The 144179-nt window shown below is 45.0% G+C and overlaps 9 protein-coding genes across 9 annotated transcripts in view; 5 read left to right on the forward strand and 4 right to left on the reverse strand.

The window, feature by feature from the left end:
* The first annotated feature begins 55177 nt into the window (after positions 1-55177).
* On the forward strand, positions 55178-57149 carry LOC306786458 (uncharacterized protein). Its single transcript, XM_079281237.1, has 2 exons — positions 55178-55193; positions 55588-57149. Exon 2 carries the CDS (start codon positions 55659-55661, stop codon positions 56064-56066), a length of 408 nt encoding a protein of 135 aa, XP_079137363.1. The 5' UTR covers positions 55178-55193; positions 55588-55658; the 3' UTR covers positions 56067-57149.
* A 568-nt stretch (positions 57150-57717) lies between these two features.
* ccdc43 (coiled-coil domain containing 43) lies at positions 57718-60543 on the forward strand. Its single transcript, XM_079281478.1, has 5 exons — positions 57718-57895; positions 58606-58696; positions 59317-59452; positions 59616-59662; positions 59852-60543. The coding sequence occupies exons 1-5, from the start codon at positions 57722-57724 to the stop codon at positions 60037-60039; spliced, it is 636 nt and encodes a 211-aa protein (XP_079137604.1). The 5' UTR covers positions 57718-57721; the 3' UTR covers positions 60040-60543.
* A 6144-nt stretch (positions 60544-66687) lies between these two features.
* On the forward strand, positions 66688-69458 carry LOC306787111 (frizzled-2-like). The gene has a single exon (XM_079282147.1). The coding sequence runs from the start codon at positions 66839-66841 to the stop codon at positions 68465-68467; it is 1629 nt and encodes a 542-aa protein (XP_079138273.1). The 5' UTR covers positions 66688-66838; the 3' UTR covers positions 68468-69458.
* Positions 69459-82847: 13389 nt separating this feature from the next.
* Positions 82848-93490, forward strand: mylk5 (myosin, light chain kinase 5). Its single transcript, XM_079281883.1, has 17 exons — positions 82848-83074; positions 85255-85404; positions 85705-85857; positions 86011-86178; positions 86603-86638; positions 87847-87974; positions 88072-88225; positions 88318-88629; positions 88712-88814; positions 89200-89403; positions 89504-89721; positions 89808-89931; positions 90512-90664; positions 90742-90868; positions 90954-91047; positions 91171-91311; positions 91490-93490. The coding sequence occupies exons 1-17, from the start codon at positions 82957-82959 to the stop codon at positions 91693-91695; spliced, it is 2589 nt and encodes an 862-aa protein (XP_079138009.1). The 5' UTR covers positions 82848-82956; the 3' UTR covers positions 91696-93490.
* On the reverse strand, positions 93210-97520 carry LOC306787382 (complement C1q tumor necrosis factor-related protein 4-like; the record flags this gene model as incomplete). The annotated part of the gene is made up of 5 exons (XM_079282501.1): positions 93210-93496; positions 93643-93777; positions 96817-97074; positions 97189-97323; positions 97439-97520. The coding sequence occupies 5 exons, from the start codon at positions 97518-97520 to the stop codon at positions 93210-93212; spliced, it is 897 nt and encodes a 298-aa protein (XP_079138627.1).
* Positions 97521-100361: 2841 nt separating this feature from the next.
* Positions 100362-103500, reverse strand: LOC306787384 (complement C1q tumor necrosis factor-related protein 4-like; the record flags this gene model as incomplete). Its single annotated transcript, XM_079282503.1, has 5 exons — positions 100362-100648; positions 100817-100951; positions 102799-103056; positions 103169-103303; positions 103419-103500. 5 exons carry the CDS (start codon positions 103498-103500, stop codon positions 100362-100364), a joined length of 897 nt encoding a protein of 298 aa, XP_079138629.1.
* A 1173-nt stretch (positions 103501-104673) lies between these two features.
* LOC306786581 (coenzyme Q-binding protein COQ10 homolog, mitochondrial) lies at positions 104674-108187 on the reverse strand. Its single transcript, XM_079281394.1, has 5 exons — positions 108046-108187; positions 107420-107572; positions 107114-107306; positions 105426-105527; positions 104674-104914 (listed from the first exon to the last, which is right to left on the reverse strand). Exons 1-5 carry the CDS (start codon positions 108147-108149, stop codon positions 104762-104764), a joined length of 705 nt encoding a protein of 234 aa, XP_079137520.1. The 5' UTR covers positions 108150-108187; the 3' UTR covers positions 104674-104761.
* A 2064-nt stretch (positions 108188-110251) lies between these two features.
* On the reverse strand, positions 110252-111867 carry hsd17b1 (hydroxysteroid (17-beta) dehydrogenase 1; the record flags this gene model as incomplete). Its single annotated transcript, XM_079282084.1, has 6 exons — positions 110252-110407; positions 110671-110854; positions 110944-111037; positions 111195-111374; positions 111469-111630; positions 111771-111867. The coding sequence occupies 6 exons, from the start codon at positions 111865-111867 to the stop codon at positions 110252-110254; spliced, it is 873 nt and encodes a 290-aa protein (XP_079138210.1).
* A 25944-nt stretch (positions 111868-137811) lies between these two features.
* stk17al (serine/threonine kinase 17a like) overlaps positions 137812-144179 on the forward strand; it is an 11815-nt gene continuing 5447 nt past the window's right edge. The window contains exons 1-2 of the mRNA XM_079281536.1: positions 137812-138141; positions 142300-142512. Of these exons, the coding sequence (XP_079137662.1) occupies positions 138029-138141; positions 142300-142512 (326 nt within the window). The 5' untranslated portion in view covers positions 137812-138028. The remainder of the gene's footprint in view (positions 138142-142299; positions 142513-144179) is intronic.

Below are 144179 nucleotides of genomic sequence, written 5' to 3' on the forward strand. Positions count from 1 at the left end.
ACAGAGGTCATGGTGCATCACTGCCTAACACAGCTCACAGCTGAACGTCATGCTGTTCAAGCCGTTTCAAAACTTCTATTATCAATGTTCAAGGTTCTCATTTATTTTCAAAGGCTTGATCACTCTGGGCTGAAGACAAATGACTGCTTTCAGAAGACCAGGGACACGCTCCACAAAAAAGAAGAGATGTTGGTGATACTTGCTAAGTACATCTATTGCTGTTTTCAGACGAGGCCAGATGGAAAGATTGAAGGGACCTTGTGTCTCCTGGTTAAGCAGAACTTGTTTAAACGACGGGGCCTTTTCATGCTCCTGGTATTTTGTCAGATTCAGTAAGTGTATTGTTATGACATTAATTTGAACAAATAATCGATTTAACAAATAGAACATCTCGGGACCAAGTTTGAGAATGATCCTTTTGGCTAACACCGGCACATTCACAGTGATGTCGATCAATGTGCAAATCCCCATGTTATCATAGAGAAAACGCCAAATCGATGTATTATCAAACCAAATATGAAAAATGTTGCGCGATCCATCTTCTCTTCATCCATCAAGTTGTTCATCCTTTGTTTTCTTTGTTGTCAGTTAAACTCAGTTCTTATTTTTAGAGGGAAAGAAAGACTAGCATTCAATAAAGTTCCTTAGGCTACAGCTGCACTCGCTCCGTAAACTCTCAACTGTCGAAAGCAACTTTTTACTGACTTGACACTTTGAAGGGAGGCAAGTAGATAGAGGAAAGGAAAGGCTGGAGGCTGAGGCACAGACAGACAGTTGACGGACACTTCTTGACCCCCGGGGACCCGCTGCATTCGTCTACTTCAGCTCCTTGTACACGTCGTTGCTTTTAAATCTCAAAGTCAGACCGAATGTGGCTGCCCTTCAATCATATCAGGAACATCAACCTAATGTTTTCACACAACAGCACATCGGTCGTGATGAGCTTGCTCCCAAAAAACATCTGAAACATCATCGAAAAGACAATTTTAGGGCAACGAGGGGGATCCAGAGGCAAACAAGGTCATGCATGCAGTTAGATGTAATGCGCATCCTCTGTCTTTATCTGTTACATCGTGACAACATCGCATCTCTCATCACGGCTCTGTGCTGTAATGTGCACACACTCCCAACATGCCTCTCACAGCCTCACGGTTATAAAGTCAAAACTAAACCTCCTCCTATACAAATACTGGACACCATGAATAAGAAATGAACCTACAGGAATAGAAAGAGGTGGACAGATGTACACAGTTGCACCACCGTCATCATTTCTCTGCACTAGAAAAGCACAGCCCCTGCTGTGTGTGGTTTGTGGGTCCAGAACGTCTTGACAATCCTTCCCTGATGATTAGAAATCGGTAGAATACATTGTCTTTGGTAAAGATAACTTATCTAAAGATGTATTGTGTGATGTGCTAATTCAGAACATCATCTGTCACTGCAACGTTTGACGAACAGTTGAAACAGATACATTTCAATCATCATCGCAGTATTGTGCTGAACTTCTCTGTGAAAATAACTACTCTTTGTGTGATAGAAATAATCCAATTATATATGTTCTCTCTTCATCATTGTTCCTGGTAACATCTATTGATTCAACGTTGTGGATGATTTATTGCATCCTGACATCACTTGACTTCAGATGTGAAAACCTCTATTTATATATTTTCCCCACATGTGAAAAGGTTTTTCATGATAAAACTGATAGTTCAGGTTTTTGATTTTGATTGGCCAAGCAGCTGTGACTTCATTGCAACATCACTTTGCCAATTAGTCACCCATTGTTTACAGAAATTCAGAGTTTGTTGTGGATTTTGAGTTATTAGGCGGGCTACGCATGGATGCGTAGCCCGGAGGACAGCTTTGAGAAGGAAGATACAAAAAAAATAAAAGACGCACTGAAATTAATGAGAGAATTTGAAAGGCTGTTAAAGTCAAGAAATTCAGCTTGGACAGTTAAAGAGACTATGTGGTGTGTTCGCTGTTTTCAGACCAGATCATCCGCCTGGACAACTATAGTCAGGGGTACGGTACGCTGTCATCAAATGAATGCACGGGACACAGTGAGTAACCCTCACTGTGTCCCGTTGCTTTGTTGGAGAAATACCTGTTGTTCCTGCCACCCAGTCCACCGGCCTTCAATGTCCATCAAAGGGGACAAACGACATCGATAGTATAGTATAGTAAGGTAACTCTGGCTAGCTGCCATGTTTTTGTTTGTAGCATGTTATAGTGACTATTCCTTATGTTGTCAATGGCTAGCGATATATTTTTGTCACAGTCTCGCGTGGTAATTCACTGCAACATGAGGCTCATTCCTCTCTTCTTTCCCCTCATGTGACGTACACTAGAGAGGTGATTTAAAACACACCGGTCCAGAGTCAGACACCACTGTACCAACAAAGAGGAGGACACGATTAAACACTGCTTCAACGATTGCACAATGGCAATATCCTGATAAATGTCAATAACCACCCCAATCTTTAGCATGCCTACCATCTAAGTGTTGCTTGGCAACCGTTCTGCTAAATGTCGCTGCAGAACTACATCGCTCGGCTGAAGAACGATTATTTGTTGTCGATGTTGTTATTTTTGCATTTCTATGTTGCTGCGTGTTTATTTTATGAAACCTTGCCAAGTTTGGGATCGCCTTCCTCAAAAGCTTGATTCGTTACAGTCGCATGTCTGAGAGAACTACTCTACATCTTTGTAATTGTCTTTCATGCTTTTAGGATGTAGAAAAATAAATTTCAGTCAACCAGACTGACGACTGAAAGGGCAGAAAGAGACAAAGATCCTCTGAGCAACGGGGGAAAGAAATCCAAAGGATCTGGATCACAGAATCTCAGCTGAACATAGAAGCTCAGTGTTTAAACCTCTTCACTCCAACCTCGGAGTAACCAAAGAAAAAAGCCCACCTGAAATGTTCAGAGCCCACTGTGGTTTCATAATGATCCAATGTCACTTTTCTGGACAGGAAAACCAAATCAAATTCAAAAAGGTATTTGGGGGAATAAATGGTTCCAAAAGTATTCTCCCCTGGCATGTAACACTGGGGACTTTGACTAGACGTACATTTTAAGAATTAATTTCTTCTTATTTCGGGACCAAAACTATTTAAAATATAAATAATACATTTGGTGTCTGATTTATACTGTATTTTTGTCCCCTTCCAGAGAAGGAAATATAAAATGTGACTCCTAATTGTTTTTAAAAGCTGTGATTTACAATATAAAAAGCCATCAAAGCCATCAAAGCCTACTATTTAATGCCTTATAAGTGATCAGGCAACCCTTTTATATTCAGTTGTAATGTTGCTGCAGCACAGCTAAAAAAAAACAAAGACTGAGGAGCTGAATTCTTCATTGAGCTCAACCATGGAATCAGCGGGAAGCTAAGCTGTCCCAAGGTGTTTGAGCAATTCCAAGCCAAGAACAGCGTGACCTTTGAACTGCCAATTAGCAAATATTTCATAACTCGGTCTGAAAAAAACCACAGTGTTAGACCACTGACTGTCTGCCACTGTTGGCTCAATGCACACATCCTCATAAAATTAGCCTCACAATTTCCACAGCATTTACTCATCAAGTCTTTAAAAGAACCGTTTAATATGCTTGCATTATCTACAAATGACTTTTTATATGTGTGGCGAATAGCTACATTTCTTAAATACTGACATTCGTGGCCTCTTAACTTCCCCGAGCATTGAGAGTGCTTATAGCAGATGGAAGACCAGCCCTGAGTCAATGTCAATCTCTGAACATTTTCTTGGCATTACCCACTGACCCAAAGAGAAGTCCCCCTCCCCCTCTCACAAACATTTCCCTGTAATGTAGCGTTCAGCCTTTGGAGAGTGCGACTGCTAACATGCCGGAATGAACATCAAATTCCTTTTAGGGAACTATAAACCGCCAACGGTGCCATGAAGTCCTGTCCCTTCACGACTGATCTGAATCCATTTCTTAGTATTACTTCCACAAGGACTAAAAAGGTGAGTAAACGGAACCCGGCGCAGGAAGTAGTTCAACAAGTTTCTTCTTTGGCTAGGGACTTTGGCTAATGAGTTTAGTGAGGGTGTAAAACGTGTATCCTCCTCCAACAGAAAAGGGCAAGACCGGGCCCATCATCTGTCGAGTCTGCCTGGAGAGCCAAGCAGCACCTCATGGTATCATTTGTACGTTCACCAATTAAGAACTTCCCTCTGAAGACACAGAGAGAGAGAGAGCCTGCAACATTTCTCCTACGCATTTATCTTCTTGTTATTAGAGTGGCAGATTGGCACGGTTACCCGAAGCAGCAGGTTTGTAAGTCGGCTTCATTAATATGTGGAAATGGCTGCGGCGGGATTTAAACAAGCACACGTTCCCTCCTCAGCCAATAACCCCTCTTTGCTTTGACAGCCAGCCAAGAACAAACACATTATGGTTCATAGTCGATGTGAAATTTCTTTTTTTTCCCTTGAGAATCAGAGGAACTGGTACGTGCTCTGAGATGTCCGTGTAAATGAGCTGGCTTTTCTCAGGCATTTATCCACCACCAGACATCCCAGGTAGTGATTTTATATGACATTACGTTTTATCATGTGAAAGACTTCTTAAGATATTCCCACTGTTTTTCTATCACAAGTTAATTTTAGCTCAATCTCCAAGGCAACAAAAGGCAGCAGCATCAGCAGTGTTTTAACTGGCTACTGTCACGGACAAACAGAGCACAACGGTAGCAACGGATAACAACCATGTGTGCAATGGTCACTATAATCGATGATCAGGCAGCTGGGACTGAAATCTATTACTGTAGGTTGCTCTTGAAACGGCAAGGATGGATTTCGTCAGCGCGACCGAGCAGGACAAAGCGGGTGCTCGACAGCGAGCAGAGCAACCGATAATCACAGTGAAGTCAACGCTGCAGACTGCCATCGCTGTAAATATAGCCAACGTGTAGGTGGTCAAAACCGCTAGCGAATGAATAACAAGCAGACATGAACCCAGGAGAATCACAGAAACAGCACGAGGCTGCCAGAGCTCACGGTGTCTTGTGTCACGAGCGTACTGCAAGGGGGGGGCGTGAACCAACAACACTCCGGCCTATGAAGTGTCTCTGGAAATAAGGGAAAAGAAAAACAGGACACAAAACTGATAAAACAGAGAACTTTGGTGGCGGGTTCGCCTCATGGGCCAATGGCATCACTCAACCGTTTAATTGGATGGGACTGACATTTGCAGAGCAGAGGGTGTCGTTGCATTTCTGTCAGCGCTGAGACTTCCTGTCGTACACATGTATCGCGCTCCACTGACGCAGGAGGGGTTGTTTGGGAAGGGGTTTTTTTGGGGGGGGGGGGGTTCCAGGTTTTTTCTCCTCGAAAAATAATAACTCAGTCACACTCGGTGGAGTCAAACGATATGCTCACACATCTCAGTTAATGGGCGACTTGTGGAGATGTCGAGGAGCGGCTCGGGATAGAAATCAATCGGCGCGATCAATTGGCCGACACGTTTTCATCCGCCAACGTTTGAAGACATTCTTGACTATAAACTTCACACAAATGTCACAAGGCCCATTAATCAACTTAAATAGATATCTAAGTGCCCTTGACTTGATCTGCTGCATCATTCTGTAATTAGCGTCCTTGTATCGAAGATGAAAGGGAGAAAATGGCAAACGCTTTCAATCTGCGCCTCAGATATTCTAATCAAAAAGACTACCATAAAAAGCTGCAAGATGACATTTTGTTCCATTATTTCAAAAAGGTTCAAACTCTCCGTACAGCTTTCGGGTTTAACCGAGAGAAACAAAATGCAGGGACAAGCATCCTTTCATGACACGCAGAAAACACCTCGACAGAGACAAGACAACTGCAGCTGATGGTGACGATGAGGAAGTGCTAGCAATGGAAAGGTATGTTTTCAAATATGAAAAAACTAAGTGGCATTCATTTTGACGAACACCTAATTATTCCTTGATTCGGTATTACGTCCTGAAGTAGTGCTGTCTGTCTTTGTCTCCGTGAGACAAAATGTATTTCTTGATGTACGACTTCCTGTCAAAAAGTGTAAACAGATTTAAATGATGACATGAATGCAAAATCCAACACTGTCAAAAAAAGCATGTATATGCAGTGTTGGCCAGACATAAGACAAACATATTTTGCAGCGCTTGTTTTTTATTTATTTGCATATATATATATATATATATATATATATATATATATATATATATATATATATATATATATATATATATATACATACATATATATATATATATATATATATATATATATATATATATATATATATATATATATATATATATACATATATATATACTTTTTACTACAGGAGATCATATTAAATGACGTTGTCTTGGTGTTTCTAATTTCATGCTACCTCATGAGAATCAGCATCAACCAGTGGATTCGCCTTTTAAGTAACTAATCACCATGAACTCATGTTAATGGAAGCAGCTGGTCGAGTTAAATCCAGGTAACGACTCCCCCGTGACTTCGGCTATTCTAACCTCTGGAGGAAACATGGAAAAAATTAATAAAAAAGGGGGAGAAACAGAGAGAAACAGAGAGAAACAGAGAGAAACAGAGAGAAACAGAGAGCGAGAGGCACAACAACAGAGACAGGGACACAGATAGCAACAGTCAAAGAGAGACACTGTGAAACAGTGTTAAATATGGAACGACATTATGTGTAGTCAGCGAATATAAGATGACCGTGCTTTTTCATGTGTAATTTACTGAGAGAAAACACCGTTATTTTGGGGCCTGTGGGATATAGCACATAGATATATGATGAGACACTTAAATGCCTTGTATTTCCCCTTGTTGTTGTTGTCTTCACCTTATTACTACAACATCCCCCATGAGAGTTGCCTAGTTTTGGAGATATGGGCCATAGAGACGTCCGCCTTCTCTACAATATAATATATCGACTGTATAGCGCACGGCTTGCGGTGCTAAAACACACATTTGGAAATATTCAACAGCATCGTCTCGTTCCAGAAATCATGACCAGGGAACTCGAGATAGTCCGAGAGGCTCGTGCTTGCGTACCGCTAGCTCACCTGATGGAGCTAACGTTGCAGTTTAGCCGAGGAGGACGCCGTCAATGTTTAAATCTCACGAGCCTCTCGCCCGCGAGTTGATGCACGATTCCTTCTGTGGTGTGATAAGGTTGGTGGGTGTTGTTCGGCAAGAAGGAAGATAGTTCCGACATGAAACTGCTCATAACAAGGTCTGTGGATTGTCTTGATTAACCGGGTCATGATTTCTGGAAAAGAGACATTGCTGTTGAGTGTTTTTTGGGGGTTTTTTTTGGCGCTTTTATCACCAATAGCTGAATGCCATGTAGTTCCATACATGTTGGAGAGAAGGCAAACATCTTTACGGCTGATATCTCCAAAACAAGGCAACTCACACCAAAATGGTCTTCATAGATAAAGAGCACTACAGGTAAGAAGGAAAATATGTATTTTTGATTTTAGGGTGAACTGTCTCTCTAACAGCTGCTGCTTGTGACCAACATGTGCCTTCTGTACATTTTAGCAAATAGATGACCCGTTTCACAAAATAACAGTGTTGTTATTTTTTCCACAATAGTCTGACAAACATCAACTGCTGATTCTTCAAAATATAAATATTATTATACAGCTGGTGAAAGATGTGTTTTAATACATGTTGATGAATCATAATTCCAGACTAGCAAAGTAACATTTTCTAAACAATGATCTTTTAAAAAAGTAATCGTATCCACATTATAAAGTGTTATTATGATGTGCAAATTACCATCAGTGTGTGATTGTGACGCGGCGATGTCACCTTTTCATTTTAACTTGACGATGACACATGTTGTGACATCAACAAAAGGGGATTTGAAAGGAAATATTCTTTTTTTTATAAAATTGTATAAATCAGGTTGAAGGAGTGTGTGTGTGTGTTTGTAGCTGCTTGACTGTCTCAGGCTGTGTGATTACATAAAGTCTGCATGCCAGCTGTAACCGACGTCGCTTTATGCCTGGATCTAATAAAGCCAAGCTCACAGGCTCAGTGTGTTTCCTCTAGCATGCAGTGTACCAGGGTGTGTATCATACCGCAGTACAAGCACCAAATGCTTCTCCTTCCTCCCTGAACCCGCATCACCTCCACACAACTTCCCAAGTCTGAAAAGTTAGCCTCGTGACAGGGGGGGGGGCAACACAAGTATGCTCACTTTCACTGTACCGCCCGGGACTGGAACCAGGATTTAAAAAATACAGATCATGAGTCCACACCCACTCTTATATATTCTGTACATTTTACATGAAATGTTGTTACAAAACCTCCTCAAGACAGAGACAATTTTTCCAGGAAAATAATTACTATTTACATTATTTAATATAGTTATTATTATTTCAAATTAAATTGAAGACTTTTTACTGAAACAAAGCATGCAATTTAAGACCTGTTACAGAATCACAGTGGTCGAAGAATGATGGAAATCCATTTGAGAATATGAGCTAAATATTTATGTATTGTGCCTCGCTGTATAGAATAACAGTTCCTAGTAATATAATTCATGAATTAATTTGACCTGTGCCCAGATAAATGACGGTTGATGGATTGATTAAATAGATTAATTGAAGTTTCAGCGAAAATGAACACTTGCCCATTATAAGTTAATGAGCTTCCTATTGTGAGTGTCTGATCAAACTGCTTCATGCATGCACACATCAAACAAGTCTCCCGACAACCCACGACCACATACAATAAAAATGGGACGTATAATTTAAGCTCTCAAATGCTAAAATTGCAGAATAATATGGAGCACATGACCTCATTGCTTTTATATATGAAGATTCAAATTAGATGCTCTCCCTCGACATACTGTATGGCTATCTCAAAAAAAAAAAAATCCTTTCATCCTTTACTCCGTCGCTCCTCCTGCCGCGTACTCCTCCTCCAGGCCGAACACACACTCAGGTGGAGATGATCCTATTGCGGGATGACAGACAGCCTGTCCCCTGTCAAACTGCTGCTCTGTTCACTGTGTAACGAAGCTGAACCTGCAGTGCGACTGACTGAACAGGGTGCAATGTTAAGAAAGGCAGAGACTGGTAGAAGTTTCAGGAAGTGACGGTATACAGTGTTCATTATAAACAACACAATCATCATACAGACAAAAAAACAAAACATATTCCTCCTTCAGTAGTAGAGAGAAACCCAGAGCGGGGAAAAAAGAGAAAAAGCAAATGAATAGCGCGGTTATTGTAACCAAACCGGCCAAGTGGAAGATATGGGAGTTCCATGATTTATAAATAAAGATGTGTACTCACTTCCTAAATGGAGGGCCGGAGGACGGCCAGGGTAAGGAGAGAAAGCGAGAGAGAGAGGGGGGAGGGAGGGAGAGTGCTATGAAACGTTTATCCCTTCGTAAACATGGAGTTTCACTCAGCTCACACATGTGGAGTCGCCTCACTGGACGCACTGCTGGAGATAAAACCAAAGTGACATCACGGCTCCATTTGTGACAGCTTCAACACTCCCCTCCATCTCTCCTCGCTTCACTCTCGCCGTCTTTCTCGGCCTCCATCCTCTGAAGGGCACCTTGCCGCTGCCAATAGAGACGTGGCCATTATTCTCCCCCCCTTCCTGCCTCCCTCGCTCTCCCTCTCACCTCCTCGCTCGCACCGTATCCTCTCGTCTCGTCGGTCATTATCAATGCAACACCTCTAATAAGATCCTTCAGCCCCGCACTTTCCCGCCCTCTCACACCCGCTTCATTTACACGGGGAGTGCGAATCAAAGGCGGCAAGTAATTTGGGAAAGGAAAAAAGGAAGAAGCTGGATGTGCCGCGGTGTGAATAACGGGCTCAAGAGTCCCTCAGCAGACTGTAGACGGAGAGGACAGGACCTTTGGGTTAAGGGCTTGCTAGAGCCTTTGGCCGACTCCATCTTCATTTAGCAAACATTACCTTAAAAGGGATGGCGGTGTTAACTCTCGCGGCAGTGTTACATTTTGCGACAAAGGCTTTCCTTTCCTGCAGAAAAGGCAATTACCGTCACCATCGATTATCGAAAGCACAAAAGAGACGCAACAATTTGAAACGACATTAGCGTGTCACCATCTGAAAATCATTAGCTGGAGACAACGCCGCCGTTGTGCTAAAACGCCACAGGGAGAAGTGAGAAGTGTTGGAAGAAATATGCTTGAGTTCTAATTGTGTAAAATGTCACCGCTCAACAATATGACATGAAGTAGAAGCTACTCACTATTTCCTTTAGAACGTGTGCATGAAGCGCCTCATCGTGCGACCCTCTCGCCCAGATCTTACATACAGCATTAAATTAGGATATTTGTGTTAACACTTTGAAATGACCCCATATTTTAATGTCATTCCCACATGATGAAGGCCTACTGTACATCTGTATTCTTTCATCCAGAGTCGCAGCAAAATTGACCTCATGACAAGCACAAACAGCATGTCTTTCCTCTACTGATGCGAGGACGGGAGGGTTCCAGCACACGTTTCTCAGCACAGAGCCCACAGACCCCAAAAAAGTGACATGCCAGGACGGCTCAGTGTCACCATTTCTGTGACTATTTTTAACACAGGGTGGCAAGTTGCAGTGTTGAAACATCGAGGAGATCTCCTCCTATACTGCCATCGGCGTGCAAAGAATAAGAGAAAATAAATCTTGCCACTGTGGCAACTAATCTGTGTTATTGTCAGCGTGAACACATTAGTACACACTGATGAACATGCCGTGACAGCTGTCAAGACATATCGGCACTATTTCTCCTTAAAAAAAAAAATCCCATTGTTCCACAGCCTGCAATGTCCTTATACACACTGTAGTTAAAGGTCTTCTACAATGTGAACTCATCTGGTCAAACCTTGAGAAGAGGCTGGGGGGGATAGATACACACCTGTCTTTTTCTGCTTCACAAGGCTCCACGTCAATGTACGTATGTCTGAAAAAAGGCTGGGCCGTGTACACGCTCAACTGCAAATGAATAATACACTCCTGGAATGAAGGTTATCATAAATAGATCGACGGCAGTTGTGGGAGCTGGTCTGCCATGATGGGTCTTGCAGGGGAAAAGTGCGTCCCCCCCACAAGGGCCCCCCGTGACACGGACAACTGCTAAAGGGCTGTCCCCAACAATCACGTCTTCCTGCGAAAGGGCCGGGTTAGGGAACTGAATAACACAAAGGGCAACAGCCTAAAAATAATGACCACGCCTGTGGAGAATCCCCCACTCGACACAGAAGCCGTGAATGGTCGCCATCAAGGCTTCAGATGCGACGGAAACGCGACGTGAAAGGGATAGAAACAGAAGATCTGGTTTGTTTTTATTGTGTTGTCTCACACTTTGTCTGTTCTCCAACCAGGCAACGGCCTCTTCCTCATTAGAAACATTGTTTTCAAGCCTCTCAAGTGCTTTGGAAAACGAGTCAAAAAAAACCAAAAAAACATTGTATATGTAGCCTCCTGTGGGCGCCTATCAACATTTCTCTCAGACACACTCTGTATACCCCCCCCCCCCTATAACCTCCCCTCCTGAGTTTGCCCGTGGACACTTATCATCAATGCACACAACATCTTTTCCTGCATCCCCATCGATCCCCCGTTATTGAAACAAGCCTCATTTGCACTCTCCTTCTTGACATTTCTTCCTCTCCCGTCTCTCTTTTTTCCAAATCTGACAGGCTGTGCAGATTTTGGCAGTTTGCTGTTCTCCCCTAATCCTTCGCCAGACTTTCCTCCTTCACAAATATACAAGGATTTCAGAGCAAAGGCAGTCAGACGTCAGATGGCCATTCATGGATATACATTTTATTTTTAAATTGGAAGGAAAAAACAGAAGACAGTTACTGAGCTGATGTGTAACAAAGAACAAGATGTCCTGATATTGAAAATAATTGAAACAAAGCCAAGCCCGTTATATTCTATATTGCGACACATCGGCTGCGCCGACTTTGGTCGGAAACTGTGCTCATGTACTTGTAAATCTACTTCGATACAACTGCACCCGATACCACTGCTAGCATGAATCGGTCAGAATTCGTATTGTTGGTTAAACAGTTATTATTGACATCCCAACTGCAAACTATGCTCTGTTTGTATCAGGGAAACACACAGTTGAATGTTAAAATGTCAGCAATAGTGTAATGTTGTATATTTAATTTGTTACAGTCAGAGAGTGAGGAACACCTGATTAAAATGTTTAATGTTTTCAAAGTGGTAGCACTGTGATGGTATTTTTAGATACTCGGTATCAACATGTACAACAAATACCGAGTATATTATCACTTGAGAAAAAAAGAAAGAACCGAGAATCCTTTTACAAATGTCCCGTTTTCCAATATTAATAGGGAGTCGTGGCCACGGTGAAGTAGTGCAGTGGTAATGCAATGGTTCCCAACATGGGTGTCATGGCCCCCACGAGGGGCCACAAGACGAATTTAAAAGGGTCACGAGATGATTAACACAAAGGAAGGCAAGAGTTCAGAGTTTTGTTTACCAGCAGCTATATATATATATATATATGTATATATATATATATGTATATATATATACATATATATATATATATATACATATATATATATATATATGTATATATATATATATATATATACATATATATATATATATATGTATATATATATATATATGTATATATATATATATAAAACAGCCGTCTGTCAGACAAGAATTAAAACAATGTCACTCCATACCCTATAACAGGGGTATTCAATTACAAATTATATTGGAACAAGGAAGTGAAGATGGGCCAGACATTTACACACGTTTTCAGTAGACCACTTCCTTATAGCCAGATGTTTCGAAAAGCTACCAAGCGTGGTCGCTAGTCGGAACTGTGTCACATGACAAAACATTGATCCGTGAAAGATATGATTGGCGGTATCGCTCGACGATCTTTACATCCTGTTCCCTCATCCTTTTCTTTTATTCAGTTTCATGACAAAATGCATCTTTTTATCAACGAGACAAAGATCGTATGTGTACTTCATGGCACAATTCAAACAGGACAATAAAACGATTTGTCTCTCGCAGTTATATCTTTTCACATATTGTCAACCGGAAGGGTCTACAGCCTGTCCTAAAACATCCCACTGATGGAATGAAATTACAGAAGCCATAGAAGTGTCATTCAGATCATTTAACTAATATAATTTATGCGATAGTCGCAACAGATATACGGAAATAATATTGTTTCCTCAGCTCTTAACTACTGCGTGTGAAATAAATGTTACTAAGTCATAATCAATGATGAATTAAATAGAGCTCCACTGGGGGGGACAGAGTCCTGTGCTGTTAATTACTTTGTCACCAATGTGACAATCCTTCCAGATATTGATTCTAATTAGGCGATATTGCTAGGATTACACATATTTACATAACCAGCCGATACAGAGCAATATCAGCATGCATTTGGATTAATGTCATGTTTCTGTCCACCCGCCAAATGAAAGTTCAATATTCACCGTGCTTTGAACCGATTTTCGGTCTCCACCGACTCATGAGGGAAATATCCGGCTCTCCAGCAGCTAAATGTTTCCCCATGTTAAGAACGACACTGCTCTGTAGAGTTGTGGGGAGCTGCAGAGTCAGGTAACATCTGTACGTGGGTTCAACTCTACAAACAAAGCCTTTTACACAAAAGTAGCAACGCGATCCATAATACTGATTATAGCGTCTTTAAAGACGTGGTTGCAGGATGATGTCACATATTTGAATATTGTGAATAAGAAGAACAAAAAGGTGGATGGTGTGTTTCACTAAAAGGTGAGTAGCAGAGACACCAAAGAATAAATTCAAAAAGGTACAAGTTCCTGTTTTTTAAAATGTTAAACTACAGCGCCATGGATTCCCTAAAATAAGAGGCATTGGAGAAAGCACTGATCTGCAAGCTGACACACTTTGTCTAACATCCATAAGTCCTACTGCCAAGTCAAGCAAGATACTTCCCCAGAGGATAAAAGAGAGGGGGGGGGGGGCTGTATTGCACAAACTCCACAGTTGAGATCCCTATACCCGGAGACTCAGAGCAGCAATTTCCTCCCTTTTCCTCTCCCTCCTTTCCTTCACTCTAATCCAAAAAAATGCATATTCAGCCAGAGGAAAGAAAAGGCCAGAAGAAGAGAGACGAAGAGAGAAGAAGAGAGCGAGCGTACGAGTTTGTGGGAGAAAGAGACTGAGTGGGTCCTGCATTTCGAGCCCTCCAGAGATCAATTGTACAAACTTCTCCATGAGTGCTCTCCCTTGCTCCTGTACACTCTGAACTAGCCAAATCAATGCCCAGGCGTATGTGTGTGTGTGTGTGTGTGTGTGTGTGTGTGTGTGTGTGTGTGTGTGTGTGTGTGTGTGTGTGTGTGTGTGTGTGTGTGTGTGTGTGTGTGTGTGTGTGTGTGCTATTTAGACAGTAAAGAGAGCAGGGGAGGAGAAGGAGAGAGATAATGGAAGGAAAAAGTGAAGCAGCAGTAAATGATAAGAAATTCCTCAGATCAGATATTCTTAAATGTCAGCGAGCTGAAGTGTGTCTCGATGGTGTCGTATAGGAATATAAAGGCACCTCGGCAAAGGGGAGGGCTCTCGTTGAATCCAAGCCTACCCCCCCCCCCCCCCACACACACACACACACACACACAAACACTTCCCAGCATGTGTCCTCTGGTTTCAATGATTACGTCCTAGTTTAGTAAAAACGCTTTTATTTGCAAAACCAAACCAACACACTGGAAACATGAATCTCTGCATGGAGCCTCAAGCAGCATTGACATTTAAACATATCTAACGCAAATCACTCACAACTGTACAGTTACTGCTTTGTCTGTACCCCCCTACCCCCCTCCCCCGCTCACTTATTATCATATTAAGTGATTTATGTCTTATGAGTAAGTACTGATGATTGGACTATTTATTTCTGCTGTGCCTTTAAAGCACGTTTCAATATTCTCAGGAGATAAGGCTGCAAACAAGTTTCATGTCTGGTTTGTGGATCTCTCTTTTTTTTGTCTTTATTTCCAGTAAACTCTGATCTGCATGTTTGTTTTTTTACTCTGATCAAATACGGAGAAGAACAGGAGATATATATATATGTATATATATATATATATTACACTCTTCTTTGTGATTTTTTACAACTTTCTCACTGAAGAAAGCAGACGGTAGAGCAGAGTGTCTCCTTTATTAAGGCCCCTCACACTGGGTCTTAGTGGGAGATTTTGGCTTCACGCCTTCCTGCCACGGTTTCAGTAAATCGGCTTTCTGTGGCCATGCCAGTCATTAGCCTTGCCCCTGGCAGTAATCCTCCGGTTTCTGCCTCTAATGGAAGCAAGAAGGGTTCGTAGCATTCACTCCGTTACTGCCTCTGCTGCTGGGCCCCATAGGGAACCTGCAGGCTGCACAAAGCCAAAGCCTGATGCACCTCCAGCCACACTGTACAAACACTTGAAAACTCCACAGGCCGCACTCACACTTGACATAAGTTGTTGTTAACACAAGCTCTGGACAAAGGTACTGATGGACAGTGGTGGAAAGAGCTGTACTTTGGTTATACATTTTACATGTATTTGACAGATGTAGCTACTACTTTGTACTTTACAGATTTAAAAGGGATCGTTTGGGTGTTTTGAGGCGAGTTTGTATAAAGTACTTCGTCCATAGTCAGCGTATTACCTACAGTAGATGGCGGTTGGCACGCACCAGTGAGTAGAAACATGACATGGTAGCAAAGTAATATTCTGCTGTGGATGTGAACAGCAGCAAAAATGTTTTTTAGCCACAGAATCAATACAAGTTTAAGGGTGCGCTATGTTTAGAATATTTACACGCTTTATCTTGCTGTCAGACGGCCCCTTTTTGACCAGGAAGTGAACTGAAAGTTAAACTCTTGTTATCTCTCTTGCTGTGTTTAAGGAGAGCAGACAGACAAAAACAGTAGAGATAAGTTTCACTTTCAGTTCCTGGCCAAAAGATACTCTGAATATAGTGTACACTTAAACTGATATGGATTTTCCTTTATTGGCTAAAATAAACTCATGTACTCATGTCAGGTACTCATGTCTGTTTCTCCAAACTGGGGGCCTGCTGACCGCCAACTACAGTAAGTAATACACTGACTATAGATAAGTACTTCATACAACCCCACTTTAAAACATCCAAACCATACCTTTAAAATTCAGCAGAAACACAATACGCTTATAAACTGCAATGCAACCTTGTTGGCTTGTGACCCCTCGTCACCTTTTAGATGTCTATGAGTTGTTAGCAGTTCCACCAAAGAGAGATTTCCCCTCAAACAGTTTCGGAGGGTTTCATTAATACAACAGTTTCAGGACAAAAGAGTGAAATAAAATACGATAAAAAAAAGTTTGTGTTGTAGAAGTTAGACATCTTAGAAAACCCCACACACAAATAGTGACAAATGTAGAGCACCACGAGGTGAACAATGGAAACCAGACCCAAAACTTAATCTTTCTTTTTCACTCCGTAAGCAGTAAACATCTGAGAAAAATGACTGATGAAAAAAACTGCTGATGCTGCCTATGGTGTAACCTCAAAGGCACAACTTTTAAAACCAAGAAATAGTTCGACCTCGAGTTGAGACGTAGAGAACTTCGACGAGAACTCAAAACCGTTGTTTGCGAGCTACATCATCAGAGTCGGACACTGATTGAATTCAAGCAGCGTATCCGTCAGAGCTCAGACCTAAGGCCGTACACTGATGGTGATGATTTGAATTGCAGCACATCACAGGACCTTTCTTGTCTGCAGTGTCCGAGCAAGTACACCAGCTGCCCGTGAAACTCTGTGACAGAGTGAGAACTGCACGCAAGAGAGGGGTGCAAGAGTGGGTCAGGGCCGTCAACAGCCATGTGATCGGGCCATCCTTTCCATCGCCTGGATATATGTAGACCTGCCAGCTGTGACAGCCCGGCTACTAAGGCCCTGAAATGGATTTTCTCTTTGAGCTTCAGTAATGGGATCCTACATGAACAGTTTTGGTAATTTGACATTAGACTGTGGCTCTGCATGCTAAATGCTCCACTATATTGAAAAGCTAGACGTGGGCCAAACAAACAAATCTGAGTATACCCTTTATGGTCTTTGACTCTATTTGATTTGTGTCTGTAGCAGGATATGGGGATTTGATATATAGCGGTGCCACATTCGTAATACCATCCAGCACGTTTGGGATCGTGTGGTTGACGGATGGCTGTGATATGCAGCAGACCTCCCAAACATCTCTCTCTGGACACAGGGGAGAGCACACAGCACCATTTTGCAGAGATCCTGGGAAATTTCAGAAAGGGTAAAGCACATCATGGCACAACGGCGTACTGTATGCAAGGAAAGTAAATGCAAACACATCAATCAAGAGATACAATTGAGTTATTTTTGATTTTTTAATGTTCAATTTTAAAAAATGGGAAAGAAAGTGCAACAGTGCCAAGTGCAAATGTTTTCACTCTATATTGACTTTTCAAAGAAAGGAAGACAACAAATGCCTTACTATTTATGGGCTTCTTAGGCAATAGCAAATCATGGAACAGGCCAAAGGCCTTTTCTCATTGGCCCTCGGCAATCAGCTCACAAACCACACCTGATAGAATTAATTGATGAATAATCCCAGGGCGAGAAACGTCTTCCTTTAACTGGTGTTGAAGCCACGTAGACTGAACTGATGACTGCAAAAATGAAAAGGTTTCCATTAAACAACGCATGTCTTGTTGATTCGCTCATTGAGACGATAACTGAAGGGCTTCTGCAGCATGTTTGGTGGTGGTAGGATTACGATGAGGCATATAATGAGGCAGGAGACGTTCACCTTTTGTTTGAGACGGTTATGCATGAACATGCATTCTGTGTTTGTGTTTGAGTTTATCCTTTAATCTTGGAACGTACCTGCGGTGGCTTTAGGATATTTATTAACAAAACACAGCGTTTGTGGCTTGCCAAACTGCTCCTGACATTTCCCTGTGAGACATGTTCCTGTTTTATCCCCAGTTCGATGAGCGATTAGACAAAGCCTTGAACTGTCAAGATGCTCGTCGTGCCCTTCAAGAACCAGAGGGGGGGGAGCGACTCTTTTGTTTTGAATGGAGATTCTGTTCGTGGAGGCTATACCGACAAACAGATCGCGTCCAATGCAAAGAGTCTGTTGTCCGTTCATTAATTCATTTATTTGTTCATCGAAATTCTTTGTTTACCGATTTGTGTTTCTTGGCTCTTTTGTTCTCCGGTTAATTCATTTGTTTTTACTGTTAATTCGTTCATCTGGTTATCTGTCACGCGTCCTGAAACAAACGCCGATCAGACGTGAATGAAACTTGAAGAAATGACTGCGACCGTCCAACCGTCCCAAAGCTGAGCCTGCCTCGAATGGAAATAAGCAGAGAAATGTGATATTTATCGGCCCAGTGGGAGAGTGTGTCTTTTGTTGACAATATAGTTTTCAACAGTTGTTGAAACATCGTTTGTCATTGTGTTAAATGTCTGCCCTTCCTGGTCTACGTTACCCTCGTTTCCTTCTTTCTTATTCACCGTCAAATCTGGGTTTCTGGAGTGGGGTCACTCTTTTCTTTGACACTCCTCACTGTCACATGCCTTCTCTATTATTCGCCTCCCTTTGTTGCTCTTCTCCTCATGTTTCCATTTCCTGGCGTGGGCTCTATGAGCGATAGGTCTTTGTCTTGTATCTGCTGAATGCCACAGACCTGACATTATTGAACAATCCCTTGGCAAGAACAGGACATACAGAGCTCCAGGCAAAAGCACATGTGAACGCAGACACACACACACACTGACAGCACTGAGAAAAAGGAGCTCCAGAGAGGTGGCAAGTGGAAAGGACAAAGTGTAGCTGTACCAAGCAGAGGAGATGAAAGTGGGATTCTGGGATAAAAAGGACCAGCATATTACAGAAGCCACATGAGCTCACCTCTCACCCTGTTGGCTTCAACAGCCCGAGTCCGCCCCACTGCTGACTACTCATAATCAATCACATCCCAGCCCAGGCCCACAATTAATCAATCAATTAAAAACCCACACGAATCCACAGTGGTGTAATCAATCAATCCCAGCCTCTTCGGAAGGCTGTTATAGAGAGCGAGGCATCAGATCCATAGGGCGTCGGTTCCCAGGATGCTACTGGCCTCAGTCGCATGCCTGAGTGTGCATGGAGGGAAATCGAGAGGTGAGACTAAATGCTGGTGTGTGTGCTCCACTACGGGGTGGAGAAGAGGCTCTCAACGCTCCCACGATGCACCACCAGAGCCTGAATATTCATGCCGAGGAATCGGGTACCATAGAGGCGCTCACTTATTCATTATGCTTCTGCAAAAAGAAACACCATTGTCCCATTGCGATGGAATATTAATAGTTCCCATTAATAAAATATCCCCCTCCCCATCTTAAGTCTTGTCTTCAACTTTCTTGGCCATTGCACATATCAAGGCCTGGGACATTTGGGAATGAGACCATGAAAGTAAGCCAGACAATAGTCATTTGGCATATTTTTAAAACAATATTTTTTATTTTTTTTTAATACTCTACATCCTTACCATCTGGTCCAAAGTGAAAGAAAGTGTCCTGTGCCTCATTTGGCCGAAGCCGTCTTTGAGAAAATAGAAAAATGGTGTGGGAGGGGATGGCAGGAACAGCTCTATAGCTGTACACTCAGAGGGCATGAATGTTTAATTTAGAGCAGCCTGAAAGTATGCTGACATTTCGCCATTGTTAGGAGAGATGAATACATGGGACACTGTCTGCCTGAGAAATGGAAATGTGCATCAAGGCTGTTAAAAATGCAACTGCCTTTCCCCACACAGACATGCAGATGTGTAGGCTCAGAATACAGTAGGCAACCTACCGTGCTTGCCACTTTAAGTCCCCCTTGATTTAGCCGGTGGATGTTGTTGTGACGTCATAATCTTCATGTAACTCCACATCAGTAACAAGATGTTTATGCAGTCCCGAGCCCTCCTGCCTTTGACTCATTCCACCTCTCGTCTCCCTCTAACTCCACTGACCTTTGACATCAAGTCACCCACAAATTCTCCTCAGACCTGGAAGCTTCACCTCGCCGACACAGCATGCGAGACCCGCACACCAGCGAGATCGACGCCGCCACAAGATTTATTGAAAATAGAGGGAATAAAGAAATGACAAAGGCGGGCGTGCTACAGCGCGCTGGGACTGTTATCTCCCTGACAACACCCAAGAGGCTGGGGGGGGGGGGGGTGGGGTCAGCTTGTGGCGAAGCAGCGGCACGGAGCGAGAGAGTGTGAGAAAAGAGAGAGAAGAAGCCAGAGGAGAAGGTCAAGTACCTGCCACTCCTGTCAAACACTTCCTATAACAGCTGTGTCCAGCAGGGTGGCTGGCCGCTTTCGGGCGCCTTTCATCTCACGGAGGTGACGGGTGACGAGGGCTCTTCTTCCTCACATTTAAAGTCTGTCACAATACGTCCCGCGGGCCTGCTAACTTCAGGACATCGCCGGGCCGCTCGGACCTCTGGGACACGGGAAAGGGCACAGCGGACACTCAATAAGGGACAGCCAGTCCCGCACGTCAGTCTCGGTGTTGTAGCCGTTGGTAGTGAAACTCTAAACAACAGCCTTTCCTCGCACTGGAGAGTTACAACATACAATCAAATGATACATATCAAATCAAACAGGACATTGTAGCTGTCGTTTAAAGCCGATACTCTGCTGTCAAGTGGTTTCAAACTCTGATGTGCGTCGGAGCTTAAATGTGCCCGTGTTTGGCTTTGAAAGCAGAACTATCACCGGGCTTACAGGCCTCACCTCGAGGCAGGAGGAGCAGCTGGACCGACGGTGTGACCGGTTCAGTGCCGAATCACAGCCCTGGATCTGAAAAAGAGTTTGGAGGAAGTGTCTGGCAGTCGGAGAAACATTCAGCCTAAGACACCGGAAAAGAATGAACCCCTGCCTGACCGCTGGAGCCGCAGACCAGCAGACCAGCACACCAGCACACCAGCAGACTGTGACTGACTGACAGAGTCTGAGCCGAAGATGGCGATGCGGTCACTGCGCCGCACCGAGCTAACTGGCTCGCTGAAACGGGATCCGGTTTTCTTTTTGTTCTACCCCGTGGGGACCCGCTGAAGAACTCACTGCCATCCCTGTATCTGAATCCCCGCTCAGGGCAAGCGCAAAGAGAGAATCAGGGACAGGGTTTGGTTTTGGTGCGTCTTTGCCACATGTCAGCCAACTGAGTTTCAGGGAGAGTTCTCAGAGGTAGCTCCAAATAGCCTCATCTTTAACCCCCCCCCCCTGCTCCCCAATCCCCAAGACAGAGAGTCAGAGGACATATAGTTGAGCCAGAAGCACCTGGCAGCCCCTTCAAACGGGCAGGCAGATTGAAATTGAAGCAACAGGGGCTGGGAGCAGGAAGAAAGCCCACAGATATCTCCAAAGAATGGTCTGGAATTCATGGGCTTACTGCCACTGAGAGCACAGGGATGAGAGGGTGATGATGGGATACTGGGAGAGGCAGGCCGGAACGGGGCTAAATGGGGTGGGAGGCACAGCGGCTTAGAGGACAAGCAGTTGTAGAGCACTTTGTAAATGATTTATTTATAATTTTTGAAGACATATTGATTCATAGTCTGCTCTCAACTTAAACTGCACCTGAAACTCGCATCTAACATTTTGGAAATGTCATGGGCAACATCCAGGACTGTTCTTTAACAATCCAAGCAAAAAGAACACGAGGGAGAAGCCAAGGAAAGGCTGTGAAGAAGACAAGCGCAGCGTGTTTAATTGCAACATTGATCCCTGAATGAAGCCAAACAACAACCGACGCATGAGGTTGATTCTGTGGCCACACGACTAGTTCTGTAGCCCTGCTTACGGTCACAAATACAGATTTTGCAATATATATGTTTGTTTTATTGATGTTACAGAGCGCAATTCTGCTTTTCCTGCAGCTCTGTCTGCCTCTGACTGATCAATATACAACAGGACTTTGGGCGCGTTTGCTTCATTGCTTATTTCAGTCCATGTGCACTTCATTCTGCTCTGACTCATAAGATGGATGCCGACTAAATGGACTTCGTTGGAAGAGTTTCCGCCAGCATGTTTTAATTTAGCCACTTTTTCAATATTCTAAACAGAGAGAAGTGTCAATACGAAGAAAAAAAAAACTGCAACACTCCTGGAAAGATTCATTATTCCTGCAGTGGTTCAAATCAGGAAAATTGATTATCAACACGCACGGCCATAAGTGCGCATACTAGTACACCCTCTTCTGCCATGCATCATCAGGATCGTACCCCGCTGTTTAAAATAGATTATCGTGTGTACTTGTCACAAATGATGGATTGTCACGAAGCGGATCCATACTCTCAGCAACTATTTCGCCGATGAGCGACAGAAAGAATACAGACACAGCGAAGCGGACCGAGGAGGCAGTTTGACAGAGCGCTGGATTACACAGAGGACTCCGCGGACAGAGCACAGCGTGTATCCTCCGTCTTCGTTTGGCTTTATTTTTGCAAGGTGATGAATGCTGCCATCCACACAGGACTGTATCATTGTTCACTCCCAGTGTTGTAAAAACACAGAATAGATTCAGTGGTATAGATTGGCGGATGGAGGAAAAATGGCTATTTTTCCATTCTCGTGGATTGAAAGAATTGGCGAAGGCAAAGTGTCCAAATATGCACGAATTGTAATTACTCTTCAGTGGAGTGACTTCAATGCTGATTCCGCACACAATTAAATCAATTCCCAAAGTTTGGGGAAGCAGACAGGAGCACCGGCACGGAAGCCAAGCAATGTAGGCCTACTACTGCGGATGGCTCGTTAGTTGGGATTTCCAAACTTAGCACAGCTAACGCTGACTCAGATAATAGTTGTTGATAAACTGACTCATCAATCACCGCTTCTTGCCAACGGCTGAGTGACTGTTTCCATTTATATTAAAAAAAAAAAAAGACAAATGGTCCCGCCCTTTATTGATGTCATCATGCAAGAATTAGTTTTCGAAAATAAAAGACACTCGGTTGGCCGGACATGGATCTGCTAAAAGACCGTACACTTTAAATTCAAAATAACATATATTTTAAATAAAATACATCGGAAAATATCTTGTAATCCCGGTCATAAATTAACCGTACCAATTTTTTGCTGGAGAAAGAAAATGGTAAACATCCACAATAAAGCACAAACCACTTTCCTCCGAACAGACAGAGCCTCTTTTAGGAATTCCCTCGCGCCTTCTGTTTCTCGCGCCTTCTGTTTACTCATCCATGACCCGTCATCCCTTCTGGTTATGCTGGATATTCAAAGGGAAAAAACCAGGCCCTCACATCAACCCCTTTATAAGCACTAAAGATGAAGAGGTCCCTTACTTCCAACCCAATCAGTAATCTCAATGGGGAAGCATTCCTATAGACATGGCTGTCGCCGCTCTCAGATTGCCTCTGACTGCTTGTTCCTCCCCCGTCCTCAGGGCCACTGCGTCCCTGGGCTGTGTTTGTGACAGTATTTCTAAACACGGCGACAAAGGGCTGTGGAAGTCTTGAGACTGAAACTTAAATTTTTTTTTTAAAAAACCCTAGTTGCTAAATTCTGTTCTTCCCTATCCCTCATTCCGTTTCTACAAAACGCTCTACTTGTCACCGCAGACTCCCAAGCCCCTTTAATAAACGCTCCCAACGAAAAAAACATGTCTAGGTTTGAGTGGCAGAGTGTGACTGTTTAAAGCCATTGGGATTCTGGTGTAATCCTACGTAAGACGCAGGCATAACCCCCGACTTTAAAGTCGTCTCGTCGCTCCACATCCAAAGCGAAGAACCTGGAGAGGAGAGGCTAAGGATTGTGAGGAGAGGCTCTCGTGTAACAAAGTGTACATGCAGGCTTTCCAGGGAACCAGGCTCCATTTCATACATGTTGAGTGGAGAGACCCATATGTTTTGGTAATGCCTTACATCTGACATTACACTTAGAATAGAGTGAAATGTGGGTTACTTCCTCTGGGGGGGGCGGGGGGGGTGGTCCCATGGAACTTTGAGGACTGTCAGTCAGTAGTTGCAGCTTCAGCGTCAAGTGAACAGGTTGCTTAAGAACCGATCAAGGGGAGAGAGCCATTGTTATGCGTTTGTCGGCACAGCAATGTCATTAGCAGTGAAATTCTGCAATATGAGTGTTTTTTAAAAAGGCAAGGCAGAGTCTCAACTACTGAGAGGGGTTTAACTGAAGGCGGCTGCAGATCATTGTGCAGCGAATTGCATCCATTTAAGTTGTTTTTCATGCTAAAGGAGGGGGAGGCAACTTCCCCAAACTTTTTTTTTTTCTTTCCCCCTCTTTCTTTTGTTTTTTCAACAGACAGCTGTCTGAGACAAGATGCTGCTTCCACTGGAGACCTCGCTCTTTTTCGCGAACACGCTCACTGGCTCCATAGTTGCCGTGGAAAAAGCCCAGAAATGGGGCAGAAAACAGTTCAGTGAGGGAGCAGAGACTTGGGAGGTAGAAAGTTTCCAGGGCCGTCCTGTCAAACCATCAAGCTCTTTGATGCGTGAAAACGGAAAGGAGAGGAGAGGAGTGAGAAAAAGGTTTTTTTTTAGAAAAACTGAAAATGAGAGGAGGAAACTAATATGTTGAGTGAAGTCCAATTTGTGTGTGGAGAGTAAAAAACTGATGAAGATCAATCTGTGCTGGAAATATCGTAAGCACCGGATGTCATTTTAAGTGGGGGAAAAAAAATTCAACTCCTGATGAAATATGATCTTGGTAGTCAATATCTCGCAGCCAGCGAAATAACTCACGGAAATACAGGAGAAATCGGCATGATATCCTGTCTCCGAAGCAAGAATTATTAACTGTCTTTTATTAAGGTGTTAATAACTTCATCAGGACAGTGTTGATGATAAATTACGACACACAGTCAGTCAGAGCGAGTGAAAATCAGCCTGGCTGGCACCAAAAGGCCTGTCTATCAAACCAGCAAATCAAAATGTAATCATAAAAACCAGAGAAAGCAACATTTGAAAAAAAAAACACAGAGTGTGCTTGCTGTAGATGAAAGATGATGCTTCAATAAATTCCAGACGCCAGAGTATCTTAAATATCCAACAGCAATGGCGGCGGTAGCTGGGATTGAACTTCTTAGGTTTTGAGAAAAAAAGGGCGAAATTATGTGAATTCCCAATGAAGTCATCGGCGGGGAGGTAACAAATAAAAAATGAAACAACCGTCTTTAAAGACATGACTTAATACAAGACTAACTCACTGATGATGATGATGGTTGCTCACAGCCACAAAAGTTCTAACGAGGACTATGAAATATGCAAACAAACAGATATGGATGAATAACTACTTTAAAGTTTGAAGCTCTCTGACACATCCGTTGGGACTTGCTGGCGACAGCCCCACCTCACTTTTTGCAGAGGGTCTTGAAGTAGAAGTGGCAGGAGAGGCTCCTCAGAGGTTCTTCAGTCAAACACCTGTCTGAAATCAAATTCCCTTTTATTTGCCTGCCTCCCAGAGACTGAGATGCGAAGACAAGGGACTCCATTGTGTGTTGCAAACATGCAGCACCATGGCACGTCCAACAAACCAATTTCTTGTGCTACTTGCATGTTGTTGTTACTGTAATTGCACTTTTGGTGCCAAGTGTTTATTACTGTTATTGATCATATCAATGTCTAGTCTAGTTCTCTGATGTATTTTTTCCTTTTTGGATAAATGCAGCTTTACTTTTGTACTTTCCAACTCTGGCTGCATGCTGGCATTATAAAACGCATCACTTCCTGACTTCCACCAGAACCAGACTGCTGTACTTCCTCTTGACTGTGTTTTCAGGCTTTAGAAAATCCAGCCTGTGGTGAGGTGAAGGCCTGATTTGCCAGCGGAGTTATCTCCGCAGCTAGCACTGGCTACGGCAGCAGCTTGGGTCAAGCAGTATTTTCCCTCCATCTCTCTAATAGTCAAGCCTTTTGGGTGAGCCCACCGCCGTGGCGCAGACATGACGGCTACGGTTAGCGGAAGGCGAAGCTCGTCGAGGTAGCCACACCCTGAAGCACACTCTGCTTTACAAGTATTTTACTCTAAATGGGACAGGAGTCTCAGAGTTTAAACACCATGTTGTGTTAAATAAGACTTGAAACTAGCGTTTGAGACCATAAACTCATAATCAAATGAGAAGTATACGGTCACTGACTTCGACATAATTGTTTATGCAAACAAGGGAGTTGGCCCCTGATGGCCATCAGAAATAAACATCAGCATGTTAGCATTGTGATGGTAATCCTTTTAGCGGTTTAGCCATTTGCTCAGTTCAAAAATAACTCCAAACTTCAATCAGAGTGTGAAAGAGTTTGTGACTAGCACACTGTCTGACTCACCACACTGCCACTTTGTAGTCCAACTTCTGGCAATGATTAAGATGAGAAGGGGTCAAAGAGGATGGGTGGGAGGATAAAGTTGGATGCTGGATGACATGAGAAGACTGAGTGCACTTACAGCCAGCTGAGATTGATTATTCTAAGAGACCGAGTAGAAACAGGGTGGCTCCTGCTCCGACACCAAAGATCCTTCAATTCTGGCCGTATTCATCCCTGCTTCCTCTACCGGGCCCACCAGACGTCTTGATTGACATCATCCTTCCATCTCTGGGATTACAGCACGTCTCCTTTCCCACCTCTGTACCATCCGTCTTCTAGCTAAGCCCCGAACACGGCCGTCGGCCGGGTCTTCTCTGCTTTGGCTCTGTCCGAGGACGAAAGCAGGCACGAAGAGATTGTTAGAAAGAAAAGGCCGTCAGACCGGCTGTGACACAAAGCCTCTGAATTTGTCAGTTTGTCACAAACACTTACACCTAAGACCTCTACGCCGTCTCCAACACCCAAAACATCTCGTGCAACCTCAAATATCATGTCAGCTGTAGTGGAACACGAAGGGGAAGAAAGTAGGATGTAAATAAAAACTCAGCATGCCATGAACTTCCCGTGCTATTCTCTCTTTTCTCACAGTTTAAAACGAGTGCAAGTATAGCGCTTTCTTTCCTATCTTTATTCAGGAGAGTGGTTTTCAATGTGAGAGCGTGACTCCTCAAAACCACGTCCTCGCACTCAAATAGCCTCGTATTGCGCTTTGATTTGCTCTGCTTCCACTCAAACGGTAGTCTGGCCCGCTGATATATTGTTGCTTGCACAGATTTCCTGCGCTCCAGCTTCCCACACACTGCTTCCGTGTGCTGAAACCTCTGCTCTGGGATTTCTCCTCTGCTCTTGGATCATTTTGAGCAACAACCTCGTCAAAATTCCCCCCACAAATAAAATGCCAGGCGTGTGTTGACCAATGAAATGACCCCTGCCTCGTTGCGAGTATGTCTGCTTTTTAAATCGAAAAACAAAACAAAAACGTCCAAGAGGAGATAATGCTTCGTTTAAAGGAACAGTATAAAAAAATAAGAATTTGGGTTTCAATCCTCCCCAGTCTGGCTCGGCCCTTTTCTTTACGCCGTTCTCCCGTCCAGGATAGTTCTTGGCTCCCCTTCCAGCCATGTGCTCTCTTCCCTCTCCTCTTCATCCTGCAGCTCTCCAGTCCTGTCTTCATCGGGTGACTTAAATACCCACTGGGAGCTGAAGTTTGTGCCTCGGTGGCCATTTTGTGATGTGGCTGCTGATCATTAAAGGGAATGTAGTAGCACCCGTCTACCACCTGGCCACCTTGTGATGCCACGACATGGAAGGGGACTACAAGACTAATTTATAGCTACAGCGAGGTAGATAGCTTAACATGGGCAGAACGTGGATGTATTAAAGAAGGGGCACTGGTTACCACCTCGGGTTTAGCGTTAGCATGCAGCTGTCAACGAGTAAGAAAAAGTATGGTTTTTGTTCCAAAAAGTCGTAAAGAAAGCAAGGGAAGTACATAGCAAAGCCTTGGAGGGCCAGGTTAAAGAGTAACCGGACATCAGGGACGCTCAAAGAAGTATAGCCAACGCATTTGAGAGCAGATGATTCACGAGGAAACCCAAGTGTGAGCAGAAGGGCTGAAGCTGCAGCGCAAGACATGCGGATGCGGAGGGTATTTGAGAGTGAGGACGGGGTTTTTAAGGGAAAGCGTGACAAAATCTGAAGTGAGATCAATGAGTCGTGTTCTCAAACTGAAAGACTTCACTCTTGAATGAAGATAGGAAGAAAAAGGCTTCATGTGCGAGGCTGAAAGTGATGAGCTCTGGGGGGGAAAGAGAGCGAGAGAAAGAGAAAGTGTGATGAAAGGCCGTGGATGAGAAGAAACGACACAGCACAGGTGAATTGTCATGGGGCCGTGTAACAGGCATGCGTGTCCCCCAGGCTTTGGGGCTCCATGAGAGGAGAGGATGGAGTACCCAGCGATGGCCTCTGAGGAGGAGCCATGCTCTGAGGGCAACAACACCAGCAAGGAAGCCAAATCCCAGCAGTGGTGAGGCCTGTGGACTTCTGCATGTTCAGGCCATTTGAGTGTCCAAATAAAACTTGTGACTGTCTTTCATTTGTAACTTGTATACGGTCATGGGCAGTCGTGCCTAAAGATGCTTTTCTGCTAATGTCTGCGCAATATTGCCTCCAAACAATCTCTGTCTGTACTGAAATCAATGTGAACTTCTAGATTACTTCATCAAAACATTTCACTCCTTCTGATTTTGTCTTGGTGATTTTCAAAGTCATCATTCCATGAAAATGACACAGGATCATCAATGAGTAAGAGGTATGTTTGACCACGGTGGTGTCAGATGATTGTTCTTCCTCTTCTCGGCCCATTTGGGGATTTTCTTTAAGGCTTCAAAATGTATATTTAGAGAACTATGGGTGACATAAAAAAAAGTCGAGAGCCACGTGCAGGTAATCCTGGCTTGTGGTTTTATATATATATATATATATATATATATATATATATATATATATATATATATATATATATATATATATACTGTATAAGGAGGATTTATATTGGAGGATCACCCAACCTTTTTTAAACGGTATTGTAAAGGATATTGTAAATAAATGGTTCCGGTACAGTTAAGGTCAAGGAGCTAAAACAAATGACTGGTTTGGAATTTTATTGTTTAACAGCGGTGCGGCCAATGTTGGCCCACGAGCGACCGAATACTGGAGGAAATGTATGTTGTGTGTCTTATCAATACATTTAAAGATATGCTGTATATTATGTTATATTGCCTGTTTCCTGTAACTTATTCTGTATTATTCTCAGTATTCCCAAAACATCATAGCATTGAATCCCCATGATCCTACATTATTAATGTTGCAGACTAAATGTATTTTAAAGTGCTGCAGGCAAAAGTCCCCTTAGTGAAGATTTCCAAAGTTTACTTTCTTGCTATCTTCTGTGAAAAAGGAAAGAAAGAAGCGTGACTGCTGCAGATATCCTACCTCTGCACCTCATTCTGTAAACTCAACCGGCACCGACCAATGGGAAATCAATGCGCTGACTGCTGCTGTGAGTGTCAATGAAATGTACCAAATGCACCCACGTGGCTTCCGACTCAGCCAAACGGAAGCAAATGACGACACACACAGGCACGCACACCTATACTCACACAAAAAAGGACAATTAAATAAGAAACAAATCAACGGGGGTGTCTTTTAGGTAGGTTACTTCATTGCCAGGGATTTTTTTTTTCCGACCCACGAGACAGCCTGCTCTAAGTGTTTCCGTATTAAAGACACAAGAAACCAACTTTAATCCAGGGACATAAACGAGACGGAGAAAAATGTTCAAGTTACCTGCTTTACTTGACTTTGTAATAAGGCTTTCCTCACTGTCGCACCAGGGAGAATGAAGGATGCATCAACTGAAATATGACTCATATAGTTCTGAGTATACACCATCTGGGTGTTCTTTAACAAAACCCCAACCATCTGTGTCAGCACACAAGTCCCTAACAAGAAAGCCGACTACAAATAATATGTTCGAGGTCAATTTTAGCCTCAAAACACTGCAAAGACGGAACGGAGGTAAACAGAAAAGGAAACGAGAGGACATCAGGAACTGTGTGCGATAATACACTGAGTAACATGACCTCATAGGATTGCAATGTTCCACTTACAGAGTCGGAGACAGGGTCCTTTCAATAGGTTTATTCACCACAACCGTCACTCTTATTTCCGAGTCTCCAGCGAACATTATTCGTCGGACTACTGCAGTGTGTTTTACACAACAACAACAACAACTCCCCTTCCGGTGCCGGTCTAACCCCACAATCACTAGCTCCCGACACAGAACAGGCAACCCACTGTACAGGGTCGCTGCAGTATTTTTAGTATGTTTTCACATATTGCTATTTCGCTTCAAAAGAAATAGTTCAAATGTATTAAAATACACTTATTCCCTTTCTGGTCGAGAGTGAGATGAAAATAATCGATACCACTTTCTCTCCGCTAAATATGAGGCTGTAGTTACAGCAGCCAATAAGCTTATCATAAAGCCGACACAATCTGGCTACCAGCACCTCTACAGTTCACGAAAGAACTCCACATACATCGTTTGTTCAAGCCGCAAAGTGCAAAAACTATAATTTGTCATTTGAACGTGGGGTTTGCATGCTGGACTATTTGTGAGATTGTTGTTGATCCTCTCTTCCATCTCTCCACCAGAGAGCAAATAAGCATATTTCCCCAAAATGTCAACTTATACTCATTTGACAGCGGCACAAGATATTACTCTGTCTCAGGAGGTGTGATTATGCCCCAACTCCTTTACTTATTTCCCTCAATATATGACCATCAACCTTGCAGATGGTGCCAAGCTAGACATCACACTAACTCGCAATATTTAAAAAAAAAGAACAAATAATGAGTAATGCCCTCTCCAGACCAATTAGGAAAGCAAAGATTATGGCGGAGCTATGTGGCTGGGTCACTATCTGCGTGTCTGATTGTGTACCGAGCGGCTGCCTTCTGCTGCCTCGTTCCTGCTCGTGCCGTTTAGTTCCTCATTTAGCCTTCGCTGAGCCCAGGAAGATTACAATGGCCTGCAACGGGGCCAAGGTGCACTCCGGTGTTTCGCTCCACAAGCAGGAAGCGGGGGGGTAAATCAAGATACATCCCTGAGTTGATAGATGCTGAATGGAACCGATGGAGAACATGGCGCGAGGTCGGCATCCATTAGCCGTGCCTTGAAGTCACAGATGGATAACTCCGCAACAGAAGGGTCAAGCCTGTGCTGTTGCTGTTAACACCTCTGTGTCACACTGGATATTTCATGGTGTCTGCCAGCATGCATGAACACACACACTCTCTCACACACACACACACACACACACACATGCACATAAGCATGGAGGCATGTTGCAAACACGTTTGTTCATCAGACGTAAGCTTGGCCTGGCTCCCCGTGTCAATGCCATATGTTGCTTTTGTGTGAAAAGCAAAACTTCACAGAACATGCACAGTGGTAAACATGTTTTCATTCGCCAACGATGCAGTCGCCGCCATTGACAATGAGTAATACCCAGCGTGCCAGTCAAAATACTGCAGCATATTCTGGAGAAGCGCCACTTCTCCACGTTCTGTCAAAACACAATCTGCGAACAAAGAATCCAAATGAAACTGCTCCTATTTTCATCACATAAAGTAATTATACCAGTATATAAATACCAGTTATATACCAGTTATTATACCAGTAATACAAAGGGTGTTAAACTGGACTATTTCTTACTTTAAATCACTTTAAACTTATTTCTTCACCATCCATACAGTTGAAACGTAGAGTCACGAAAAACAGTAACCACAATTAAATCATTTCCAATAAGGTCCACCTCAATGCCCATTCTAAACTAATACATGGCATATATATATATATATATATATATATATATATATATATATATATATATATATATATATATATATATATACTGTACATATGCACATACATTTAAATTCGAAAGAAAAATGTAAGTCACATCACACAGACAAAGCTCCTCCCATCTGCCTGACAGGCCTGGAAATGCAGCACTAACAGCTTCTTCGCTGTTAAAAGCCAGATCTGTCCACTTTCGCTGCCCGTGGTCCTCCAGGATCCCAAACCCGCACGGCAATGACGGCGCCAATGTCACGCGGTCAGCCATTATTACACAGGCATTCTTAATAGCCCTATAGATTAAAGTCCGGAGCAACAAGACACCAGCAGATTAAAAAGAGAGAGATAGGAAAGAGGATGATGAATAGCCCAGATTGTCAGGGAATCATGCATAAATTACGAGGATGTGTGTAGGTATAATAACCAGCGCTGTTGTAAGCGACTGCTCACTGATGTGTGTGTGTGTGCGGGGGGGGGGGGGGGGGGGGAGGGGAGGGGGTCGCTGCTGTCTACTCAATCACATCACCGTCAAGGGTATCGCCCTGACACCGTCTCCACTCTGTGCCCTGAGTCTCCACACAAATCTCCTAATAGACAGACGCAGCAGTCAAACAGCAACCGTCATCGCTCCCCCCCCCCCCCCCCCCCCCCACACACACACACACACACACACACACAGCCGGGGCCCCCGAAGGTTCCCTGGGCATGTCTCTGTGGCCCCGCAGCCTGCCTGCCGGGAGCCCCGACAACAACTGATTATTCAGGATCTATGGCTAACAAGAAACTGTCATGTGGATCTCAAAACAACATGTGCTGGTTGTGAATACATCATGAAGCGGGGGGGGGAACAGGCTGTCTTCTTCTTCTGCTGCTTCTTCCTGATGGCTGTGCTGCACACTTTCAGTTGCCGAGCAGATTCATCAGGTACAGGAGGATTGAAACCACACCGTTGACTGCTTTCACAGCAAGGAAAAAGTGAGGTACAGCTGCTTCCCACTGTTAATAAAAGGCCCCGAAGACCTGCCGGCACAATGTTAAAGAAGTATAGCAAGTTTTTGGGGGATGAGCATAATGTATGCTGAGAAAAACAGTGACCAAAATCTCTGATCTCTGGTTATTTGTTCATTTTCATGCGAGAAGTCATTTTAGACAAAGTGTTTTATCATGTGTAGTGCGTTTCAAGTTAATTTTTGTTGGCAGTTCTATACTTTTGGGATGTTTAGCTCTGTGTCGTCTCATATAACAATCACCGTGAAACAGTCAAATGGACCCTATTATTTGTATCAGTGTCTCCCACAGAATTAGAATCCATTCGTGGTGCCAGCCGTCTTCTTTGCTGTGTCTCTTTGGTAGAGCGTGTGAGATCAAGAGTAGATGTAAAAAGTAAAAATCTGTGTGAAGGGTGAGCGGATCAACGGCGCGGCCTCCGTCGAAAAACTTCTTTGCGAGGACACGTGAAGGATGAATATTATTGCATGTCGGTTTCTCTCACCTTCCATAACGTGTACCCTTGCCACATCAGTGCTACAGCCTGTGCCATCTGCAGCAACTCAACCAGCCAGTGAGCTTGGCAGGAGTTCAGGCTACAGCCACAGTCGACTCTCAGAGGGGTGGGGGGGGGGGGGGAGCATCTCTCGGACCGGTACGGCACCTCAGGGCTCGAGCATTCGTCGCCCTTCACCACATCCTTCTTCATCAGCAACACTCGCTGTGCTCCTCACTTAAAGAATGGTACTGCAGTCCCTGTTCCTTTAGATCCCTGTATGTCTCTCTCTCTCTCTCTCTCTCTCTCTCTCTCTCTCTCTCTCTCCCTCTCTCTCTCTCCCTCCCTCTCGCTGATTGCTTGTAGTGGTGTAATGCTAGCGCAGCAGGGAGCTGGGGAGCAAAACAAACTTCGGGTACTTAACTAAATAGTGTTCACAATGGCAAATAAGAAAGAAATACTGAAGTGGTTGCCAGCCATCCCACCCAATCAAGAACAAGCGCACACACACACACACACACACACACACACACACACACAGAAAGAGCAGGGGAGTGTGTTTCTCCTCTGTGACTCATTATAGACCTGATAATAAGCAGAAAATGTAGGTGAATGGGCAAAATTATTAAAGGATACACTGGTTAATATTTACATTGCACTTTGTCTCCATCATATCCTCTATACTCCACAGCACGGAGTGAGAAAGGAGGATTAATAGTTACACTTTTCCTCCCATTAATCCATGAAGATGCTACAGAGCCCCTCCTCCCCTCCCCCCCCCCCCATCCTCCCCTCGCTGCGTTTTTCTTCCTGTCTTTTATATCCCCGATGACCCCCGAGTTCAAAGCAGCAACACAGGGGTAGGCTGTGTGTTTCTACAGATGAGGGCTCTCTCCAGCAGCATCTGAAGGAAATGAGAAGGCAGAGTTGAGGTCTGTCAGGCTTTTTTTCCTCAAAATAGCAGGTGGCAACGAGACAGAGAGAACAACGGAGCACACGTGGGAAGAGACACCGAGGGTCTGCTGCCAGGCATGAAGTCAGGGAGATGCCCAAACACACGCCCAATCGCTTCAAAACACCTCATGCACGCACATGGAAACAAAAGGACACGGGTTCATCTGAGCTCAGCTTAAGTCAGTTAGCCAAGGTTTACTCCTCTGGACTGAGCTCCAAGTGGATCACACCAAAAAGGCATACGGCTACACTACACACCGCTAAACTAGAGGAGCCGGCTGCCAACTCATGGATGGACTAAAGCGCTGTGGTGTGTACTATCCAAGCTTGGCGCCGCATTCGCGCAGCACTGCCATCACATGGTCTCCGCAACATCACAGACACGCCAGGCACGCACACAAAGCACGCAACGTGAAGAGGCAGCTGACCTGAGAGGATGGAGCTCGCCTCACAGTCAGCCTCTAACACGCTCATGTATACCGCAAGCACACAGCTACACCAAAGTACACACTCGGTGACCCGTAGAGACGCACACACAGAGGACAAACGGGATCTATCTGTCTCTTGTAAGTGGCAGTTCGCTACTGTACCATTAACCTTGGAGAAGGGAGCTAATACAAGTGTGCTTTTGTACCCTTGTCTCTATTTAATTTGTCCTTTAAATGAAATTCCCAGGAGGCTCTGTGTCTGAGTATAGGCCGAAGAACAATGCAGGAAGAGCACACAAATCCCACTGGTGCAACATGTCCAGGCATTGAATGGAACATAACAACACATGTAAAGCGAAAGAACAACAAAGAAATAGTTTCTAAAAATACAAAATGCTACATTCCATCGACCTGACCCTGCAAGTCACCGAATTTCACACCAGGCCAGAAACAGGACTTGGCTCTGTTATGTCAAAGAGATTGAACTGTGCGAGACAAAGCTACAGGCAGAGCAGGTTCTTTCTGTTTCAAACTGAATAGATGAGGGTTGATGCCTTAACTTGCAGTGTGTTCTATCTTTCTATTGTCTCAAGTGTCCCCACCTTCCCTTCGATCCTCTCCACTTAGCCAGTTCCACATGTCTTGCGACAAAGAGAGAATGTGGTGTGTGTGTGTGTGTGTGTGTGTGTGTGTGTGTGTGTGTGTGTGTGTGTGTGTGTGTGTGTGTGTGTGTGTGTGTGTGTGTGTGTGTGTGTGTGTGTGAGGGTAACAAACAGAAAGAAAAGGAGGCAGCTTTAGCAGGCGAGAGATTGATATACAGTACATCCCTTTTGTGCCGATTAATATCTCGATCCAAATGGGCCCAATCGATAAAAGCACGGAAACACTACATGGACTCGCCTCACCCAGAATAACAAGTCATAAAGGCCGAGTGAGACGGAGAAAAGAGAGATATTTGAGAGAAGGGCAAGGAGAAGTGCAAAGGGCAGCGGAGAGGGACTCCGGCTTCTAAAGGGTGAGCTTGTTAGTGAAAGGAGACGGCATGAAAAGCTCCGAGCCCACGAATGGATTGAACAGCACGCAAGTTCTCGCGACAGGGCGTCCGTGTCCCCGAGTGTTCTTGAAGAATGGTGTGTACCTGTGTGAGATCAATACAACTGTAGCGGTTAGCGCGGCAGGCGTTTGCCTCATGCCGTCCACTCCCCCGACCGATAGACCTTGCACTTGGTGTACGGAAGAATGGGAAAAAAGGAGGGGGGGGGGGGGAACAAAAGCGATTGATATGAATGATCTGCTCGCCGAGAGAGGCCCGCAGGCGGGGGCAAGCGAAGGTCCGCTCGATACCAATTGATCGTGGGAGGCCCAGGCATTCGTCTTAATTCTGACTAATTAGGGCAGCGGCTGACGAGGAGGGGGTTAGAGAGACAAGTAGTCGGTGTGTGTGCGCGCATGTGTGTCTGTGCGTCAATGGGGCCTCCCAGATTACAAAATCGAGCCCCCCCCCCCCTCCCCCTTCCCCCGTGTTTACAAAGCGTGGAACAAGTGGAGGATTAAGGAAATCAGTTTAGGAAACAACAACCGTCACCACATTAGTGTTGCTGCCAAACTATTTCCCCTGTCTTCGGTGGGTTGCCTGACAGGCAGGATGGGGAGTAAATCCTCCTCCTCAATAATTTTTTTCTTTCTAAATCTTGTTTGTGCGTAAGCACTGAAGATTATCTCGTGCCAGCACACGTCTGGCCTTTGGTAGCCAAGAGGCAGCAGAAGAGAGATGCTTTTTCTTGCCTCACCCGTTGCACAGATAGACATCAAAGCCTTTTAATTGGCACGTAGGAAAAGTTGGGGCTTGAGCGCCACAACAATTGGGATGAAAAAAACAGGATTTAGTTGCATGGTCCTCAGTGTGAAAAATGATGGGATGTAAGCTCCATGGTCCAGGGTGAAAGAGACGGGCCCGTGGAGACCTGAGGCAAATCGCTTTGGTGCGTGATCCAACAGTATAGTGGATCGTACAGTGTGAACCTGAGGACGGGAGATGTGTCTCGGAGTTTAGAGGCAAAGCCCTTGTCAAAAAAATCGCAGCTTTTGGGAGCAGACAGTGAGCGGGCGCCGAGCTGCTGAGCGCACGGCTCAGCCTCTGATTTCTATCTGTCACTCCCTGAGGACGTTAGCGGCGTGAAGTGGAAGGTGGCAGAAGGGAGGTATCGTCCCGAAGAAAAGGGCGACAACTGCAACGGTTCTACCTGACTGGAGATCACAATCTGACAACAGAAACACACACACACACACACACACACACACACAGGCACTCATGTGAAGGTGCACTGGCCGCACAGACAAAAGTGACAAAATATCAGGGAGTAAACGTGACAGACAGGTGGCGTATCTGTATCAGACAAGATCCCATTGTTGAGGAGAGACAAAAAAAAAAGCTCAAGCGGGCCGGGCTGACCCTTTATCGCTCACTCTCAGAGAGAGAGACTGACACTTATATCAGCTCCTCGTTCTACTTCTTTGACAGATAAACTTCCCTGCCCTTTTCACCCTCCGGCACACTGTTCCCAGGCAGCTATTCATATCCCGGGCCCGCCTCGCCTTCGCCACCAGACCCCCCAGTGGGCAGCAATATACTATAACTATAGCGATGGGTGTCCTGATACCCTCACCCGCGCTATAAATACCCTCCATCGGCTCCAGACGCAGTCTACTCTCATCAAATTAAGCAGACGGGGCGGACATGTCCCCTGAATTCTCTCTGCTCGTGAGCTCAAGTGTGATGTCCTAATGACCGCCTGGCCGTCGATACCGGTCCACACAACGGTTGGGGCCCTGAGGGGGACAATTTGGGAAGATATATGTTGTCACTGCTGGTATCGGTACTAATAAGCTGTAATTTGCTGCTGTAGACTGATGACACACACTCAGCAGACAGATGGGTGAGCCCTACAAGGCTTCACATGAAAGTGACACAAATGCTTTCATTAACTCAGCGCGGTGGGATACACACATTTGTATGCAGTGTTTATGAGATCAGGCCTGCGTGACATATTGTGAGAAGTCCCCAATTGTGCCGAAATGTGCTCAAGAAGAGAGAACGTCATCGTCCAAGCCCCGTCGGGAGTTTTGTTGCGATGGTTGCAGCCCATGTTTGAAACGTGAAGAAATCGGTGGTGATGAAGAATTTACGATTCCATTTCTAATCACAGTGTGTTTAGTACGTTTTATTCTGAAAGGTAAATGTCAGTTGGAAATGCTTAGTTTTCTTCCCTGAATTAGATTTAGCAGGTATAGCACTTCCTTCTCCGGCAGAATAGCAAAAAGTCAAACTGCTATTTTTAGGAGATCATATTAGGTTTGGAACGGGTAAGTTTGGCTCCAAACTATCTGCTGAGATTTGAATTGGTTTGGGCTCTGCCTGATGAGCCTACATCTGGCACACTAAATATTCATTGAGTATGAACATATTTGCAAGGACGTTGATTTTATTTGACTCGGCTTGTAACATTTGTTTTAAATGGCGAAAAAGGCGGTAGGCTACTTGGCAGTGGCGGCTGGAAAATGTTCGAGGTAGGGCTGTGCCACATCCAATCAATTTCAGCAAACATCCCAGAATGATTTAATGCAAAAAAATGAAGGTATCAAACACGCATTACTACTTTGCAGTTAAATATTTAACATTTATTCCAACATGAAAGAAAGCAGTAAATAACACTTAAACAAACACATCAGGACATCGTATTTTTGTCCCCCCCACAAGCAATTCAGTATAATATAATAATATATATATATCATATAATAATATTCTGTATAATATAATACTATATATATCACATAATAATATTCTGTATAATATAATAATATATATCATATAATAATACTCACTATAATATAAAACACAGACATATATAAAATGATTTATTTATATCCATTTGCTATCCATTTGCAGGTGCTTCTTATCCCTCAGACCGCTGTGCTCGTTGGAAACAACATGGAGTCTGGCGTAGTCGTCTGCTACAGTTTCACCAGGCTTTTGTTTGCATGATGTTGTTTTTGTCATGTTGATTCTCGGTGGGAAAGCAATTGTCAAAGCTGTAACCAGTAGGTAATCATGTCTCTATATGCAGCATTGTCAGCGTGATCCCAGTTGGTTTGTACCTGTCTGGCATTTCCTTGACAGGCTGCTTGAACCTTGGCATAGTTGGCTGGGCAATGTTTCTTCATGAGGAGGCGTCTAAGTTCTCCTTCAGTGGGGCTAAACTCACGGCAGAATACGATAACTTCATCACCAAACGTTGTGCCTGATACTTGGGGGTCTGGCAGATGTGCCAGGGCGTCGGTCATGTCTCTGTCAGTCCAGGATCTGTGGACCATCATTGCTCCATCTGGACCTGCCACTTGGACCATCGGGAATGAGAGTTCAGGTCTTTCCTCGTCGTCGTCTGTTCATGGTCCTCGTCCACTTCTGGTGGCACGTGAGTGGTTGTAGGAACCTCTCACTGCGTCTCCAGTTGTTCCCAGGTCCTCATGTGACTTGGCTGGGCTGGCTAGTTGGGACATGGCGTGTGCGGCCTGCTGCATGAGGTTGGCAACGGAGGAGATGGTGCTGCTGGCAGGAGTGCTGGTTGGAGATGGGTCGAAGTCAGGCTGTCTTGGTGTGGGCGGGCCTTGCTGTGCTGCTGGACCGGGTGGAGGGGCCACATATGGTGCAGGTGGGGGAGGACATGCGTCGAGTTTAGGATCCACCATGTGCAGTGAGGGATAGAGAGAAGAAGATTTCTGAGAAGCTTTATCTGCCTCTTTCTCATTTGGTTTATCTACTTTAGACATATTTTTAAACTATTTCTTTCTTTCCCTACTTTCAGATTCATCCTTCCACATTTTCAAACTTCTTTTGTGACTTTCTATCATATCATTGTCTTCAACATTTTCTAGATGTTCTCCACGAAAAGAACGAAACCACGAAGTCCACCGAGATGGAGATATCGAAGAACCTCTGTCAGGCTGCTGTTGATAAACAGTTAGATGTCATCAGTCAGCTCAAGGAGGCTCTTCATAAGTCCCAACAGGAGCTGAAAAATGGACGACAATGGCAAGAGGAGAAGTCCTCCCTGAAAACACGCCAGCAAAAGAACTGTGACCACTTTCACTCCCAGGTGCAGGTCATCGCATCCATTCGAGCACAAGAGCAGGAAGCAGTAAAACAGAAGCTGGAAAAAGCCAAGGCTGAGTTGGAGATATGTCAGGCTAGAATTGTTGAACTGATAGATGAGAACAGTAAGCTCAAGGCAGCCTTTTTCAAGGCTCAGAATGAGCTGAAGAATCGAGATTTACTGTGGCAACAGGAGAAGTCTTCCTTCATGGATCGGAATAAAAAAGCCTGGGGACTTTATCATACTCAGGTGAAGATCACAGCTGATTGTGGAAGAATGGAGAAGGAGGCTAAGCAGACGCTGCAGAGATTCCAGGCAGACCATGAAGACCAGCTGGAGGAGCAGAGAGCAGAGACAAACAGGATCTCAGCAGCTCTGAAAGTAACACAGGACCTGCTGGAGATTCAGCGTGTTCAACATAAAACTGCCACCAAGGCTGAGTTGGAGATATTGGATAATCTCTGTCAAGCTAGAATTGTTGAACTGTTGGATGTCAACCGTAAGCTCACGGCAGCCTTCATCAAGGCTGAGAATGAGCTGAAGAATGGACATTTACTGTGGCGACAGGAGAAGTCTTCCTTCATGGACCAGAATAAAAAAGCCTGTGAACTTTATCACACTCAGGCGAAGATCACAGCTGGTTCGAGAAGAATGGAGAGTGAGGCTAAGCAGACGCTGCAGAGATTCCAGGCAGCTCATAAAGGCCAGCTGGACGAACAGAGAGCAGAGACCAGCAAGATCGTGGCAGTTCTGAAAAAGACTGAAGATCAGCTAGAAGCTGAGCGTCTCTATTTTCTGGAACTGGCATCCCGAAATGCACACCTGGAAAAAACCTGCAGGGACCTCGATCATGGCCAGCTGAAGAACCTAGCTACTCTTCAAACATTGGAGGAGGAAGCTACGCAGATGGTCAAAAGAAACCAGGCGTCCCAAGCCCAGCTGGAGGAGCAGAGAACGGAGATAAACCGGATCAAAGCAGCCCGGAAAGAGACAGAAGATCTGTTTTGTGAGCGTTTTCTTTGGCAGCAGGAGAAGTCTTCCCTCCTTCAGGCCACCGAAGATCTTCAGGCCACCAAAAAAGATCTTCAGAGCCAGATCACCAATATGCAGAAGAAGAAGGAAACATGGTTCAAATTCTTCTAATGCCTGGCTCCCTACTGTCAAAACATCAGACAGTAAAACACTGACGGGGTACATTTTACTGCACGGGTACTTTTGGTACTTTAAGTATATCTTGCTGATTATAACATACTTGACTAAGGTTTTGAATGCAGGACTTTTACTCGTCGTGGATTGTTTCCCGAATAAACACCATGGAGCAGCCATCCTGTGGACCCACCACCCGCAGGGACATGCATCGGGGTCGGGTGCTATGCCGATCGCTGGCGGCATGGACTAGCTCTAGGGACGTGGAACGTCACATCGCTGGCGGGGAAAGAGTCGGAGCTGGTGCAGGAGGTGGAGCGATACCAGCTAGATATAGTTGGACTGACCTCCACACACAGCGTTGGTTCTGGAACCAAGATCCTGGAGAGGGGTTGGACTTTGTCCTTTTCCGAAGTTGCCCAGGGTGAGAGGCGCCGGGCAGGAGTGGGGATACTCACGTGCCCCCGGCTGAGCGCCGCTGTGTTGGAGTTGTTGGACTCCATGCGCCTACGGGTTGCGGGGAGCAAGGCTCTGACTGTGGTTTGTGCTTATGCACCAAACAGCAGTTCGGAGTATCCGGCCTTCTTGGAGTCGGTGGGAGGGGTCCTGGAAAGGGCGCTGCCTACCGACTCCATAGTTCTCCTGGGGGACTTCAACGCTCACGTGGGCAATGACGGAGAAACCTGGCGGGGGGTGATTGGGAGGAACGGCTTGCCCGATCTGAACCCGAATGGTGCTTCGTTATTGGACTTCTGTGCTTGCCATAGTTTGGCCATAACGAACACTATGTTCGAACATAAGGTGGCTCATAAGTGTACCTGGTACCAGAACACCTTAGGCCGGCGATCAATGATCGACTTTGTAATCGTATCATTTGATTTGCGGCCGTATGTCTTGGACACTCGGGTGAAGAGAGGAGCAGAGCTATCTATTGGCCAGCCACCACTGGTACTTGGTAATATCTGCAAGCTTTGTTCTTCATTTGAACCAGTCTGTGAAAAACATGGCGAGGATTTGACGAAACTCAAAGCTCTTGCAAACACAAGACCTCAAAATCATGCAGAGAATGATCATTGGTTGTTATCGACACTGAAAACTACCAAAACTACTCTCTCTCTCTCTTCTGATTGCCTCTGGGGCCAGATGAAGAACAGAGGGCCAGAGAGACGGACCATCATACAGACACAGGTGGCTTGAGACTGCGCCGCGCTGTCTGATGAGTGGCTGACTGACGGCTACCAGGCGGAGCAGGCGTGCCTCGGCCCATCAGCAGATGCGACACCAGCGCCAGTCTGCAGCACCGACCAGCAGCCTGCAGGAACAGCCTCCCTCTCTCCCCCTCTCTCCCTCTCTCCCCCTCCGTGTCACCGTCCTGCCAGAACACTGATGGGAGGATGTGTATTGTTGTCAGCGTGGCAACACGGAGTCGCCATAAACTGTCATGTGCTGTCAATATTTAGTCTGATTTGAGTAGCCTTGTTAGGCCGTCATCTGACAGCGACTCATCTGATTGCGGACTTATTCAGATGTGGCATATAGGCGGGGGAGGGGGATCCATGGGAACTTTGCTTCAGTGCTTCTGGGAAAACATTGGAATATATTGGAGCTTGCATGTAAAACACCTTTAAATATCACATCACCCTGACACTGTTTTGTTCGGGGAAGGGGGAAAGGGGGGGGGGGGGTAGCATTCAGCTATCAACAGCAAAATAACAGTAATTTTAAAAGGAGGTGACTGATGTGTCACAGTGGATAATAAGATGGCTGTGTGTGGGGGTCGTTCTGCTGTCAGTGGGCAGACAACTCAGTCAGCGTTTCGTGCATTCATTGAGAACAGACCCTTAAAAGTCGCCTAAGTGCAGCTAAATCCACAGTATCCGTTTCCTATCTTTCTCTGAGAAGCCCCTCTCCCCCCCCCCAAATCCGTCCTTTTATGCCCCCACACCAAGCCAGGTCTTCAATTTAATTCCTCAGCTGTGGCCAGCTCGAAATATTATCCAAGAAATGAGATCCGTGACCCTGAATACAGAGTCGTGAAACGGCACGGGGAGCCGGATGGAGACATGGCCTGATTCCGTGGCTAAGAGGCATGCCTTTGCGGGAGGGGGGGGGGGGGGGGGGGGGATTGACGAGGAGGCTTGGATCCCTTCCCCAAGTGGCATGGCTAAATATTTGCCCTCCTCCACTTGGCTGTCTAGACACTTCCACTCAGCCCCCCCCCCCTCCCCCCCACCCCTCGTCCCATCACTCCTCTGCACAGAAGCGGCAAGAGCTGGCACAGTCGTCCAGGCAGGGCGCCAAGCAGCTCCGCGACAAAAAAAAAAGTTTCTCCGCGCTGCCAGAGGTCACGGAAGTTCAACAACCTGGAAAGAATGGGCTCCGCATTTTTAAAAACCTCTGGGCCACCATTTGGGGAGTCGCGCGCACTCTGAGTGAGGGAACAGGAAGAGAGAGAGAGAGAGAGAGAGAGAGAGAGAGAGAGAGAGAGAGGGGGGGGGGGGGGAAACATTGTCAAATGGCCTTTGTGCTTCAGGATGATTTGGAGAAAGGAACCGTCAGAACTCGACGAGCGGTCTCTCCGCAGACGTCTCCGCGTCAGTGTTCCATATTCATTACCTTCTTTCCACATGCGCGTGGCCGGGTTTTAATTGCCTACGATTCAGACTTAAAAAGGCGAGATGAGCGGGAGTGAAAGCGCGCGTGCCTCCTGAGAGGGAGATGTGGGAAGTTCACCACCAGCACACTCAAACCTGATAGATGCATTAAGTCCTAATAAGAGCCCTCATTATCCCTAATCAGATTGTTCCTTCTGCTATCAGCTCAAAGTTGATTTTTTTTTTTTTGAGGAGCTCCAGCAAAACTGACGAACCAGCATGCATTGCTGCTGTGACGCCACTGAAGTTTGAATCCGGGTCCATGAAGTCAAACGAAACCTCTTTAATTGAGTGACTCCTCTTTATCCGTGGACTTCAGACGACAGAGGAGAACAATTAACAAGAACCAGCTTTTTGACTTCAACACCACCGACTCATATCTTCACTTGTGATTGAACTTTTTAAATTGAAATTAAATAGATCCTATGAAACTGCCCGCTAACCCTGGTCATGATTTCTGGAAGGAGAGTTTTTCAAATGTTTATTTCTTTGGGGGGTCGCCACAAGCACAGTCCCATTTAGTTCCATTATATTGGAGAGAAGGCAGACATCTCTACGGCTGCGATCGGAAAACTATCTAGATTGATAAAAAGAAAGCAGTGTCTACTTGTGGCACCTGGTCAAGTATAATTTAAATTATATGGTATTTTATAGACTTTTTAACCAACAATCAAACAAATAGTATCAGTCTCAGCCCTAAAAATGTTAATATAACAATATGTGAGACACATTTTCTGCAAGAACAAGTACTCTTACGCTTTCAAATGCATTAAGCTATTAATACTTCTGTACATGAACAGCAACGGCAACATGAAGTCGAGGCGAGCAGTTCACACTGTAAATGTGGTGAGACAATCTCTGGCAACCAAGGTTTGATATCCTTAATGTTGTGTCAATAAGCAATCAGCAATGTTTAACAACAGCAACCTGACACTGATGGATGGACAGAAGGAGTCAAACATTACTTAAGACCACAGACTTTACTGGCTTTCTCTCTCTTATTAGGCTACTTCTCTCTGCTAACCACAGAAATATGGAGTTTGTGTCTGCCAGGCCATGTCCACACTACCCTGTTTACGTTTGGAAACACATGTTTTGCTACGTTTACACTGAGCGGCCACACTACGCCGGAGTTTTGGAGCACCCTAAACGGAGGAGTTTGAAAACACCCCCGAGATTGGAACCCCGGAGTTTGAAAACTCCGGGGTTGCGTTTGAGTGTGGACGGTCGGAAACTGATGTGTTTAGAAAAAATGACATTTTCATGCTCGTATTTATCCCTCCTCTCTTGCCGTGGTTAGTGCCTCGTTGTTTTTAGATTCTAATGACAAGACACGCTGCACTAACGTTTTACTTCTTCCGTTTGACAGCCTTGAGAGACTTTAGTCTGTAAGTATTTCTTTACGAAGCATGAAAAGATGTACGAAGATATATTCTATTCGCTCTTTTAGTATAGCATTTGTGTTGTATTAAATGCTAATCGCGGTTAGCATTTCTCCATTGGCGGTAATGTTAAAATTAGCTTAGAAGCTAGCTAGTCGGACATGTTACATGATGGCTAAGGAAGAGCAGAATAGAGTGAGAGACGAGTGTTGACCACAATCATGGACCATAATCTAGTAAATGTTTACGTATAAGTGTTGATTTTAAAGTAAATTTGATGTGAGAGAGAGAGAGAGCGAGAGAGAGAGCGATAGACCCGCAACGCTGTAACTAAGTCTGAAAAATAAAACTTCTAAAACGTTCCACGAACTGTCTGTTTGAGTTTATAGAGGAAGATTTTAGAGTAAGATCTTAAGTATCAAATACAACGGCCGTGTGGACAGAGATCGTTTCTATTTGGCAAATCTGCTTCCAAATAGAAACGGAGTAATGTGGATGTAGCATCAGTGTGTGGAGTGTGTGTTGGGGGGCTGTTCGAGGTGAATCAAACTAGAAGAACAGAAGAACAATGTGTTTATTGTGTGCCTGTCGTATAGTTACCGTCACTTGTCCCTCGCCTGGTGTCCGTCCCGTCCCGCAGGTCAGATCGCTGACGTCTACAAATGATGAAACATGTCATCATGAATACCATTCAGTGACACTAATTTGATTTCACTCGTCGTTATCTCCCACAGTGAAACGGTATATATGTATATGTGAATTCAGGCCTCACACACCAACCACACTAGTCAACAGGCTGCGTATTCAAAAGAACTGCCGGCGTTGTTTTTAATGTCGGAGCCACCGTGTGATGAGGCAGCAAACTGCTCGAGAAGATGAGGAAAGATGCCTGTTACACATGCTGCTTTTCCTTTGCTCTGCACCGCCGCCTGGTCGTTCCGGGCTCTGGTGGTTATATTCTGTCACATTAACGTTGGGATAGAGGATATGTTGACAGAGAGAGGACATTGCACATTGAGACTGGAGGGCTTTTCTAAGGCTGGTGGCATTGGGACATGAAGACAAGTGTGTGTATATGTGTGTGTGCGTGTGTGTGTGTGTGTGTGTGTGTGTAGAAGGAAAAGGTTGCCTGTGGAGCGGAGCATGTGGATGCCCACCCACTCAGCAGCCTTGCGGCCCTCGTCATTTCGCATCAATCCACAGCCCCTCAATATGAATAGGACAGGCGTCCTAAAGCTATGCAGCGCTAAGAGAGGCAACGGCATTATGCATGGACCTGGGCCCCTCAGCTTGAAGTATGACTGTTGTAGCGGCAGTTTCCCTAAAACCTGCACAGCACTCTGTTAGTAGAGGGAACTATTTTGGCAGTTAATATACGTGATGTTAATGTACTTGTCTTGTACTGCCTGTAATAATAACGAGGCTAGCGAGTGCCTACGGACATCAGTGAAACTGCACTTTTAGAAACATACTTTGAAGTGGTTTTAGTTGGTTTTTTTAGGAGTCTATTACTCTTTTTTTTTTTTTTTAAGTTTCGCACACTTTGTGCAACTAACTTCTTCACAGCACTGTGTTGCACTTTTAATGTCATTGTGTGTCATTCATGTCAATCAGCACCTCAAACGTCACGCAAAGCATGCTGGGGGAAATACATTTCCAGCACTACTTTTTTGACTTGTTTTTTTTTCGTATGCGGTATTCAATTCATGGAGAGAATCGATACAGAACACGCAGCTGGTTTACAAAGTCTGTCCGACTAATTTGAAACATCTGCAAAACACCTTTAGCACTAAAGTAAAAGCACAGAGCACGGCGCACCAAACTTAACAGTCAGATTTCACAATTGGTTTCAGGGTGGGCTAAATGTGTGTGTGTGTGTGTGTGTGTGTGTGTGTGTGTGTGTGTGTGTGTGTGTGTGTGTGTGTGTGTGTGTGTGTGTGTGTGTGTGTGTGTGTGTGTGTGTGTGTGTATCACGGCTGTAAGGAATTGAAGGTAGTGGTTGAAAATAGAGAGTACAGTTCACGTGGTAGCTTCCCCGTGGCGTCACAGAAACTTCACACTTCATTACTGCAAGGCCAGCGACGTGTGAAGCCATTATTTAGGAGCAGTGGGCAGGGGAGCGAGTGCGTTATAAACATTGTTTATTGCATTCAAACAGCTGGGAGGTGTTGTCCCAGTGTCAAATGAAAGAGGACGAACAAACAGCTGGCAGGGCACCTTTTTCTTGCTCCACAGCTCTGCTTACAACTACGCTTTAATAAACGCCGTCTGATGCACATGCATGGAGCAATTTGCAATGAATCACACACTAAATGAGCTCCAAACTACTTTCATGCAATTGAATCCAAGAGTCGAGATCCTCCGTCTCTATCTTGAGAAACAAATCCGTGTCCTCTACTTCCACCAAGTGTCCAAAAGCAGAATGGCACACTTTGCTTTTTGCTATATTTTTTTGATAAGTCTGTGTCATCTGTGCCTCCATTTAGCACAAGATGGAAACGTTACGATGAATGGTAAAAAATAAAAACGTGTGTCCCAACTATCTCTTTCACTCAGTGAGAGCCAGTGATGCTTTTCTTTTCTCATCATTTCGAGGCTGTCTGACTGCCAGCTGAATTAAAAAAAGAATAGCTGATAATTTTGAAATCCGCATTTCAATTAGACTACATCACTGCCATGCCCGGTGCGCAAAGCCTACGAGCGAGTGCACAAGCACCTTCTGTTAACTGCGGGACAATCGGAAAAAAATATTTTCAATCAAGAACTTTTTTTGGGGATTTGTGGCAGTACCCCAGCGCACTTTCTGTGACTGCCAACGCTGAGCATTTAGCTCTGATTGAAATGTTGGCCGCTGATATTGATCTAGCAAGCCAGAATAGCAGCAGTCATTTTCACAGTAGGAGCTGGCTCAAATCGCGGCAGCGGCAGCTAGTAGAGGCACTTCCTGTTGCAGGCTCAGCTGCCAGTGGCAGCTGGGCTTGCAACAGGAAGTGACTGCCACTGTATGTGGCAGCTGCCACTAGCATCTTGTGGCAGCTGCCAGCATTTCGGAGCGGATTCCGCCGTAGTTTCGCCTTTATTTGTCGTTATTTGACATTATGTGACCAAACATTAAGGTCATTGAAGGCATGACTGTTGGTAGTCGTAATTAGTTTCTTAAAAAAAGGCTGAATTATAATGGTATGGCCACTCGTTTTTGTAAACAAGGTAATTGCGGGCTAACTTCAATTGGTACTTGTTGCCCATGGCAACGATAAACACTTTCACGCTGCAGACTAAAGGAATGCAAATTATAAATATGGATGGATATGCAATGTACTGTTTAGAGTGATAGCAATCCATATAACCTGTTGACTTGGATATATATACGCAGTATATAGATATATATACAGTATGCAACAAGTTGTTGCGACAGTTACCACCGTTGTGTGGTACCTGCCATTACTTTTCGCGACAGTTTTCACTGTTTCTGACAGCTGCCACTAGCATCTTGTGGCAGCTGCCACTCTTTCGGAGCGGATTCCGCCGTAGTTTAGCCTTTATTTGTCGTTATTTGACATTATATAACAATACATTAAGGTCATTGAAGGCATGACTGTTGGTAGTTGTAATTAGTTTATTAAAAAAAGGCTGAATTATAATGGTATGGCCACTCGTTTTTGTCAACAAGCTAATTGCGGGCTAACTTCCATTGGTACTTGTTGCCCATGGCAACGATAAACACTTTCATGCTGCAGACTAAAGTAATGCAGGTTGTAAATATGGATGATATGCATTGTACTGTTTAGAATGATGGCAACCCATATAACGTGTGGGTTGTCACAAGTTTTGGGAAAGGTGACACGGCTGTTTGGTCGATGGTTTATTTTTTTTTTAAATGTATTGAACAACAAACAATAACAATTTGACATATTGTCAATAATAACAGCACAATACAGACATTTAAACTAACATACATTGACAGTGAAAGGTTAGTTAGTTACAACACTTGGAAAGCACATGTAGAATAATTATTTCTCCTCAAACCTCGACAACACTTTAAATTGTTTTTATCAATAAGCTCTGTGCAGAATTTGTCATCGTCCTTCTGTTGATCAAAAACAAAAGTGAAAAGCTCTGCTGGAGACGCTTCACTTGGGTCATCTTCGCAGTTGTGCAGCTCCTGGAGGGCTTCCTGTTGTTCCTTTTCATCCATGGAAAGGACAGCGGGAACTTTAAACCCTCCATCGAATTGCGTCTTGCGACACCAGTCAGCTGCAGCCAGGCTGTCTCTCAGAAGAACATTTACCTGCAGTAAAGAATAAAGTGTACTCAAAGTATTTATTGTATATTGGTGTTGTAACCAACTAATACTTCAAACTTGTACATCATTTGTACTTGTACATCATCATCACAGTACCTAATTAACAAATAGATGTTTTGTAACAACAAATGTTGTCTTTGTCAACATATGTGTCATTCAACATCTAAAAGTCAAATCTCTATTGAGAGAAATAAGCAACAAAGAACAAACAGTAATGCTGGATGGGTTCCATCGAGAGCCTTTCAAATTGAATGGCAGTATATAATAAGATTTACCTGTATTTTTTTATGTAAATTAATACTGACAATAAATAGTTGCAAACCAATTCTAGCCAGAGCTTAATCCATGCGCATAATTAAGTACCAATCGTATTAGATATCCTGTGAGTTCACAAAAGCTGCTTAATTTAAGTAGTGAAGTGATTCTATATAGGGCGACTGTGGCTAAGTGGATAGCAGGGCCGTATTTCAATCAGAGGGTCGACGGTTCAATCCCTGGCTCCTGTTCAAAGTCAAAGATTCCGTGAGCTCAATCCACGGATCGGCTCCTGCGTGGAGGGATGGGAGCTGTTGTACCATGCAGGTCACGTCTGCAAACCCAAAAGGCACAAACTGGACACTCTGTGGTTGCGCGGGAGTGGGGGCTGCTCTCAGTAATCCTGGCCCTGGGACCGTAGCTGCATGGCATGCCGGGAGAGAGGAGCTCCAGTCCCTGCCGTGAGGGGGGAGACCTCTCCTTGTAGAGTGCCCGACACCGCATATGTTGGCCGTTCCACCGGTCTCGCATGATAGCTGATCTCTCTGCTGTGGGCGATAACTGAGGCCAGAGTCTGTTGTAGTTCTTCAGTCTCTGCTTGCAGGACCGAGAGCTTCCGCCTGCAGGATCACAGTACAGGTTGCTTGCCACATAGGTCTCCTCTGAGTGCATGGGGCGAGATGTTGTGGCAGCGAGTTCGTCGCGAAGTCACTGAATGCACTCCTGATCGAAGTCTCTCTGCCGCTGGGCCTCTGCTTCCTCAGGATCTTCTTCGTCTATGGGGACTCTTGTCATAGCTCTTTCCAATGTTTTCACCCTCTCCATCTTGCCTCTCACCGCTCGCTCTGTTGAGGTGGAGCTCGTCTCGATGGTGCACCCTTCATCCAGTGCCATCTGGAATGCTCATGTGAGCACTCCTCCCTTTACTTTTCTCACCGGTGCTTGTATAAACGGATTGTTAGGGGAGTATGGGGGAGGAACCGGAGGGAGTGCTGGATACAGGCCAGTTGAGGGCGTGGGGGGGGGGGGGGGGCCGAGGCCAGGGATGCCTGCCCCCCTTTCTGTGCAGTCTTCTCCGGACGTTCCGGGGCATATGTGTTAGGGGTGATGTCGAGTGACAGATGGGGCCCGGTTTTGCCTTTTCCGGTCGGCATGTCCACCTGCATCCGATCCGTCATGGCCGTTCCTAGTGCCATCATTGCCACTCGCTGTTCCTCTTCCCTGTCTTTACGGGCTTGCTTCAGTGGGTTAGCGAATACACATTGTTTGGTTTGATTATTCTCTGCTGTCTGTGCTTGGGCCACTCGTTTTGTCAAATCGTTGGTAAAGAGCCGGAGGTTGTTGACTGATGGAGGTAGTGGACTGGCCGCCTTCCACCATCCCTCCTCTGTCCATCGTTTCATGCAGTTATCCCAATGTGCTTTGTCTCTTTTCCATGCTGTTTTGCCTCCAGTCTCTGTGACTGCTTTTTCAATTTTGCACGCAGTACTCCTGAATAGCCACCAGATGGAGCCACAGCTCCAGCCAAATTTCCTGCTGCCCTTTCGACCTTGAACGAGACTCCCACTGTCCCTCCCTACTATCTATCACCCTCCCTACGGCTGCACCTGTTTTCCTTATCTAATGCTTCCTTCACTCCCTTTTTCAGTCTCTCAGCCTGTCCTTTTTCTGTTCTCACTTTTTACTCCTATCCACCACAATTTCCCAATAAATCTGTAATACGGCTAACACTACCAGTAAAACTGACATGTATATTAGCCCTCAGCTTTCCTCAGTCTAGTCTCTAGTGTTGTGTTTCTGTGGTGAGTGCAAGGCTTGTGTCTTATGCGTGTACTGTGCTCCACTGACCGTCAAAAACTGACAACACACGAACCTGGTGAGAAGATTCTAACTCCAATTCTTTGCTATCACATTTACATGTACGCTTCACTGAATCATCCATCTCAAATTGAACCCATACACTGCCGTTTCTGCAATACTCGTACACAACCACGTACTATGGATCTGCGTTTTACAGTGTTTTACAGTGTACGCTTTGCACGAACCCGGTCCCGAAGGAAATGGATGTCTCCCTGAGACATTTACACGGCACTCAATCAACCACACACTGCCGCGATTCTACAATTACTCGCACACAAACCACATCTGGAAAGATCTCCGCCACATCCCAGTGGAAATATTGGGAATGGACATAGTAAGGCCAATATATTTCTATTTCAAGATGTGCGGTAGCATCAGATGAGATGTACTGGAGACAGAAGCAGTCAGATGACTGGCATGACAATTTGTTTTTCACAAATAGTTTTTAATCAGCTCATCAATATGTTGTATTTCATTTTGGACGCTATTTGAATGTGATAATAAGCTACAAACTTTAAAACTGAAAGGCATTAAAGAAATGTGACTCATACTGATTGAATTGACACAGAAATGCCATTTTTTAAACACGACCTAAATGTTTTTGAGTGAGTCATGACCTTTCAAAAGTAAAATAAAGTGTGTTGTATAAATATATAAACTGAGGACATGCTTGTATAAAGTAAAGTTTCAGAAATGCCCGAAACAGCAACGTTTCACAAGTAAGCTAATTAACTTAAATGCATTACAGAGCTTTTTTTGTGTTGGCACTTGACAACTACCAGTACTTTGTAAATAAACTCAACACATAAACTGCTACATTTGTATTCCAGCATATTACAAAATTACTGCCAACATCATTCGGTTACCTAGACGGTTACTTTTTCGCAGTGGTGTATAGTAACGAAGTAGAAATACTTCGTTACTGTACTTAAGTAGTTTTTTTGGGTATCTGTACTTTACTTTACTACTTATATTTCTGTTTACTTTTTACTTTTACTTCACTACATTTTGCAAAGAAAACTGATACTTTTACTCCGATACATTTCCCCTGAAACCTTCGTTACTCGCTACAAAATCAAATCTATCTTCAGAAACAAAATGAATCACGAGAGCAGCGTCGGGGACTGTGGTGGAACACAGACTGCAAGCCAGCAGGTTTGGTGAATCAGTGGTCCTAGCAGCAAGTTAAATCATTGGTTAATCACGTTAATGCGCAATTGCAAACAAGTGCTCTCAAAGCCGCGGTGTGTTGATTCCCAGTGATGCCCAGGATGCTACATGCTATAAGCTAGCGAGCGACTACATGAGTATAATTCCACTCTACGATGACTGATTTCATGATGGAAGCAGAAATGGAAGCACCTGCTACTCCCGCAACAAACGACGGTGGTGACGAAGACCACCGTGGATCGCTAGCGAGTTAGTGAGCTGAGGAAGTGTTGACAGTTGTGCAGCACTAGTTGGCTAACGTTAGCTGTAGCTGTATACACGGATTGACAGGAGCCGCGAGAGCGCAGCATTCGGGGAATTCTTCGCAGCTGTGTGCAAGCTGTCTGTGACGCTGAACACACCTCTACCTGCCTCAGCGGCCTGTGAAAGGATATTTAGCATCGCAGGACGAGTCTTCAGCCCAAGAAGAGAGAGACTGAATTCTCGCAATTTTGAAAACCAACCTCTTTTGAAGATGAACAGGACATGTTTCAGTTTCAAGTAATGACTGTGTTGCTGCTTTAGTATTGATCATGTTTTGATATTTGAGTCATGTTGTGGATGATCAGATGGAGTTATGATGGTAGCAGTCGCCCAATTGCAGATTCAGCTTGAGCAAAACCTTTGTCTATTGTGTTTAAATCAGGCCCACAGGAGTTTACAAGGCAGGCGTCCTTTCTCTAAACACTGACCTGATGCATCAAGTGGATATGTTTTGCTGAACATAATATTATGCATTGGTCCTCTACATCCTCTAGTCTAATGAGCAGACTTATAAACGCACTGTTACAACTCCTTCATAGTGTCATATTGCTTTACGGAGAATTATGATGATAAGTTCATCGTAGATGCAAAAGTAGACTTATGTACAATATATTATGTTGAACATTGTTGCTCCTGGATGGATCACAGCCAACCCAATTATGTTCAACACAGCTCCATGTCCTTGGTCATGGTGCCACAGAACTTAAAAGAATAAACTTCATCATTCTCACAATTCTGACCCTTTGCTTTTTTATTAACAGCATTTACTTGTACTTTTACTTTCAATGAACAGGTTATGATGTTCATTTAATGTTCAGGTTATGAGGTACATTTAATGTCAGAAAATTACTTTTGATACTTAAGTACTTTTGTACTTAAGTACAATAAATATCAGATACTTTAAGACTTTTACTCAAGTAGTATTCTAAGAGGTGACTTTTTACTTTTACTTGAGTAGTTTTCCAGTAAGGTATCTTTACTTTTACTCAAGTATGGCTTTTGAGTACTTTATACACCACTGCTTTTCCCCCATCATAGAAGTGCTCCTGTTAAGTTATTTAAAAAATATGAAATTACAAAGGTCACTCATTGATCTGATATAAAAAGGCAATTATGGGATTGTGAATGAATGACTTCATAACAATGCCAATCAAATCAATATATAGAATATATTGTGTGTTTGTATATCCAGTCTTTTGATGTTTTGAAGAAAAAAGAGTTTTTGTGCAAAACTCTAGTCTGTAAAACCGGTGTGTATTGTGGAAGTAATCCTTTAACACCAATTAACACTCACACCAATTTTGCTGTGTAGTAGGAAAGGGAAGCAGTACATGCAAAGAAAATGGTCCACCAGCTGCCACTGTTCTCTTATATACAATATGTGTTTTATTTGGTTTATACTCTAGTTATTTTTATTATCTTTCAGTGCTCTATTATTCTGTACAGATATGAGTTGTAAACATTCCACAACCTGTCTCTGCTTATTCTAATGTGTATGTCATAATACATACTTGAGAAAATAATTCATATTTCTCTCTTTCTGTCTTGACCACGCGCTCACGCAGTCGCGCACCGCGCGTGACTAAATGCCATGGCAACAGACGCGACCGAGGTTACTTAAGGCCTCAGAACTTTGTGATCGCTCACTCTGCACTTGGACCTGAGAGCCGTACTGTGGAGAGCCTACTCTTTGAGTTTCTAACTTCTTGAGAAAAGCTACTTGATACGAACCTTGTTGGAGAACTGAACTACTGTCGCTGAACAACAGAAGCACCTGAAAGACCTCCAGCCGTCTGACAGCAATGGCCCCGCAGCTTCCGCTGGACTGGACGTGGGACATCGACATCGCCGACCTTCCAGGTAAGATCACTTTGAGATTTATTTTAGCATTTTTCTGTTGATACGTCCCCTTAAATCCTTAAAAGTGTTGTCAGTTTTGAAATCAGTGAAACGTTTTGAGTTTAAAGGTGAACAGTTGACACTATATTATCAGGCCTGTTGGAAACAGACACGACTTAACGACGTTAAGTCACGACGTTAGTCGATCGTCGTGTAAAATGATTATTTAAAAACACTGTTATTTTGGTTATTTTAACATTAAAATGTATATTTCTGAAAATAGAACGTTTTCATACAATGCTAAATACATGCTTAAATTGGGCACCATGGTAACGTACGTTAAGACGTAACTACGTATCGTAATCGGACGTCATGACGTAATACGTAATCAAACCGGGACACACTGCGACGCTGAGTGGGTTTATTTTCACTGTTGAAACATGAGTTATTGTAGAAAAAACATCTGCTCCTTTTCCTTCATCGTATTGCATCAAATATTTCTTTGACATTGAACATTGAGATGCGCTTTGCTCGTTGTTGTGGTGTTTTATTTTGGAGGGACAAGAGAGCGATCTGTTAAGTAACTGTACGGGACTGCATCTGCGCGTGCTGCGTCCTGCACTATGTTTGATATTATTGTTAAAATATTAAAAGGCACAGCCTCTTGTGTGTTGGTGACACTTGTAGTGCAGTCACAGTTGGTTTATAGATGCCGTTTTTTCTAATTTAATCTTTGATTATTGCTCAATGTAATCCAGAAATATTTCATGTGTTGAGAAATCCTTACAGTTTAAATGTTTCCCTCTCAGACCTGAACGGCGTCCTACCAGAACTTCCTCCACCAGACCCTCCTGCACCAGAGCCGATCTTCGGGATCTTCATGCTCTTCCCCTTCGACGAGGGAGTGGAAGGTGAGTTCCAGGATGGTGATGATCAGCTCTTCCCTGCAGGTCAGTGGCCTTGGCACATTGCTGACGAGGAGGAGGGAGGCGTCAGGTATGTAGAAGAGGAAGAAGAGGAATCAGAAGATGACGACAGACAGTCCCCCTCATTCAGAAGATACTGGCAGCCGGCTGAAGAGGAAGAAGAGGAAGAAGAAGAGGAAGAGGATCGCACGGAGCAGGTAAGTCTGAAGAGGCAGAGGGACGGTGAAGACGACCAAGACGACGCAGCAGCCTCCACTTCAGGCATCGGCCCCTCCCCAAAGAAGAGCCGGATAGATGACGACACACAGTCCCCCTCACACAGAAGATACTGGCAGCCGGCTGAAGACAGTGACTCGGATTGAGACCGGCAGCCTGTTTCCTGCAGGATTGTAAAACCTTTGTGTCTGGCAGCACTGATAAAGCACCAGACAGCCTTCCCTTGCGTCTGGCGGGGTTGGCGATAGGTAGCATCCTGCAGCAGGGCTTTTAAATATCTCTTTCATGGATTTTCCTTTTAACTAATTGTTGATGCTTGGAGAAGATGCGACGGCTGCTTCGTGGTCCCTTTCCCGCTGGCCATCGTCTCTCCCTCCCTTTTGGTGTGGAGCATCCTGAAGAGGCTCCGCCCCCGGTCTTCCAGGGGTCAGAAGAGTCCACCAAGAGGACCAGGGAAGAGGATCGCACGGAGCAGGTAAGTGTGAAGAGGCAGAGGAACGGTGAGGACGACCAAGAGGACGCAGCACCCTCCACTCCAGGCATCGGCTCCCCCTCACACAGAAGATACTGGCAGTCGGCTGAAGACAGCGACTCAGATTGAGACCGACAGCCTGTTTGCTGCAGGATTGTGAAACCTTTGTGTCTGGTAGGACTGATAAAGCACCAGACAGCCTTCCCTTGCGTCTGGCGGGGTTGGCGATAGGTAGCATCCTGCAGCACGGCTTTTAAATATCTCTTCCATGGATTTTCCTTTTGAGTAATCGTTGATGCTCGATGCAGAAACTAGAGGTAAGTTATTCTGTTGTGTATTTTTATTCATAAAGTCTAGATGTCTTTACCAGACAAAGGTAAGTCAACACTTCATAACAACATTAACACAGTTAATTCACAGTTATTCAAAGATTGTTCATTTTACTCACTCTCTCTATTTATAGTTGGGTGAAGGTGGCTGAACCAGACAGCGCGATGGTAAAAATTACTAATGTTGAGAAAAAGTTTTTTACTCAGGTATCGATGGCTGTAACACAGGACGCAACATCCAGGATCTCCTACAACAGAGAGGATGTGGTCACTCTGGACCACAGGACCAGATGAGAAGGATGGATGACCACAGGACCACCACAGGACCAGATGAGAAGGATGTCCCACTCCTGAAGCAGCTGAGAGTGGACGTCTTCCAAACCATCATCCCAGGAAGACCCAGACCCACCACAGACCACTGAACCACTCTCAGCATGATATTTCTAATGTAATTCAAAATGTATAACAAATGTATAACAATTAACATACAATAAATATCGTTCAACTAACAATTGAATGTCTTTTTGATTTTCATTTGACTCAAAGGCATTACTGTTGGTACTGTTAAGTATTGATGATCATAACATTACATGTTGATATCAATAAAATGGTGAAAGCTTTAGATTACGGCCGGCAACGTGCAGCATTATTCTTCCCAATTTAATTCAAACCTAACCAGAAATAATTGAAATCTTAATAACGTATAACGTAATGATACATACTTGCAGCTGCAAGGGAACAAGATGTGACGTTAATGAATAAGGGGGAAACAATGTGGGAACTTAATGAATTATTATCACTTTTTATAACACTGCTGTAGTTTATTTAAAAATGATCAAATATAATTGACCAACACTGGAGAGCCACAGATGATAACAAAATAAGGAACTACAAATTTTTCGTTTGTAAGAAAAACAGCTGAATTATCAAACGCCTGCAGTTTTCGACAGGCAATAGGAAAGGACAGCCCTGCACCGCCGAAAGACCCCAGAGGGCCAAGATGGCTGCGCCCGTGTCAAACACCGGGGAGTTTGAAAGATGGCTAAACGATCGGCTAGACTCGCTAGAAGTGGACCGCGAGGTGTACGGGGTGTACATTTTAGGGGTCCTGCAAGAAGAGGAGAGTGACGAGGAGAAGGAAGACGCGCTTCAAGGAATCCTATCCGCATTTGTGGTGAATATTCAAAGCGGCGTGTCCCGCTCGGCACAGCGAGGCTGCGCTCTCTCATTTGTTGCTGTCCGTCTCGTCTGCCCGGGCGGTGCCAAGACACAGCGCTGATGTCAGCTGCTGTTTATGGACCGAAATGTCGGCGGTAGACGCGACGGTGTTTCTTTAGCTAAGGTCCAGACACCACAGGCGGTGATGTGAACTCTTCTCTCCTGCCACGTAGAAGCCAATTAAACAACACGTGACACGGTTCCTTAAGATGTTTTGACTACGTCAGCTCTGGAAAAGTGCTAGTTTTGGTTAACAATGTGCACACCTGTGTAGTTATACAATGCATTAACCGTATACGTGTATGTGTGGCGAGCTTTGGCTTACTGTCAACAAGTCTACCAGCGGTTCTCAGAGTTCACATAATGTAAACGACTACTATGTGTTATTTATAGATCCTTATGCTGTGTTGGCAGCCATGCTAAATGCCGCCTCTGTCTCAACCTTTGTAAGATAACCCAGATATGGGATCCCAGCACCACTATATGAGTCATGTGCTGGCTGTGAATGGAGTCAATGGGTGCTGCTGTCACCTCACACTACCTCAATAACGGGCTGTGTTGAGTTTGACGCTTGGCCACGAGCAGCCTTGTTGGATGAGTCTGCTTCTGCTGAGTGTATGCAATGAGCTGTTGGTACTAAAACTGTTCTTGGTCTTCTGTATGCAGGAGGAGGACAACGCGGAAGATGTCTGCAAACAGATCATCAAGCAGTGGACAGATTGGCGCAACAGATCAGCAGCCAAAAGTGATGAAGATGGTATGTATGCGTCTTTGATTTATCCACATTCCCAATCTCATTCAAGCATAAGGTTTCATACAGTGCAGTTTATAATAATGCAACCGTAAATTACTGAAGATGTGATCATAACGTAAGACAATCTGGCAACAGTGCGGTCCAAACTGGCACAGACAGCTGTAGAGTAATATTTGAGAATTCATCTAAAAAAAAAAAAAAATGCCGAAAGTCCAAAATAAAGGCAGGAGGCTCGCCAGCTCTCTTAAATCTCGACTAAACAGAGCGAAGACAGCTGGTTACCGAGTCCTTCGTCAATAGCAGTTAAACACACAGAGGGATTCAAATCCTTCGCTGAGTCTGGAGCAGAGTGCACAAAGACGCGTTGGTCTCACAGAGAGAAACATTTCCTATGAAAAAAACCAGTTCCTGAGACTGTATCATTTTTTTGTGATCTGATGCCAAAAAGTAGTTTCCACTAAGTTTGTTTTGTCAGCGTTATTACTGGAAAGAGATTGTTTACTGTGTACATAAGGACGCCCCAGCGGCTCCTTCTGTTCATGTGCCATCATATTGACAGGGAAAAGCAGGTATCTTTTTGTTGTTGTTGTTTATTTACGGTCTGTCTCCTCTCTCTCCTGCAGCCGAGGTCCAGGCCATCGCCAGCATGATCGAAAAACAAGCTCAGATTGTGGTGAAGCAGAAGGAGGTGTCGGAGGAGTCGAAGAAACGGAAAGAAGCCGTCCTCGCTCAATACGCCAACGTAACGGACGGAGAGGAATATCCTTTATTTTATAAGCTGTCTTGTTTAACTCCTATAACAAATGTTTCTTTGACCACGCAGAGAGTTTGATCTGCGTCCAGGTTTTTATGTCTCACCTAGTGAACGTTTCCTTCAGACATGATCCCTAAGGTGTCAGTTCCTTCCTTGACTAAAAAGCACTGAAGCTGAAGAAGAGGAGCCAACGAACTTCACTCCGAATGATAAATGTATCCTTTAAAAAAAACAACCTGTTCATATACAACCACATGGAATGCAGTCACGAATTGCAATATGAATGGATAATGCAACAGATGCATGACGCACTGCTCCTGTCGTTTACACCTCCGTGCCATAGTGGTGATAATGTAGTCCCGATAAATTAGCTTTTTTGGCTCTCCTTGACTGAAATGCGTCAGCCCTGTTTAAGAACACAAACGTGGAGGAGGTGCTGAGCAGACAGAGGCAGAAGCGTGACCAGGCCCGCGACGACTCTCAGAAGAAGAAGGAAGGCGACAAGATGCAGCGGGAGAAGGACAAGCTGGCCAAACAAGACCGCAAGGAGAAGGAGAAGAAGCGCACGCAGAAAGGGGAGCGCAAGAGATAGAAGAGGAAGGACACTTTGTGCGTGGAAAAGGTTTTTTGTTATGCGACAAAGATGAAATTGCCTCTTTTTTTTCGCTGACATTCATCAGACCCTCTTGTGTTGATTACTCTCTCTTAATGTGTGTAAAGAGCAATGTACTGCTTATTGTGCAGGTCCAAAGCTAACAGTGTTTATATGATGATGATGTCGTGTGAAGCATGCTTTGGCGAAGCTTTTGACACAGTTAACCCTGAAATGATCAAAGTGTGCGCTTGGAACTGGATGGGTGAAGGTAGAAGCGGAGGAATGCGCGTAGAGCGACCCGGTCCAATTTCCTCTGTTTCCTTCTGCACAACTAAAGGTGAGGTCATCATTTTCACGCTTTGGGTTTTACTTTTACCGTCTATGCATTTATGTATTGAGAATAAAAACAAAGGAGCGGTCGCTAGGTTATACCTCAAATGTATCATGTTTGTCATGAGGGTCGTCTTTTGAAATGAATAATAAAAAACGTTTTTCAGCCGTTTGGATCGCTTTATTTAAAAAGTTTCCTTTTTACAGAACAAGTGACCCAAAGAAGAACAGCATGAACGTTAAAATGAGGGCGTGGAACAACTCGCCCTCACAAAGCACAGTCTAACACATAAGTCTACAGACCAGAGGAGTGCTGCTCCAGATACAAGCTTTAGTCCCAAGCTGACAAACTGTCACAATGATGAGAATATTTGATAAGATGACCTGAAAATGATGGGAAGTGTGATTAATACATTTCAGTTTAAAACGCTAAACTCTTAAAAGTTTCAGTATATTTTGTTACAGATACTATTTATTTTTTTTACCAAATGGAGGATAAAACAGACTAAACAACTTTCAGAAATTAATTGGAACATTTGAGAAAACATTTTATAATTTAGCAGGTTAATATTAAGCTACTGATGGAGAGCGGATCTTCAAAGTCTTAACAGGAGGAACACTTCCTCCTGAAGTCTGAGCTCAAACTTCACCAAATTGCAGATAAATAACATTTATTTTCTGATTACAGCACGTTGCGATTACGTAATAAAAAGCCAAAGCTGCCGAAATTAATTGGAACATTTTTTTGAATATTTAGCAAGTTTGTTTTAAACTACTGCCCTTATGATTTATTTATTGCTGGGAGGGGGGGGAATACTCAGAACTGAGGTTCGATTACATTCCAATAAATAAGTAAAACAGGAGAATTCACTGAAATCTTCCTCATAAATAGTGCCTCAACACAAGCACCAGGGGAGCACTGTTGTGCCCCAACACAACGGTGATGGAGCACATTCATTTGAAACGGACACTAATTGAATGAAAACGGAATTGAAGACGCAGCGGGACAAATTACATTTCATGCAATTCCCACACAACAAAAGTTAGCCCAACTGATGCTCCCGGGTGCCAAAAAACTGCAGCCATCATCAAGCTCATATTCTGCAGTGATCACTGTGTTGCAGGTAACATTAGTTGTTTTTTATATATCGATAGGAAATGTGTAATCAGGGCATTCTTAATCAGGGTTGTAACTTAATCAAGCCCTTTAGCTCGTGCTCGTAGCACTGCTAGATCACAACTTCAAAAGAGTAACCCTCAAACGGAGCGGGAGGGGCCTCCCTGTCCGCGCGGCGGTCCTGCCTCTCGGTGGGTTTCGGCAGCGTCATGTGGAGAGCGCACCACAGGGCCGTGCGCACCCTCCTCGTGGTGGCAGCGAAGTCCTTCAGTGCGACGGCCAACAACAGCGTGTCTACGGGAAAACAGAATGCGAGTCACAACCGGCAGCGCGCGCGAGAGAGAGAGCGAGAGCGAGATTACCTCTGTCCTCTGAGAAGTGAGCTCTCTGCCGCTGCTGTTTGGACAGGCCGGCCATCTCCTCCTTGCGTCTCGCCTGGCTGACGCAAAGCGCCATGTGGTGACTGTTCAGTGCCGTGTGGATGTTGACGTGGAAGGGAGTGTTGCACAGACTCTCCATTCTTTCCAGAAGGCTGGCCACCTGCAACACAATCAACGCTATCACGCCCCTCCTTAGTCTTAGAGATGTGCGACATTATACGTACACGGTGCTTATTAATAACGGCACAGAAATAGATCATTCATCAACAAGACATGTGCTGAGACAGACTCCCCCTGTAGATGGCGGTATGGAAGCAATGTAATGGAGGCTGTCTCACCCTCGCTTGCTCCCTCATCTGATTGGCAAGGAGGTGGTCGACTCTCGTGGGATTCGGGGGAGTTTTGGGCAGGTTGGTGTTGGCCGTCACCAGAGCACTTTTCCCATAAAATATCTTGATTAGGAGGACCTCTGTCTTGAATAATAATAAATAACAAAAACAAGTGACGTAAGAACACAACACCTTTTACAAAATATATTTTTTATACTTTATAAATTCAATAATGAACCGAAGACCTAATAAGCTGACAGAAATGAATATATAAATAAATAAATCAGATTTGGAAAGCATACCCTCTTCCTCTCCCTCTCCAAGCCCCTCCACTGCTCGTCGCACTCGTCCAGGTGGAAGGAGAGCTGGATCACCGCTCCTCCTGGATTCATCCCCATGGACGTTGTCCCGGCGGAGGCCATGCCGTGATAAGTGCTCTCTCCTCTGCAGGCCAACATGTCGCCGACGTAGGAGTTGAACACCGCAGACTCGTTGGCGGAGATTACGGCGCCCGCAGCGAAGTTGGGGGGGGCGTTGGAGTACCTCCTGGGGTCATTCGCGGCATACATGTAAGGCGTGAGTGGCTGTGTGTTTTCTCCATCGAATCTGTGAGACTGCATGCTCGCCAGGTGGTCGTGGTTCGGGTTTTGGGAGAGCACCTGTCTCTTATCCCTGCCGCTTGTGTTCGTGTTGGCCGGCGGTCTCGCGGAGAAGCCTTCTCCTCGAAAGCCAGACATGTGCATCCTCTTCTTCTCCCTCTGCACCTGTGGCCTGGGCTTGCTCTGCATCAGGCCCTGCTGGATGTGATGCTGCGAATACTGGCTCATGCCCGAGTTAAGGGGGTGCGAGGCGTTCTCTCTGTGCACGGTCATGTTGCTCTGGTATTGATTTGCAAGGTGTAAAGGTGCAGTGAACAGCTTGGGGGAATGGTAGTACTCCGCGTTTTGCGGGTCTTGAAAGGCGTCGCGCTGAATCACTTGTCTCCTCGCTCCTCCTTTTCTTTCCATCCCAAATTCTCCCGCCAGCTGTTTTTGGGTGTGCATTGCAGGAGTGCTTTGCGCTGACACGCCGGGACCGGCGGTCTTCCATTGTTCAAACATGGCGTCCTTGTGCGGCCTGCCCGCCGTCTGCCTGTGGACGTTGGGGAAGTCTCCGCCGCGTAAGCCGCCGCGTAAGCCGCCGTGCTCACCGGCCATGAAGGACTGAAAGCTGCTGACCAGCTGGTTGATGTCTTGTGGCCTGTACTGCTCGTTGTTGTCGTTGTACTGCTCGTTGCGCTGGACGTACTGGTCTTCATAATAAGGATGAAAGCGCGGGCTGTTCATTTCGCTTTGAGGTCTAAAGATGTTACCGAGGTCAGGTAAATTATTAACGGGCTGACTGCTCCCCCTGTCTCTGTCTGCTGGCATGTTGTCGTACCTGCGTCGCGGCGCCTGAGGCGAATAGGTGTTTCCGGCGTTGGGCATTGACAGACCCGGTGGCGGCTTCTGAGGACGGAGGGCGTAGCCGTCCTGGTCTCCGTTGGGCAAATTCAAACGCCACAGCTGATTGATGGAAAGGCCGTTGGACTGCTGGTGAAACTCTTTGACGTCTGGCTGTCCCTGTGCTTTACTTAACGTCTCACGCGACACGTAGTTTGGAGGGAAGGTCGGGTGATGCTGCGTTTTAGCCTCGGATTGAAAATAGTGGAGCAGCTCTTCTCTCAATGTCTTCGGAGACCAGATGGGGTTACATGTTGGTAGGTTCCTAAAAGTAGTGTAAAGAACTCCCTTTAATGTCAGAGTTTATAAAATGTCTACAGCATTTATTAAATATATAGATATTTGTTTTAATTAAAAGCCCAACCCTACAATGTGAAGACCTTACACCATGACATACCCTTCACTGTAGTAGCTGTCCTGTGAATCTGCTTCATCCAAAATACTGGACACTAGACCCTGTAGATCTGGCTCCCCTTCACAGTCAGCACTCTCAGTGGGTTTCCTGCAAGGAAAACACAACATATCTCTAGAAATTGCACTCCATGTTTTCTTTATGGCTGAGAATGTGTTCTTCTTCCATAATAACACACCCACCCAGTACATTTAACTACCTCTGAACAACAGAATAAAATCCCAAAACCTGTTGCGATTAGGAGGAATAGCAGTGTGATCGTTAACTCGGACATAGTTAGGACTGAGTACCTGATTATAATGTTGCTCTGGGCACAGTTGATAAAGCCGTAGGGATCATCGTGATCTGTGTGAGACCAGGGCAGGTAGGGCGCTGCGTTCTGCTCCTGTTGGGAGACACGAGGGACGGCAACGAAGGGCAACGCAACGCTGCCATTGTTTACACTGGTCTGAAAGAGAGAGTAGCGACGGTTAATCGATCTGAAGCTCACCTGAAAAAGAGAAGGAAAATAACCTGACCACTGTATTTCTCTCCCTCACACAGAGCAGATTGATGGAAATTTAAAGAAGCTTTAAAATGATTTACAATGCTGCTGAGACTCGATAAACCAACAAAAACGAGACAGTTAACGCTGAAATTAATAGATTAATAAATGGCAGATTTGCTCAGACATAACAAGCAACGTTCAAGGTATCACATGGGAAGTTTTCCATATTTTTCAATATTTCACAGGTCATGTGATTAATCTAGAAAAGCTTCAGACAATAATCATAAACAATGCAACACTACGTAACTTTGTGTTTCTGCTATGAACTAAGACAAAATATTTCAAACAAAAAATTATAATAAGAGATCAAGGACCTGATCTTCTGTCCAAGGATATAATGTATGATTTATCAGTAGTCTAGTAGTTAATAACCTCATAATAAACCGCTAACACATGTGTATGGGTATAGCAAATATGCCGTGACACAAAAAATAAATCCCATAGCTTTATGAAGCTAAAATGACATCTTACCTGGCGTTGGTATGAGGGAAACAGTGAATGAGCAAATGTGCTCTGATGGCCGTCAAAAGCCATCCTGATCTCCCTTGAACTTGGACCGATTCTTTACTCCGTCACTGGTCTGGCAAAGCACAAGAAACTCAATGTTAACGTCTGGTGTGATTATGTGCGACAAAAGCTTGAGATAACATAGAAAGTGTTAGCTAACGGCTATCTGACAGAAAGGATGTCAACTTCGCTATTAGCTTAGCTAACGTTAGCACTAACAGCTAACACTAGTTAGCAAGCTCTCAGTCACACGGCTAATTCTGACTAAACGTTCGCCAGCAATCACAACTGCTTCCCTGCTAGTCAAATGTGGTTAACTCGGTCTAAAGAAACCGAGTTAGCGGAGTTAGAATACAGGATTAACCTACCTGAGTACGTTAAGTGAGGTCCTGTCTGGAGTTCAACAGGGTTCTTTGCGGTCCGTACATTATCGGCAAGAACTCTCGTGCGTCCCTCGAGCTCGAAACCAGAGGCCTCGCGCACAACCTGAGCTGAGCTTGGCTGAGCGCGACCAATTCTATTTTCACCCAATTAACATCAAGTAGGAGATACAAGCGCATAGCAACGTGCGGTGTCACCACCCTCCCCCCATGGGCCAGTAGCACAGGTGGTCTTATATAAATATATATATAAGACCACCTGTGGCCTATGCATTTGAGGCAGGAGAAGATTTTAGACAGAATCAAGTATAATAAGAACTATATATGTATATAAATATACATATATAGCATTTTTTTTAAATTACAATGCGTAATAAATGCACTATTTACAGTATTTGACGTATACTTTGTTCAATTCAGTTCTGTATAGTTTTTTTCCACTTCAGTTTAACTGAAGCAGATTCAGCGCAAATGAAATGTATTTTTACTAAATACATTTTCACTAATTACTAGCACTAAATTGTTACATACATACGATTGATTGATTACTGGATTGTTACATTTTTTTAACGGGATATGAACATGACATGGACGTTGAAGTACGCTAGGTGGGGAAGTCTACCTTCTGCATTTGGGACGTCTAGTCGGGCCCCACAGACTTTATAAGCAATTCAGCTGTGGAGCAAAGTTAGAAAATGTTACCAAACATATGAGCCACATTACCTTCAGAATAAAATAAAGCGCTCTGCTAAAGTGTTATATGTATTAAACTTAATACGACAATTGCCTTTAAAATGTCATAATATCGATGCTGTCCACCAATAAATATGATTATGATGATCTGTATAATTTGTCCTGTATTACAATAAAACATGTACTGTGTTGATGGATGCATTTGATATCATATGACTAGACCATTGTTATTTGTAGTAGTAGTAGTAACTTACATACATACGTTTATCTTGATGACGAAATAAATAAATATTATTCATTTTTCTTGTCAAAAACAATCTACAAACATGTCAAATTCGTCATATATGGTTTTATTTTGAAAGCCATAACCGGAAGTTGTGTTTCTTATTGTTGCCGCCTTGATGTGTTGTGGAACTCGGAGTTGTAGAAAAGAAAAAAAGTCAGCCAGCAGTCCTTTGCGGAGACCAGGGAGCAGCGGTCCGGTCTTCACCTCCGGTTTTTCCACCGTAGTAAGTTACTCTCTCTGAAGAACTACTTGCAGAACTGATGATACACACTGAGCAAGTTTTTACTGCAAGTTAGATCGGACTGAAGAAGTTGCTGTGTTAAACTTGGGGAAGATGATTTCTTGGTCTGTTGCCCTCCTGCTGCCGCTGCTGCTATCAGCCCAGTATCAAGGGGACAACGGAATAGTGGTCCCGGAGCACGGGTTCTGTCAGCCGATTTCCATACCTCTGTGCACGGACATAGCCTACAACCAGACCATCATGCCCAATCTGGTGGGCCATTACAACCAGGAGGACGCGGGGCTCGAGGTGCACCAGTTCTACCCTCTCGTGAAGGTGCAGTGCTCGCCGGAGTTGAAATTCTTCCTGTGCTCCATGTACGCGCCCGTGTGCACGGTCCTGGAGAAGGCCATCCCTCCCTGCAGGTCGATCTGCGAGCGAGCCAAGCAGGGCTGCGAGGCTCTCATGAACAAGTTCGGCTTCCAGTGGCCGGACCGCCTGCGCTGCGAGAACTTCCCGGTGCTCGGGGACGGACAGATCTGTGTGGGTCAAAACGATTCCAACGCCGCCACCGTCCCGCCCATCATCCCGGTCCCGGGCACCCACGACCTCACCGACGTCCCCGCGCACGGGAGGCCTTTCCGTTGCCCGCCCGTGCTCAAAGTGCCCCCGTATTTGAATTACAAGTTCCTGGAGGTGAAGGACTGTGCGGCTCCGTGTGAGCCGTCAAGGAGCGGTGGATACATGTTCTTCAGCGACGAGGAGATCCGCTTCTCCCGCATATGGATCCTGGTCTGGTCCGTGCTTTGCTGCGCATCCACCTTGTTCACGGTGACCACCTATTTGGTTGACATGCAGCGCTTCAGGTACCCTGAGCGACCTATCATCTTCCTGTCCGGCTGCTACACCATGGTCTCTGTAGCCTACATAGCCGGCTACTTCCTGGGGGACAAAGTGGTGTGCAACGACAGCTTCAGCCCCGACCGCTACAAGACCATCGTCCAGGGCACCAAGAAGGAGGGCTGCACCATCCTCTTCATGATGCTCTACTTCTTCAGCATGGCCAGCTCCATCTGGTGGGTCATCCTGTCCCTCACCTGGTTCCTGGCCGCAGGCATGAAGTGGGGCCACGAGGCCATCGAGGCGCACTCGCAGTACTTCCACCTGGCGGCCTGGGCGGTGCCGGCCGCCAAGACCATCAGCATCCTTGCCATCGGGCAGATCGAGGGCGACGTGCTCAGCGGCGTCTGCTTCGTCAGCCTGAGCAGCCTGGACCCCCTGCGGGGCTTCGTGCTGGCCCCTCTCTTCATCTACCTCTTCATCGGCACCTCCTTCCTGCTGGCCGGCTTCGTGTCGCTGTTCCGAATCCGCACCATCATGAAGCACGACGGCACCAAGACGGAGAAGCTGGAGCGGCTGATGGTGCGGATCGGGGTGTTCAGCGTGCTCTACACCGTGCCTGCCACCATCGTCATCGCCTGCGTCTTCTACGAGCAGGCCTTCCGCCCCCACTGGGAGCGCAGCTGGGTCAGCCACAACTGCAGGGGCCTGGCCATCCCATGCCCTGCGCAGACGGGGCCCCGCATGACCCCAGACTTCACCGTCTACATGATAAAGTACCTCATGACACTGATAGTGGGTATCACCTCTGGGTTCTGGATCTGGTCTGGAAAGACTCTACAGTCCTGGCATAAGTTTTACACGAGGCTGACAAATGGGAAACAAGGAGAGACCACCGTGTAGAACGAAGGGACATCCGAATGTTGCTGGGACGTGTTACCTGTTTTTGTCATGTGATCGGTAGGAAGCGCGGCGAGTCGCCACAGGTTCTCCCAGCGTTTGTGTTCGCCTCGGCTTCACAGCCACGCATGCATGCCAAACTGTGGGGTCAGGGTTTGACAAAAGGGCAAGCTGGATAAACAAGGACTGAGCCGGACTGTCTGAACAAATAACAAGCATGGCTATGGATGCCATGTGCTGAAATGCTCCCCCCCCCCCCCCCCTTCTCTGAATAAAGCCACCTCGAGCTCACGTTGAGTGATGATCCGAGGAAAACTCAAGAGAAATGAGCGGTGCAAGAGCGGCGGTTTATTCTCCCCTGTAAACGTTTCATATCTACTTCAATGAAATTGTAAATTTGTAAAAACATGAAATTATATATTTTGTATTTATAGAAAGTACACACTTCTCCTTGTCTGCCAGTGTACTTTAATTGTTGCACTGTAAGAATGCCACATACTGTAGATCTAGACATGCTCCTTTTAAAAATATATAATTTCTGGTTTTGAATTACGTTGTTTTTATGGATTAAAAGAACATTTCAGTCTTTTTCAGAAGCTTTTTTTGTTTTAGCCCACTGTAAAAACAACAACATGTGCTGCGACTCAGCAGAATGTGCAGATATAAGTGGATAGCAGGGCCGTCTTTCAATCAGAGGGTCGGTGTTCAAACCCCGGCTCCGGCTCTGCCAGTCGCATGTCGATGTGTCCTTGAGCAAGACACTTAACCCCAAAATCGCTCCTGTAGCTGTGCCTACGGTGTATAAATGTGATAGACTCTGAATTGTAAGTCCATTTGGATAAAAGCGTCTGCTAAATGACTGTAATGTAATCTACTCAAATGCTTTGATTTTAATGTCCTTGTTCAATGGGAGAAACTGCGTATTTCTTTACTGTTTCCCTTCCTTATGTTGAGTATTCTTTACTGATTAAATAATATCGTGTTACTTTCTTTGATAACAGAACAACCATGCTGTTTTCTCTGGGGGGGGGGGGGGTTGAGGGGTCTTGTCGCACCTGGACATCTGTTGCCTCAGACTGGCAGTAATATAAATCATTGTCGTTCCCAATGGAATCAGACTGTAACCCTCTCCGAAATACGAGGCCTGAGTTTCATACCCAGACAATCGCACACATCTCTCCCGTTATGTGTTCCAATACATTCTGAAATATGTCACGTCCAAGTGTCTTGTGACTGGAAGAAACCGGTGGCAACCTGTAAGAATGCTTCCTCACACATGTCCACCAACATCGCCTCCGAGTGCCAAACAAAACAAGAGCCCCTTTTTTATGAGCCTGTTGTTGGAGAGGGCCTCGGGTTAAACCAACAGGAGTCGTCTGTCGCCGAGGAGGTACGCGCTGTTGCATAATTGTGAAAAATGTCTTTAGCGAAGGGAGGAACCAGGGTGTTCATGGTTTTTTTTTTTTGCCGTATGTTGCTTACTAGTCGGTGCAGTGCTGCCAAGTTGTTGGAGTGCCCCCCCCCCCCCTCCCCCTCCCCCCCACCCGAGGAACACGCATGGCTGAAACTGAACCTTTATCTGCGGTGATGTCATGAAGCAGATGGGTGTGTTGGAGAAAGTTGATCCTCTTGCCTCTGAGCGAATGCTTCGGGGCTGGAGAGGATCGCATGCACATACAGCACAGTGCTGTGCATTCCTATTGTTACTGCAGCGCTTTACGGGGGGGGGGGGGCGGCATAATCACTATATTAGGCTGCATCTCTCTAGGTTACTAGTAATTACTGACATGAACACGTGGCAGCTAGCCGGACTGTCAGCGCAGCTCGTGGCCTCTTGGACAAGTTGCTGTTTGTCTTTATTGTAGCCTATCTGGGGTTGAATGAAGAAACGTAATAACAGACAGGTAAGAGCTGGAAGCTGACACTCTGAGAAGAGGGTAGGGAGAGAGAAAAAAAACCCATAAATCTTCCCTCTTACACCCCCTCTGCCTCCACCCTCCTCCCCTCTCTCTCCCTCTGCTCAGATGATTGGGGCGCTGGGCCTTCGCCTGGTGACAGACAGTCTCCTGTGTGCTGCTCACTTCAAAGCGCCGCCGAAACCTGACTAGCTCCTTGTAAACAGTGCCGCCTGGCCCGAAGGCCCACTTCCTGCGCTTAACTCAGCTTAATGGCTGGCTTGTTTGGCTTTGCACCGGAGCGGAGAGACCAGTGAAGAGCGAGAGGATGAAGTCAAGCGGCTTGGGGGGGGGGGGTGCCGGCGGTAGAGAGAGGGAGATGGTTATTAGGTGGTTTTTTTTGAGGGAGATGGTTTTTAGGTGGTTTTTTTTGGATGGGGTGGGGGGTGGGGGAGGGGTGGGAGAGCGTGATGGAAAATTTGGTTTTATTCGGTTGCTTTTGTCTTTCTCCAAGGGAGGGAAACAACAAAAAGAAAAGAGAAGGAGAATCCAAATGAGGAGACGTGGGTGTGTGTGTGTGTGTGTGTGATTTTTGTGAATATTTCGCTTGAAACCTTGGACTCAGACCTTTGAAACTAAGTGGAATCAGATGCTCTGCATTCAACTCTTGCCAGGAAAAACAGAGCTTTTCACGAAGTAATTTTCTCACAGAAAACCTTGACGTGTGTTGTGGAAAAGGTTTTTTTTTTACAGACTTTACCTGGTGGCAGAGATGAAAAAAAACAAAACAGTATGAAACTGAACTGTGCAAGGAGGTGGTGCCTGTCTAGAGTACTAGATGCCTGGTGCCTGTCTTTAATGTCGGTGCCCAGTTTTTCAGTGGCAGCCGTCTCCCCTGTTGTTGATCTCACATCTTAAATCTTGCATGGAGCCGTTTCCTGCTTGCTCGAAGGCAAGAAGGGACAAGCTGAGGATCAGGGGGGGGGGGGGGGGGCGTAAGACAGGAAGAATGCTCGTGGAGTTGATATTATGATGTCGCTCCTGCAGGGAGGAAGGGCCTTGGCATGTCAGAAGAGGATCATGTTGTTAAGTCACAAGCGCCAGTGTTCTCCCTGCTGCTGTGAAACTATTGTTTTAAGTTTGTGTGAAGGTACCATGAACTTCTTGTTTCTTCTGGATAAGAATTACATCAGGCCTATGAAAGGGCTCGCAAACGGACAAAGGAAATCAGGAATGAGGTAAAGAAATAAGGAAAAAAGGAAAGAAAAAGCGAGCCAGACATAAAGTAAGTCTGGTTCGAATCAAATCTTGGCACGGACTCAAGAAGAACTCTGAAGGCGAACACTGGATTAGTTTCAGTCATACATTATCCTAACCACAGGAGAGCAGCTGAGATTTTCCAGAGCACGCACTCTATCGCTCCCCCTCGAAATCTCAACAGGAAGTGCAATATGTTCTGTCTCCTCCTATCGTTGCCCTGAGAGGTGGCCACTGCGAGTGGGATGGAGTGTAACAAGTTGGCAGGAGGCCGAAGGTTTAAATGTGCATTTCGGTCTCTGACTTTGATTCGGGGGGCGGGGGGGGGGGGGGGGGGTCTCCAGGGGGCCTCCAGCCATGCACAAGTGCTGGTCCTCACAGTCACCATGAGGAGGTGTCCTCCTGCTTCCCTCCATGTATCGTGCGTCCACTAAAATCCCCTTTTCTTTTTAACTTTACTTGTTGAATTCAGAGCCATATTTTTTCACAAAAACACTAAATCTGAAGGATTTTATTTTTGTTTTAATATCATGGTGCCTCGTCCTCCTGGTCTCTTTAAGGCTTGCATCATGCCTTTACAAGATGTCCAGCTAAACACAATTCAATTTATTTTTGTATAGCCCAAAATCACAAATTACAAATTTGCCTCAGAGGGCTTTACAATATGTACACGTTTGACATCCTCTTGTCCCGGGACCCTCACATCAGAACAGGAAAAACTCCCCAAAAACCCCTTTAACAGGGAGGAAAGAGGAAGAAACCTGTGGGAGAGCAATAGAGGAGGGATCCCTCTCCCCGGATGGACAGAAGTGCAATGATGTCATGTGTAGAACAGGATAGTGAATTACAACACATTCAATGTAATTACAGCACATTCAATGTATGACACAACCACGACAGGAGGCAACACCTGGTCCAGGTAAACCCGGATACACAGGAACCTGTGAGGCGAGAAAGCACAGAGACTCTGGTGAAGAAGCAGGTCAATAATGTGCATTAATGGTATCGGTAGTATGAAATAGTAATGTGAGTAATAATAAAAGTGATATTAGCAGTTGGAGTCAGCAGGGCCATGGTAGGAGGAAGGACCAGGGTCCAGATGAAACCATGCTCCATGGAAACCTGTGAGGAGAGGAAGCACAAGGACTCCGGGGAAGAGACAAACTCAGTACTGTGCATTAATGGTATCGGTAATAGGATTAATAATGTTAATCATGAAGATCGTAGTAGGTGTCAGCAGGGCCATGGCTGGTTGAAGAACCAGTGTCCAGATAAAACTGCAGTCATCCTGTGAGGCGAGAAAGCACAAATACTCCGGGGAAGAAGTAAAGTTAGTAATGAGCATTAATGGAACATCAATGCATACAGACGGAGGTGAAGAAGAGGAGGAGAGAGGTGCTCAGTGTAGGAAGTCCCCCTGTAGTTTTTGCCTATACCAGTTTGTCCATGGGCCGGTCCAAGGCAAGCCAGAGCCAGCCCTAACTATAAGCACTATCAAAGAGGAAAGTCTTAAGCCTACTCTTAAATGTGGTGAGTGTGTCTGCCCCCCGGACTGAAACGGGAAGCTGGTTCCACAGAAGAGGAGCTTGATAACTGAAGGCTCTGGCTCCCATCCTACTTTTTAAGACTCTAGGAACCACAAGTAACCCTGAATCACTGGATCGCAGCTCTCTAGTAGGGCAGTATGGTACTATAAGATCTTTAAGATATGATGGAGCCTGACCAATTCTGGCTTTGTAGGTAAGTAAAAGGATTTTAAATTCTATTCTAGATTTTACAGGGAGCCAGTGCAGAGAAGCTAATACAGGAGTAATATGATCTCTCCTCTTAGTTCTTGTTAGTACACAAGCTGCAGCATTCTGGATCAGCTGGAGAGATTTAAGAGACTTATTAGAGCAGCCTGAAAATAAGGAATTGCAATAATCTAGTCTAGAGGTAACAAATGCATGAACTCATTTCTCTGCATCGCTTTGAGATAGGATGTGCCTGATTTTTGAAATATTACGTAGGTGAAAAAAGGCAGTCCTAGAAATAAGTTTTATCTGAGAGTTGAAAGACAAATCCTGATCAAAGGTAACTCCAAGATTCTTGACGGTGCTGCTGGATGCCAGCGCAATGCCATCTAGAGAAACTATATCATCAGATAACTGATTTCGGAGGTGTTCTGGGCCGAGTAGAATAACTTGTCTGAGTTTAACATCAGGAAGTTGCAGGTCATCCAGGTTTTTATGTCCTTAAGACACGCTTGCAGTTTAGCAAGCTGGTTGGGTTCGTCTGGTTTGATCAATATATATAATTGAGTATCATCTGCATAACAATGAAAGGTTATAGAGTGTTTTCTGATAATATTGCCTCAAGGAAGCATATATAAGGTGAACAAGATTGGTCCAAGCACAGAACCTTGTGGAACTCCATAACTGACGTTGGTCTTCATCGAGGCTTCATCATTTACATAAACAAACTGAGATCGATCCGATAAATAGGATCCAAACCAGTTCAGTGGTTCCTTTGATGCCAATATAATGTTCCAGTCTCTGCAACAGGATGCAGTGGTCTATAGTGTCGAAGGCAGCACTAAGGTCTAACAGGACAAGAACAGAGACGAGTCCTTTGTCTGATGCGATTAGAAGGTCATTAGTTATTTTTACCAGAGCTGTCTCTGTGCTATGATGCTTTCTAAATCCTGACTGAAAATCCTCAAATAAACTATTGTTACACAGAAAGTCACACAACTGATTTGCAACTGCTTTCTCAAGGATCTTAGAGAGGAAGGGAAGGTTCGAGATCGGTCTACAGTTGGCCAACACCTCTGGATCCAGAGTGGGCTTCTTAAGAAGAGGTTTAATCACAGCTACTTTAAAGGACGGTGGTACATAACCTGTTACTAAAGACAGGTTGATGATATCTAATAAAGTTGTGCTCATTAATGGTAGCACTTCTTTAAGCAGCCTAGTCGGTATAGGGTCTAAGAGACAGAAACTGAAAAAATTCCGAATACGGACCTGGGGCCCAGTACACTATAACAAATATAACTGGCTGTATTGTTTTCCAGGTTGGGTGTGAAAGACTAAGAACCAAGCTTTCAAATGAGTTCTAGTCTAGTTTAGGGTTAGAGTGTAATAATAGGCTAGAGTCAAAGATGGCTGCTACTCCACCTCCTCGGCCGGTGCCTCGAGGAATGTGAGTATTGATATGACTTGGAGGAGTTGATTCATTTAGGCTGACATATTCATCATTACTCAGCCAGGTTTCAGTAAGACAAAATAAGTCAATATGATGATCTGATATCAGCTCATTTACTCGTAGAGCTTTAGATGACAAAGATCTGATATTTAAGAGTCCACATTTAATTATCCTATTTTGTTGTACTGTTGCGGTAGTTTTAACTTGGATTAAGTTATTTTGTTTCACTCCTCGATCGTTTATTTTTGATTTAATTAATTTAAGTGACCGTGGGGCAGACACAGTCTCTATGTGGTTTTGCGTAAGTAACTGCTCTAATGGAAGCTCAGAGGAGTATGTAAGACTGCAACTCTGCTTCCTGGTCTGATCTCTGGGTTGTCATGCACCAGGTCCACACAGAAACTGGGTCAGATTTGCAGAGATGAGATCTGCTCCATCCAAAGTAGGATGAATGCCGTCCCTCCTAAGCAAACCAGTTTTTCCCCAGAAAGTTTCCCAGTTATCTACGAAGCCCACATTGTTTGCTGGGCACCACCAAGACAGCCAGCGGTGAAACGATGACATGCGGCTAAACATTTCATCATTGGTCAGATTCGGGAGGGGGCCAGAGAAAACTACGGCGTCCGACATGGCTTTTGCGTATGTACACACAGATTCCACATTTACTTTAGTGATCTCAGAGAGCCGTAGCCGGCTGTCATTCCCGCCGACGTGAATAACGATCTTACTGTATTTACGGTTATCTTTAGCCAGTACTTTCAGGTAGGACTCAATGTCGCCTGCTCTGGCCCCGGGTATACATGTAACTGTAGCCTCTGGTTTAGCTAACTTCACGTTTCTCAGAATAGAGCTACCTATGACCAGAACTCTGCTGGGTGCAGCAGACCCGTTTGTAACGCGAGGTGGCTGCTGGCGAGTCGAGTGCTTCGCCCCAGGTTTAAGCCTCCCGGGAGCAGTCACCCGGCCCCCCGGCTGCTCGGGGGCTGCAGGGAGACGGTTAGCGGGAGCCACGTCTGTTTGGGCCGCATCGGCTACGCCCGCAGTCACCAGCGTCTTAGCTTCCATGGTGCGGAGCCGTACTTCTATCTCGCTAAGCCTTGCGTCTAACCGTTGAGTTAACGTTACCTCCGTCTGCGCCAACGAGTAGGGGTGAAGGGTAGAGGAAGGCCGGGAGGGAGTATTCTCCGTCAGGACTGCAAAATGGTTGGAGGTGGTTAACGGAAACTCCCCAGCTGGTTTTCTCAGGACGCCGCGGCGTACCACCTCCGTCCAGGATGGTTTCGGAGTGGAGCTATGGGTCGGGTCTATAGCAGGTCCTCTCAGCTCGTGGTCGGAGGACCTACACTCCTCGTCCGCAGGGCCGGGTAGCCAGGGAATAGTGTCTGCAGTATCCGAGACCAGTTGAGATTGCATAGAGATATGCTTTGCCTGGGCCGCTGCTACGGATACGAATCCGTCGATCAGCTGTTCCCTTTTCCGGACTTCAGACTCCAGGCGGAGAAAATCGTCCCTCAACTGTGAGTATGCGAGTTTGCAGTCTCCACACAGACCTGGCCAAGTGGCCATGTTGGAAGTTCCTGCTTCCGGTTTATCTGAAATGAGAGGGAAAAGGTGATAGCTCTGCTCAGAAGTTCTCACAAAAAACAAACAAACAAATGTATGTAGGTAGGCGAGTGAAACACAGCCTTTCCTCATTGCCAAACAAATCAGGCCAACATATGGGCTTTGCAGCGAAGAGCAAATATAGTCGGGATTGTGGAAAGGAGTTCAGCCCAACACGCTATAACTTCACATTCTCTGTGGCTCATTTTCACACCATTTGTCTGGGATTGTGTTTATTGCTCATAAGTGCACAGGACCACTCAGGAGTAAACAAACACTGGTGGGGCCTAAAACTCTGCCATGTTAGAGGAGGGTTTATTTGCCCCATTGTCCTTCAGGACGAGGGTGCACGGCACCAGGGTAGAAAAAAAAAAGTGAGGGAGTGCCCCGGAGCCTCTCCAGCTGCTGAGCAGAGAGGTGCCGACAGCTGCGTGACAGATATTTTGGGAGTCTGCAGCACGCCTGGGATAATAATGGGCTTGATTGGGTGGAGGGGACGGAATGGTTAACGTGCATCCAGACACCGCAGCGTGTACACAGCCGTGCCACTCTCATAAACCTTCGGGGGTTGATGGCGCAAGTAGCAAATGACAACACGAGGAGGGATGAGGTGTTAGGCGTGTTCTCAAGCTCCATGGCTCATGTCCTTGTTTTATTTTTTTTACTTTTTACAATTATTAAAAAGCCTGAAGATGGTTTATTAAGTTGCAAAACTTGAGCTGAGCAGCCATCGAAACTGGACAAGCTTTTTACCTGTTGGAATAATATTACCAGGGTATATTATCCCACACAAGAGTTCGGCATAACAATGTCTGTGGTTCTCAGACACGGAGCTACAGAGATGGATCACCTTTCAGAGTGTGAATACACTGACGGCCCAGAGCGTTCTGTTGAATGTGTCGTGTTTCATCCATGTCTTGTAATGAATCCACAGTGAGTTTAGTGTGACTTTTATGCATTGGCCATATCAGCAGATACAATGGCACCTTTGTGGACTTTTATTTTGAAACTCTTGGACCTGCAACCTGACCTGATCTCCTCACCTCCTGAACAGTGTTGCTGTATAATAATTCTTGAAAAGACTTTGATCAGTAGGCGGGAGTAAGAGATTATTATTTCGGGCCTAAGGGAGTTTTGTTCCTGTGCAGCAGAGGCTAAAAACTGAGTAAACAAAAAGAGCCTCCCAATTCAACAGCTGTGCGAGTAATCACAGAGCTTTTAATTGACGAGTCAATACACATACAGATACACCACCAGGCAGTCAAATAATTCATTGATGTGATGCATGCGGCGCTCTCAACACCTGTATCTCCAGGTGAACGAGGTGTGTTGAACAGGACGGTGCAGTCTGTGGCTGTGTCGTGACTCTCCCGTGGGCCCCAGCGAGGGAGGCCTCCAGGCGTTTTCGACGATGACTTATTGAGTCGGCTCCTCTCTGGCGCGCGCCTCCCCCCACCCCGTTTTAATGGAGGCGCTCTTAACAGCACTTTCTGAGGAATTTACAACCCCACTCCGGTCCAGGAGAGGGAGGGAAGCACACTGTGGCCTTGTCCCAACAGAGCCAGCAGTGGAAACACACAGCCTCAGGCAAGGTGGCTGCAGGGCTCCCGTGTGAGGGCACGTGTGTGTGCCCATCTGTCTCTCCGTATCTTGTGTGTGTTCACTCGGCTCTACGTGTTTTCGGAGCTTGCGTTCATGTGTGTTAAAAACCGAGCGAACGAGCGAGTGGTTATAGGAGGGCTCCGGTTGGGTGGGTTCCCCTCTGTAATTTCACTCTCTGCGCGGCCTAATCGCTTCCATGTGGGCCCTCACCGACAGCAGCGCGGTGGAGGGGGCCTCATCGCAATGGTGGGAGTTGAACACATTGACTCACAAATGCACTCGCTCATGGAAAAAGGACTGGCAAGCCTGTTCACTAAAGGAACAGAGGGCCAGAAGATTATTTGGAGAGGTTTTTGGAAACAATATGTGACTGGGTGTTACTTTAATTCAGTTTCATGTCATGTTTTTTAAGGGTTTTCAGAGTCGGAATGGGAAACTACTGCACATAACTGTTTTTCCATCGGCTTATCGAACCACAAATGTCTCAGTCCTGCATGCAAACAAGATCAAATCTTAATATTCCAATCCCTAAGTGAAATAGCAGGAAGGCCGGTGGTTTTCCTCTGCATCCTGTGTTGTTTTTTCGGCTCCCTCCACACACGTCGAGCTTTCGGCCTGGGATGCCCCGAGGACTGCTGGCTCAGAGGGTCACGGTCAATGTGTGAAACCAACAGAGCAGAAAACGACAGCCCATTTTGCACAACAGGGTCAGCATTTAAAGACTCCTCTACGGAGCTCATTTGCTCTTTTCAGCGGGCCGGGAGGAGAGCCTCTAAAAAAAACAAAAACAAAGCTACCAGGACTCCCGATAGAAAGGATTGCATGTAAAGGAAGTTATGTACATGTACAAAAGGTAAATACACAGACTGTGTAACGTGATCTGAACTGAGACTGAGCTCTGAAATCAAACATTTTCATTCAAAGATCTGATTACAGTTATGGATGATGTTAATAGTGTTACGGTGAACAACGCCCCCTGCTGTTTCGGCTCATTTACTGCAACAATACACACGCTTATGGAAGAAACATGAAGATATGGTCCCTCTGCTTTGAAATATAAAGTTATTGTTGTATTGGTTGTGACCTTGTGAGTGTTAGTTTGACAGTCTCCTACATCCTAAAACAAGGCCTTTTACAGAAACACATCCTCTTTGGTGAGTGTTGGTATGTGGCCAGCAGGCCTCTCAGCACTGCAGCCCGTGGCAACGTATGACTTCTTGTCCCGTCAGCCTGGGAGCTGCTGTGGGACAAGTCAGGGGTCACTGGTCAGCTCAAGTGTTACATTTTTCACAGCGCCTCGGAAGCTTCATAACATTCACACCAGAGAGCTGCAAGTGTGTGTGTGTGTGTGTGTGTTGCCGTATAAAGTCTGCACAGCATGTCAGCAAGCTTAAGCCACAACTCTGCTAGTTATGAAGGCGTGAGTGGAAGATGTATATGTGGTGCAGGGGCGGAAGAAGCATTGGTTACTGAAGCAACGGCAGCCATACAACAGGTAAAAGTCATCCATACAAATTTTGACTGAAATAAAAGTCAAAAATGTATATACAGTGTATATATATTTGTCCGTTATGAAGCACCAACTGGGACCTTTACTGCTGCAGGTCACTGAACATGTCGCCTTCAAGCAAAAGCTTCGAGAATGATTGGAACACTTTTACATTGCAGAGTTTAATAAGTACATGAGAAATGTGACGAGCCTTTCTAGTTTGGCTGCATGTCTTCATGTTTTGCGTTGCAGATGCCAGTAGTTGTGGTCGGGTCACCAATCAGGCTGTTGGGAACAGCTGGGAACATCCCAATAAGAGCACACGTCCTGTACCGTGGGGGGAAGGAGAAACTCTGCTAGGCAAGGGCAAGCTGAGAATCTAGGAGGCAATGCACTGCTTGCATGTACACAGTTGTCCTCCAGGTGGAGCCAGTGTCTTCATTCTTAATATGAAGGACTGACCGCTGCCAGAGGTGTAATCAGCTGAACATGCAGAGATCAATAATCTCAATTGGTTTCTTGTTTGACCCTTTGACTGCGTCATTCGCTAAACGGTTGACCACATTTGACTCCCTGTACTTTTAGACGTGTCTTGATATTAGCGGCTGCTGTTTGTCTCTGCCATTTAATGTTGATGATGTCATAAATATTAGCACCATTCCATCGTCAACTTGTTAAATGACTTATTTCTCTTCCTTTTAGTTCCCCATTAGTATTAGAGGATGATCTATGATGTTGCAATAATCAGATAGAAGCATGTAAGATGAGGAGATGGCTAAAGGATCAGCATAGCTTTATTATTTTTTATAATCAAATGATGTGATACAAATAACACACAATGTATTGTTAAATTCCCCTTTTATCTACTCTATTTATACTTATTTATTGTTTGATACATCCTATCCCCGGACCGAATCCTTCCTCCAGGCCGCTGACTATCTCCAGTCTACATCTATACCCTCCTCGTGTTGAGATTGAGGAGTCACGGTGGATAGTTCTGGTAAAGACGGTGGGGGGGGGGGGGGGGGCTCTTTGGTTTTATCATGTGCAGTCATACAAGGACAGAGAGAGCAGACTAAGCTACCCACATGCATACCACAGACTGGTAAAAGCTGCAGCATGCAAATGGCGGGGGGGGGGGGGTAGATTAACGGGTCAGTCGCCGTGTCTCCCCCCCCCCCCCCCCCCCCCCCCCCCTTGCTCTAGAGTCTAGACTTCCTTGTGTGTAGTAAATGGCCCCGTGCCTACATTTCATTAATTATGCTCCGACAGGCCAAGGCTCCATGCTTACGGTCTCTGCCAACTTTCTCTGGGTTGTTTGCGTTCTCCCACGAAGCTGTCACATCTCATTATAAGATCTGAGTCAGACCTACTCCTACAATGTGTCTCTTATCATCTTATGATGTGCAGCACATGTAGTGTAACACTGTGATTTGGTTTTATAGGCTACTGCGAGACTCTAAATATCACGACACTTATTTGCTTCATTTGGAGGGCCCATTTGCAGCCCTTGATGAAATCCCTTCCACAGTGCGAGTGGTGTAAGGTGGCGTGATTATTTAGATTCATTTTTGGAGGCTGTGGCTGCGTGGTGATCCCAAACAAGGCGTGGAGGATGTCCCGTCTCCAGCTAAATGAGAAAAGAAAAGGGTATGAACTGTCTCAGCCGCCGGTTGTTACGTGAGCTTGGTATTCTGTTGAGGAAATGATATGATGGTTTTCCATTTTAACAGTGAGGTTCGAGTGAATTCCAGTGGTTTCAACCCTTCTCTGCTTTCATTGTTTTTTCGCAGGACACGTGACGTGATATTTGGCAGCGACAGGGCTGGGAACGCTTTCACGGCAGCAGTTGCCAAAAACATGCTCAACAACTTCTGCCATTTTACAACGGAAACAGATTTGTACACGTTTGGCCAGTGTTACGTTCCCCTTTTAGGCATCTAAGGGATGCGGGGAATAACGGTGTTATTTTCCCGGGGAAAGAGAGACTGAGCAACGACGACGGTTAACAAAGAAGGGCATTTATTATAAAAGGGCTAGCTGCTTGCACGGCAACAAAAGAAAACGACTTTATTATACAAAGAAAGCGACACTAGACGCTGGAACCACACGGCTGGAACACACACACGCACGCACACGCACGCACGCACGCACGCACGCACACACACACACACACACACACACACACACTGTCCTTCAGCGGTTCAGAGAGCTTCTAGTTGAGACGAGGACATTCTTCTGCACTTTCTGCTTACATTCTACATTTAAATTGTTCTTGTTGTGCGAAATAGCCACCAGCCACAGTAAATCGCGATTGAACGCAGCCGCGTCCAATCAGCCGCTGCAGCTGGCATCCGGGACAGAGGGTGGAACCCGAGAAGCCTGAGGGGGAAACAGAGGGAGAGCACACACACAAACACAACACAGCATGCAACAGCCAGTAATACGGACTGTATGCATCATCCACTTCATCAAAATGCCTCTCACAGTGGTGTGTCTGTGTGCGCGGCCTTTTGGTAAATGTTTGATGTGGGAATTCTTCCCTCACAGAAACTAAAAACAAGCCCCTCACAGTGCCTTTCTGTGCGATCACTCGTGTGGAATCCAGGGATCAGATCCAGGGATCAGGCATGGGAGCGGAGCGGGAAGAGACGTTATAATCACCTCAGTGGGCCTCTGTTGTGTTCAGCGAGGCTGATATTTCCCCCCTCATGAGTGCATATCCCATCATATTAAAACGCAGGTTGTGTGTTCTGTTGGGTCTACACAACATTATGTTCATCATGAGAACAACAGCAGGCCTCTCCCGAGACATCCCCTGGTTACCATAGCAGCAGGTGGATCTGTTGAAGTGATGCTGCTACCCTTGGAAACGACCACCTTGTGTGTGCGTGTGTGTGTGTGCTGGGATACACTGTACCAGGGCTCCAGACTTAAATTGCAGCATTGATAAGACAGAGAGGGCAAACAGGGAAATCGATAAACGGCAGCGCATTGGACAAACAACACACAATGCGACCTTTGGCTGGGCGGGTAGATAAGTCCTTCCTCCCCCACCTTTCCTCCCACTCTCCCTCTTTCTGTCTGTCCTTGTTTATGTGTGTCTGTTAGCCTCGGTAATAAAGACCGCCGTGTGAGCAATGTGGTTGTTGTAGGCCGATCAGGCATCAGAGTGACTTTTGGAGAGATAAGGCGTGGCTGCCCTGCCCGAGGAGGCCAAAGGTAAAGAGAAAGAATTGTGATGTAGGTGGAGTTAGAGTAGATCAGGGGGAGGGTGAGAAAAACTGAGTTTGAACATGTGCAGAGAAGTGTGAGCGAGGGCAGAACAGTGAGTGTGCTGGTTTTAACAGAGACACACCGCTGTGACAGAGGAAGGAAGTGTGATAATAACCATGCTTAGGAAATGACTGCGTGAATTATTCGTTGTTCCAGTTCAGAGGCCTTTTCTGCATCCGTGCACAGAAATGAACGGCGAGGGCAGCCACCAGCGTTATGTGTCGACCTTCAGGATGCACGTCAGGCCACCCGGAGCACCGTCTGCACCGGGGGCTGTTGACACCAGAGGCAGATGTACTTACACAGGTACGGCTAATAAGCGCTGCGTGAGATCCAAGGGTGTGTGTTGATGTTGGCAGGAGCTCCGCTGGTAGCATTTAATGCCAGCGCTCGAGTAGGCAAGCCTGAATATGGTGAACCTTCCTGATAACATTTGAATTCACTGCATAAGAATTTCTTTTTTGCGGGTTTGAAAACTTTTTTTTTTTTTTTTTAATTTCCAAAGAAACTGAGACCAAACACTAAGTTTGTTGCTTTTAAAGTTGATATCCGGTGTGATGTTTGATCTGATTGTTTATTGTATTTGGGCCCCTTCATTTTCACATCACACTGAACATCACTCTCGCTCTAAAAGCTTAACAGCATACCGCCTTTCTTTCTCATCCTTTCCAGTTTGAACAAAAAGAAAACTTTTTGGTGGCTTTTGCCGTGAAACTGAAAGGGTTAGTGTGACAGGTTTACACACTGCAGGTTTAATCTCTCGGATAGCTGCATGTCATTTAATGTCTGCTTAATAGAAATAGTTTCAATGTAAATTGTGATTCGGCAGACATCACACACACACACACATCTGTCGATCAGATGACCATCTTGTGCAGCAGTCAAAACATCAGGAACAGATAAAAACAGTCGACTTAGCCACGGTGCTATTTCAAAGTCATGTTTTCACAGCAACCTGTAAGCTTGTTGGTTCAGCTGAGTTTTCACTGACGTGCTGTTGAAAGCTTTGCGGTCTGCTTACAAAAACAAAAAAAACCCGTTGATGAGTGTGTGAAGGGCGTGATAATCCACCTCTTAGTGCGTGCAGATCAAAGTAGTAAACATCTGGCGTCACAGTGAATACTTGAGGATTGTAAATGCTGGCTAAAGGTTGATGGTAAAAACAGCCATTTAAACCATAGTAATCTGTAAATGGCTTTATGACACGCAGTCAGGTCTGCTCCACTTCCACACAGTGTGGAGTTAAGGCACTGTACTACACCCGACAGGCCTAACAGCAATAGTACCGGTGATCATGTCTGCATTAGGGTTGCACGGAGGACAAGGAAAGTAGTGGCAGCACAGCAATCAAAGGCAAGAGTCAGAGCAGCTGTTCCCAGGGTCACATCAATTACACAAACTCAAAGTCACACAAACAAAGCAGAACATCTAGCTCAGTCATTCCCAAACTAGACAAATCGAAACGATCTCCACCCGGGCCGCCGTAGCCGACTTATCGGTTCCAACTGTATCCGACACACTGGAGATCTTGGGGAGACTCCGCTCCTCTCTCAGCATCTCACAAGATCAGCATCCCTGATTGTCTTTTGTTCACCTCCTTGAAGGAGATCAGCTCCAGGTGTGTCTCTTTATTCAAGTTTTACTGGATCAGGGGGGCGTGAAGTTCCAGGGAATATCCAGCCCCGGGCTTCAAGCCAGCACCCAGCTCTCACATCAATCATGCATTTAAAAACAAGACAGAAAACAAAGGAACAAAATAAAAAACACGGCCCTGTTATGTCTTATGTATTTTATATTATGGAGGAATGATGTCATCGATGTGGTTTTCTGGGCAATGATGACCTGAATTCATGTGACATTTAAGAGAAAACAAAAAGAGGAAGTGGTGTGAGCTGTTAGGGAGGATGGAACATACTCGCGTACTATTTCATTTAGCACTTCTAGCAGGTGTTGCTTCTTCTTTAAGACAAGGCCGAAGACATCAGTGTGAGGATATAGAAGTTTAGCGCGTGAATTCATTTAACAACACGAGTTTGTGGTCAAACTTTCCATTGTAAATGGACCGAGGACAGCAATAAACAGGGGGTTTGCAGTCATGATCAGTCTATTAACCCTTGATCTGCTGCCCTTACTTCGTACATCTGACTTCTTGGGTCTTGGGTTTTGTTTCGTCGGTTTCCTTTTTTATTTTGAATTTCCCTGCCTGTGTCCCGTGTTCACTTCACCTCCCGCCTCTGTGACCGCCTATCATGTATGTATCCCTCGTGTTTGTTTTCCAATCACCGTATCCTGTTTTGCCCGTTCCTCGTTTTGCACATTTTCCTCGTTTTCCTTGGATTCTTATTGTTACACATTTTTTGGACTCCCCCGCTCTGCAAGTTTTTGTTTTGCACATTTTTTGTTAGTTTATTAACTATCTGCGTTTGGGTCCATCCCCTGCTACCATTATATGTCTAAACCCTGACCGACTTCTCACCCCTTTCCAGGGTCTGTTGACCTCTCCGCTCGTAAAGGTGTGGATCCCCCCGTCTTCGCAGAGCCACTTCAAGACTGCTGCGTGGACGAAGGAAACGATATTGCACTGCGGGGGGTTCTCGCCGGAAGTCAGCCCATGGAAGTGTTGTGGTTGCACAATGGTAAGATGGGACAATTTACACCGATACAGAACATTAGATAAACAAAAGCAGCAAGAACTCGCATTTGGTTTTGAAACGGATCCTTATCTCACCGATTAACCCGCTTCAACTCTTACATTTTGCCTTATGTACATTTTGCATTATGTACATTTTGCCTTATGTACATTTTGCCTTATGTACATTTTGCAAACTAAATAGACATTGAGACATCCTTGGGACATTTCTCATGGCTGTTCTGTTTGTGCGGGAGAGAGAGAGAGAGAGAGAGTTTCTAGTTTGTTTGTTTGCTCCTATGGGCAGGTGAAGTGGCCCGTTTTGGGATTCCTTCCTTCAATGGCACGGAGACCAGTTTTGTGGTGAGTGAGTGCTTGCCAGAAGACGCTGGCGCCTACACCTGTTTGGCGGAGAACGGCGCAGGAAAGACGTCCTGCTGCGCCGCTGTGTTCGTCAGAGGTGAGGGAGACACTGGGACACACTCGTCACAAGTTTGATTACAACAATGCCTGCGGCTGCTTTCAACCTCTGCCTCTTCCAAGTTGTAATGCAACAGGACTTTCATTTCGGATGCGTCTCTTCTCCTCTTCCTCTTTCTGACAACCGATCCAGACTTTGAAACTATCTGTGGCGTCTCGAATGTCCCAACTTCTGCTTCCAAGAGCATTGTGGGGAATGGAAGGCCACCACAGTCTCCCAAAGGCGAGCTGCAGAAGTTCAAAGAAGCTGTTGGTACTTCCCCAGCAGGCTCTAAGCTTAGCCCAGTCCTGACTCCGAGAGGTAATCAGATACTCATATCTCATATCGATACAAAGGATTTCATCATTCTTGATATTTTAGGAGTCGATGTAACAACACAATACAGAGGAGCTTCCTTCCTTCCCTATACACCAGGAAATACCTTAAAACCATTGTTTTACGTCTTGTTTTACCTTCTTCGGGACGTCCATTTATACATAAATAGTTAACGCACCATTTCCCGTCTGTGTCTGATTGGTTGTCGGGCAACATGTGAACCAGTCAGGGATCATGCAGGACTTCCATAACAGTGATACACCCACTAGAGGTTCTCGGTCCCCACTGAACACCATGTAGGGAAGTGCACGGTGCAGTAAAACTCTGCAGACTGATAGCCGTAGAACAGAAGAGCAGAGCTCCGCCTCTGTCCCACTAAAACCTACCTGCGCTTCACCTGTCTCTGCAGAAGTCATCCCAAAGAAGAAAGCCAACTCGAGGACAGGTGAGAACAACTTTTCTCCTCTCTGACAAATGACGAAGCAATGCACCTGTCTTTCTGTTTTGTCACCGCTATATTGTCTGACTTCTGCTTGTTCATTTGAATGCTATTTGTTCATTAGAGTCAGTTTTTGTGTGTTTGAGTTGCTTCTGGTGCTGCTGTGGTTTGACCTGGAGGAGCTACACCTTTTTTTTTGGCCTTTGTTGTTGATATAATGTCGTCTGGCTCTAAGCTATTGTGCTCCACTATACTGGGGAACTTTATACCTTAGGGTGTAGGCTGCAACAATAAAAGCAAGAACAGCTTATGTGATGTCTGAACTTCTGCTATGAGTGCACAGGATATGTAATATTGCTTTTTATGGTTTTATGAATCAGATATAAGTGATGTCCAGAGCTTGAGAGGCAATCATTTAGAACGCTTTTTAAGAACAGTAAAGCCTTTTTAAAAAGCTTTACTGTGCTTTACTGTGTTCACTGTGTTCTTGTTCTGTCCTTGTTTGACCTGCCAAGGGACTGCAGATGCAAATTAGCTTAAGCTATAATCTGGTACAGTGCATCGAATGGAGACATTTATGTTTAAACTGTGCATGGTCCCTTTTAAATAAATGAAATTAAAAAAAAGAAAAAAAAAGTCAACTTTATCAGATTGTCTCTAGTCAAATTCCCCATCCTGATGCCACAGTATTTGAATACTGATAGCTTGAGGGTTGATATTGACTGCAGCTCTCATATGGAATATTCCATACTAATGTAAATGTATGGCAACGTTATATCACAAGAATACAGTACAGACTTCAAATGTGTGTTTGTTCCTTTTTTTTAAGGACATTTGTCTCAGTAAATATATCCGAGTGTGAAACCTTTTGAACTGAAATGCAACAGGTGAACTCGATTAGCGTTGTTTAACACACTTGAGTACACAAGAACTGGATGTACTTGTTTGGAGTAGGTCATATTATGGTTTGCTTTTGTTTACACTTGAGACACTTGGTCTCCTGTGCGCTACAATAATAAGGGTCTCGGGGGAAGTGACACACTTCCAGTCTTGGCATACAGCACTAACCACCAATTATGTAATCCCAGAGCACTAATTCTGTCTTTATCTCACACTCACACACTGGACAGTTTCCTTTCCAGTCTAAAAGTGTCAGGCCTTAAACCGGACCGAGAGTCAAAACACTCAATTCTTTTTTTAAATTGAATTCGCAGGTGCAGCATTGCATTTCGAAAACCCTCCACAGCACCTCGAGGTGAAGGCGGGACAAACTGCACGAGTGACGTGTTGTTTCGCCGGCATTCCTCCTGTAGTGTCGTGTTGGATCAGACACAAGGAACAGGTGTAATTTTAAGCCTAATTTACAAAGTATGCACTTTCTGCAATCTCATCTTTATTTCTCTCCGTATTAACCTGTCTGCATGTCTCTCTCTCTGCAGATAGTGGATGGTCCAGAGCTGTGGGCAGAAAGCACTGATAGGAGCAGCACACTGGTCATAGCAGAGGCGAAACCACAGCACGCGGGCCGCTACGCTGTCGTAGTGAAGGACCGCAGGAGCTCAGCAGAGCACGCGCTCACCATCTCTGTCATAGGTAAGGCAACAACAGCACACACTCTGCAGCATCTGGACCATGAAGCAAGTTTGCAGTTACTTGACTTCGTCATTCATTATCATCCTACCCAGAGAGGCCTCAGCCTCCGGCCTCCTGTCCCGTGGTCTCCCTCGTCTCCGCCAACAGCCTTGTGCTGTCCTGGTCCGGCCCCTGTTACGACGGCGGCAGCGCCGTCCTGGGTTACGTGGTCGAGGTAAAGAACCAAGGACGTGTTGGGTCTGGGGATTGGAGCGAGCTCACTTCCCAGTGTAAGAGCACCTCATACAGCGTGAGCTCCGGGCTACAGCCTCCTCGGGAATACTGTTTCAGAGTGAGGGCCTACAACGTAGTAGGAACAAGTGAGCCAGGACCAGTGTCGCCAGTGGTCAGGATGGAGGATAAAGGTGAGGCAACATGGGTTTTTTTAAAACCACAAAATCTGAGAGAAATATAATGAGCCTTTATTTCATTTTTATTTTTTTGTAGGTGTAGAAAAACCCAAAGAGGCCCCGCAGGCGTATTCCTGTGTCACTATTGACTCTTCACAAAAAGTCACAGATCACTACACTTTGCAGGAGAGACTGGGAATGTGAGTATCTGTCAGGAACAAGCCTGTTGTTCCAAGAAGCTTCAAAAGCGGTTTCTTCAGAAATACTGAAGAAAATCGTCCTCCCATAGGTATGGGTTGCATGTAAGACGGGCAGTCTGCCAAGTGTAGAAGAGGGAGGATTCAAATTCCTGCAAGTAGAGACACAGTTCTGCTCAATAAACAACAGATGTACACCAACGCAGGTTTCACAGCCCCAGCGACGTCACTTAATAATGGCAACAAAAAAAAAGTACTTCATCTGTTACTTTGACAGATGAAGGATTAGAATCACAGGTCTCGGATGAAAGATTGTTTTACATTTCTTTCTTGAAGTCTCAGAGGTAAAAACAAAAACAAAAAAAAACAAAGCTTGTTTCTTCATTAGGGGAAAGTTCGGCCTGGTGTTCAAGCTCATCCACAAAGAGACGGGCTGCGTTCATGCAGGGAAGTTCTACAAAGGTCGACGTGCCAAGGAGCGGGAGGCTGCTCGTAAAGAGATAGAGTTGATGAACTACCTCCACCACCCCAAACTGGTTCAGTGTCTTGCAGCGTACGATCACAGCCCTGAGATGGTCATGGTCATGGAGTTGTGAGTATCCTCGCGGACGCGTTGGTGATCCTGCAGTTTCTGGTTGCATGCAAATAAATGTGATAACCATTTGAGGTCGCTGCGGCTTACCTGTCTGCAGTATCGCAGGCGGGGAACTGTTTGAGCGTATCGTGGACGACAGCTTTGAGCACACCGAGACGGCCAGCGTGCGCTACATGCATCAGATCCTGGAGGGGATCGCCTACATGCATCAGCAGAACGTTGTCCACCTGGACCTCAAACCTGAAAACATTGTGTGCGTTGACACCACTGGCACCTCCGTGAAGATCATTGACTTCGGATTAGCCAGCAGGCTTGGTAAGTGACGTGACCCCCGCGTAATATTTACTTGTCATTTCTAGCCAATGTTCCAGGAGTAAATTAGGCAGTTTTCTGTTTAACAGATGGCAACACGCCTCTCAAGGTGATGCATGGGACTCCAGAGTTTGTGGCGCCTGAAGTGATCAACTATGAGCCTGTGTTCTTAACCACTGACATGTGGAGCATAGGAGTCATCTGCTACATATTGTGAGTCTCACATAGCTCTTTCTACATTGAAGGTGGATTTAGATTCCTTTGGGCTGAAACAAGTGAGCGGTTTCCAGTCTTCGTGCTAAGCTAAACTAGCCTGCTTCTGGTGTTAGTGGTTTCATTCATATATCATTTATCGCACAGACATAAGATTGGTTCTCATCTAACTCTTAGCAACAAAAAAAAAATGAATAAGTATATCTCCCAAAATGTAGCACTATTCATTTAAAGATTTTTTATTTGTGTGTGTTAAGCACATCCAGTGTATTTGTTTTCCATCTAAATTGGAATAACTCCCGATAACTACTCCGAGAGACTTAAAGGGGGCCGTTCATATACAAATACATGTTTTTTCCTGTTGTGCCTCTTATCAGTCTGGATTGTTTTAGTTTTTGAGATATCTGTCATAGAGATTATCTGAAATATAATGGGACTAGTGCCCCTATAACAGACTGATAGGACTGTGCTGGTGGTAACAGTCCGCCTGTTTGAATGTTGACCTTTAACGCCACCTAGTGGTTGTAGCTTGAAACGGTTAGTATAATGACACTTCCGTCTCTCGTTCTCTGGTCTTCAGACTGAGTGGCGAGTCTCCATTCCAGGGTAACAACGACGCGGAGACCCTCGCCCTGGTCACAGCTGCCCAGTGGGAGTTTGATGAGGAGAGCTTTGATGAGATTACAGACGAGGCCAAACATTTCATCAGCTCCCTGCTCAACAAAGACACCAGGTAATTTCATAAATGCACAGATGGCTCCAAGACACCATCTCTACTCAGGACCAACTATAACGCTCTGTGTTCCCCAGGCGGAGGATGTCCTGTGAGGAGGCACTTGCCCACCCTTGGATGGCATTGGAGTCTGGAGATCGTGCCGCCACCAGGACTCTGTCCAAGGAGAAGATGAAGAGGTTCTTAGCCAGGCAGAAGTGGAAGGTAACACCTCAAAACTTTTATGTTTATCTTTGAGTTTGAGGTGTTTTGTGCTTTGATTCTTTTTTTCTTTTGTTTTGTCACATAGAAAGCAGGTAAGGCCTTGTTAGCCCTGAAGAGAATGGCTCTGCTGTCGAAAGGTGACAGTTCTGCCTCTGGATCTCCGATCAGCCCTAGAGAAGGTAAGGAGCCAACTTTCTTCTGACATTTTCCTATCAGGACCTTTCTTAGTTTTCTGGTTTAATGTTGCTGTATAGGGTTTATTCCCCCTCTTTCATCTCCTGCCTCCTTCCTCCCTGTCCCAGACTCACCCCTGAGCCCGGAGGCAGAGCATGCCCTGCAGTCTTTGGAGCTCAAGATGCACGGGCCGCCCAACTTTACCCAGAGCCTGGAGGACCAGACAGTGAATCAGGGATCCAGTGCTCGCCTCTCGTGTCACCTCACAGGTACACACGACTTCACTCCGAATGTTACGATACTGTCATTTTACTGTGAAGCAATCAGGCCAAAAAGACATTTGGCCTCCCGACGTGAACTTCCCCCAAAACCGCTTTGCTCTTCGTTCATTTTAAGAGGTTCTGCTTTATTAAACCTGCCCCCTGACCCCTCCATCTATCTTGGCAGGATACCCTGACCCAGAGGTTGTTTGGCTGTGTGGTGAAGAGCCCGTGGTGGAGTCCTCCACTGTGCAGATAGAGTACGAGGAAGACGGCTGCTGTGCTTTGGTCTTCGCCAAAGTTGACCCAGAGGACACCAACGTTTACACATGTAGAGCCAACAATGACCACGGGGAGGCTTTCTGCTCAGCCAAACTCATGGTTCAAGCGTAGATCCATTATATCTTCGTGTGCAGAGATAAAATGGATAAACATAGAGTTCTTGGGTGCCTTAAATAGTTGTATTGTACATTGTTGTTTTAATGAAAATGGGGATTAATGCATGCTTTACTGTGGCTAGAAATATATAATACATGTATCATTGGACAAAATGTATGAACAGAATATTGTTACAGAGCTAGTACGAGCATAAAGGTTGATATTTCTATATGGGACTCAGGTATGGTTGTCTTAAACAACGCGTTGCAGAAAAATCCACAAATGTATCTCTTACTTTGGCTTGTGGGTGAATGATTTTAAAGCTTCCCTACAAATATTCCAGCTGGCAATATGACTGGACTGGGATATCTCTTCTGAGGAGTAAATGGGCCTGAGATGACGCTGTTTGAATCACATAGTGAAGATCTGACTTGTGATTTCTGATGTAGCTTTTATTGGGTGAACTAAAGAACGGTACAGCTATGGCGTTAACTTGAACATGCAATGCATTGAGGATTTGGGCATCCAAGTGTCTCTGGATCTTCCTGGATCTTCTACTAGTTGGCAGAAACTTGGGACACGGGAGACAATGAAACGATGTCTTGCTGAGATTTGGGGAATGTATTTCAAACTGGCCCCCGGTTGACGGGTGAATATGTGAAACAGCAATAGATTTCAGACAATTTCAAGCCTTTTTTTCATTTAATTGTATCACAATGTTTCCTTCTCCTTTACAAAGATTTGTTTGGAATATATACCCATTTTCAAGGAAAATAATTTTGCAAAAATATGAAATTGGGATTTTTTTTGTTCTTAATTTATGAATGACATTTTCCCTCGCAAACAAATATGTTAATTACAGTCATCAAGCGTTCTGTTATCCGTACGAACGCAAAAAACAACTTTACGTTACATTAGCTATTGCTAAAGTATTCACACACACGAGAACAGCGTGAAACATTTAAGCACAGAAGTGCATGGGAATGCCCTGTTTAACATTGAGAACTCCACCTCTGATGAGACACGAATGTCGTTTACAACATTTACTTTGACCATGATGAATTCAGGTTAAAAAATTAAAAATGAAGTCGTAAAAGTTGCTACAAGCAAAACACTCCATTGTAGTCCGTCTGCAGCTACTCAAGATGCTGTCATGACACTATATACAGGAGTGTAATGGAGAGCAAATTGTAGAGTTTGAAGATGGCTCTACGGTATTATTCTGTATTTTATTTTCTATAGCATTTTTACCCTCAAAACTAATAACACACTGTAAGTAAGCTTGTTCAAATGATGAAATCCAAACATCATGAGAGGAAAATAGAGACACAGGCATTGTGCTGACAAAGCTTGATATTTATTATTGATACAACGTCTCAACCAAATTACTGTTACGTTTCCAGACACAGCACATCATTACACTGTCGTGTCAATCATTCTCACAGATTACACTTCCATAGCTACCAGTTAGCAGCATGAATAACGTGAGATATTACTTTCACTGCAGAAAGCATGAAGACCCGTGCAGATTATGCAGTGAAGAGCAGAAAACCAGTGAAGGTGTTGTAGTTCCATTCACCATAATAGACCACTCGGGTTTCAAGGAGCTCCACATACACGCTGTCTCCCTCCTCGAGGGCGATGACTACGGCGTTGCTGCCCATGTCATTGGCGTCGTTCGCTGAAGTGTCCCAGACAGATACCAGCGGCTCGTTGTTCTTCATGAGGCTCACAACAGAGTTGGGAGTAGGATTGAGGTTGTTGAACATTGAGAATCGAAAGAAGTACGTCCCACTGACAAGTGCTGTGAAGATGCCTGCCAGAATAAAGAGACTGGTTTTAATTTCACGAGCCCTCATTAGTGTCTCTCTCTCTCTCTCTCTGTCTCTAACACACACACACACACACACACACACACACACGCACACGCACACGCACACACACACACACACACACACATACCTGTTGAAGGATTGTAGCCATTGCCAGTGTTGGAGAAGACCTTCTTATACTTAAGTGGGGTATGAATGGTGAAAGGTCCAACGTTTCCACGGCCAGATTCCATGAGAGCTGCAGAAAAGGCCACCTGAGGTTTGCCTGAGAGCATGAAGTTACCACAAACACATCAAAAGTAAGAATTTATGCAGGACAGAATTACAACACATGAATATTACATCCCATGAAATCATGTTTTGTCTTTGTTAGCCTATACCTGCAGTCAGGCTCCGCAGCTCCAGGACTTCTCTCTCAGCGTTTAGCAACTGAGTTTCCAGTAGCGATATCTTCGCCGCATTGTTTGCAACCTTTTGATTTATGGAAGTGAGGGATAAGGTGTCATCGTTTCCATGAGGTGACCTTTGACATACGCAGCAGCCGAACGCTAGAATCAGGACTGCAATGTTCTTCATCCTTGTGGTTTTGAGATCTGCGCCTCTGTGCAGCCTTTCTCTGTCAAACGTCCCCCTCTTATACCTCACAAGACATTGTGCAAAACGAGAAACACCAGTTTCAGGAAACACCCATTTATAAAAAACGAAACACCTTTGGAATTTCCCAACTCTATCATTGAAGTCCAACAAGTGACTGAAGAAAACTAATTATAGTATTGAATTACAATTAATGCTGCCTCTTGGATCCATTTTCCAGAAACATAACATTTCTTATCACCTCTATGCCGACGATATTCAAATATACCTTCCCCTCAAACACAGAACTGCCTCAATAAAGTCGTTAATGTGCTGCCTGGCTGATGTCAAAAGCTGGCTCTCGCTAAATCTTCTATGCCTCAACGAAGGTAAAACAGAGATCATGCTTATCAATCCCTCTCGCATTTCAGCTGCTATACCGGACAGTCCCTCATTGTGTCTTGGCCCCATGGCAACCCACTACAAATGCATGTAAAAAATCTGGGTGTGATTTTGGACTCATCTTTTATATTGGACCTCCAAGGTGGTCAAAGTCAGCTTCTTTCAGCTAATACTCTTGGCTCAGGTGAAATCCTTTCTCTCCTCGAAAGACCTGGAGAAAGTTAATCATGCTTTTATCACCTCTAGACTGAACTACTGTAATTCCTTGCGTGCTGGAATCGGCAAAAAGCTTCTATCACTTCTATCACTGCAGCGAGACTTTTAACTGGTACACGCAGGCGTGAACACATTTCACCGATCTTAAAATCCCTTCATTGGCAACCAGTAGAGTATAGAATTACTTGAAGAATGTTGTTATTTGTATTTAAGTGTTTAAATGGCACCGCCCCAGTCTATCTGTCTGACCTGCTGCAGGCATATACCCCACCTCGCTCAAAATTGACAACCCTGGCCGACCGGTCCTTCTCTGTTGCTGCCCCTGCAGCGATGAGTAAAAGGTCGTTAAAAGCTTTTAAAATGGCAGATTCAGTGATGTGAGACGTTGTAAAACCAGATTGAGAAACATCACAGATGCCATTCAAGCTGATAAAAGATTGAAGCTGTTGAAATACAACTTTCTCAAAGAGCGTTGACAGAAAAGGCAAGGTGGATATCGGTCTGTAATTTGAAAGCATTTAAAAACCGCTGTGCGGTGCTGGAGGTGATGAAACGAGGGCAGTGAACAGGAACAGGTGGGGGAGTGTCTGAGCAGCAGTAACTGCTTCAAAGATGACAGCTTGTGGTCCGAGAACGTTGCTTCACAAATTTCACTGATGCTTGCAGGAATACCAAAAGATAAAACAAGGTCCAACGTATGACCATGTTCATAAGTGGGACCAGAGACGAGCTGCTCAAGATTAAAACACTTACATAGAAATCCACTTTGCAGGAGGCCGGTAGGTCTTGGTCTGCAGGGGCAAACTTCCATATTGTTTCAAGATGGCTGAAGAGGGATCCGTCAGTACACACGGCCTGTTACAAAAGAAAGGACTCCTTCATCATCACTGACTAAGGCGATACGCTGGTAAATTGTTTTTGAGAGAATAATATTTGAAATGTTTGTTTTCTGGAGCTACCAGGACTGGGGCTCACCCTGACTTGGTGGTTTGGGTCGACGGTGACCTCAGAGGTGTAGCGCTCCACAATGGGGGGGAAACCTATTTTTTTGTTCTTGATTCATGAATAAATCTTCCCTCGCAAACCAGTATGTTAATTACAGTCATTAACCGTTCTGTTATCCATATGAACGCAAAAAACAAGCTGACGTTACATTGTGCCGTTAAAGCTTTGCATTTTGTTTTGATAAACACCTGTTAGCTGTTGCTAAAGTATTCACACACACGAGAACAGCATGAAACATTTCAGCACAGAAGTGCATGGGAATGCCCTGTTTAACATTGAGAACTCCACCTCTGATGAGACACGAATGTCGTTTACAACATTTACTTTGACCAAGATGTTTCGACTTTAAGAATTAAAGTTAAAAAATGAAAAATGAAGTCGTAAAAGTTGCTGCAAGCAAAACACTCCATTGTAGTCCGTCTGCTGCTCTACTCAAGCGTGAAAGCCAGTTGGATGAAATCAGGCCTCAGGGTCATGCATGGTGTCATCGCCGTGTCGTGTTTTCAAAAAGTTAACCAGTGTTGTTGTTAGCAGCAGCGACAGCGATGCTGTTTTTTTTTTCTTCACCATGTGAGTCTGTGTGTGAGTCATTGTGACAGAATGTGATCCTGGAGACCCCACAGGAGCACTTTGCCTGTTTATATTTATGTGTCTGTCTGTGGACACATTTCATCACCACGACAGCGGCACCACTGTGCAAGATGCTGTCATGAAACTATATACAGGAGTGTAATGGAGAGCAAATTGTAGAGTTTGAAGATGGCTCTACGGTATTATTCTGTATTTTATTTTCTCTAGCATTTTTACCCTCAAAACTAATAACACGCTGTAAGTAAGCTTGTTCAAATGATGAAATCCAAACATCACGAGAGGAAAATAGAGACACAGGCATTGTGCCGACAAAGCTTGATATTTATTATTGATACAACGTCTCAACCAAATTACTGTTACGTTTCCAGACACAGCACATCATTACACTGTCGTGTCAATCATTCTCACAGATTACACTTCCATAGCTACCAGTTAGCAGCATGAATAACGTGAGATATTACTTTCACTGCAGAAAGCATGAACACCCGTGCAGATTATGCAGTGAAGAGCAGAAAACCAGTGAAGGTGTTGTAGTGCAAGATGTCATCAAAAACCTCCCGGTTTGCATGGAGCTGCACATACACGCTGTCTCCCGCCTGGAGGGCGATGACTACGGCGTTGCTGCCCATGTCATGGGCGTCAGTCTTTACAGTGTCCCAGACAGATACCAGCCGCTCGGTGTTCTTCATGAGGCTCACAGCAGAGTTGGCAACATGAGTGTTGTGCATTGAGAATCGAAAGAAGTACGTCCCACTGACAAGTGCTGTGAAGATGCCTGCCAGAATAAAGAGACTGGTTTTAATTGCACGAGCCCTCATTAGTGTCTCTCTCTCTCTCTCTCTCTCTCTCTCTCTCTCTCTCTCTCTCTCTCTCTCTAACACACACATACCTGTTGAAGGATTGTAGCCATTGCCAGTGTTGGAGAAGACCTTCTTATACTTAAGTGGGGTAGTAATGGGAAAAGGTCCAATGTTTCCACTGTCAGAATCCGTGAGAGTTGCAGAAAAGGCCACCTGAGGTTTGCCTGAGAGCATGAAGTTACCACAAACACATCAAAAGTAAGAATTTATGCAGGACAGAATTACAACACATGAATATTACATCCCATGAAATCATGTTTTGTCTTTGTTAGCCTATACCTGCAGTCAGGCTCCGCAGCTCCAGGACTTCTCTCTCAGCGTTTAGCAACTGAGATTCCAGTAGTGTTATCTTCTCGGCCATGTTTGCAACTTTCTCCACCACCGCTCCCAGGGTTTGACTGATGAAAGTGAGGGATAAGGTGTCATCGTTTCCATGAGGTGACCTTTGACATACGCAGCAGCCGAACGCTAGAATCAGGACTGCAATGTTCTTCATCCTTGTGGTTTTGAGATCTGCGCCTCTGTGCAGCCTTTCTCTGTCAAACGTCCCCCTCTTATACCTCACAAGACATTGTGCAAAACGAGAAACACCAGTTTCAGGAAACACCCATTTATAAAAAACGAAACACCTTTGGAATTTCCCAACTCTATCATTGAAGTCCAACAAGTGACTGAAGAAAACTAATTATAGTATTGAATTACAATTAATGCTGCCTCTTGGATCCATTTTCCAGAAACATAACATTTCTTATCACCTCTATGCCGACGATATTCAAATATACCTTCCCCTCAAACACAGAACTGCCTCAATAAAGTCGTTAATGTGCTGCCTGGCTGATGTCAAAAGCTGGCTCTCGCTAAATCTTCTATGCCTCAACGAAGGTAAAACAGAGATCATGCTTATCAATCCCTCTCGCATTTCAGCTGCTATACCGGACAGTCCCTCATTGTGTCTTGGCCCCATGGCAACCCACTACAAATGCATGTAAAAAAATCTGGGTGTGATTTTGGACTCATCTTTTATATTGGACCTCCAAGGTGGTCAAAGTCAGCTTCTTTCAGCTAATACTCTTGGCTCAGGTGAAATCCTTTCTCTCCTCGAAAGACCTGGAGAAAGTTAATCATGCTTTTATCACCTCTAGACTGAACTACTGTAATTCCTTGTGTGCTGGAATCGGCAAAAAGCTTCTATCACTTCTATCACTGCAGCGAGACTTTTAACTGGTACACGCAGGCGTGAACACATTTCACCGATCTTAAAATCCCTTCATTGGCAACCAGTAGAGTACAGAATTACTTGAAGAATGTTGTTATTTGTATTTAAGTATTTAAATGGCACCGCCCCAGTCTATCTGTCTGACCTGCTGCAGGCATATACCCCACCTCGCTCAAAATTGACAACCCTGGCCGACCGGTCCTTCTCTGTTGCTGCCCCTGCAGCGATGAGTAAAAGGTCGTTAAAAGCTTTTAAAATGGCAGATTCAGTGATGTGAGACGTTGTAAAACCAGATTGAGAAACATCACAGATGCCATTCAAGCTGATAAAAGATTGAAGCTGTTGAAATACAACTTTCTCAAAGAGCGTTGACAGAAAAGGCAAGGTGGATATCGGTCTGTAATTTGAAAGCATTTAAAAACCGCTGTGCGGTGCTGGAGGTGATGAAACGAGGGCAGTGAACAGGAACAGGTGGGGGAGTGTCTGAGCAGCAGTAACTGCTTCAAAGATGACAGCTTGTGGTCCGAGAACGTTGCTTCACAAATTTCACTGATGCTTGCAGGAATACCAAAAGATAAAACAAGGTCCAACGTATGACCATGTTCATAAGTGGGACCAGAGACGAGCTGCTCAAGATTAAAACACTTACATAGAAATCCACTTTGCAGGAGGCCGGTAGGTCTTGGTCTGCAGGGGCAAACTTCCATATTGTTTCAAGATGGCTGAAGAGGGATCCGTCAGTACACACGGCCTGTTACAAAAGAAAGGACTCCTTCATCATCACTGACTAAGGCGATACGCTGGTAAATTGTTTTTGAGAGAATAATATTTGAAATGTTTGTTTTCTGGAGCTACCAGGACTGGGGCTCACCCTGACTTGGTGGTTTGGGTCGACGGTGACCTCAGAGGTGTAGCGCTCCACAATGGGGGCAAAACCTATTTTTTTGTTCTTGATTCATGAATAAATCTTCCGTCGCAAACCAATATGTTAATTACAGTCATTAACCGTTCTGTTATCCATACGAACGCAAAAAACAAGCTGACGTTACATTGTGCCGTTAAAGCTTTGCATTTTGTTTTGATGAACACCTGTTAGCTGTTGCTAAAGTATTCACACACACGAGAACAGCATGAAACATTTCAGCACAGAAGTGCATGGGAATGCCCTGTTTAACATTGAGAACTCCACCTCTGATGAGACACGAATGTCGTTTACAACATTTACTTTGACCAAGATGTTTCGACTTTAAGAATTAAAGTAAAAAAATGAAAAATTAAGTCGTAAAAGTTGCTACAAGCAAAACACTCCATTGTAGTCCGTCTGCTGCTCTACTCAAGCGTGAAAGCCAGTTGGATGAAATCAGGCCTCAGGGTCATGCATGGTGTCATCGCCGTGTCGTGTTTTCAAAAAGTTAACCAGTGTTGTTGTTAGCAGCAGCGACAGCGATGCTGTTTTTTTTTCTTCACCATGTGAGTCTGTGTGTGAGTCATTGTGACAGAATGTGATCCTGGAGACCCCACAGGAGCACTTTGCCTGTTTATATTTATGTGTCTGTCTGTGGACACATTTCATCACCACGACAGCGTCGACACTGTGCAAGATGCTGTCATGAAACTATATACAGGAGTGTAATGGAGAGCAAATTGTAGAGTTTGAAGATGGCTCTACGGTATTATTCTGTATTTTATTTTCTATAGTATTTTTACCCTCAAAACTAACAACACGCTGTAAGTAAGCTTGTTTCAAATGATGAAATCCAAACATCATGAGAGGAAAATAGAGACACAGGCATTGTGCCGACAAAGCTTGATATTTATTATTGATACAACGTCTCAACCAAATGACTGTTACGTTTCCAGACACAGCACATCATTACACTGTCGTGTCAATCATTCTCACAGATTACACTTCCATAGCTACCAGTTAGCAGCATGAATAACGTGAGATATTACTTTCACTGCAGAAAGCATGAACACCCGTGCAGATTATGCAGCGAAGAGCAGAAAACCAGTGAAGGTGTTGTACGTCCATTCATCATCATAGACCACTCGGGTTGCATGGAGCTGCACATACACGCCGTCTCCCTCCTCGAGGGCGATGACTACGGCGTTGCTGCCCATGTCATTGGCGTCGTTCGCTGAAGTGTCCCAGACAGATACCAGCAGCTCGTTGTTCTTCATGAGGCTCACAACAGAGTTGGGAGTAGGATTGAGGTTGTTGAACATTGAGAATCGAAAGAAGTACGTCCCACTGACAAGTGCTGTGAAGATGCCTGCCAGAATAAAGAGACTGGTTTTAATTTCACGAGCCCTCATTAGTGTCTCTCTCTCTCTCTCTCTCTCTCTCTCTCTCTCTCTCTCTCTCTCTCTCTAACACACACACACACGCACACGCACACACACACACACACACACACACACACACACACACACACACATACCTGTTGAAGGATTGTAGCCATTGCCAGTGTTGGAGAAGACCTTCTTATACTTAAGTGGGGTATAAATGGTGAAAGGTCCAACGTTTCCACGGCCAGATTCCATGAGAGCTGCAGAAAAGGCCACCTGAGGTTTGCCTGAGAGCATGAAGTTACCACAAACACATCTAAAGTAAGAATTTATGCAGGACAGAATTACAACACATGAATATTACAACCCATGAAATCATGTTTTGTCTTTGTTAGCCTATACCTGCAGTCAGGCTCCGCAGCTCCAGGACTTCTCTCTCAGCGTTTAGCAACTGAGATTCCAGTAGCGATATCTTCGCCGCATTGTTTGCAACCTTTTGATTTATGGAAGTGAGGGATAAGGTGTCATCGTTTCCATGAGGTGACCTTTGACATACGCAGCAGCCGAACGCTAGAATCAGGACTGCAATGTTCTTCATCCTTGTGGTTTTGAGATCTGCGCCTCTGTGCAGCCTTTCTCTGTCAAACGTCCCCCTCTTATACCTCACAAGACATTGTGCAAAACGAGAAACACCAGTTTCAGGAAACACCCATTTATAAAAAAACTAAACACCTTTGGAATTTCCCAACTCTATCATTGAAGTCCAACAAGTGACTGAAGAAAACTAATTATAGTATTGAATTACAATTAATGCTGCCTCTTGGATCCATTTTCCAGAAACATAACATTTCTTATCACCTCTATGCCGACGATATTCAAATATACCTTCTCCTCAAACACAGAACTGCTTCAATAAAGTCTTTAATGTGCTGCCTGGCTGATGTCAAAAGCTGGCTCTCGCTAAATCTTCTATGCCTCAACGAAGGTAAAACAGAGATCATGCTTATCAATCCCTCTCGCATTTCAGCTGCTATACCGGACAGTCCCTCATTGTGTCTTGGCCCCATGGCAACCCACTACAAATGCATGTAAATAAATCTGGGTGTGATTTTGGACTCATCTTTTATATTGGACCTCCAAGGTGGTCAAAGTCAGCTTCTTTCAGCTCATACTCTTGGCTCAGGTGAAATCCTTTCTCTCCTCGAAAGACCTGGAGAAAGTTAATCATGCTTTCATCACCTCTAGACTGGACTACTGTAATTCCTTGTGTGCTGGAATCGGCAAAAAGCTTCGATCACTTCTATCACTGCAGCGAGACTTTTAACTGGTACACGCAGGCGTGAACACATTTCACCGATCTTAAAATCCCTTCATTGGCAACCAGTAGAGTACAGAATTACTTGAAGAATGTTGTTATTTGTATTTAAGTGTTGAAATGGCACCGCCCCAGTCTATCTGTCTGACCTGCTGCAGGCATATACCCCACCTCGCTCAAAATTGACAACCCTGGCCGACCGGTCCTTCTCTGTTGCTGCCCCTGCAGCGATGAGTAAAAGGTCGTTAAAAGCTTTTAAAATGGCAGATTCAGTGATGTGAGACGTTGTAAAACCAGATTGAGATACATCACAGATGCCATTCAAGCTGATAAAAGATTGAAGCTGTTGAAATACAACTTTCTCAAAGATCGTTGACAGAAAAGGCAAGGTGGATATCGGTCTGTAATTTGATGGGTCAGAGGGTTCCAGATTAGGTTTCTTGATGAGAGGAATTACTGTTGCATGTTTGAAATGGACTGGCACTGATCCAGGAAACAGATTTATAATTGACAGTATATATGGTCCAATTTCAACAAAAACCTGCTTAAAGAGACCTGGGGAGATGATGTCAGAGTGGCACATTGTAGTTTTTCGTTGATCAACAATTTTAGTGAGAGCTGGGAGGGAAACAGGCTTAAAATGGTCCAACACAGCAGAAGAAGTGAGAGAATTACTTGGATCAATGTAGTGGGATGTAACACCAGACCCAAGATTTGAGATTATGTCCTGCAAGTTAGCAGCATGAATAACGTGAGATATTACTTTTACTGCAGAAAGCATGAAGACCCGTGCAGATTATGCAGTGAAGAGCAGAAAACCAGTGAAGGTGTTGTAGTGCAAGATGTCATCATAGACCTCCCGGTTTGCATGGAGCTGCACATACACGCTGTCTCCCGCCTGGAGGGCGATGACTACGGCGTTGCTGCCCATGTCATTGCCGTCAGTCTTTACAGCGTCCCAGACAGATACCAGCCGCTCGGTGTTCTTCATGAGGCTCACAGCAGAGTTGGCAACATGACTGTTGTGCATTGAGAATCGAAAGAAGTACGTCCCACTGACAAGTGCTGTGAAGATGCCTGCCAGAATAAAGAGACTGGTTTTAATTGCACGAGCCCTCATTAGTGTCTCTCTCTCTCTCTCTCTCTCTCTCTCTCTCTCTCTCTCTCTCTCTCTCTAACACACACATACCTGTTGAAGGATTGTAGCCATTGCCAGTGTTGGAGAAGACCTTCTTATACTTAAGTGGGGTAGTAATGGGAAAAGGTCCAATGTTTCCAGTGTCAGAATCCGTGAGAGTTGCAGAAAAGGCCACCTGAGGTTTGCCTGAGAGCATGAAGTTACCACAAACACATCAAAAGTAAGAATTTATGCAGGACAGAATTACAACACATGAATATTACATCTCATGAAATCATGTTTTGTCTTTGTTAGCCTATACCTGCAGTCAGGCTCCGCAGCTCTAGGACTTCTCTCTCAGCGTTTAGCAACTGAGATTCCAGTCGCGTTATCTTCTCGGCCATGTTTGCAACATCTTGACTTATGGAAGTGAGGGATAGGGTTTCATCGTTTCCATGAGGTGACCTTTGACATACGCAGCAGCCGAACGCTAGAATCAGGACTGCAATGTTCTTCATCCTTTTTTGAGATCTGCGCCTCTGTGCAGCCTTTCTCTGTCAAACGTCCCCCTCTTATACTTCACAAGACATTGTGCAAAATACCCATTTATGAATCACTGTTTAGTGATTTATAAATGGGTATTTCCTAATACTGCTGTTTCATTATTGATAGAGTTGGGAAAGTTCAAACTCTAAAGTCCAACAAGTGAATCAATAACACATTTGTTTACTTCACTGTAAAGTAAAGTTCACAAAGTGCTGTTGAACCTGATTAAATGGGGCATCGTGTTTATAAGGCTGTCTTGATGAATGTTTAAAGTCATTAAAATATTCTTCTTCTGCTGTGTTTATTATTTGAAGACGTTACGTTTGAACTCAATGATTTGAAACATGAAAACCATAACTTCTCTTACTGTAGCTCCACCTCAAACACACCGTATGCCACGCTGCTAAAAATAATTTGCAGGAAATAAATCTGATCTCATCTCATCTGAATCACACAGAATTGGACCTGAAAGAAATGTCTTCTTCATCACATAAGTTGCTTGTCATCTAAAATATTTCTCATATTGTATCTTTGAACAGTTCTGAGCTTCTGTATGCACTGTGACATGACCTCATGTATGTCTCTGCAACACCAGGACTTAACTCCTCTTTTACTTTCATTTCGCATTTTCAAGCAATCTCACCAGGAGTCCATACATGATGAATCTGGCACAAACACAACGAGTAAACAGATATTGATTCAATCCACTACACTGGAAATCCTTGCTTGCAGCACATAAAAAACATTAATGCAATAAATGACGCTTCGACATAGATTGACTAAAACAAAAGTGTTTTAATTCCACAGACAAAGATAAGATGAACAAGAAATAGCTCGTAACCCTTTTAGATGTTTTGGTGTTGAGCCCACAATCGTACAAAGAAACATCATTTGAAACCACGTATGTATTCCTGACCTATAAGTGACTAAATATGTACAAGGAAGTCAGTAAATTAGCTCGTGGACGATAAATAAACAGTAAGTATGTTTAATGTGCATCGTCAACTCAAGTGTAAGATACGGATGTGTGCAAAAAGAAGAACCAGCTTCCTGTGTAGGACACGTGTTGAGAGGAGGTAGAGCAGAGTTTGGTTAAAGGTCTCAGGGAGCGTGGAGGCCTCATGTCGACCGCCTCCTCGATGGCGCCTCCTGCTGGCTGCTATACAGCATCGCAGCTCGGGACTCGAAGGCATTGACCATCTGTTGCACCACTTCGTCAAAGAAGATTCTGGCCAGCTGAGAGTGCAAAAGAGACTTGAACTCAAACGAAACCTACAGAGGACACAGGAGGGGGACAAACAAGTTTGTGACTTTATTGTATAAATCACAACCAGAGACGTCTTTGGCGGAGTTCAAAGTCGCTTTTGACCGTCAGACTTTCCCTTCCTTCCTCAAACCGCCTCCCAGCAGCTCCTTTACACTGTTCCCCGACAGCTATTTCAGGCTTCCTGGGACACCAGCGTGCTACTGGAGACCAAATTTAGAGCATATTGAGATTTTACCCAACACTTCCTTTGAGTCAGTCACAATATTCACAACAGTACAGGAGCGAAGACCTGGAATGAGTCTCTCTTTCAGCATGCGATCGGATCCCTTAAGTCCCATGGGAAAGTTATCCTATTTTGATCAGTGGGTTTGTTTACAATAATAATGTCACTGCTATTTGACTCATTTTAATTGTTTACATTATTTTATTTTCATTGCAGAGTTCTACTTCAAATTCCAACGACTGCTGCAAAAAAACTGATTTCCTCACAACTCTCGGGGTCAGATACACACTTACATAGAAATCCACTTTGCAGGAGGCCGGTAGGTCTTGGTCTGCAGGGGCAAACTTCCATATTGTTTCAAGATGGCTGAAGAGGGATCCGTCAGTACACACGGCCTGTTACAAAAGAAAGGACTCCTTCATCATCACTGACTAAGGCAGTGGTTCTCAAACTATGGGGCGCGCCCCTCTAGTGGGGCGCAGGGGGAAATGCAGAATTGTTTTTATTTCAAGAACTTTATTCATACCTGCAAACTTGTCGCTTTTCGGCAAAATTCGCTGTTTTGAATGAAAATATATCATCCACGTGAATCGTGTAGATCCGTAGAGGTTTTTTTTGGGGGGGGGGGGGGGGGGTCAACTGGCAAGCCAGCGTTTCTCAGATTGGAGTGAGACGAGGAGAAAAGGGGATGTCGTGATCTTCACAATAAAACATCTCTGATGTGACGTGACGTGTCGAGTCTTGGCCAATCAGCGTGCAGATGTCTGCACAGACATCTGCACGCAGACATTCCCTCCGTTAAAGTTACGTTATGTTACCGTTCAGACTTGCTGGGTTAAGTTAACGTCCGCTGCATGCGGAACTTTTTCGACTGTTAACGTTCGTCATTATCGCGATTTAGGAGGAAAAAACGTAACGTGATGAAACATGCAGCACCCCCGTGTTGCATGTTAACGTTAAACCGGAACACCGGCGCATCTGGTTGCAGGTTGTTTGCTTAAACTCAAAGTAGAATGAGGATGATTTCGTGGTCAGAATAGGGCTGAGATGTGAGTGGAGCTGGGCCTGGATAAAGGTGGAGCTGGGCCTGGATAAAGGTGGAGCTGGGCCTGGATAAAGGTGGAGCTGGGCCTGGATAAAGGTAGAGCTGGGCCTGGATAAAGGTGGAGGTCTAAACAGACATGAGTACAGCTTCCTGCTGTCACAGTATTTTCAATATATTGATAAGCCAGGCTATGCTACATGCAGCCTCTGCTCCAAGGAGATAAAGTACTCACGTGCCCTCTCATCACACTGTACACACTGTTCACTGCGATGACCACAGCCAGTGTACGAACAGTCCCACGTGCAGCTCTTATTTTACTTTTAGAATGCTACATTTTAAAGCTCATATTTAAAATAAAATGCTCCAGATATGTGTGAGCATATGCTCATTTTGTTTTGCACAGGTTGCACGTTATTGTTGTTTTGAAAAGAAACTCAGGAAAACTCTTTATTGCCAAATATTTGAACTTGTTTCGTTTTTCACAGGTTGCAGTTTATTGTTATTATCTTAGAAAGATATTCAGTGCAAAACAGGTGAATTGCAGCCACAATAAGCTATTTTTTTGCCAAATATTAGTTATTTTTTGCACAGATTGAACTTTATTTGCATTGTTCGAACAAAGCGATTGCACATTGTATTTGTTTTTGTCTGCTGGAGCAATCTGGTTTACTTGAAAGTGATTGCAATTTTCTTTATTCTATTATTTGAAAAAGCACAGATGGAGGAGTCACAAAATGTTGTCATTTCAATAAAAGTTCAACATGGACCACTTTGTTACAATTTTGTTGGGGCGGTGGGGCATGAACATTTTTCTTCCTCCAAAGTTGGGCGTGACAGAAAAAGTTTGAGAAGCACTGGACGAAGGCAATACGCTGGGTGTGTTGTTTTTTTAGTGATTACTGTTTGTTTTCTGGAGCTACCAGGACTGGGGCTCACCCTGACTTGGTGGTTTGGGACGACGGTGACCTCAGAGGTGTAGCGCTCCACAATGGGGGGGAAACCTATTTCGAGATCCGCCCGGACGTCACCGCTCTGTCCCTTGGTGACCCGAGACTTCTTGCACCAGGGAACAAAGTGCTGATACTGGTCCACGCTGGCCACCACATTGTACATCTGCTCTGGAGAATACCTGAACACACACACACACCCGATGAGACCGTGTCACCGCTTCAACATCATTTCATGTATTTTATTTTATTTCAGTGGTCTTAAACACATTGCACATAATTTGGGGGCACTCACCCTAATGTCCGGCACTCGGTGTACTCTATCCTGCGTGTGCTGGTGGGAAAAGCCAGGTTGATGAAGCTGCGGCTGGGTGTGCTGGCGGGGACGCAGAGAGGCAGGCCGGCCCTCCTCGCCGCCGGGGCCCCACAGGAGCCCCACGAGTGTCTTCTGAAGGGGGGGGAGACATGAGGGGGGACCTGTGACGTCTGAGTTTACCCCTCAGTATTTTAGGTTGTAAATTCCCAATCGGGCCGTATGAGCATCTATTCAAGTGAAAGCAAAGCATTCATGAACATCTCTCTGAAGACAGACCCCCCCCCCCCCCCCTCCAATGCTTCGCCGCTGAGGAAACCTAGGTGCATACCTACCACAAGAGGGAGAGAGGACCGAGTCTCGTGACTGTAAGTTGAACCGTTCACTCGCGCACATCCCCCACACAGTACAACCCGTGAATACAGTAACAACAAACCAGCTCCGGAAATTTCAAGAAAAAAAAAAAAAGGCAGTTTAAAATGACACCAACAGCCACATTTCGATAAACGCGCGTGACTAATGACATTCAACCAAAACTTCTGTCTCTTCAGTATTTCACCGAACGTTACGTTACGGGGGGGGGGGGGGGGTTCCATTGTTTTACTCACAAGATATTTGCTCTTCTGCCGTTTCCTCGCACGGCTGTGGCGGAGTGAGCTGCAGACATCTCCCGCAGCGCCGTGAGCAGAAGCGGCCTCGTTCTTGTGGTCATCCTGATGTTTGTGTGTTTGGAGACTGACAGACTGTCTGTCGTTCTGACTGATGACTCTGCTGCACTTGTCCGAGCAAGAAAACAGTGACGCAACAGGAGGCTCTAGCCAATCAGAGAGCCGGATCCAGTTTAAACGATAAATTGATGACTTGATTTTTTTTTTTCATAGACACACATATTTTGTAACTTATTTCCATGATTTCTAATAAAACAAGGTATCACAGGTAGTATTGTTATTACGGAATGCACAATGAGTCTACTAGTTGGATCTCTTACTCTGAGACAGACAAGTTCTGAATTTGACGCTTTTACTCTTGTCACCCAAAAGTACATAAGGAAATGCACATTTGTTGTTGTTTTGCCTTATGTGTTGATGCTTTTAATGGTTTTATGTGAAGCACTTTGAATTTCCTTGTTGTTGAAATGTGCTATACAAATAAACTTGCCTTGCCTTGCTGTACATTTGTTCCACATGACGCATTTGTGATCGAATCGCTGAAAATATAGCTTTAGGCTAAATGAAAATGTTTACATTATGATAGCAGCTACATTTCATTTTAATGCACCATGCTCTTAACTGACTTTATTCTGCATAATACTGTATGCTCTAAGAGGCTGGCACCTCTGGGTGATGCAGCATTCAGTGTCCGAACAGGTACAGCAGGATCCATCTCAGGACCTTGAGACTGGAATTAATTCACTTGATTAGGGAGGGATTTAAGAACCTCAGACATGCCATCAAAGGCCAGAAATGTCATGCGTAGACATAGAGACATGCCATTGCCAAACATTCAGGTTATAAAACAACATACTCATGGGCTTAACAGGCTGTTCCAACGACACAGGTGGTGGCTGCTGTTCCATCCGGCCCTCCTTCAGTTTGATGCAGTTCAGTGATTCAAAAGTCCAACTGAGGCAGCTAAACGTCCTCTTTACAATTCAGAAAGACATTGCTTAACTTTCCATTGTTTTTAAGTGCCCTCTTTTACATTTGTACTGAAATAGAAAGGTAATAGAGGACTTTCAGTAATGACTAACTTCTGTTCATGCAGTCTGTTGTCTCACGACTACATGGAGTAGCTGCAGTGATGTCACTGGTTTACAAAGACGTCACTGCGCATGCATTTTCAGTTCACATGTATCAATCATTGACAGGCCGTCATTCCTTCAGCCGAAGAACTTAACTGTGTGTCTACAGTAGAAACTACATAAGCCGGCTTGTCTAAAGCGTGCAAACTTCTCCGCTAAAGAGCCTTCCTGTTAGATTTCAATGATTAGGAAAGTGAAGAATATATGACGCCATCTGTTATATTCTGACAATATGTTAGGAGGACCAGAGGACAGAGATGATACATTTGGTGAAAGGATATTTCCAGACTAAACTAGCTGTTAACAGTGTTTTTCCACTTCAACAGAATACCGAATCTCCTGATGATCAATCGGACATTGCCATAAATACATATTTACTGGGGAAGAATGTAGAATTTGATCAGTATTTCCTGTGTTCCCTACAACATACTCCCTGTCACACTTGACCTCTATTATGAAGTATAAGGTACATTATGCACAACGTCGTTTCAGTTCAGTTCAAATGCTTTATTCGTTTACCCCTCAAGGGACATTTTAAGACGTGCCATTCAGCGAACACAAGAACAGAAATGAAACATGTCTTTGTTTCATGCTTTGGGGCGAGCCAATTTAAAAACGAAAGAGAATTCTTGGAGTGTTTCACATTTAACAGGGTGGCAAGAACCTGCCGAGAAGCTCGCCGATCCCTGTGAAAATATGCCAACCAGTGTGGCAAGAATCAAAAGACAGGAATGCACTCAAAAGCCTTTTCAATTGTTTCTCCACCAACCTGAAAAATGATCTACTTTTACATTTATAACTTTATTTTGTGATTAGGAATACAAGTTTTGATAAGTGACATACAAAACTAGAAGCATGAAGCCATGTGAACTAACAAAACTGAACTCACAGCCCTTAGAGCAACCAGTGAGTCACACAGTGCGTCATCTTTATTCCCGATAATCGAAACTGAAAGAGTATTTATGTTGACCTGCGCACATAAAGAAAGAGAAGAGCAAGCGGTGGCTTGAAAATTATTGTTCCTCAGCCGAGAACATGATTTTGCTCAAAGCCCTGATGTACTGCGAGCCATCTGGATCTGTGATCTTCAGTGTGGTGAGAGGTGGCACCCCTCCCCCGGTGTAGTATCTGAAAGCAGGGCTGGGGGACTGGATGGCCTCCAGGAACACCTTGGAGACAAAAACAAACACACCACAGGCTCAGATGTAGCAGCGCTCCGACGTTGGCACACTGACTTTTGTCAATTTGCTGTGATAAACTCAAACCGTCGCAGTATTCTGATCCTCTATGAAAGAAGAACGTGTACATGTTGACTATCTGTTTATAGAATCTTGCACTCTTTATATTTGCACTTTTTCCTACTTTGCACCGCGACTGCTGCACAAAGACGTGTCCTCCGTCTAAATAGAGCTCGGCCTTATCTTTGACGCACCTTCACGATGTCCTCGGTGTCCTGCGCTGCGTTTTGGAAAACGGAGCCGCAGTGCCGCAGGTATTTCTCATAGAGGCCGAGGGTGAGGGCGTCCACCTGTTGGAGGGATGTGTCCCCGAGCTCTGCCCTCTGCAGGTTGACCAGGAAGTCAGTGTTGACTGGACCGCACTCGATGAGACTCACGCTGCAAGGGGATGAAAAAGCACAGTCAACATTTACAGTTAACAGCCTCTGAACTGAGGGGAAAGAAGATAAGCAAACATTGAAACTCACTGGATGTTGAAGTGTTGCAGGAGGACAGCCAAGCTCTCACATGCTCCCTCTATCGCAAACTTACTGGCACAGTACACCTCATTAAAGGGCAGACCTGCAAGAGAGCATGAAGCAGGAAGATGGCTTGTTTTGGCAATTTCATGCACGGCAGCGAGCATCGACTGCGATTCGTTCTCGGGGATTCCCGCCAAAATCATTACAAAGACTGCACGTGCGGAACAGCGATTCCTCAACCCATGTGCTCCACTCACCGTGAAGTCCTCCCGTGCTCCCGGTGACCAGGATGCGGCCTTGGCCCTGAGCCTTCATGTCTGGCAGGAACGCCTGGATGGTCTGGATGGTACCGAAGAGGTTGACCTCCAGGATCTGCCTCATCGAGTCCAAGGACTGCGCCTCCAGCGGCCCCGTCAAACCCACTCCGGCATTACACACTGCGGGGTAGCGAGGGTAAGCCCATCAACGCACGCACACACACACACAAATTACAATCTTAACGAGAACACGCCGGACGACACAGGAGCGTACCCAGAATGTCCACTCGCTTCTCCACAACCCTGTCCCTCGCGTCCAGGATGGACTGCCGGACGGTCACGTCCATTTGGAGTATGTCCAAGGTGTCCTTGTGCAGGCTTTTCACACACTCTAAAAGACGCTCCTTCTTGGCCAGGTTTCTCATCGTGGCATACACTAAACAGAAAGCATGTAGTGGCGTGTCTTGATCCAGATTCCTTTAAAATGTTTTGCTTTTTATACAGATCAATATCAACAGTTCCTGACCCAGTGCGGACAGGAGGAATGCGATAAAAGACAGCGACAGCAGTGGTTACCTTTGAATGTCTTGTTTGGGTCGGAGGCTAACCGGACAGCCAGGCTGAGACCGATTCCCGACGAGCAGCCCGTGATCAGCACCACCTTCTTGTCCATGGAGCCGCCGACTGTCTGCTTCAGGGGAGAGCAGCTGGACAGCAGAGGGTAAGATGGAGGCATGTGAAAGCTCTTCTCAGTGTTTTCACATATTTCTCTGTCACAAGGCCAGTCAATCCTAAACATCTTATCGGCCACCTGGAGTCCTCCCATCTTTTCACACGTCCTTGTTGGTGTAGTTGATTTTGTTTTTATATGGAGACATAGTGGGAAACATTGGTAGCTTTGGTGCTTGTGTATACTTCCACTGACATCAATGATCGGTGGTGTAAGAGTGTATTACATTTTTGGAGGCGTCGACTGTCCCGATTTATTTCAAATAAGTTTAGCTTTTGGGAATAATTGCAGATCATGCACTCCTTTAAATTGCACGACATATGTGCACCAGGTGGCAGCAAAGCATCATGATAGCAGTCACGCTGGCCTCTTTCCTGGCTGCTCCATTGACCACATCTAACAATGAGCTGAGGACAGCCAGCAAGCAGCACAATGGCTTTGAGTTCAAGGGGTCGAGGAGGTGAAATCGTCGAGCGCTGTTCTCATAAAATCAGATTTGGAGACCTTGCATCCTCTTTCCCAAGCTCGGGAGAGTAAATTGTTCTTTTAGGTATGTCTCACAGAGAGTTGTCGTTCGCCGATGCCTTCTTTAAATGTGTGACGAAGTCATTTCAATTCAAAAGTCACATTCTGAGCTTTTTGACCACATCGCGTCAGACGATGAAAGCTCTGAAAAAGCTCGTAAAAGGAGCTTTGATTTGAGATTATTTCCCTCTTACACGCGGTTCCCAAGATTAGGAATTAACTCCCATGCTGGTGTTGACCTAGTGTGTTGCTAATCAGTCACTGTTGGAAGTTTTATTTCAATAGGCACAGCACTTGCTAGTCTGAAGTTCATCTTGCCCTTTCACGATTCCATCTAATCTAGAGCAATAGGATACAGCAGAAGGGGTTAGTAGCAACTAACATGACGTATTTTACAGTTATTGATTCTTTACGTGGTGGTGAGGCAGACCTTACTGACGTTACCTCAGGGCCAAGTGTCGGTACGCAAATTGGTCTTTCTGCCCTTTTTTAGGAGGATTGGAATTCCAGAAGAAATATCATAATGTAATGGCAATGCTATGCAAATGACAGTGACTATACCTGTCAAGATGTTTCTGTGGTATAGGTTTATTGGGCAGTTTGTGTAATTCTGTGGTAAACTTACTTCAAAAGCTAACAGTGTTGCGTCAGGAGACCCTAGTGCTCAACTGAAGATGCTTTTCAGTGTTTTCAATGTTGCGCTGAGAGGAAACTTGGCCCATTTTAGAGCAAGAAATTCTGACCAAAGCCAAGCTCCTAGAAGTGTCTGTTATTCCACATTAATCCATCATGGAAGTTCTAGCGCAGTAACTGGAAAATAAGGTTTGTGACAACAAGATGCCATTATAAGCAAATTTCACCGGGTGGCGCCAAATCCTCATGTACAAACCGTTCATCTGTCAGAGCTTGTGTAAAGTCTGACTGGAACATTGCATCTGATCAAACTGTCAAGAAACACTGGACATGGTGCTGGGTTTGGATGAATTCTTCGGTGAAAGAAGTGTGATTTCTTCTCAGGAAATGTCAAATATAGAGTGTAGAATATGAAATTTGACTTTATCCTCTGTCACGGCCCCTCTCCTATCGTCTTCCTCTTTTGTGCCTCGTTGCCATGTTTCTGCATTTAAACTGGTTTCCCGTCCCACCGTGCTGTACTACTCCTACAGCTGTGTTTCTGACCGGTCAAAAAGAACTCGCATATTCGTGCAACATTTCAGCAGCCTCATTTGAAAGAATTTCTCCCGCTGATGAGAGGCAAGCCAAGTAGGAATTTCCTGCCATTTTGCTGCGTTCCTTCTCTTGAGATGGCATCGGCTTGGCCGCTGTCCCAGAGTCTGTGGGACAGATAACAGCAGGGCCTTGAACCTCTCTCGAACATGTACGGCTCCCAAGCATCGTTCAAAATCTTGAACCGCCTGACAAGATTGACCCAAAAGTAAACAGACTTCTGAAGACCTTACATCATTTTTTGGGAGAAAGGTAAAGTGTTTGCTGGAAGTCGTGGATTCTGCACTGTAATAGCGAATAAGACATCTGCTACTGCTTCGTAACAGCTCTCCACTGTCAGCTCGTTCATGTGCTCGCCCTGGTGTGCAGAAGCAGGTCACAGGTTAGGCCGTGCTATTCCAGGCACAGACACAGGTAACGAGTGCAGCACGGTGCAGACACAACACGAGGTCTGGCTGCTCAAGCAGATGTGCTCGACAGGATGTCCCGTGCGAGAGTGACGAGCAGAAGTGAAACAGTTGACGTGCCGCGGTGGCTGTGGCCAAGCTGTACCTGGCAACAAAGTCAAATTAGGCTGTTTACTGAGGGTGTTTGAGGCCAAATCTTTTCTCAGAGATGCTGCCTCACTTTTCAGGTGCAAAATAAAACAGTTAATTGGCCTTTTTGAAGCTGATAATATCAAACTTGTTCTTTACCGAAAAAGAGGTCAGTCATTCATACAGTAGCAGCCAAGGTTGGATCTACATCAGCCGGGTAAGAGACAGGAGACAGGGCTGTCTTTGATGAGGACGTTGTATCGAAAATAAAGCCTCCTTTTGACTTTAGAATAAGATATTTCATATTGTTTCTGGAGCAAAACACAATGTTGAACAAGAAGTATTTACTGTGTGGTACGGCATCATGCAATATACTTCACATGTGTTGTTGAAGATAGTACAAACGGGAGACACAATTTCCAGTGAACTCTACCTCACTGATTTAATTCTGTAGTTGCCAGGCGGTAAGTGTGATCAAATACAAATTGATTCAACAAACATGTCCGCATTCTGAGCACCTTCACGGAGTGTGCGAGAAATAGTCATATAGAAACCGTGAGCTAAAAGTACAAACAAATTAAACTAGTTCGCTAAAAGTAATAGATAAACAGCAGAGTCAATTGGTAAATTGATGAAAATAGCTCAAAGTAACGGTTGAAATTGTTGTCTAAAAGTTAAAATATTAAAATAAGGACATAGAAGACAGAAATGTAATGTTTGCATTGGCGTTGTCTCCATGCCATTGAGTTCATATCGCAGCGTTCACATGATCAAATGTATTCCTCTCGATCTGTTGGAGAGGCTTTTGTGTCACTTTGTTAAAACCTCCGTTTGAGTTCTTTGGTCTGGACTCGATGGATTTCATGATTATAACTGTGCGTCTGCATCTGACGAGGTAGAGTTACTGTCTGTGACCTTTTCTTGCCTCTCTTCTCAACACACACTGTAGATACATTTCATATTCATCTTTTTAGCTATAATATTCGATCAAACTCTGCAGCCTCTCGACTCTTTTGCTTTTTTTTTTACCAACGCTTTGTCTGGAGACATGTTATTTTGGGGCCTCTAGACCTTCTTCGAGTATGTGTGCATGTATGTAGCTCTTTGCTCACTGGTATGGCAAATGTCCAAAGTAAACTGTTTGAGTGAAGATATTCCTTTGTGTCTGTTGCAGTTGGATATAGCATGACAGGGATATGGATAGCCGGGACTGGAGCGAGAGATCGGAAGAATTCGCTCCTCTGACAATTTAATCCAGGATGATAAAAAAAAACACAAACCAAGGAGCTTTAACTTAAGGTGCTTATAAACCGCCGCCTGGTGAGAGATGTGGCTCCGACTGCTCTGACGGCGAATGGCAGCTTTACTTCAATACAGGGTAAAGAGAGAGACAGCCTGAGAAATGCACCGAGCGTTCTTTCACAAGGCAGCATAGAGGGAGTGGGACGGTAAAATCATCACGGCTGAAACAGGAGAGGATGTGTGGAAAGTATGACCACACCGACACCGAGGCCGAATCAGCACGTTTTAAGTGTCCAATGTACAGAATATAATTTCCCGAAAACCACATTGATAGAACAAGCTCGAACTTTATTATTGTTCCTTCCTGATCCTTTTAGATGTGAGTTATATTCTTATAGAGAGAAATGCAATCTGTCTGAAACTGTTACTGATGACAGCGCTGCAGCAGGACCATCATTTGTCCTGAAGACGGGGAAAAAACGAATTCTGTTTCGTCTTCAATATTTCAAGTGCATTACAGTCTTCCTGTGGGCCAAAGGGAGGGGTCTGGCCAAACTTCCATCCCAAAGCAAGGTGAAAGGTCACCCGGGTCGTGTCCTGCGAGGGGATTAGGCCGTCATGTCTTATACACGTGTACTTCCCCAGGGGTTGTTGATATATGGGACGCAGGGTTAATGGTTGCCTGCTGGACATGCAGCTTTACGTCAGCTGTAACCCTCAGGGCCACCGCCTGACCTGCCGGCTTTGCATTCCACAGCACCAGTTTGCGTACAAAAGCCTCAGAGCTCCAGGAAGTAGCGATGGTTGTGTCATGGGAAACGGCCCCTCCGTCTTCAGTCAACCTGCTCGAGGCATTCTTTCCCTCTGGGACATCCTGTTCCTGCGGGCGCTCGATGACCTGTATTTAGCTCAGAGCGCTGACGTCGTATAGCTTCAGCCGGAGGTCAGCGCGGGACAGATCCAGTGTGCATGCATTTGTTGGGTCAAATCCCCGTTCTGGCTGAGTAAATGTTGGAGACGGCAGACGAGTACGGTTGCACTGGGCAGCTTCAGGGGCTCAATGGTTGAATGTGAATGGACAGGGAATCCTATCTAAAAACAAATGTGAGTATTTAGGTGGCTGTATTATATATTATTTCTTTACTGTGAAATTGTCCAATCACACACAGTCCAGTTGTTTTCATATCTTCTTTCTTGGCTCTCCGTCTCGTCGCTCCAGGTGCAGCCGGTGGAGAATGCCAGGCACTGACCTGTGATGTGGTGAAATGAAGTGATGGGTGGTGTGTTGGGGCACGGCAAGTGACTCAGTCATGCTGGTATTTACCCGCTATCACATCAAAACGCTTCTCTGGAAGTCAATGCAGGCATGTTTTCGCACTACCCCTCGCACACAGTTCTCACGCCAAACGCCTCCTTCTCCTCTCTCTCTCTCTCTCTCTCTCTCTCTCTCTCTCTCTCTCTCTCTCTCTCTCTCTCTTTGTTTGCCTGAATTTTTTTCTAAATAATTTTTTCCGTGCACCTTCTTGCCCTCTAACAGACACTGAAATCAGTGGCGCGCTCCGCCCACCACCTGGTTACCAAACCATCTGTTTACATCTGGCTCTGGACACACTGTAACTAAGTGAACATAACATGAGGCATTGTGTGTGAGCATGCATGACAGTAAGTGACAAGACTTCCTCAAAATACCTTCCCACAAACACAAACACCACACCATTGCAAACGTTTAAAAAAAGATTAGCATTTTCTGTTTTTGCATTTTGCTGTCCATCCCGTCTCTCTTCTTCTGAAGCTCTTTCCTGTGTTCTCATAGCAAACCCACTTCCCCTGCCTCTCAAATGCTCCGTCTGCACAGAAGGAGACTAAGGTGCTCTGTATAGTTGCGTTATGCATTGCTCAGACCTGAATAATAAAGTCTTGAGTTGATATTTGACCTTAAGTCTGCATTGTTGCTGTTTTCTTTTGTTTCCTGCTGCTCGAGGATACCACACCTATGTTATTAGCTTCATAAGGAAGCTGCAGTGAAACTCTGGCCGGAAGCCTGTCAATAGATGTCACCTCAAGAGAAGAACATAGCCCATACCACAGCTGCATTAGCTGCATTAACGCTGCCTCGCCTTTCAGTTCCCAGGAGCGAAGAACACAATGACACAACGTTTTACACCTGCGGTATGCAAACCCGCTAAACGCCTATCACCGTCTCGCTCCACAGTCAACACTTCTCTCACACGCCTGAGTAGAAAGAAATGTCACCTGTCTTCATTCCTCACATACCTGTTCCCAGATTGTCATTGTTTTGGTTTTTTTCCAACCCCGGGGCGTTCTCATTGGTCGACTCCTCAATGCTTTCTGTTTATGCTAAATTTAGAAAAACGAACTGCCAGTGAAATGGAGATTACCATGGACTGCAATAAAAACAGAGATAAAACTCTACCTCGACTCTCACACGTACAGTAAATCACATGAATCACATGCTGCAATTCCGGTCAATTTCAATTCGTCTGTGGTTAGAACTGCTGTTGAAAGAAAACTACATTTCATGGCTGACGGACATTTTTGTAGCAAAACTTCATGCGACAAAAAAATGAGATTGTTTACGTTAGTTCAATGTGTACAATATTTCAGTTTATTCTCATGCCCATAGGTCAGATCTCTGACTTCGTGCCTCCTCTCGATGTGCTACGTTATGCTCGATCAGAGGTTGTTATATGTTTTCTTCTTTTTTCATCTGGAGCTGGATGATTGACATCTTGACTTGAACCTGGTTCTTTGAGGTCACCTGCTGGCTGTGTAACTTTGATTCAACTTCAAATTTCCATTCAGTGTTTGCCGAAATAACGTGCTGATAATGTGCCACGTGAAAGAGTGAGCACAAGTTAAAGTCAAAATACCATAAATTCTCATAGAAATATCAAATTAAAGAGAAGAATAATATGCCTCTTGGAATCTAAAGCACTTTTTGGCTCCCTTCTCACCAGAGAGAGTGATTTATTATCACGAGTTTTTATTCCAAATAAACAGTGGATTATGTAAAAATGCATTTCTGCTACACAACCTCCCGAAACGAGCCGCAGATGCAGATAGAAAACATTCCATCTCGGTCTTATCACCTCTCAACATCATTTCCTTCACATGAAATGACCGAGAGCAGGAGCCAAGTCCTTTAAGTGTGCTTGCGCTCACTGTAAAACGGCGCTACGTGCTAATCACACATCACTCCCTATTTTGCCGTGTCAGTGGCCCTTCAGTTTTATTGCTAATGTAGCTCCGTCTTCCTCCTCTTGTACCCAATCATCTGTCGACAGAGATAGAAGGGGTCACAGTGACATGCTGGCGAATTTCCCAGGCACCCTTAAAGACAGCCGTTGAATCTGTCCTGCATTTATGAGACGACAGAGCAAAGGTCAACAGAAAGCTCTGGGAATCGTGCTGTGCTGCATGATCCTCCGGGTAGAAGTGCTCCGGCAGCTTAGTAATTATTATATAAGAACTTTTTTCGGGCCTATAATTTGGGTTCAAGCAGACGTTTCTGCGGTGGCAGCAGATAGCGTCAGAGGAGGAGAGAAGCCCAAACGCACGATTATTAGCTTGCTGGTTATGTAAGATGTTTTGTTTTTTCCGTGACTTCTAATAACCGAGAACTCAAGTTGACTTCTGGGAGTGACACGCGTGGCAATCTCCATGAGGGGAATGAGGGGAATGCCACGGCGTTACGCCCTAATACGGGCACCATACTGAGCAGATGGGCCAGTTTGACTCTCAATAGCATTCCAGCTGCTTTTAGTTTCTGCTCATCAAGCTGTTGTGAAGTCACCGTCACATTCCTGCCTTGTTTACGACTCATTTTCAGGAAGGTGACGGGATTAGTGTGTCTGAACACATTAGGCGTTCATCTCCTTCACGCCCTTCCACTTACAGTGAACTGAGACAGTCAAATAACACTTTTGTTTCTTGACTTGTGAGGTTCGTAGGTGTCATTCGTCACTTTAAGGGAGGCTATACCGTACACAGTGTTTATAAGGTACAACGAATGGCTTTAGTGACGTCAACAAATCATCTTAATGCTTTTTTTAGAGAAGTAATCCATCGCAAAGGCTCGACAGTTCGACCACTTCACTTCTGGGAAGTGGGATGAAGAAGACAGATGATGTAGAAATACATCAATTACAAGTAAAAGTTCTGCATTCAAAATCTTACTACAGTAAAAGTACAGAAGTATTGTCCGCTAAATACTTTTAATGCTGTAGCTGCTCCAGGTGGAGATGGTTTGACCTACTTTCTATCCAGTTGAGTCCTTTAATCCAGTGGTTCCCAGCTTGAAGGGGTCCGGCTCCTCTAACAGGTCACAAGACACATTTCAGGTCAGGTGATGATTACTGGAAAAGGAAAGATGAAAACTGGCAGAACTGCTAAATAACTCAAAGACATCTGAAACAAAACGAGAGAGCCCAACAAGACAGATATTTTCTTGTAAGGGGTCGCAAGCCAAAAAGGTTGGAAATCACTGGTTTAATCTTCAACACTGTTGCTCAGAGATTATCAGCTTTCATGTTACACTTGCACTGACGAACACGGTTTCTTTCTGTGGAAATGTATTTTTCTGTGAATTTAAGCAAATAATAGCAGTCAAGGAAACACACTTCTCGACCTCATCCTTGAGCGCTTTGAATTGATTTAATTCAGGAATTGTCTTGGCTGTCTGAGTCTCACAGTCGACTCAGCCGGATCACATGACCGGTCTGTCTCTGGGCTCTTTGATCAGTGCCTTGGCTCACACACTGCAGCGGACATGTGCTGCTCTCCTCATTAACGTTGAACGTCCAGACAAAGGTGAAATGACATCAAAGGTGCTGGACACCTCGAACCTGAGAGAGATGTCAGACTCGATTTGTGGTATTTTCCTTAGCGTGGGAGTTTTTCCCGTGTCCTTTGTGTGATTATAAAACCATCTTCACACGACCATACCATTGCTGAGAAAATCACCATCTTATCCAATAATTCAGTAAAATGATGATCTTTGAAGAAGAACCTTATTTAGACAGCTAATTCTTAATAATGAGAGCATGTGACACAACTGGAAGGCTTCTGTTCGCACCACAGTTTCTTCATGTGGAAAAAAAGAGGCCCTGAGGCTGGTCTTTATTTCAACAATGAAGAGATCTGTAGTCTCGAAGTGATTCATCCGTCTTCATCGCTGGAGTCTGAGTCTCTGGTTTAACATTGGTGTGGCAGCAGATTCCTCCGGTCTGGCTTTGCGTCAGCAAGGGGGATTCCTCGAGATCCAGCAACTGGGTGTTGCATTCTTGCCGTCCCTGCACTTTGCCATCGCAACGCTCACGAGACACAAACAGCTCGCCGGTCGCGGTCAAGAGTCTCTTCCTGTCCCCCGGCTGGAGTGAGGGGTGTGAGAAACACGATGGCATGAGCTCAGGGTCGTGGCCAGAGAGGCGAATGGCAGCAGAGAAGCACATAACCCCGTCCCACAGCGACGATGGTCCGCTCTTCTACGGACCCAATAGACCAGGAAAGAGAGACAAAGGAGTTATTCAGTGTCTGTTAACACAAGAAGCCCTGTCTACAATAAACACTATGAATGAAGGTGAAGATGTGTATGGGCTTTGTGACCCAATACATGGAAATCAAAAGATCATAAACCCAACACGTCTCACCAAAATCAGAATCCCAGACAAACAGTTGGAATTGATCAGGGAGAAGTTAAAACCAGATGGTGCTAACCCTTGATTATATTTGTGGGGTTTCAGGGTTTCGAATTAGAGGAAGGCCCGTCTCGGGCGGGTGTCCCATCAAAGCGGGGGACACGCCCTCAGCGTGGCCACAGACGTTGGGCTGGGGGGCGGCTATGGAGGGTGTTTTATGTTCCCGGTCAGCCTGAGGAAAGAGCTGCAGACCACTGGAAGCTGGACACCCTCCAGCTTCTTTATCCTTTAAAGATAAATTCATTTTACTTTGACACATTCTGTTATCGCCAGTTCAACATGGCAGGAGTAAACAGGAGCGCTCACTTCTGTTTAAAGGCAGCAAAACAGATTCCTTCCTGTGGAAAATTAGACTGTCGGAGCACAGGAACGTTTGATTCATTGGCAGCTTGTCTGATTTGTGATGTTATGGGCTGAAAAGCTGAGGGCTGTGATAAAGAGGGCAGTTTTAACAGCGAGGCCTGGAGGGACGCATGAATAACCGGCTGTCGACGTGAGCTGTAAGTCATAGCCGTCGGGTCCTCGAGTGCCAATCCAGTGGAAACACACACATATGAGTGCACACTTAGGTCTATAGGTGTCTCCGTGGGAGGTCTTGTAAGGGCAAAAGCAAATGAACTAGAATGGTGGGAGCGAATGAGCTGCCGGATTCTCGTTTAAAGTTCAAAGGGGGGGGGGGGGGGGGGGGGTGCTCGAGGTGGCCTCTTGATTTACTGAGGCCAAAGAAGTATTTTGTTTGTGCGAATGGGAACAAAACACAGGGTAACGGTAGCAGGCTCGTAAATGACTCCGTGGAAAAGAAAGGTGATGGTCCAAACCCCCCTAATCACTATTTCACCTCTCTGAGGCTTTGAAGGAAGTAGAAAATAAACTAGAAAATGCATTTCCTGCTGAAAATGCGTTGGAATGCTGAAAGCTGAAATGAATCTCAAAAACATTGCTGAAAATAGATATCCAATTTAAAAAAAATTGCAAAAACCTGAATAATTCAAAAAGTTGAAAGATTACAAATATGAAGTTATGTCACCCTTCTCCTGAAAGAGCTGAACATTTTGATATTCGAACGGTTTCTGTAGCTTAAAAGAATTCCAGCAGTAGTGATATTTGTTGTAGTCGTAGTAGAAGTATTATTCGCAGTATAAGTATGAGTAGCATTTGAATAAGTACTAGTTGTAGCAGTAGTGATATTTGTAGTCGCAGTAGTAGTAGAAGTTGTCGTCGAAGTATTTGTAATTAGAAGAAGTAGTCGTATCAGCAGTCGTACTAATAGCTGTAGTAGTATTAGTACTGGTTATTAGTACTGGTAGTAGCAGGAATAGCAGTATTAGCAGTTGTGGTATCAGTAATAATAGTAGTGGTAGTAATAGCAGTTAGGTTAACAGCATTCCAACAACAATAGAAAATAGATTTCTGAGCTGTGGATCAGCTTCAGTTCAAAAGAAAGGAAACGCAGTTGTTATTGTTTGTATAACTCAAGTCCATATTAGAAAGTGTGCTTTCTGTGTTAAAGTTGGTTGTACTCTTTTGTCCATGGCAAATATATTTTGGACAAAGACATTTTTGGCTCTGCATGGTCCCCAGAGGATGATTCCTATGTTTTACGGACCCCCGGACCACCGGACCAACACTTTGGTCCAAGTCTCCAGGTACATCAAAACTTCATGGCTTGATTTTCAAGACAGTTGCTGTACTTATTCTTTGCTCAGAGGGTAATTCCCAGTGATTTTGGTGACCAGCTCACATTTCCTCTAATCCCACCATGAAGTAGAATTCACCACTGGAACACAATTGATTTCATTATTAAATGAGCTGTGAAATGTCCTCAACAAATTCATTGTTGGTGTGCTGTTCTTTCAGTCCAACTCTCTTTGTATTGTACAATCTTATATTGCAGCCATTATGTGTTGTACTTATATCTAATAACCTTTAAGTTTTCCTTAATTAGTTTTTCTCATTACCAGCTTTGGCTCTCTAAACATATACGATTCTGAATAAAGGCCTTTACACACCAGCAGCATGTAGAATAAACGGCACGAAAATGCAAAATACTGGGCTGCAAATAGCTCACATCAAAACTATTCATAGCAACAGCTATGCAAATGTGCGACGGTTGCAACACTTTTTACATCTATAAAAAAAAAAACGGAATCCTATTGATCCAGAGCAGCGTCTGGCAGTCTGGCAACAGCCGGATGTCAAATGGTTAAGAAATTCACCTTTGACCTAAAAATGACAATTAGCAGTTTAATCTCCTCTACATATTGGCTCTGAGCAGTTGCTAGGTATCTGTGCTAAGGCTAAGCTAAGCGGCTACTGGCTGTCTAGTGGGCAGATGTGAGAGCGTCACAATCTTCTTATCTGCCAGGTAACGGACAAGCGTATACCTCCCAAAGTGTCAAACAATTCTTTGATGCACAAAGACAAAGAGCGTTACGTGGTGCACCTGTTCACAGAATGAATAAAAGAGTGGCCGTGAAGTGTGACAGTTGCAGCAAAAAGGAGAAGTTTATCCCCTTTGTCTGACCTTTGACCCACACCTCCCCTCACCTCATTCCTCATGCGAGTCACAAAGGGCCACACGGTGACAGAGCAAGCTGCCCGCTGATTACAAACACACATATATGCAAAAGCACTCTCACAGACAAAACTCCGGCTCCAGAGTGAGCTGGTAAAAATTAGCATTGATTAATACACAGAGGGGTACCTCATGCGAACCTGTGTGACCTTTCAGCTCGTGAGACCGACTGCACCTTGCGCGGTTTTTACCTCACAGAATCTTGACCGTTTCTGTATTTCTTTATGAGGCTTGTTCGGATTTTTTCACCTCATTTTAAGCTGAGACCTTCCCATAAACCCAAAACCACAAAGCTCTCCCCGATGGCCTTGTGGTGGGACAGATAAAAGGCCGAGGCTAGCCTCTTTAAAGATCTTCTTGGCTGCGGTCTAAAGCGAACTCCTCCTCCCACACACACGCGCATGTATTCTCAAGGAAAGAAAAATCTTTTGAATCAAAGCCCTAAAACTCTTTAGCCAGTTGTGTTTTATTTGATCATGAATTATATTTTGTTTCATATTAAATATTGTACTTATTTCTGAGCTCATGGCCAGTCGATGATGAAACTGGCACGGGGATGCAGACGGGATGTGCGTGTGCAGCTTGTTGCACTGTCACCACGGCTACGCAAACAAACACAGGCTGCACGCTTCAGCAGGTAATCATTAGCAGCGAGCCGACCCTTGACCCCTGCCATGCCTTGGATGACATATGGTCGAGTCTATACCTGCTGTTGCTGGAGTCGCTGGGCTGTGTTACACCAGTGTGATGCAGATGCATTGCGCTGCCTGTTTGTCGACTGCGCATTAACAGAAGATGCAGGTTTTAAGCGCAAAACATTGTTTTTCAAGCAGCAGGAGCACAGCTTACTTATAATCTGTCAACATTTTGTTCCCCAGAGGTACCGCGTGTCTGTCTGCCTTCTCCAGTAGCTGTGTGGGTGAATACTTTCTTGCGTCAAACAAACCCACTTTTAAAAGATAATCAGGAAATTCCCTTGGCAAGAGCCTGCCACAACAAATAGCGTGGAGCTGAGAGTCGGGCATTCATCTTGTGTGTGCTTGTTTTTCCAGTTGTCTTCATTCCCCTTCTCAATTTCTCCTTGTTTCTTGACGCGTTCTTTTCTCCCCGGTGCATCGGTCTGCTCGACTAACACTATACCCCGTTTCTTAATGCTTAGCATTGCACCTCCTGCTACCTCCCACGCTCAGCTGCCAATTAAAATACTTTCCATTTCTCTCCTGAGTCAGACATTCCAAATGGATTTCTCTGCTTCCGCCATGTCCTCCGTTTCATTCTCTCATCCTCCTTTTCTACCCACTGGCACGTCTTCCCCCGTTACCCTCCTTCGCATTTGTGCCATCAACAGCATATTCTTCCATCCCGTGCTAGTTTAGGTTTATCTGACCATCTCAGAAAGGAGTGAAAAAATTGCTTTTTTTTTTTGACAACTGTATTTTCCCATGTCATTAAGCGGCAACTGAGACAACAAGTGATTTGTTTTGGCAACCGACCCACACAGATAAGCTTTTGATGGATGGCCACGAGTGCAGGACTGTGTCGGCCGGTAGTATTTCATCTGGTCAAAGAAGAAAGTGGCAGCTTTGAAAATTCCCCCAAAAGTTGTGTTTAATCCCGTCTGATATCATCTGAATGGTGCATTGTGCAGGCACGGCGCACGTACAGTGAATTGAGCTGTGGAAGGCTTCGCGTCGCCTGTTGTTGGATGAGACAATGATGTGGCGGGGGGGGGGGGGGGGGGGGGGGGGCAACAGCTGAGAAAGCCCTTTCAGTTTCTAAAGTTGGTCTGTCTGTCTGTGGCTAAGCCTGCATCTGTTAATGGCCACACCCCAATGGCATTTAGGGTGGTGCAGTATCTAAATCTGCATGCAGCTATTTTGGCCAATCTAGACTCGCTTCGATGAGCTACTCGGAGAGTTCTTGCATGCGGCGTCATCGAGACAGCGCGGTCAACAACGCGCTGCCTCTATTCTCTACTGTGTTGAGACAAGATGGAAAGATGACCGAACACTTTTTATGCTTTGTGAACACACAGTGCTGCATGGCTGTGGTATAGCTTGCACAAGTGTTACTAATTCATCCGGCTGTGTTGAACATGTTCTGTTTGGGGGTTTTTTGCCTGAAGAAAGGAAGCACTTTTTACCACAATCGCTCTGCCCTCACATGCACGGTGTCTAGCAGTCATGCGTGAGCTCAGCTATTGCGAATTCCTCCGGTCTGGGAGGTCACGTTGGCAGAAAGCGAGGCAGGATGTGGCAACACACGTCTCCTCTGCTGCCTCCACCTGAGTGCTGCAGCTTTCATCCTTCTCTTCCTGTGCCGCTGCTCTGCAACAGCACACACAGTGTGAGATTGAAGAAAACAAATCAGTTGCTACAACCAGAGGAAGAAAAAAAAAACCTGTTTAAAAATTAAAACAAAAAGTCTATTTCACATTTGTGGGCAAAAGCAAGATGTGCAGTTCACACTCAGTGTTTCCACTGCAATCAGCTGGTTTGTGTTAAGATAGTATTTTTACCTCATAACAAAGGGGAGGCCGGAGCCATGCTGCCGGCTTGTGCCGTCGACACGCTGCACCAATAATGCTACCAAAACTGGTTTACAATTATAAGGAATTTAATTCCACTGATGTAAGTACATTTACAGTTATACATTGGAGTGTACACTCCTATGACATATTAAAACAATACAACCCCATTTGGAAAAAAACTACCTCTGGTCCCAGGACACAGCCGTCCAGCAGATTCACAAACTAAAGAGGCAGAAAAAACGCTTCTCACCCGCCCACATATTAATTCACGACTCCTCCCTTCCGTCTATCTCAATTTCTATTGGCTACCCACCCTCAGCTCAGCAAACGCCTGTCTTCACATCTGTCTCTCCTGAGCAGCTAACCCATTCAATGATTGTCAGTTATTGTTTAATCCCATCTATAATAATCCTTCAAAATGAAAGTTAAACTTCTGCAACTTGGCAGAAGTTTCATGCTTCTGCATGTTTGGTTATCTTAATTATGCATTCCCAAAACCCTTATGATTATGACTAATTATTAATTATGAATTATTAAACACTTTTATTATATCTACTAACTACAGTTTTTTGCTCAAATTTCTTACAATTCCCCCCTAACTCACAGTTCACTGTGAGTTAGCTACTCAAATGTAGTTAGTTATGCAAATGTCCCTGGAGACCTCCCCCCTACTCAATCCAGGGAAAGGCTCCCTATCTATCTAAACCGAGGCAAAGAATTCATGCACACAGATATCATTTCAAGTATTTCTGTTCAGTTCGTTTCAAGATAGAGTGCGTTGAAAGTCACTGCCTTCCATGTCTTGGGGCTGGCAGGATCAGGATACAGCCTGTAGGCTAGAGAACACATACTGAGAAGCCTTGACTGTTCTTTTACACGTGACAAAATTACATTTCTTAATCTTTACACCTTAAAATCCCTTTATAACCCAATTAAACAAAAAAATTTTAATCTCCAAATACTCATCCAAAACAATCCGTCTATTTTCCAAACTTCCAACATCTCACTGGATGTTTTAGAAGTCCATCTGGGCCTTTAGCAGGTCCTTCAGGATCTCCGAGAGGATGGTCAGGAACCGCTCGTGAAGTCCCTCTGGTGGCCTCATCTAGACTGTGGCCATCAGAAGCTCCAATTCGTCCTCATCCTCGTCACATAACTGGTTGCCTGGACTGGTGTCTGGCTCATCGGTGAAGCAACAAACCCCTGTAGAGGTCCACGGATGCAAGGGAACCCCCATCCACAGACAACTCGGAGGCTTATGATGACAGCACACAGAATAATTACGATTGCCAAAAATGTATGTTTTCACTGGCTAAGCATACTTCCCAACCAGTCGGTGAATGGATTCGTGACACCAGAGTTGTCTGCTAGCTCTTGGCTGAGTGCTGTCAGTCCCTCCAGAGCCCTGGTCACCGATCCATCAGGAGCTGTGTTATTTGGAATGAAAGTACAGCACGCAGACCCAAACATCTGGCACACGCCACTTTTCTCTGCTAAATCATCTCTAATGCCATTCTGTTCTGCAAGGTCATTAAACTAGTCTTCGCCAGCTGTGCATGCAGTCCTGATATGGCGTCACTGGTGAAGTTTACTAAACGCTGTTGGTTATAGTAAATGTAGTTGATCCAATCGACATTTTTATTAATCATCACCCTCTGAGAGAAAACAGATTCTAAATCTGCTGCTATTTGATTTCTGGCTTGAAAGTCATTAGACACCCCCCTTGGCAGTCTTATGACATCTTATGTACACTTGGTCATCAAAGGCCCCCTTCGGGCCACCGGCATCTCTTTTGGATCTTCTGTTAGCATGTGGGCGTGGAGAGATGAGTTCTCCATAAGTTGCATCAGTGACAGGCAAGATATAGAATGACAATATAAGTTGCACCAACGCACCTGTCCAATCTTTAGGCAGGATTGGATGTATGGTTCTTCCTCCACACCATCACCATAAATCAGCTCTAGGTGCTGTCTGTCTTAACACACTGTTATATAGATAGTCGCTAGCGTTGTGACTGTTGCTACAATTTGCATTAATTTGCAATAATACTACCTACATTGGGCCCTTAGCGGTATCTGAGACTATACAATCAAATGGACCCTCTGTAACCTTGAACAGAGGTGGGGTATTATATTATACAGGTGGGTAATCTCAGTGTAGCCTCTGACAAGTGTGTTGGAGGGGCAAAGTGTCATCAGTAAACAGAGTTAAAATACAACTAATTCAGGACTTAGGAGTCTGAATCTTGAAGGAACTGGTGTTGCTAGGGGTCTAGATCCTAAACACACAATACAATCTGTACTACTGGCTTGAAGCCGTATATTGTACCCACCATAAATTCCCATCTGCCATTCCAGTTTCCACCCCTTACCTCATTCTCTGCGTCAGTCGTATGTCGAACCTGGTCTTTTTACAGGCTTAACAATAATCCTAATGAGCCCTTGTGGGGCAGGACTATCAGTAGCCTTTCCCTGTACTACGTAAAGTCCTCCGTCAGTCAATTTTGGGTCTGTTAAGGTAAGTCTTAAAGGATTACATCTACCCACCCCTTTTCTACACATGTGATAAGAAGCTGGGGCATTTAACATCTTTAGTCGGTCTTTAAGACCTGGGTTGGGGTCTTTTCCTAAACCCTCGCCACCTGTGTTCATCGTTGCCCATCCCCAATCTTCACAATCACAGTTATGATACGATAACAGCTTACCATACTTATTTGTGGCGGGCCCACACTCGTCAGTTATGATGCACAAGGTTTTGGACATCCACCCGTAGATGTGTTCATACCTGGGACCGGAAACGACTTCACAGAAATCGAACTGGACCGTTGATGTTGTACCTTCTTTGAACATAAGAGTGAGAGTTACATTTTCATAGGTGAGTGTCGTCAGAGAAGCCTCTCTACGTGGTCTAAGATCGGTTTGATTAGCTACTGAGGCTAAATGTCGAATCCTGATGTAGTCATGCATGTGATCTGGTTCCTGTCTGTGGTTAATTCCACATACTAAGAGGGAAGCTACTGAACTCAGGAATAAAATAATTACAGACTTCCATAACCCACTGACCCTAGAGTCTCCTACAGGACGCCCTCGCTTAAACTGTGGGGAAAACATCATCTTCAGTACTGTCTAACCCCTCTTTTGAGGTGTCTTTGGCTTCAAATTTTCCTGTCTGATGTTCACTCCTGTCTCTGCGAGTGTCACACTTGTTACCTTCGCTGCTGCACAGTGAGTGAGGTGGTGTCAAGTAGCTCCAGTTTTACCTTTCACCTTTACTGCATGTGAGGTTGCCAATACTACCTCCCATGGACCGGTCCACCTTGGTTCACTCCACTTGCGTTTGTGGACTTTTATCCACACCAGACTGCCTGGTGACACATCAGCCTGCTTCCTTTCGTCAGCTGCTGCTTCTGCGTTTGTCACCTGAGAAAACAACACTCGGCTCATGTTAGTTAGAGCTCCCGTATATTTCTCAATTTCTAGAGTTAGCAAGTCTAGTTGTGGTTTATCATGACGTTATTAAATCTCAAAATTTGTGAGTAGCACCTTTACTGAAAACGATTCTAAATGTGGATCTACAAAAAATGTTTGACACCTTACCATAAATGTTTGACACCTTACCATATCCCCCTTCACCTCGATATCTCTGCTGTAAGGGATCACATGGCAATCATCTATGTATCTTGCCTATACAGTGAACCCCCCCATGGTCCTGGTGACAGCATGGGCATCTGTTGATGTCTCACGGGAGGAGGTCCAGCTGGACCTGGTCGTAGGTGCTGCTGATGTTGTGGTGGGAACGGAGCATGTTGTGGTGCTGCACTGATCTGTCTTCCTCTCCTTTTATGTGGGCAATCTCTTACCCAATGACCCTCTCTCCCACATACGTAGCACTTCCCTCTACCTACAGGTCTTTCATAACCTCCTCTGTAGTTACCTCTCCCTCTGTTAGATGCTCGTGCACGTCCTCTGCCTCTATAATGTGGTGGAGGTTGGTAGTACACCACTGTGTGGGCTGGTACTGCTGGATTTGGTTGGTATGAGGTCGGGGGTGCAGCTGGATATTGGGGCTGTTGTGAGGCCTGAGCCTTGGCTACGGCCATCTGTTTCTTGGCCAGATGTTTTCTACTTATTTCTCTGTCAGCCGCCGCTATTTGAAGTTTCAGCAGCCGCCGCTGCATGCTCTTTATATCCTCGTCTTCTTTACTTTCTGCTCGTCTTTCCTCTATCTGCTGTTGCAAATCTTTTCTGATGCGTTCTACTTCTGTTACTTCACATTTTAGTCTTCTTACCATTTCTCCTACTTCCTTACTCTGCTTCTTTAATGTAAACATTATGCAGCCTAGGAGTATTCAAATGTGTGTATTAAATGTGCATGCTTGTCATCACCTGAATCAAAGTCAACTCACCCTCTGTGCTGTATGGCGTGTGGCCGCTGACTCCAAAACTGGGATCCGCTGCTCCACTTCCCAGATCTGGACCCACTCAACCACGCACCTTGACTAAAACAAACACAGAACTGCCAAAAGTTCAGCAGTAAATGTTAGCATACGTCTGTAGTGTAAGAGAGGTCAACGATCTCTCAAATATGTTGCGCCGTCCGTGTCAAAATTGATTCTTAGGAACTGTGTAAATTAGTAAATGTACCAAAATTAGTCAATACTGGATATGTGAAGGAATCTCGAATCCAAAATTGAAGCTAGAATTCCGAAATCAAACTCAACATCTAAATCCGAATCACAATCACAATCCAGTTCCAAATCAGAATTCGAAAGGTTTAAAATTGGAAGTAAAATGAAATTAAAAAACAATGAATAATTAATCAATTAAATATTAAATTCAACTTTAAAAATCAATAACTGTGTTCAAAGATATTCAATCAGAAATACCAATGTAAGTCAAACTGTTGAACTACACTTACACTCTGGTCTGCACAATGAGTCACAATTAAGTTCAAGAATTGAAGAAACACAACTGAAACCATTAATCTTTGTTAAAATGCTGAATTAAAACCAAAGTCAACGACTAAAGTTATAATGCTTAATTAAAACTAAGGTCAGGATATGAGCTCACAGCTCTTAGACAATGAATCTCTGAAAATTCAGATTCTAAACACTTCTTTACGGTTACCTGCAGTTAGTCCTTCTTCTGTTTAATTGTTTTTAAATCTCCTTTTCTTTTGCCTTATGTTTTGATGCTTTTAATGGTTTTATGTGAAGCACTTTGAAATGTGCTATATAAATAAACTTGCCTTGCCGTCTGCGCCGAACCGGAAGTTGTTCTGCGCCAAACCGGAAGTTGTCATGAAACCGGCTTTTTGTAACAGATATGCTAACCGCGATGCTAACGACAAAAACAGAGCTTCTAATAAAGCGTACGCACACACAAGTATCACCAAAATCCCACACTTTAATTCCACTCATACGCCTTCTGTCTCCTCTCTCAATCCAGCCGTTATTTTATTGTATAAGCACTTATTTTACATACAGCGTACCGCAACGCCGGAGCTACACGTAGCTAGCGTTAGCTCCCCACAGCGCGGTCATGCAATATCAATCATTTTAAACGTATTTCCACGCTGCTAAAACACAGACTAGTCACACGTATTATTGGACTTATTTAGTCATCATTTTAAACGTATTTCCACGCTGCTAAAACACAGACTAGTCACACGTATTATTGTTATTATTAACCCTTAAACCTCCGGTTAACGGGCTTTAGCTCCTCCGGACCTGAGCTCACTGTTACGTATATGAAACGCGAGTTATTCACTTCCAACGCCACAAACCACTCACCCAGTCTGTCTAGTTTCACCAAAGCCCTTATTCTACGCCCTCTGAATCACCCACATGATCCACTAATTATATTCACAGCCAAAGCTAGCGAGTGTGTCTTTCCTGAAGTCACAGCCTCAGAAGCTAACTCCCGCTAGCCTAGCTCTCTAAGCAGCTTATGCGACGTGACCCGACATTCGTGGACTAAGCCCACAAAGGTTTGCACACCTAAGCCTCTCAAAGCCACAACATCTCAGTTCGCCTCGCTACATAACTGCTTTAAACTAGCTATCTGCAGGCCTAACAATACTTATGTTGGGCCGAAGGAGGCTCCCAGCATGAGCAAAGCAGTTTCGCCCGTACCACAGCTTGTTTGATTCCAATGTGGTGATTTACTTACACAGCGCTGTCCGTCTTTAATTAATTCTTAGGATCCTTATACTCTTGACTAATCCCTTAAGTTCATCATACTTCAGACAGCAAATCGTACGTACCTCAGTGGAACATGGCCTCCCTCGTGGAACGTACCCACCGGCAACGGAGCGTTAGCCGTTAGCAGCGCTTAGCCAAGCAGAGATTCCTCTAAGATCCTAGAAGCTAACTCACAGATTTCATGAAACGGCTCTGCCTACCGATATTGTGGGCCCAGGATTGTCTGCTTGACTACCGCCGCCTTCCGCACACACAGCGAGGCCGGTAAGACTGTCCCATCTGGGGTTCGCCAAATTTGTTAAGATAGTATTTTTACCTCATAACAAAGGGGAGGCCGGAGCCATGCTGCCGGCTTGTGCCGTCGACACGCTGCACCAATAATGCTACCAAAACTGGTTTACAATTATAAGGAATTTAATTCCACTGATGTAAGTACATTTACAGTTATACATTGGAGTGTACACTCCTATGACATATTAAAACAATACAACCCCATTTGGAAAAAAACTACCTCTGGTCCCAGGACACAGCCGTCCAGCAGATTCACAAACTAAAGAGGCAGAAAAAACGCTTCTCACCCGCCCACATATTAATTCACGACTCCTCCCTTCCGTCTATCTCAATTTCTATTGGCTACCCACCCTCAGCTCAGCAAACGCCTGTCTTCACATCTGTCTCTCCTGAGCAGCTAACCCATTCAATGATTGTCAGTTATTGTTTAATCCCATCTATAATAATCCTTCAAAATGAAAGTTAAACTTCTGCAACTTGGCAGAAGTTTCATGCTTCTGCATGTTTGGTTATCTTAATTATGCATTCCCAAAACCCTTATGATTATGACTAATTATTAATTATGAATTATTAAACACTTTTATTATATCTACTAACTACAGTTTTTTGCTCAAATTTCTTACATTTGCAAACACAAGTCCTCCCATCGCCCAGCTCTTGTCTTTCCCATGCATTTATCTTGACACGTCATGTCACTTTTTTTTCCCCATTGGGTTTTCTGGTCAGGAGAAATTAACCAAAACCAGCTGCTCAAATGTGATTAACACTCAGACTGGCTGACCTCGCTCCAACTGCTGATTTTTGCACCCGTGGTGTAAAACGTGGCTGTTGTTTCTAGCTGATTTGTAACACAGCATGTGTGTGTTAGCCCGGAGGGAGACGTTTGACAAATGAGCTCGAGAGAAAAACAAAAGACTCATCCTTCTTCCATTTCATCCCACTTTGATTTCCCCACCTGTGTGATTGTCCTGATGAGACTCACCTGTTGCTCATCAGGCCCTGCTGTCACCTGTCCCTCGTTATCGCTCTCCTTTCCTCAGGTATTTCGTCTTTGGTCAGTTTGCGTTGTTGCTGCTTGGCTACCTTCTTGTCATCTGGTTTCTCATTCCTTCAGCTTCTTTTTTTATAATTTACCCACTTGAGTTACTCAAGATGATGTTAGGATTGAAAAAAGACGAACAGCACCCGTTTGATCTTATCTTTATTCAAACACTATAAATAGCTATTGACTAAACATCATGGGGGGGGGGGCTGTTCTATCAGAAGCTCTGACTCTAAAGCCAACTTCACATGAAAGAATACTGTGAGATAAGATAGCTGAAATCCAACTGGAGGATTCCCAACAAGGCCACACACCGCTTCCCCTCCCGGCCTGTTTGCCAAGAGTTGTCTTTAGATTACAAACAAGGCAACGAGATCTCCAGCCTATTCTCATGTCTTATTTTTATCCCTCCTTCGGTGTTTTTTTCCCCTCTGTTGCCAAAAGGATTCGGAACTTATCTTTAAATACCGCTCGAGCGTCAGCCCTGCACGTCATCCTGCTCTCCCGAAGTGAATGACTCCCAGCCTCGGCGTTTAGGAGCCCACTGGTCCTCCTCCGTCAGGCCACAGAGGAGATATTTGTCCCTTTTTTTTGTCTCAACCACAGCAGTCGATGTAGCAGAAACACCAGCAGCAGTATAGAGGCGAGAGAAAGGGTTAAACAATCAAATCCACCGGAGCTATTGGGCTGTTTAGTTTCATGAGGTGCCAGACCTTTGGCGCTCCATTCAGACTGCTTTACACTGAGGTCACCGCAAACAGATTAAAGATCGCACCAGTGTGTGACCTATGGCTCGCCAAGAATGATTTATGGCGTTAATGAAAGCGTGACGTCATGTGTTACATCGGCTGAGTGTTAGCCTTCCCTAACCCTGTAAGTGGTGACATGCACGCTATCTGCGTAAGCAAATTAGGGTCTGCCAGCGCAGACGTGGAGCTTTTTAGGTTTTTTTTGCCAGAGCATCAGTTGCTTGTTAATTACAAATTGCCCAACCGAAGAAGGCAGGGAACACTTATCGACTGAGGTGAGATTACCAAGTAGCCCTCTCGAGTCTGAACCCGTTCATTACATGGAATCCTCTTTCTGCGGCAACGATCGTTCCCGACTAAGAACCGTAAACAGAGAACTTAGACGGTTTGCAGTCACGCGCTGTAAGGGTTCAGCATTTTGCAATAGAGCAGATGTATCGTCTTGTTAACAAGGCAAATTTCCTAAGACAGGTTGATGGCTTTTTCTTTTTTTTTTTTCATTCTCACGAAATGTTGCTCTGTCTGTTGTACGCTAACGTCAGCAGGTGATCTCAAAGCGAGGGAAACCTGGGAGAGGAGGCAACCAAAGGGACTGAAAAACATTTCACCATGTGAGAGCTGGTTCACCTCAAAACATCGCCTAACTAACAGGGACACACGGCTCATCTTGTCAGACGTCCGCTGGTGCCGGATGATGGCATGCCTGCTCAATCATACCTCCTCCATGCTCTAAGTGAGGGCTGCAAACAGGTCATTGTGTTCCTTCAAGCAGAAAGGAACAGTCTGGGATGTTATCAGAGGATGAGATCTTAACATAACTGCACGGGCCTCCAAGCGGACTCATAAAGGACCGGCAGCTCATTTAACAGCACAGTGTCGCAAAGAGTCAAGGGAAAAAGAACACTTACCCCTTTCTCTCTTTTTACACCCCCAATGGCGACAAGAACGAGAGGAGAGAAAGGGCATCTTTGAAAATGTGGACAAAAGACTGTCTGTCTCTCCCACACGTTGACCGAAGGGAGTCGTAAGAGACGTTAATAGTGTACATTTACCCCGGTCTCTTCTTTATCACCGAGAGTTTATGAACGCCGCGTCCATTTGCTCCAGTGGCTCAGAGTGTTTGTGTTCCCCGGGTCACGGCTGAACTTCTCATATTTATGTCAGCCTAACTGCCGGCTGGCAGGCTAATTCGCTGGTATGTGTTTTCGTTCGGTCTCTGGGGCCGGGTAGAGCTCCCTCGCTATAACCTGGCTCCTGTGAACTCTGACCCCGTGCTGTAATGGGAAGGCTGGCGGAGAAAGAGGGGTCAAGGCCTCGAAGTGGGCTCGCTTGGACTTAAGGTAACAATTTGAGGAGGTGACACAGGTTATGTAACCTTGTCGCTGGACGCTAATGACCCGGTATAGGGCCTGAGGAATGCCCCCTCTCAATAGGTCTCTTTTACATCAGTTGCTTTGGTATGGTAAGATTGGACAAATCCTGCTCTGTGTGCTAGATAACAGCTGTGTAGGTCACGTGACAAACTACGAGCAATGTGATCCGCATGAGCCAGAAAAGCATGTACAGAGGGACCTGACATCCCTTCTTGTTCTTCACTCCTTCCCTTCCCTCGAGGCAGCACAAACACTCATGTCCTCGTTTAGAACCATGAAGAATACAGGCTGGTATGTGCGTCTCACCCTTTCGTCAGGAAAATCATGTGGCCGTGTGACACGGTGCTGAAACAATAAGTCAACCGGTCTTCAGGTTTCAGGCAGTTTGGTCAGACAAGCCAAGCAATTGGAAGTCATCTCATTGTGCTTTAATCTAAATCACAATCTGCAATGAAAACAGTTGAGAGTTGTAGCTCTAGATGGCAATGACTGATGTCCAGCGTGAGTCTACTGCCACGTGGTACACATATGGTCTCCTTTACGCCAGTCGCAAACTGAGGCAGAAACCCACAGCTTCCACCAGCAGTTCCTTTACCATCTCTGTAAGTGTGTGTGTGTGTGTGTGAGTGTGTGTGGGGCGCTCTGTTTGCTCAGGGTCAGCCCGGGCCTCCTCTTTCTAACAGTTTCACAGCTTCACAGTTACAGCATCGGCAAGCCTCTGGAGCTTAGGTGACACATTTGTCATGGAGTCCAGGTCACCGCCAACTCCGCGGGCCATAAATACCAATCCCTATCCCTCACTGGTTTGTCTTCATCTTCTCTGCCCTGGTTCCGGAGCGACTTGTGATGGGGAGTTTTCTATTTCGGATTCAAATAAAACATGTAATGGAATAACACAATCAGAAAAAACCCATGAGTCACCTGCACATGGTAATTCCTGTAATCTCCCTTCCAAACTGTCCATGTGCCACGCATGCCGATGAGCTGTCTAGTGAGATGTTTTGAATTATTCTCTTCAGGTTCAACGGGCCGGGAAACAATCCTCCTATCTTTTGCAGAAAGCTCTCGTACCCCAAGGGCAGCTTCCCACTCCGTCACACTGAGCGGGACCGAGTGTGAGAAAAAGCCTCACCTGAAGGGCAGCCAAGCCCAGATACAAGCGGCACGAAAACACATGCCAACGATGACAAACACGCCTGAAATGTGTGTGCGTGTGTGTGTGTGTGTGTGTGTGTGTGTGTGTGTGTGTGTGTGTGTGTGTGTGTGTGTGTGTGTGTGTGTGTGTGTTTGAGTATGAACGTGCTGTATTTTTTTGTTTGGGCTGTCAGTGGGTACAACATGGGATTAGATGTAAAGACAGAAAAGGGATTCATCAAGTACAGTCAATGAGTTAAGTTGCCATTTAAGTGTCTTATTAATAAGACCTTGCAATAACGTTTGAACTATTTGCCTGCGTTATTAAGTAAAATAACTTTATGGCTCACAAATCTAAAGTGGCACATCATAACTATTACACTGCTGTAAATGATAAGGGATGCAGTCGTTTGACGTCCTTCACGTTGACATTCTCATGATGAATGTGTGTCTGTGTCATGTTTAACAATTACCATCGTTGTATTACTTAAGGTCAACATGAGAACTATTCAACTGAAACTAATGATTTAACATAAACGAAGTCTTTGTTTATGTTTGTGTACCTGCACCGATTCGCTCCTGTCAAGTGAACGCACCACTTGCCAGCTGACTTGCACCGCCTCTTCAGCGCGTTCATTGGCTTTCCGCTGCGGAGCGTCAGCGCATGGGGGGGGGGGGGGGCGGCCCGAAGAGGAGTTTATTGTCAGGAATGTGTAGTAGCACTCAAACTAATGTACCGCACCGACTGTGCCGCACTCTCCGCAGAGCATCATCCGCTTGTTTTTCGGTGGAACGCGCGTATGCTGGATTATCTCCCGGTGGTTTGACACCGCTGCTGTCGGCTCTATAAGCGGCTTTATTTGATCATGCAACTGTTTGCTTGAGAAACCCGTCTTTGTTGTGTGTTATATTTGGTTGGAGAAAAAACAAAAGACCGATTTCAATTCAAGCGCGACTTGAAATGCCAGACTCAGCGAAGATGATCAAGAACGGAATGGTGACAAAGATCCACACGAGGATAAGAGCGGACCCGTTCCCGGCCAATTACGAGCTGGTGGGCAGAGAACTGGGCAGGTGAGCAGCGCGTGTTTGTTGTTCCCAGCGGTCATTGACCAAACGCTGATCCGCGTGCTGACTTCGCTCGTGCTGCTGCGCCTGCTGGAAATGTGCTACACTATCTTGATGCGCTTATGTAAAGCTGGTAATCATATTAGATTTGCTCTCGGGTTAATGGGAAGCGTGCTAATTGGACATTTCCAATCCCGCATTCCATCCCGGGTAAAAGCGCAGAAGGTGACGCGCTTTGGCACGCGTAATGCGTCCTGTGTCGGCTGTTTTGTTCAGTTTTTGGACTTCGTGATGATTTAAATTTAAATAAAAAGGGGGGCAGAATGAGATCAGTGTAGATGTCGGAGCCCAGAGTGTCCACACATCGGACATGTCTGACATCCAAAAGGTGAAGATGTTTCTCCTCTCCTGCGCTATGTTGTTTCTGTCACTTGTGTAGTGTCGTAGTTTCTAGTGTAAGTGGTGGTGAACATGTAAACTTCAGAATCAGTTTGGAGTCATATCACAGTGGCGGTCACAAGGGTACAGTGGCAAGACGTACAGTAAGTACACCAAGGTCCGTGAAGGAACGGTATGTGAAAACACACAAGACCTGTTGTATGTCCTTTTTAGTGTAAATCAGAACCTGTGTGTGGTATAGACCTGCTCTCCTGTCTCATACCTGCTTTCCCCAACATGAAATATACCATTTTCCTCCTGTCTCTCTTCAGCCAAATGCATGCTGTTGTGGGTCACCCACTGATGTGTGGATCCCAGTAACAGAAGTGCACATTCCAGCCGCGTTCAAGCGGGGATTCCCCAATGTGCCAGAGACACGAAATTACTTTCCTCAAAAAGCTTTCTGAATTCTTGGGTTTGTGCCAATTCTGCATCTGTCTCCAAAACTCAATTGTCACTGTAAGTTTGCTGAAAGTGGTGGGACAGCCTGAATAAAGAGTCAGTTGGTAGTGGCCAGTTTTCCTTGTCCGACATCCTGGGACAGCAGCCAGGACCTGGGGGGGGTTTGGCTTGAGGCTGCAGCCTCTAAACGCCCCCTCTTTCTCCTCTTCCCATGAGTCCGACCCAACAACATCCTGGGATCAGGTCTTCTAATCGCATTAAGTGCAGCAATGTATGCCAGCAGATCAGTCTGTACATTAGGAGGGGTGTTGACCTAGAGCAGGGGTGTCAAACTCATTTCCACTCTGGGCCACATCAGCATCACGGTCGCCCTCAAAGGGCCGGTTGTAACTGTAAGACTGTATAACTAACTTCTCCTAACATATTGTTAAATAACTCTCTCTGCATTTGATTATTGTTTATTCAAGTGTAAACATATTGTACATGCAGTTATATAAATGAAAAATGATATTTAAAGACATTTCTGTTATTATAACATAAATCATTTTAATTGAGGGTTAAGAAACCCACATGACTCTATCAAAGATCAAACTATTAAAGAAAATAACAAAGACAAATATCAAACACGAGTTATTACATTAACTTTGTTCAAAGCTGTTTGTTCACCTCTCTGCATCACTAATGTTCCTCCCTGTCGTCGTCCTGTGCATGGCAGCTTCATCCAAGAGCTGCTCACTGAGAGTCAGGTCTGATGAACATGGATAGATGATGTATCCGTGTTGTCTGTGTTTTCATCAACAGTTCATTAGAAACACAAGTACCTGCTCGTCTCTTAGCTGCTGTGTTGTTAGATTGCTGCTAGTTCATGAACTCGGTCTGCGACGGTGTTTCTTCACAAACTGACATTTGTAAAAGTCTGTATCTGGTCGGAGCTCTGCTCACATACCTTCAGCATGCACTGGGCTGTAGCTGTGTAAATATATTCTGCTGTGATTGCAGTCTGCCTTTTAATTCTTGGACAGTTTGATGTTTTTCTCGGAGGCTAAATTCAACTCCGTGTTTGGTGTCAAAATGCCGACATGAATTGTGTTCCTTCATCACCGACACGCCTCATAACACAGAAGACAGACCCGTTGTTCTCCTTGAAGCACAAACATGTATTCACTTTCCCATCTTTCATTACATTTTCTTCTCTCTGCATCAATTTTTCTCTTCGTGGACATTTTGGGATTATTTGTCGATCTTTTTCAATTGTTGGAAAACCTCTTTACGGGCTGTTGCCTCTCCTGTCCACCTGTTGTGATAGTTTTAATGTCGGTACACAGACAACATGCTATCTCATAATTTCAACTTTCTATCTCATAATTTCAACTTTCTATCTCATAATTTCAACTTTCTATCTCATAATTTCGACCATGGGGATACTTTTATTTTCAAGTCTAACTTTTAATTATTTTTCCAAAAAAAAAATATATATATATATTTTTTTAATTAAAATTTGTTTTTGCTGGTGGATTCGCGGGCCACACAAAATAACGTGGCGGGCCGGATTCGGCCCGCAGGCCTTGAGTTTGACACGTGTGACCTAGAGCAGCTTTTAGGTGACGGAGTTGAATTCTTCATTTTATCAATAGGACTCATTGGTCTGCATTTCTTAAACCTTCTCATCATTGAGCTTCGCATTGTGACTTGTGGTCCCCTGCAGAACTGTGCGCAGAACACGTTGTGGCCAATCTGTAAAGCAGAAAGAGGAAGTAATGCTTTGTGTCAGTCCGTCTGTGAAACAGGAAAGCGAGAGCTGCGAGGGCTGTCGCTTCTCATCGCGCTTCAGACATGAGTCAGTGGCCCGCTGAGGGACACAAAACGCAGACTCCACAGGAAACCAACTTCTCAATCGAATTATCACCAATCTCCAGCGGTGGCGAGGAGTTATTTTAATGTGTCGCAGTAAAGTTGACGATTGATGACAGACAGAATTTACAGAGCTGCAAATGAGCTGTGTGATCTCCTGTGGAGTCAGAGCGGATGTTTGAGAACGAGGTTTTCTCCTGTAACGCAGCTAACTGTGGGATTTAATGCAAAGAATCTCAATGTGTAGAATATAACTTTAAAGCACTGTGACGCGATGTATGACCGGGAGAGTCAGTGCATCTGCCTACAGTGACATGGCAAGAGTGTGAACCCAGCCGGCTGGGAGATAACCTCTGACCTGTCGTCAGCCTTCATAAAAAGGCCTCCTGTTGCTCCTTTTCACTCCGTTCCCAGCCCACAGAGAGCTGCGCTGAACTTGGCTAATTAAGGATGAAAAGCCTCTGACGAGGTTTGCCTTTTCACTCGAAACGTTGAGATGTTAGTTGGACACATCGACGCTGAGGTTACACGGTGTTCATGTTAGCCTGCTGCCAAGGCTCCAACCTGACTGTAGCAGCAGTGACCCCCCCCCCCCCCCCCCCCCCCCTGCCCAGCAGCGGTCTGGTTGGGTGGTCCTGGTCTCGGGGCTGCTTGTATCAGCCGACTGGTCAGCTTTTGTGCGATTGTCAAAGGAGAAGCATGGGCTCTGGCCGAGGGTCCGGGCAGGGGGTGTCAACACGGTCCCATTTGTCCCTGCTGCTGTCAGCTGTGAAAGAAAGGGAAGTGGACAAGGCCTCATTATCGGCCTGGGAGGGACGGCTGCTGATTGTGGTCGGCTCGACACGGCGAAGCAATTCTGCACACATCGGACATCCTGCCCACGCCCACGGCTGACCCCTTTACACCTCGGATGAATCCATCAATGTATATGCAGAAAAGAAAAAGAAAAACATTGGTAGCGATGACGTTCAAGTGGATCCAGCAGCCGAGCTGTTTCATCTCTTTGCTTTCGCTTGACCTTAGCCTTATCACGTCCCGGGCCTGCTAGTCGGCAGCCTTATCTGCCTCCTGTCAGACCCTCCTGAAGGCTAGAAGAAGATGAGTAGAGCTGAGCATATCAGTGCTGCCTCGCACAAATCCAAATGATGCCAGTGAACCTTCTTATCTGTGAACTGTTCTTTAACCTCGCCGATACAGCGTTGCACTCGTGGCCGGCTCATGCCTCGCACTGTAATCTAGGTTTTGCCTCACGGCAGTTTAACTGTCATGAGTATGTCCAGTAATTTTAGCCTTTCATACGCTGCAGTTTCAGTGGCCTAAATTTATTCCAGCGGTCCCGTTGGCTACTTGGGGGGAAAAGAGCAGAATCCCCAAACCAAATATATTTGAAAAAGCCAGTAATGTGGTTGTGATTATTCTGTCTCATTCTGCCTCTCGACTCACTCTCTCCCCTCTTTTTTTTTTTTCTCCCAGGGGAAAGTTTGCGGTGGTAAAAAAGTGCATTGAGAAGGCGACGGGGAAGCAGTGCGCTGCAAAGTTCCTGCGAAAGCGAAGGAAGGGCGAGGACTGCCGCATGGACATCTTAAACGAGATCGCCATGCTGGAGTCGGCCAAGGCGAACCCCTATGTGGTGGCGCTGCACGAGGTCTACGAAACCAACCACGAAATCATCCTCGTCCTGGAGTGGTAAGACACTGGACGTTACATAAACGACACAAAAGTTCACTAAAATGGCCTCGTAAGCTTTCCTCGGTGTTTGAGCCACGCCGGGTAAAATAGGGGATCGAATCATCAAAATCATTTGAATGATCACTCACCAGCAACATGCCTGAGCGAACAAGCTGTCTTTTAGAAAACTCCCCAACACATTTACTCATTTCTACTTAACGGGCATCAACAAAACTTCACAATGCAACATCCTGTGTGTTGCGTGACGAGAATGTCACCGCTTTGGTGTTTTCATGTGAATTGCCAGCTTTTATCTCAATCTGTCTGCTCTGTGAAAGAAAAAAAAAGTCTCTCTCGCTTTGAGTTATGTGCTGGTTGCTGAGGGCACAGCTACAAGTCACTCAAGTCTTTCTCACCTCAAAGAAAAAAAAAAAAAACCCACACACACGTGTGTGTGTGAAATGCATCGCGCTCGCACTGTTGTGACACGACTTCAGCCTTAAATGGAAATTCTCTCTCTCTCTCTCTCTCTCTCTCTCTCTCTCTCTCTCTCTCTCTCTCTCTCTCTCTCTCTCTCTCTCTCTCTCTCTCTCTCTCTCTCTCTCTCTGTGGTTAGCTGCTCGTCTCGTCGTAGCCTCGGCACCTCGGTTTCTCGTTATGCGACATGTCAGGAACTGTCACTTTAAATACCGACGTGGCAGAACTGCACCGAGCTCACTGTGTGAAGAATAGCGATGTGTCGAGCTACAAATGAGTCAGTTACAGCCCTCTGTGAGAACTTACTGCGCAGTGCTCGAGACTCAACACACCAGGTGAAGTTCAGTGAGTGTTCAGCGATCCAGCAAGGCCACCCCGGGCTGTCTGGCCCTGGCTGGCTCTGATGACGATTAGGACTTCGGAGGAGACACTTAGCATCTTAATTACCTCATTACAGGGAGATAACGCGGGGCAATTCCGCTTCAGCCACGTCCCCCTGACCCTGTTCCTGAACTGCTCGCTGCTCAGGCAGGAAGCACTCCTCTGCCCAGTCCTCGGTAGTCATCCCAATCCCAGACATGGAATGCCTCCTCAGAAAACAAAGGTCTCTCTGTGGGGGGGGGGGGGGGGGGGGGGGGATGTGTTTGACCTCTGACTGTGTGAAAGGGGAAGTCGCACCACAGTTCACCCCTGCATGCCTGCAGAGAAAACATAGCAGGAGGTCAGTCGGCATTGGGCAACAGTTCCTCTTTGGCCTCCAAGTGGAGCTGCTCTCTTTGAGCCTAAGATCAAGCAGCTCGCACATGCACAATATTTTCATAGCTTAAAGAGCTCCGTTTTCACATGCCAGCTCGTGCTTTCTTTCTTTTTTTGCAGCTTTCCCCTCTATCGCACTTTGTCCTAAAAGCTGCAGCGAGACCATCGGCCTACGCAAAGCTGCATCTTCAAACTGTCTGACCTCAGCATGAGTTTCAAGAATTGCAAACCATTTTCCATTTCCTGTGGGTTTAAATGCAAGCAGCAAGCAAGGCTCCCAAAAGTAGCACACACCACCACTCGGGTATAAAGTGTTATGCACACACACGCGCGCGCGCGCACACACACACACACACGCGCTCTTCTTGTAGCCGCAACCACATCCATGGTAATGTCAGAGAAATGGATGCTAGAAGCTGAATTCTAATCATCTTGGAGAGCTCCAGCGTGCG

This window comes from Melanostigma gelatinosum (assembly GCF_949748355.1).
Source record: "Melanostigma gelatinosum genome assembly, chromosome: 13".
Lineage (NCBI taxonomy): Eukaryota > Metazoa > Chordata > Actinopteri > Perciformes > Zoarcidae > Melanostigma > Melanostigma gelatinosum.

What these genes read in the sequence shown, in the direction of transcription:
- LOC306787111 (XM_079282147.1), top strand. Translation starts at nt 66,839, where the DNA reads ATGATTTCTTGGTCTGTTGCCCTCCTGCTGCCGCTGCTGCTATCAGCC.
- LOC306786458 (XM_079281237.1), top strand. Translation starts at nt 55,659, where the DNA reads ATGCTCTTCCCCTTCGACGAGGGAGTGGAAGGTGAGTTCCAGGATGGT.
- LOC306786581 (XM_079281394.1), bottom strand. Translation starts at nt 108,149, where the DNA reads ATGACCACAAGAACGAGGCCGCTTCTGCTCACGGCGCTGCGGGAGATG. An exon ending in GGCAGAAGAGCAAATATCTT is followed by an intron (nt 107,573 to 108,045) that starts GTGAGTAAAACA and finishes CCCCCCCTTCAG; the next exon opens with AAGACACTCGTGGGGCTCCT. An exon ending in TCCCAAACCACCAAGTCAGG is followed by an intron (nt 105,528 to 107,113) that starts GTGAGCCCCAGT and finishes CTTTTGTAACAG; the next exon opens with GCCGTGTGTACTGACGGATC.
- ccdc43 (XM_079281478.1), top strand. Translation starts at nt 57,722, where the DNA reads ATGGCTGCGCCCGTGTCAAACACCGGGGAGTTTGAAAGATGGCTAAAC. An exon ending in AACGTAACGGACGGAGAGGA is followed by an intron (nt 59,453 to 59,615) that starts ATATCCTTTATT and finishes ACTAAAAAGCAC; the next exon opens with TGAAGCTGAAGAAGAGGAGC. An exon ending in CTTCACTCCGAATGATAAAT is followed by an intron (nt 59,663 to 59,851) that starts GTATCCTTTAAA and finishes GAAATGCGTCAG; the next exon opens with CCCTGTTTAAGAACACAAAC.
- mylk5 (XM_079281883.1), top strand. Translation starts at nt 82,957, where the DNA reads ATGAACGGCGAGGGCAGCCACCAGCGTTATGTGTCGACCTTCAGGATG. An exon ending in AGGCAGATGTACTTACACAG is followed by an intron (nt 83,075 to 85,254) that starts GTACGGCTAATA and finishes ACCCCTTTCCAG; the next exon opens with GGTCTGTTGACCTCTCCGCT. An exon ending in AGTGTTGTGGTTGCACAATG is followed by an intron (nt 85,405 to 85,704) that starts GTAAGATGGGAC and finishes TCCTATGGGCAG; the next exon opens with GTGAAGTGGCCCGTTTTGGG.